The sequence below is a fragment of the Pipistrellus kuhlii genome, unplaced genomic scaffold (genome assembly GCF_014108245.1).
Source record: "Pipistrellus kuhlii isolate mPipKuh1 unplaced genomic scaffold, mPipKuh1.p scaffold_m20_p_15, whole genome shotgun sequence".
Classification (NCBI taxonomy): domain Eukaryota; kingdom Metazoa; phylum Chordata; class Mammalia; order Chiroptera; family Vespertilionidae; genus Pipistrellus; species Pipistrellus kuhlii.
Window position 1 is genome coordinate 26,390,056 of NW_023425460.1, and position 120,503 is coordinate 26,510,558.

General features: G+C 38.1%; 2 protein-coding genes and 1 pseudogene across 3 annotated transcripts; 1 reads left to right on the forward strand and 2 right to left on the reverse strand.

The window, feature by feature from the left end:
• Positions 1-14,070: 14,070 nt before the first annotated feature.
• On the reverse strand, positions 14,071-14,828 carry FGFBP3 (fibroblast growth factor binding protein 3). The gene has a single exon (XM_036437997.2). It carries the CDS (start codon positions 14,757-14,759, stop codon positions 14,085-14,087), a length of 675 nt encoding a protein of 224 aa, XP_036293890.1. The 5' UTR covers positions 14,760-14,828; the 3' UTR covers positions 14,071-14,084.
• An 8,247-nt stretch (positions 14,829-23,075) lies between these two features.
• BTAF1 (B-TFIID TATA-box binding protein associated factor 1) lies at positions 23,076-119,093 on the forward strand. Of its 2 annotated transcripts, XM_036438549.2 has the most exons (38): positions 23,076-23,394; positions 39,382-39,505; positions 43,893-44,007; positions 46,864-47,010; positions 56,119-56,282; positions 58,352-58,488; positions 59,323-59,452; positions 59,701-59,769; positions 63,328-63,417; positions 64,084-64,179; positions 64,276-64,452; positions 65,167-65,307; positions 67,354-67,478; positions 70,458-70,578; positions 75,280-75,384; positions 75,950-76,099; positions 76,393-76,535; positions 76,795-76,969; positions 78,656-78,859; positions 85,163-85,589; positions 86,933-87,123; positions 88,933-89,086; positions 89,496-89,605; positions 93,017-93,218; positions 94,202-94,350; positions 101,427-101,579; positions 101,774-101,895; positions 103,946-104,113; positions 105,891-105,968; positions 106,100-106,229; positions 108,832-108,973; positions 109,053-109,183; positions 110,875-111,000; positions 112,810-112,962; positions 113,652-113,863; positions 115,363-115,522; positions 115,873-116,043; positions 117,575-119,093. In XM_036438549.2, exons 1-38 carry the CDS (start codon positions 23,381-23,383, stop codon positions 117,716-117,718), a joined length of 5,550 nt encoding a protein of 1,849 aa, XP_036294442.1. In that variant the 5' UTR covers positions 23,076-23,380; the 3' UTR covers positions 117,719-119,093. The 2 variants fall into 2 exon arrangements, with proteins under 2 accessions (XP_036294442.1, XP_036294443.1); XM_036438550.2 differs by lacking the exons at positions 23,076-23,394; positions 39,382-39,505 and adding an exon at positions 40,632-40,866.
• LOC118718986 lies at positions 49,929-50,638 on the reverse strand (annotated as a pseudogene).
• Positions 119,094-120,503: the final 1,410 nt, after the last annotated feature.

The following is a 120,503-nucleotide window of genomic DNA, read 5'->3' on the forward strand; positions in this document are numbered from 1 at the left end:
GTATGATGTGATCCACTTATTTGCAGGGAGATGGAGAAAGAAAACATGCCAATTTCCCTAAGCTTTTATGATTAATATTCCAGACTTGCCCTTTACCTGCTGTCCCGTGCTGTTAGAGGACTGTAGTGACAGGAAGCAAGTTGTGGGACCCATTCTTCCCCTGGAGGACTCATATTTTTGTAAAGTTAGACCATCCTGTGGCCTTTTCACTGGCTCCTGAATTTCTACCACCCCACCCCTCTTCTCATGCTTACTAGCTAGGCAGACTATGACTTAAAATATTTAATTACACCCTCATAGAAGGTTCTTACTATCCACATACAAGCCACCATTATCAGAAGTGTCTTCTCTAATTCATTATCCGCCCACAGTTGCCCCCAATCACACAAATACAGGTGTCTCCAAAAAATGTACACACACTTTTTCTGATAACTCAGTTGATGTTTCTTTTTAGATTTTACCCATTGGAACTAGTAATTATTCAAAGTGTGTATACACTTTTTGGTACACCCTATCTATACAAAGCCCCCCAAATGTTCTGTCAATATACTTTTCAGCAGTGCTATACAAAAGTAGCCTGTGAGTAGGTTGGTACACAGACTTTGTTAGGTTATGGAGAGATTTAAAAAATTTTGAGGAAACTTTTGGAGCAGTTAGATATTGCTGCAATGTTTTAAATTTTCTTTACAAAATAGTTTGCAACAAATTAGAAATTAAAAGGAAGAAAAACCTCATGTCTTCCCAGCCCTTCCTGGTGGGGCTTGAAGGGGGCAAGTAAGAGGTGACACCACACACCCTTCTCTCAGCTGACAATACCAATGAGACAAATACTTTCTAATTGCTGAGAAGAAGAAAAAAGGATGTTAGCCTTGAATTCTCTAACATAGATAAATTAGTATTCAAAAAAGCATATTTTCAGATTTTGCTGGAAGAACTCAGGATTGTTCTTCAGAAAAGAAGACAAATCCAGAAGTTGGAGTGGGATACAAGAAGCCTGGTGAGCAGAGATTGGTAAACAGGCTGAAATATATCCACGTGTAAAGAGAGGATATGAAGTGTTTTATTAACCCCCAGCAATGACATTATCAGTTGTAGTTACCATGTATTTAATTCCTACACCATGAGCCACATAATTCCACTTTCAGGTGAGGGAACTATAGCCCAAAACCAAGGCAGATAAGTCTTCTTAGGATTCCCTTTCCCTATGTTCCTCACCCCTCCAAAGTCTGCTGTGCTCTTCGGAGCAGCACATCAGCCCTAAGGAGACAGGAGTCTTTCCTCCAGGTTCTGTGAGAATGCCATTTGTCGCCTGCACCATAACAGAGATCTCTGGCTTCTGGTACTAACAGTCTCCCATCAAAGGTAGTAACAACAGAGTGTCTCTCCTGGAGCCAGCACTCCTCCCCACCTCCATCAGCCTGCAGATTTGGTCAGAGGAGCTTCATGCCCCTAAAGGCAGAAAACTGCTCCAGCTATCCTTAGAAGAGGCTTGAACTTGAGAAGGAAGTTGAAAATCAAACTGCCTTATGTCAGTGCCTTCCCTCTTGAAACACACTGAAAAGAATGTTTTTACTTAGAATCTCTAAACAGCTGAATTTAAAACTGAACAATGGATGAACAGCTGGATTCTGGGTGAAGCTATCATCCAGAGATTGAAACTGATTTCTGTTGACAATTGCAACAATACATATTTGTCAAGAGGGAATAGTGGGCCAAACCAGTTTGGCTCAGTGGATAGAGCATCGGCCTGCATACTGAAAGGTCCCAGGTTCGATTCTAGTCAAGGGCATGTACCTTGGTTGTGGGCACATCCCCAGTAGGGGGTGTTCAAGAGGCAGCTGATGGATGATTCTTTCTCATAGATGTTTCTAACTTTATCCCTCTCTCTTCCTCTCTGTAAAAAAAAAATTTTCTTTTTCTATTTTTTTTTTAAGAGGGAATAGTGGGAACTCTTTCTGGGAGTGTTCTGTCCCAGAAAGAGTGAAATGTTTCTGTTCTGGCCACAGGATGAATAAAGGAAATGACCTGACTGAAGTTTAAAAGATTTTAATATAAAAAGGCTAGCAGATTCCAGTGGAAGCAAATATAGTCAATTTGTATTTATAGACAAGGATTAAATAAACTAATGTGTCAGTCTATGTGGGCAATTGTTGGGGAACAAGATAGATCCCTCTTCGTGCATAGAATTGTGAATGAATGAGAATCCATGGCTCAGTGGGCAGGCAGGACATCGGGGAGACCACCAGTCCAGATAACCAGACATTCACATTTCCCACTGTTTTGTTCTATTGTATCCAAATGTGGGAAGCTGCTTTCCAGTTCCCCACATACAAAGCTCTTTATTGGACTTTACTGATGCATGATCCCTGCTGCTTTACTCAGACTGCCAGCCTCAGTTTTGCTTGATGGTGTCTGGCAGCTCAGCTTTGCCCCCACGTAGATTTATGAGCTGTGAAAGATGGTCAAATTAACACTCTAAGCATTCCTGATAGGATTAGAAGATTGGAGACAAGCTGGCATTTGCATATCATCCTGATGTAACTCAACATCTTCATGTCTTCCCAGCCCTTCCTGGTGGGGCTTGAAGGGGGCAAGTAAGAGGTGACACCACACACCCTCCTCCCAGCTGACAATACCAAAGAGTCACCTTGATTCCAGATGATGCCATTTGGCATTTAGCATCTAATAGCATCTTTCAATCAAAAGGACTGAACTGAGGTGGTAACAGCACTTACTTTCAGGGCTGGATAGCTGTCCACGATCCCCGTCTTTTCTTTGGGATGGGATTAACTCCTCTAAGTGCCGTGGCAGGTGCTAAGGATGAACCTTAAAACACCCACTTAAGTAATAACGTGAATTACTGATTGTAAAGTACATTTTATTGTAGAAAATTTGGAAAAGGCTATAAAATAACAGCAAAGTAAAAACCACCCATTATAGAAATAACCCACCATCAACATTTTAGTGCAATTATTAACAGTCTGCTTTCTATGCATATACTGTAGACAGGTTATTTGTTGTTTCTAACAAAGCCAGGTCATATTGTTCAATCTGAATCTTTTCTTAGGTATCCATAGCATTTTCCCATTTACTAAATATTCTCTTTTTAAAAGGTTATTTTTAATGACTGCTTTGCATTCCTTCACATGAAATAAAGTATTTCAACTTCGGTTATCTGGGGGTCGAGCAAGTATCCCTCAGAACATCCCTGCAGAACTATGGGAAGGGTGTTAGGGGGGAAAGTTAGTAGGTAGACGTCTGATCTTTCCAGCAGCACTCAGATCTAACTGGTAAAACACCAATAAAATGTTAGATCGCCCGGCCACTGTGGCTCAGTGGTTGAGCATCTACCTATGAACCAGGAAGTCACCGTTCGATTCCCAGTCAGGGCACATGCTCGGGTTGTGGGTTGGATCCCCAGTGGGGGCTGGGGAAGCAGCCAATCAATGATTCCCTCTCATCATTGATGTTTCTATCTCACTCTCCCTTTCTCTCTGAAATCAATAAAAATATATTTTAAAAAGAAAATGTTAGATCCAAGAGTTCACAAGAACCATGAATCAAAATGAAACACTCCTGAGTCTTGTCTAGGTGAGTTGCATCTTAGTTACCAAACATGATACTATCAGAATTGCCTGGGCAATCTTCAGGTTAAAAATAGTCTCCCGAAGGCTGCCCCACAGGGTTACTCTGGCAAGATCAGAGTTAGGTCCAGCAATCCGCGTTTCCACCAGCACTCAGGGTGGCTCCAAAAGAGCTTATGCTCAACCCAGACCTGCAAGCATGCCAGTGAGTGGAAAGAGTGCTTTACAGTCAGATGTAGGCATAAGAGGCAGCTCTTTCCCTCGGAGCCTCAGTTTCTCACAGTATTAAATAAGGGGAAAGATTATACATGCCCTGCCAACCATGAGGCTCAGCTGAGGTAATGTCTGAAAATACTTGGCAAATTATAAGCTGCATATAAATGTGAGGAGGTGTTACCTCATTGTGCCAGAGAAGAAAGGGTATTTGGAAAAGCCTGATTTATTTTCAGGGCTCGACAGCAGCTCCCAGCTACTTTGGGGGAGTCTGCTTCAAAATTCACATTTATTTTCCTGCTAAACATTCTCCTTCCCTGTCCACGGGCTTTGCCTGAGACTGGCTTCCTTTTACTAGCTCTCAGGGCTTTGTGCTGATTGATTGGTTTCAGAGGTTCAGACTCCTTATTGCATTGGGGATGGGACTAATGAAAAGAGTGTTCTCCCTCCAGATCCCGACCTGTCTGTCCCCTCAGAGGTCCCCGAATTTGGAGCACCTTTGTGGCTTGAATCTAGGTTCTTTATTTTTATTTTTTTATTGATTTTTTACAGAGAGGAAGAGAGAGGGATAGAGAGTTAGAGACATCGATGAGAGAAACATCCATCAGCTGCCTCCTGCAAACCCCCCACTGGGGATGTGCCTGCAACCAAAGCACATGCACTTGACCAGAATTGAACCTGGGACCCTTCAGTCCGCAGGCCAATGCTCTATCCACTGAGCCAAACCGGTTTCGGCAAAGATTGTCCTTTTTTTAATCCCATGTAGTCACAGTTGCACCCAGTGCTTCCGGGGAGGACCAATGAAATGGAATAAATGCCCGGCTTCTGCCTTCCTGCTTTCCTACAGAGATGCAAAGGATTCTAGAGGTTAATAAGATAGAGCCAGTGTGGGGTTCCCTCCCTGGGGCTCTCCAATCAACTTCTTGTAGGTGCTATTTAGTTGGGGCTCTGGTAGGTCTCTTAGAATGTCAGAAAACAGCACCCTCTCCCTCTCAATGAAGGGGTTCACACTCGGTGATCTTCTGATCTAATGAAAATGCAGGCTGCTTCAGATGGATGAAGTGTGTTCCTTCTTTTTTTTACAGTGCCTGTAGGCCTGCAACTATTCTTTAGAACAAGAAATAAACTACAAGAATCTCCCAGGATTCCTGAAAAGGGGCGCTGAGCATTTTAACAACTTGGTGATGTCCACAGGTGCAAAAATTCATGCAAACACAGACCCCCTTGTAACATTGCGGAAGGGGACATATTACCAGTTGGGCGATCTTGTGGGGGAGGAAGAGGGTGAAAGGGAGCGGCTTTAGGTACCACGATCATTGTCTCCAGGTTCCGGGCTCTGCATTTCTGGTTTCTGCGACGCCTGCAGACTGATTACTGTCCTGTCCGGCTTTGTAACCATTTCTGGCCTCAAGCATGGTGGAGAAGATAACATGACTGCAGAGCGCGGGCCGGGCCAGTGGGAAGGTGGGACATGGAGGGGCGACATCACCCCACCAGCATCAGGCCACCGCCTCCATTCAGTTGGGAAATGTGGGCGGGCCCGCGGTTAACCCTGTGCTCGCCTGCCGCCGCATCACCCAGAGCATCGCAGAGGGACCGCTTTGGCAGCACCGCCCAAGTTCATCGGCTTCGTTGTCCCCGACATGTACACACACAGACAAAAGCACACATTGGTCCCTTAGGCATTGCCTCTTTTCTTTTTTTTTCTTTTTTTAACATTTAATCACCAAAATCACTTTCCCCAGAACCACATATTCTCACTACAATTCAAATAATTTAGAAAATAGTTTAAGGTAATAGTGGGGCCCCAGGAAGCCAAGGTAACTGCAGGTGGCTTCCTTGCCAGCAGTCACGTCACAGCGTCCAGAAGAGGGAAGCCTTCCCCGCACCAGGCAAGCTCTTCAAACTGCAGCCGCCGCCTCCCCACGCTGCCTGTGGGAACAGCGAGGCAGTGGCCTGTCTCTCTCCCCCACCCCCTTCTCTGTTGTTATATTCTTAAGTAGATGAATGATCAATTTCCACTTCGTTTTCCTTAAAACTTTTATTTAGAAAATACTCCAATGTGCGGAATCGTTGAAAATGGAACACAAGAATCAAACATTCCTCTACCCTTCTAGCTTTATTACTGGTTAACATTTTGTTAGATTACTTTATCAACTACCTGCCTGGAGATCTATTTTTCTCCTAAATTATCTGAAAGTATGTTGTAGATCTCATGACATGTTACTCTGATATAATTTTCCACACCAAAGAAAACGAACCCTAATTAAGTAATAATCACTTAAAATATAGGCCATATTTACATTTTCTCTGTTGTTCCAAAAATGCCTTTGAAGTAAGTTTTTTTAAATCCAGAATAAAGTTGGATTGCATTGCATTGAGTTATGTTATTTATTTTTTATGGTAATTTCCTTATAAGATTTTTATTCTTTTTAGCCTGCATAGCACATTTCTGGAATTTAAATTTGGGTACTGTGGTTATTCTAGATCTATCTTTTCCCTAAGGTTAGCACTTTTTTAAAACAAGATTTTTGACAGAAATACTTGGTTGCTAAGCTTCCAGTGCACATCTTGGTTTTCATGAGCAGACCAACCAACCAACGTGTTTTCCTCCCTTGGCGGCTGACCCGAACCTGATGCAAAAAAGCTCCTTTTCCTAGGCCCTCACCTTCAGAGCCATGTCCCAGAGGGCTCTTCTTCCCATTTCTTCTTCCTCCCCTTGGATTCATAATTTATCTACTCTTCATAGGCAACCTTTAAAAATATTTTTAAAAACTTTTCCAAAGTCCTGTCACTGCTTTTATTACATATGTAGACCTCAGAATTATCTATGATCAATGTGTATTGAGTGCATGCTATATCATACGCAGGCACACAAAACACACATTGCTCAGAAAAATTTCATAGAATTGGCACCAGTAATATTACCTCCATTTTAACTTTTTATTTATTGATTTGAGAGAGAGAGAGAGAGCGAGAGAGAGAGAGAGAGAGAGAAGCGTTGAGTTGCTGTTCCATCTACTTATGCATTCATTGGTTGATCCTTATATGTGCTCTTCCTGAAGATTGAACCCAAAACCTTGGCATAATGGGACAATGCTATAACCAATTGAGCTATCTAGGCAGGGCACTATTACCCCCATTTCGAAGGTGAGAATAGTGAGACTTAGAATTTGTCTGGTGTGTGTGATATTGTAAGACGTGGAGCTGGGATTTGATCCTTGGTTATCTGACTCCAGAGTACATGTTCTTAGCACTGTATACTACCTTTGAGATATTAATACATCTTTTTATTCAACACATAAAGAGCCTGTGTAATTGGAATGTGTTTTAGCCATCATATTATTTTTTTAAGTAAGGATTTTTAAAAAAAAAAAACAACAACAACATATATTTTATTGATTTTTTACAGAGAGGAAGGGAGAGAAATAGAGAGAAACATTGATGAGAGTCATCCATCAGCTGCCTCTTGCACACCCCCTACTGGGGATGTGCCCACAACCAAAGTACATGCCCTTGACCAGAATCGAACCTGGGACCCTTCAGTCCGCAGGCTGATGCTCTATCCCCTGAGCCAAACCGGTTTCGGCACCATTATATTACTTTACTGTCACTATATTCACAAGTTATTTGGTAGAAGTTGGTGATACTCATATGCCAGGGCTGTGTATTGAGCACAAGGCTGACATTTTAACTAAATGACATTTGGAGACCTTATATCAGCTACCATTGGCTCACTGAGGCCATGGGACATCACTGGTGACAGCCCTAGGGGTCAGAGAAGGTTAGGTCATCCCCTAAACCAGTGGTTTCCCAATGTCTGGAATTCCAAAACCATTAAAACTTCTTACACATTTGGAGGAATGACATTTACCAAGTGAAAACACTCAATTTTTAAAATCACCATCTATAATACTAGCATTATCATTTTATAAAAGGAAAGATATTTTAAACCTATCTCTCTCCACTCCTATAAAGAAAAATTAGAATGGATATAACCTCAGAATAAAGAATAATCCTTAATCTAAAAAATTCGGATCTGTCAAAATTCACTATCTTGTCCTTATTTTTCTCATAATGAATTGACTTTGAATTGGGCCATATAGGCCAATATCATCATTTTACCAATAAAGGTCATTCATCAGACACATCTTTTTTTTAATATATATTTTACTGATTTTTTACAGAGAGAAAGAGAGAGGGATAGAGAGTTAGAAACATCGATGAGAGAGAATCATAGATCAGCTGCCTCTTGCACACCCCCTACACTATCTTGTCCTTATTTTTCTCATAATGAACTGACTTTGAATCGGGCCATATAGGCCAATATCATCATTTTACCAATAAAGGTCATTCATCAGACACATCTCTTTTTTTTCATATATATTTTACTGATTTTTTACAGAGAGAAAGAGAGAGGGATAGAGAGTTAGAAACATCGATGAGAGAGAATCATAGATCAGCTGCCTCTTGCACACCCCCTACTGGGGATGTGCCTGCAACCAAGGTACATGCCCTTGACTAGAATCGAACCTGGGACCTTTCAGTCTGCAGGCTGACGCTCTATCCACTGAGCCAAACCAGTTTTGGCCATCAAACACATCTTTATGTTAGCCAGATTACTGTGATGGAGTCTGCAGGCCAGGTAGAGGATTAAGCCCGTCTAACAAAATCACTGAAAGTGGTTACCTCTGGTTACGTGCAAAAGTCTGATGCTTCCATAAATTATGGATGTAGACCTGGCAGAAAGACACTGTGACTCAGCAGAAACAAGGGTCCATAGAGGGTGAAAGCATTGGTAGAAGGTGTTCGAGGTCTATGGCCTGGTGATGGGACAGTTGTGCAATAATGAAAATAACTCAGTTCAAGTTCCAGCTCTACTCTCTCCTTGGAGAATTCACTGAATGTCCCTTAACCTGTTTCTTCACTCATAAAATGCCATCTCATGAGGTAGATAAGGGGACATATTAAGAAGATGCTTTTCAGTCTGGCTGGTGTGGCTCAGTGGTTGAATGTCAACCTATGAACCAGGAGGTTATGGTCCAATTCCAAGTCAATCAGGGCACATGCTTGGGTTACGGCTAGATCTCCAGTATGGGGTGTGCAGGAGGCAGCCAATCAATGATTTTCTCTCATCAGTGATGTTTCTATCTCTCTCCCTTACTCTATAAAAGAGAAGGCCTCTGGAAAAAACTGGTTTGGCTCAGTGGATAGAGCATTGGTCTGTGGACTGAAAGGCCCCAGGTTCGATTCCAGTCAAGGGCATGTACCTTGGTTGCGGACACATCCCCAGTAGGAGATGCTCAGGAGGCAGCTGATCGATGTTTCTATCTCTTTGATGTTTCTAGCTCTCTATCCCTCTCTTCCTCTCTGTAAAAAAAAAAAAAAAAAAAAAAAAAAAAAAAAAAAAAATCAATAAAGATATATTTTTAAAAAATAAAGGAGAAGGCCTCCTCTGCTATTTTGAACAAATCTGTGACTAAGCTGTAGTCACCTGTTAGGGCTGCTAGGAACTTGAGGCTGCAGCCAAATAACTCTGCTGGCCCCTTCGCTCTGAACACTCCACCACTGGTCCCAGGAGGCTAATTATCCCGCTTGCAAGTAAGAGCTCTCCAGCCTTCCGTCTGCCCCAGCCTTTCTCTGGCAGCTTACTTGCTTTTTGGCACACATTTTGCCATCCCACACTGAGGTCCTCCTTCGTTCTGGGTGACTCACTGAAAGTTTTTATAACACTGTAGGTGCCAGGCATTCACAGTTACACGAAGTGGTTTCACCCTCCAGATTTTCCTGAGGGTTTATGTTATGGATTTTAACAGGGCTTTGCAGGAACATCCACACCCACCTAAGAAAATGGTTGCATACCCACGTGGTGGAGAATGCTGGCATGAGCTAAGGCATTAGGATATGCTGTCCTAAAAACCTTTTTTGCTGTAGGCATGCTGCTGTTGGTACGTTTTCAAAATGCTCCAATCATGTGCGTGCGTGTGTGTGTGTGTGTGTGTGTGTGTGTGTGTGTGTTCTGTTGTATTGTGTTTTGTTTAGCTTTGCTTTGCCTTTTTAAAAAAATTTAATTGAAAGCATTCCTGAGCCTTGGGCATTAGTTGGAAGGGATAAGAAGAGAGAGTAGTAAATACTAAATGCTTTTAACTGCTGGAAAGTATTTCATTCCAGGGCACTGCCAGCGAATACTTACACATGACTAAACATAAACTGTGACATCTCGAGGACCCACACTGGCTGTCTTCCCTTCAACTCTCTCTCCACCTCTTAAAATCAGTGCCCAATGGCCCTATCCCTGTCTCGATTTGGAGAAGAATCCTTCTCGTTGTGGTCATTGTGCATGAAAACAAAAGAACATCTGGATCAAAGGTTTAGGGACTTCAGCCCCCACCACGATCACGTGACCACCCAGCTCAAAGGAGGCAACTGTTCACTGAAGTGCTGGTCTGGAGCCTCTAGCCTCTCACGGTGAGTTCCTGTGGTTACCTAGAAACAGGCCCCTCACGTCATTTGCATCGCCTTGCACTGTGCTGCCCACAGTCCCCTGGGAAATTCTGTATTTAGCCATTTCACATTGTACCCTTAATGAAAGCATCCATTTCCCCCCCTCTCTGAGACATACAATCCTGCATCCCTCCCGCCCCCAAATTAATTTTGGTTTTCCTCTAGCACTTTAGAAACAGTTTGCCTAGGTCACATAGCCACCAAAATCCTGCTGGTGGTTTTGTTGAAATCATGTTTAAATGTATAGATTATTTATAGGAAAAAAAATGTTAATGCTTCTTATGTAATAATAATAATAAATCCATCTGTAATTTCATTTTTTATGGCTTTCTTTTCTGTCCTTCGAAATATTTCTGTATTGTTCATACAGCTCTTGCCTATTTCTTATCGAGTTTATTCTTAGGCATTTTACCTTATTATTAATGGCATCTTCCAGCATCTTTTCTTCCTGCTTGTCTGTACATGACGGCCACTCAATAATTGTAACATAGCTGAAGCCAACACCATGTTTTAAAAAGGAGAGGATGGCTTTGGTCTGCTTTCATGCCTGCTTTCAACAATTGAAACGGGAAAGAGTTTGAATGTGGTGAGCCAGAGGTCACAGGAGGGACAAACGAGGGGTAAATTCATCAAAGCTCTGAAGCCCTGAGCCCGGTCAGGAAGCAAGGAGAGTTGTTCTTTGAAGTTGTAAGAAAGCCGTAGAGCTGGGAGGTCAGCTGTAAACCCCAAGCCTTCAAGACCAGAAACATTCTCTTCTCCTTTCAAGTCCTCCTCATTGAAGATCTCACATACCCCCCTTGCTTCCACATTAGGGAGGCAAACACTGCATATTGTTCTCATCTTCGGATAATTCTCTCTTCAACAACTACACACATTTTTCTGCTTATTCCTTTTGATGCTGTTCCCAGCTGAGATGCAGAGTTGCTGATTGCCATTTTGTGTAAGTGCCCTTTAAGACTGAAAGTCCCTCTGGATACCTGCATTGGTATAGTAAAAAAAATGAGAGCACTAAGGATATATTTATTGCAGGCTTGCAAGGTGCCAGGCACTGTGTTTTTCATGAGCATCTTTTAAAAATATATATATTTTATTGATTTTTTTTTTTTTTTTTTTTTTTTTTTTTTTTTTTTTTTTTTTAGAGAGAGGAAGGGAGAGGGAGAGAGAGAGATAGAAACATCAACGACGAGAGAGAATCTTTGATTGGCTGCCTCCTGCACACCTCCTACTGCAGATTGAGCCCACAACCCAGGCATGTGCCCCTGACCGGAATTGAACCTGGGACCCCTCAGTCCACAGGCTGATACTCTATTCACTGAGCCACACCAGCGAGGGCTTATGAGCATCTTATTTAATCCTCCCAACAGCCCCACGGGGGAATTACTATTATTTTTCCCCCTATTTTACATAGAGGAAGACTGAAGCTCAGAGAGATGAAGTGAATTGTCCAAGGTCATGCAGCTGGTTAGTAGTAGTACCGAGATTTGAACCCATGCATGCTGGTCTTTTTCGCCTACACTTGTAGTAGTGTTTAGCTATAGTATCAATATATTTTTGTGACGGCAGGAGAAAAAAGACCTAGCTCACGCTTCGACCAAACTGAAACATTAGCCTTTTGTTAAATGGAGTGCAGTGCTCCAACCTCCCTTTGAGCGAGGACCCGTCACGAGCTGAGTAATTAGCTGACAGTGTCCAGCAGCGGCACCTTCAGAACCCACCGTGTTCACGCCAAGAACATGCTCCTCCTGAGCCACACTGGAGCACAGATATGTTCATGAGTTGCCAAGGTTTAGACTTCCTAGTAGGAACAGAGGAGGGCATGCATGGCTCAGGAATTTCAGGTTTATATTGTTTCTTTTCTCCTCTATTTTTTTTTTAAATATATTTTATTGATTTTAGAGAGGAAGGGAGAGGGAGAGAGAGAAACATCAATGATGAGAGAGAATCACTGATTGGCTGCCTCCTGCACACCTCCCACCGGGGGATCGAGTCTGGAACCCTGGCATGTGCCCTTGGGCTTGGGGCTGTAACATGAATGAAGTCGATTGATAAGATGTGGAGGAGCAATGGAGAACTCCAGAAAACACACCTGTCTAAAGGGAAGCCAGCCGTAGGTGTCAGCCAATTGTTGCCATGCGGGAAGGAGGGTCCAACATTGCTAGGTCTGATTTTTCAAGACAATTTAGAAATCTGGATTTTTAATGAAATTACCTAATTTTTAAATGCTGGCAACAAATCCAGTGTGGGAGGGAGGAAAGAAGAGAGGAAAAATGAAAGTGAACCAACCACATGCAGGCCAAATGGAACAATGATGGGGCCCGGGGTTTGCCAGTTTGTGACTCTTGGACAAATAGACTTCTTTCTTGTCTTTCCCAACAATTCAAGATAAGCTCAGCAATTTACTTCAAGACAAACTCAGAATGAGATCAAATGCAGTCAGAATTTCCATTGCCCTGTCAGTTCTTTGAATCTATCCAGGCTGTTTTTATTGGAAACCGAACATGTGCAAAGCTTCTCATTACATCTTATTTAAGATAAAATATGTTAACAATTAATTACGGGAAACAGAAATACGGCTTCCATAATGATCCCAAGGACTCTGAGACACATACTTACATTTTAGCTGGTTTTTAAAAATATGGTCCACTATAAAAACTTATTTTTTTTAAAAAATCTACCGGAGCACTCAATTTCTATAATTCATTTCTGAATTTAGACAGTTCATGGGAAAGTTTCAGAGCATGAGGCATCCCTGTTTAAAAGTAGCACTTCTGAAATCATTCGTTAGAGTCCATTTTGGCCAGCGAATGGCTTCTCTCCCTGTAGACATCACGTATATTACTGAGCAGCGTCCAAGTTAATATTAATTCAGAAAGAAAGAAAAAAAAAGTTGGAAACCTTGTCGGCTGATTAGGTGAGAAGACATTATACAGTTCAACTTGGCTCAAGCTATCAATTATTCGTGATTACATTTTTTAAAATATATTTTAATTGATTTTTTACAGAGAGTAAAGGAGAGGGAGAGAGCTAGTAACATAAATGAGAAACATCAACCAGCTGCCTCCTGCACACCCCCCACTGGGGATTGAGCCTGGAACCCTGGCGTGTGCCCTTGGGCTTGGGCCTGTAACATGAATGAAGTCGATTGATAAGATGTGTAGGAGCAATGGAGAACTCCAGAAAACATACCTATCCTCTTACTGGGGATGTGCCCGCAACCAATGTACATGCCCTTGACCGCGGAATCTATCCTGGGACCTTTCAGTCCGCAGACCGACACTCTACCCACTGAGCCAAACCGGTTTCTGCTCGTGATTACATTTTAATATGTGCGCTACACCGTACACAGTGTATCAGCTTCCTACGTGAGATTCACATCACTTTCGTCACTTTCCCCCTTATTTTTTTTTTCATTCTCTCTGTCCCCATCTCCCCCCACCCCCCCACCCCCGCATACAGTTTTTACGCATTTAAGGTAAGCCTACTTAAGCCTACTTCTGTTTCCACTATTCCTTCTGGTCTTAATCAGGGTGGAGGAGACTCTTCAAATTGGTTACACTTCTCTGCTGTCCCAGAGACTCGCCATACCCACTTCCATGACACTCGCATCCCAAGCCCCCATCCCCACCTCCATTCTAGACCCCCGACTCCTCCTCACTCTCTATCCCGCGTCATCTCCTGCCCTAAGGTGCCCTTCGCTTCCTTCTCCATCCATCTGAACGCCTTCTCCCCCGACCCCCCGACCCCCCAAACCCTCTGTGTCTCCCCCCAGGCCGGCCGGCCCCCTTAGCCGTTCCAAACGCCGACCAAGAAGTTGCAGAGGGAGTGCCACTCCTCCGCACAGTAGGTCCCCGCGAACTTGGCGTTCGGGTCCAGCCCGTGGGCATCCGGCCCTGTCCCCAGGGGTCGCCGCTCCTCGCCTGGGTCCGGGGCCGCCTTCCTCTTGCCCCCTTTCGTCTTTCTCGTCTTCCTCTCCTCCGGGGGCTTCCCTTTGGGGCGCGCGCCCCGGGGCGGGGGCTCCGTGGCGGCGGCGGGGCCGATCGCGGGGGGCTCCCGGGGCCGCCCCCGGCTCCCGGCCCGGCGGGGCTTGGGCTCCTGGGCGGGGAGGCGGGCCGTCGTGGGGCCGGCGGGCGGGGGCGCGCGGGGCACCAGGCGCGGCTCGGCGCACAGGCGGGCCCGGGGCGGCGCGGGGGCCCGGCGGGGTGGCGGCTCCCCGCGCGGGCCCGGGCACCGCAGCCGCAGCCCCGGGGCTGACCGCACGAGCTGCCGGCTGCACGCCTGGCGCCCGGGGCTGAGGAAGCGGCCGGGGGAGCCGCCCCTGGTACCCCGGGCGGACGCCGCGGCGCTGCCCGCCGCCCCCGGGGCCCTCCGGGCGGCCGCGAGGAGGCAGCCGCCCAGCAGCAGCAGCAGAAGAAGCAGCAGCAGCAAGAGGGATGATGCTCGCAGCCTCAGGGGACTCATGGATCGGGTGGGCTCTTCCGGGGCCCCCGGGCTCGTCAGGGGTGGCAGGGCCGGGACAGCAGCATCCCTGCGACCTGGGGACAGAGGCAGAGGCTGACCCCCCGCGCGCAGTCCTCGGCCCCACCCAGCACCTGCTCCTGCCAATCCCTCCCTCTCCCCAGACCTTCTGGGCGCTTGTTTCCAGGGGGCCACTGCAGCAGCCCCACGGAAAAGTTCCTCTACATAATCATTTTTTTAAATAAAACTTTAAACCCCGTGCAAAACACAATGGCAATGCCAAGCAAAGCAATGCCTGATAATTACCACCTCCACAGCCTCCCTTCTCCACGACCAATAAGCAATCCACCCCCAAATAATTTCAGATGATCCCTCAGGCGCTTACCGAGTTCTAGCAGAGGTAGCGGAGCCTTATTAGGGTAAGGGGATGACTGCAGTAGAGATGCCTGTGCTAGCCATCTCCCAGGGAATGGACTGAACGTGTTATTGATGGGACAGAAGGGGTCTCTCCCACGATGCCCCTCCCAGACTTCTTTCACACTGGGAGGCTTCCCATCACCAACCCAGCACACACACACACACACACACACACACACACACACACACACGTATGATAGAAGAGGCTCTGTAACACGAATATAAATCGTATATTTAGCTTCCAGTGTTTAAAATAATTATGTGAATTTTAACAAGTAATTCTTTTCTTTCCTTTAACATATTTAATCATCTGAACAAAGTTAAATAGAAAGACCTAAGTTTTAAAAGTTAAACAATAAAATTAAAGCAATATTCTAAATCGAGCACTACTTACACTCTTTTTTTTTATATCATTCTGACTTCTATGTTTTCACTCATCATTTCCAATAGTCTTTCTTATCACAATAATTTAATCCTAGTAATTGTTACTACTAATAAAATATATTCTAGTTTATTAATATATCACAGAGTCCAGGGGTGAACATTTAAGCTTTAGATTATTTTTAGGTACTATAAGTCAGCTATAAACTTCTTACCAAAATAGAAAAATTTAAAAAATAAGTTATTTGGATTATAGCTACAAGGTAATATTATCAGTTTAAATGCTATAATCTTTAAGAATTGAAATATTTTTGAATCTTGAAACTTTTATATTTAAACAAAGCTAAAATATACATCAGGATATTTCATCATTTAAAAAGTGATCTCAGTAATAAATGTGATTTTTTAAATTTCAAGAGTTTATATTTTTTTACTACAATTGTTTTACACATGTGTGTATTTTTCTAAAATACTTCCCCAAGATGTCAAGGAATCCATCTTGCAGACAGTATTTTCTATTACTGAACTCCTATTGGTGGTGTATTTAAACAGTTATAACTTGAGTACTACTATATAAAGCAAAATCTTTTAAATTAGAAGAATGTACTTAAATATGTATTAGCATATATTAAATATACAATAGTGTATATTGACCTAAGAAAGGAAGTTGTTGTGGGTTAGGTTCTTTGTGTGTGTGTGTGTGTGTGTGTGTGTTGTTGTTGTTGTTGTTGTTGTTGTTTTTACCAGTCTGGTGATACCAGAGAGATGAAATGAGTTTCCCAGAAAATCATGTGTGTATGAGTGAAGTACTGAGGAGTGGTTACTGGCTTTTGTTAGTTGCTCTGGCATTCCTGCCAACAGCGACTGAATCAGTTGGAATAGTTTCTCAGCTAAAGAGTGACATCTTGTGACATTCTGCTCTCATTACAATGAAAAAGTTTATTATCTAGAGGCATCATTACACACTCCAGAGACCATGCTCTCTGTCAGAGACCTTGTTCCCGATGTAAGGAGGCAGCGATGTGCTGTGCCATGCCAGAAGGAAGGAGCTTCTTACCAGAAGTTTTTATAAATTCTGTAAAATATACATAACACAAAATTAACCATTTTAACTATCTTCTAGGTGTCCTGTGCAGTGGCGTGAAGTACAAGCACACTGTTGTGCAGCCATCACCGCCATCCATCTCCAGAATGGTTTTCATCTTCCCAAACGGAAATTATATTAAACAGTAATGCATTCCTCCCTCCCTCCACCTCCTGGCAATCACCATTCTAAGCCTGTCTCTGTGAATTTGACTACCCTGGGTATCTCACGTAAGTGGAATCAGACAGAATTTGTCCCTTTGTGACTGGATTATTTCACTTACCATAATGCCTTTCAGGCCGATCCATGGTGGAGCATGTGTTGGAACTTCCTTCCTTTTAGGAACCATAACATTCCATTGTATGTATGTACACGTTTTATTTATCCTTTCATTTGTCAATGGGCTCTTGGGTTGCTTCCCCATTTTGACTATTGTGAGTAATGCTGCTATGAACATGGGTATACAGATATCTTTGAGTTATTGCTTTAAATTATTTTGGGTTATATACTGGTACGCAGAAGTGGAATTATTGGATCATGTGGTACTTTAAAAAAATATATATTTTATTGATTTTTTACAGAGAGGAAGGGAGGGGGATAGAGAGTTAGAAACATCGATGAGAGAGAAACATTGATCAGCTGCCTCCTGCACACTCCCTATTGGGGATGTGCCTGCAACCAAGGTACATGCCCTTGACTGGAATCAAACTTGGGACCCTTCAGTCTGCAGGCAGACGCTCTAGCCACTGAGCCAAACTGGGTAAGGCTCATGTAGTACTTTTGTTTCTGACTTTTTGAGGAACCTACATACTAGCTTTCCCAGAGTGGCTGCACCTTTTTATCTTCCCACAAACCGTGCACAAGGATTCCAATTTCTCCACATCCTTATCAATACTTGCTATTTACTGTTTGTTTGATTGCTTATTTTTGTTTTTATAATAACCATCCTAATGGGTGTCAACTGTCGTCACTGTAGTTTTGATTTGCAATGCTGTAATTAATGTTGTTGGGCATCTTTACATGTTTTATTGGCCATCTGTATATCTTCCTTGTAGAAATGTCTATTCAAGTCATTTGCCCATTTTATTTTTTTAAAATATATTTTATTGATTTTTTACAGAGAGGAAGAGAGAGAGATAGAGAGCTAGAAAGGTCGGTGAGAGAGAAACATCGGCCAACTGCCTCTTGCACACCCCCTACTGGGGATGCGCCCGCAACCAAGGTACATGCCCTTGACCTGAATCGAACCCGGGACCTTTCAGTCCGCAGGCCGACGCTCTACCACTGAGCCAAACCGGTTTCAGCCATTTGCCCATTTTAAAATTAGGTTGTTTTGTTGTTGTTGTTGAGTTGTAGGAGTTCTTTATATATTCTGGATACAGATACACATATATGTAGCAAAATGGAACATGGACGGGTAATTTACACACAAACTTCTTTTTTTAAAAAACGTTTGTATTGATTTCAGAGAGGAAGAGAGAGGGAGAGAGAGACAGAAACATCAATGTTGAGAGAGAATTATCGATTGGCTGCCTTCTGCATGGCTCTTACTGGGGATCAAAACCACAACCCGGGCATTACCCTTGACCGGAATTGAACCTGTGATCCTTTAGTCCACATGCTGACACTCCATCCACTGAGCCAAACCGGCCAGGGTACAAACTTCGTAGTAAATTATTTCTGGAAAGGTAAGGAGGAGAAAGGGATTAGAGAGACATATAAGACCCAATTACACATTCAACTGCTTAAGAATGTATCTGAAGCAAATACGGTAAAATGCTAGCATTAGTTAAATTTGGTGGGTAAGTACATGCATAGATTTTATTCTCTATATTTTTCTGTATATTGAATATAATTCATAATTTAAAAATACAAATAATATTGCTTTGTAAATATAGTTTTTTTGAACTTATAGAAATTATCTGATATTGTACATATTGTTCTGTATCTTGCTTATTTTACTCAACTTACGGTGTTTTTTTAATATATATTTTATTGATTTTTTTACAGAGAGGGAGAGGGATAGAGAGTTAGAAACATCGATGAGAAACATCGGTCAGCTGCCTCCTGCACACTCCCCACTGGGGATGTGCCCACAACTCAGGTACATGCTCTTAATTGGAATCAAACCCAGGACCTTTCAGTCCTAAGGCCATAGCTCTATCCAGTTTGGCTCAACTTATGGTTTTGAGGTTCATCCACATTGGCATATATAGATCTAGTTAATTTAGTTTACTGCTGTTGGTATCCCATCATATGCTATATTACATTTAATTTGTCCATCATTCTCGAGATGGAGATTTAGGCCATTCCTAAGTTTGCTAGCTGATAAACAGTATTGCAGTGAACACTCTTGTAGAAATCTTGTGTACAGAGTTTTCCCGAGAGCAGTGGTCTTTAAACTGGATTATACGTACCTCTGAGGATACCCAAAAACTTTTCAAGTGTATAGGCCTAAGTAGACTTTTCACAACTCAATTCTCAATTTCAAGATCCTCAACCTGAATGTGCAAATGTTTATTTCAACCATACGCCGGGTATGGGCCTGAAGTTAGGATATTAGGCTGGTTCTCCTTTTCTCCTCCTTTCACAGTCACCCTGCTCTCATTTGACTACAGAAAGGCAGGGTTTGTATCCATATAAAATCTCATTTGGGATTTTACATATAACATGTAATATACATACTTTTAATACTATTTTTATTTTTAAAATTTCAGTTAATCCATCTAAAATTTATTTTGTGGTTACCATGAGACAACAATGTATTGGTAGATGTAAGAACTTTGATGTAAATCTCTAAATAATTTAACTGGATAATTTATACTTTTATATTCATATCAAAGGTCTTTTGAGCATATGAGAAAAGGCTAAAGTTAGTGCATGTGTCATTTCACGATCTGCCCAGAATTCCCTGCAGCTATAGTGGCCACATGACACTGTTCTGGCCAATGAGATATTAGGTCTGGGAAGATTTTTGCTTTCTTGAGGCAAGCACTGCCTCTTACTCCTTCCTTTTCCTTCTTTTCCCTGGATGCATGATGCCTAGAGGTGAAGCAACCTTCTTTCCAGTTCTCACAGTAGAGCTTATCTCAGGGGAAGCTGAAACTGTCTCTTGGGTGGTCTAAGGATTATTCCATCCCCATTGCCAGTGGTTGGTTTAGTTATCTGTGTGTGACCCCACTCTACACACTGTTTCTAAGTGGTTAGTATCAGCCTGCACACCAAAGGGCCTTGAGTTCAATTCCTCATTAAGGCATGCAGCTGGGTAGAAGGTTCAATCCTGGCCTTGGTTGGGGGACATGGGGTAGGCAACCAATCAAGGTGTCTCTCTCACACTGATGTGTCTCTCCCTCTATTCCTCCCTTCTACTCTTTCTAAACATCAGTGGAAAATATCCTTGGATGAAGATTAGTAATAATAAAATTAATAATAGCTGCTATTTGACATTTAGTATTTTTAAGTGTATCATGTTTACACTCATTTAATCCTTATAACTTTACATGTACCTTAAAAGTACGGTACATGGTTCATTATTTACAATTCTGAAATTGAAAAAGGTCTGAAAAATCATACTTTAAAAAAATTCATTTGGAAGCAAAACCTCATCTGAGCTAGCATGTAGCTATTTACAGTCTTTTAATTATTCCTCTTAGTATGCCTATTAATACATTTTGCTGCAGAACTAGAAATGTATTTGGTAATAAGGTGAGGCCCTAGAAGCTGTTGGGGTGTGATATAAAAAAAGGCATGTATATTGGATAACTTCTCAAAACGGAAAGAATTCTAAATTTAGAAAACCATCTGGCTGGGGTTTCAGGTAAGGGTTGTGGACCAATGCTATTATTATCCCCATTTCACAGCTGAGAAAGCTGAAACATAGTACAGCCACTTGTCCAAGGTCGCATAGTTAACAAAAAGAATAACTAATGTAATGAATTAGTTTTTTATTACAATAAACATTATATTCATTATCTCCGTTAATCTTGATCACAACTTTCTGTGGTACCATTATTTTTATTTCTCAGATGAAGAAACTGAAGTTTAGAAAGGTTATATAATTCTCCTGGGCATAGAGCTGATAAGTGTGGTGAAGAATGACTTAAAAACAACTTAGTCTGCCGAAACCAGTTTGGCTCGTAGGGGTGTCGAACTCAATCAGAGAAGGGGCCAAAATCTAAAATCCAGCCTAAATCGAGGGCCGAATGGTTTACTGAACAGTCATAAACTGTCATTGTGATGGAAACGCAGCGGAGTGCAGTGATGACAGCGCGGTGCGGGCCACATTGCAAGGCCTGGCAGGACGGATTTGGCCCGAGGGCCTTGTGTTTGACACATGTGGCAGCCTGCGGACTGAACAGTCCCAGGTTCGATTCTGGTCGAGGGCATGTACCTTGGTTGCAGGCACATCCCCAGTAAGGGGTGTGCAAGAGGCAGCTGATCAATGATTCTCTCTCATTGATGTTTCTAACTATCCCTCTCTCTTCCTCTGTAAAAAATCAATAAAATATATTTAAAAGAACAATTTAGTCTGACATCAATATATTTGGTTATCACACTCTCCCTTAAAAACCTATCATATTAGCCCTTTCCTCTCTTCTAAATGTCCTTTATAACTACATATCTAATTACCTCTTGGATATTAGAGTAAGATTTTTAAAGTGTATACCGGATCCCTTTACTCAAGTTTAAAACCCTCTATAACTTTTTTCTGCATTTAGAGTAGAATCCCAATTCCTTACAGTGGCCCTCTTCTACCTCTCCCAGCTCATCTCCCAACACCGCAGACTTCTCTTAGGCTTTTCACTTGGGGTACCCTCCACCTGGAAGGCACCCCAGGTCTTCACACAGCTGGCTCACTGCTGTCCTTTGGGCCTCACCTTCAGTGACTCCTCAATTTTTCCTCATTACCCAGTTTAGAGTCTCTAATCAGCCTATCTCATCGTTCTGTTTTACATAACATGCAAACATGGCATTTTCTTATCTTTTTCCTAGAATATAACTTCAACCAGAGTGGGCTCCTTGTCTGTTCTGGTTTCTTTTGCAGTCACAATTTCTAGTACAGAGTTTAGCAGGGTGGTACATACTTAATTTTGGTTGAATCAATGAATGTAAATAGTACAGTCAGTAAATAGTACCTGCTGGTTAGCTTCAGTGGCAGGAGATAAATTTGCGAATGCAGGTGGGAGGAGACTGTGAAACGTGAAGATATTTGAACACCAGCTAAATCAGATGTAATAGCACAAAAGTGCTTAGCAGAGTGTCTGACACAGAATAGGTGCCAAATAAATACTTGATGAATGAATAAATACTTGATGAACGAACAGTAAATATTATTACTAGCTTGGATCTTGAGTAAATTACTTAAACATTCTGAGCTTAGTTTCCTCTCCTATAAAGTGAAGATTAAAACTTACTTTACAGGGCAATCCTACAAATTATATGAGATAATGCATACCACGTGCCTACCATATAGCAGGTACTTAAGCTAGTTTCTTTTTCCTTACATTTATATACTACTTTATTGTTTACAAAGCTCTTGTAAGCGCTTCTGGATACATGACCTCATTTTACTTCCATACCTTCTATAGTACTACTCATTAGCCTCATTTTATAGTTGAAAAACAGACTCAGGGCTTGAGACACAGCCTCTTCAGGAAATGAGAGGCCATTGTACAAGTTTTACAAGCAGGGGAATGACCCAATAAAAACAGTGTTTCTTGAAGATTAATCTGAGTGGCCTATACGATGAGCTCGGCTGAAGAAGACGGAGAAATATTACTTTGACTATTTTCATCAAAATCAAGTTGATGGTGATAAAATTTAAAAACCTAATGAATTAAGCGACTGAATAACCAGGTAAACCTGACCCCCCCCCCCCCCCCCCCAAAAAAAAAGGAAGTTTTCACATCTGGTTGAGAAAAGGATGGCACCATCACCATTGAACAATTGGGAAGTCCAACTTGGTAAAATAGATGCAGAACCTCTGGCCAATATGGCAAACTCGTGAACCGTGTCTTAAGTGCCATCGCAGATCTGCCTTAATTTCCCCCCTCCTCCTGGCTTCCCCACGTGGACCAGAGCGCCCTAAGGTCCTTCGTCATCGCTTTTTCTCTAGAAGCAGTTCGGTGGCATGAGGATGGGACGGAAAGGAAATAGAAACTAAGTTTCTGAACTTCCGGAACTATGGTTACATCGCCTTTTTTTCCTTCTCTAAAAAAAATAAATAAATAAATGAGGCCCCCCCACCCCCCAGTCCTTCGCCCCGCCTCGTTTTAAAATTAAACGACCCTCTGCAGGTGAGCACACAGAGATTTCCTGTTCCCCCTTTTCTAAACGCTCGCGGCCGGGCCCACGCCGCCGATCCTCCTCGCCCGCCTCCCCGAGCGGAGCCCCGAGCGGGGGACTGACGTCACTTCCGGCGCGCTGACGCCGAGTCCGGCGTGCGGACGCCTGCGTCAGCAGCGAGCGGGGCTGGGGGCACCGGGTTTGAAGTCGTGCGGGTCGGAGGACTGCCGCCTCCGCTGTGTCAGACCCTTCCTTCCGCGCCCGGGCCGCTGCGGGGGACGAGCGTCGGTAGGCGGGGGGCAGATGCCCGAGAGCCCGCGCCCGGCCGCCCCGCGCCGCGCCCGCCGCTCCCCTCCGCGCCGCGGTCTGGGCCTGCGCCGCGCTGCCCTCGGCCAACTAGCGCCTCGGCGGCGCGGCGCCCAGCTCGCGGGGAACCTCGAACCGCCGGCGCCCGGCCATGGCCGTCTCCAGGTGGGTGTCGCTGCTGACCGGCCGGCGGGGAGGCGGCCCCGGCGAGCCTCCGTCTCCAGCCCGCGACCCCCCTCCTGGCGGGGAGCGGCTCCCCGTGGCACTGGGCTCGGGCGCCTCCTGCCACCGACTCCGGCGTTCGCCCCTCGGGCTGCGGGGCTTTGGGCTCGGGTTCCTCCGAGCGAATGGCTCATGAATGGTTCATAACGTGTGTGTGTGTGTGTGTGTGTGTGTGTGTGTAATTGACATATTTTTATTTTGTGTGTGTATGTAATTGACATATATTTTTATTTTGTGTGCGTGTGTGTATGTGTGTGTGTAATTGACATATTTTTATTTTGTGTGTGTAATTGACATTTTGTGTGTGTGTGTAACTGACTTACTGCCACGGTACAGCCCGTCTTTCTCTTTCCTCACCGTGTTTCTTCTCCTGTCTGGTTTCTCTTCCCTCTTTCAGTGCGAGGAGAGCCTTTTTCTCTCTGTTTTCTAAGGGCTGTTCCCTAACCTCCATGTCACGGGAAAACTTGGTAGGAAGCTCCAGGATGGGGCAACTAAGGGTACAATGATCTCCGTGAGCTTCTAATTACGTTCACATTTTATAGTTCAGGCTTGAGAGATAGGTTCTCTCCCCTCCTCCCCCCACTTCCCCCCCCCCCTTTTTTTTTTTAACATTAGAGTTTACCTTTTGTGTAGCAGTACACACACGTGCAGTCGTCAGCGTTGTAATCTTGGGGCAAATGATCGTCTTAGTACCCGTTTTTCCTCAACGAAAGCGTGAAAGGCATAGCACCCATCTTTTAAATGATTGAAACGTGTGGGCTGCCTGTCAGCCGGAACGTCTTAGGCTAGGGCAGTGTTTCTCAAACTTCTCTCATGATGAGAATCACCTGGTGGAGTTGTTCAACTACAGATTCCTGAATCCCAACTAAGAAGTGCTAAACTAGAATTTTTGGGAACATATAGGTAAAATTGTATATTTAACTAGTGCTCAAAGCTTGGGATTCAGGAATCTGTATGTTCACAACTCCACCAGGTGATTCTAATCATGAGAGAAGTTTGGGAAACACGGGGCTAGGGGCATTGTAGGAAAACCCAACGTGTTTGCCTACCTTCCCTGCAGTATGATAGAATGGTGGGAAAACCTTTGGTCAGATGCCTGATGTTGGTGGGTCTGTGTACATGTAAAGAGGGGACAGTCCCTGTGACTGCAGCTAGAAGGATTTAGCAAGTTTCTTAGCGTTCATGAAGTCCGTTTTCGTGAGAATTGGGTCATTTTACCACATAGACTGAAGGAAAAAAATGATAGTTCAGAAAACCAATAGTTTTCATTATTATTTTTTCATAACTAATTGAACATGGTCCTTGAACACACTATGTGGTCAGGCTTTATCTGTTTTCCAAGAGAAAGGATCACCCATCTCTCACAGACTCCCTAGATAACTGATGAATTAGCGTGTGGGAGAAGCCCAATGGGAGTTGGGTGAAGGGGGTTGCTAGGTACCTGGAGTATGGGGCATCTACTTTTTATTTCATCGGCTAGTTGAACCCATTCAATGGCAGGAAATTCTTATTGTGATATATATAAAACTGCCTTGAGAGAATACAAGTGGTATTTTCAATTTTTGCAAATACAAGAAGTGACAAGACTGTGCAAGTTCTCACCTTTTCATTGTGTTACCTCCCATACAAACACATAAATATGTGCATTATAAATACATTGGTACATAAGCTTTACTATTATATTTGTCTACCAGGTAATACAGTGGGTAAGGGAATGAGTTGTACTTGAAATTCCTTTCTTAGAGCTAAGTGTATTTTCACAGTATTGGCTATAGTATTACAGAGTCAAAATGCAAGTGTTTGAAAAGAGACTACTAATCTGCTTGACCAGAAGGTTAGGGCACCTACATTTCTGAAGGGATGAGTGGGTTTCAAGAGATCCTGCCTTTTGTTCTTGAGGTTGGATTTCAGTGGGCAGTGCCTCACTCCCCCACCCCCAGTAGATTCTTTCTTATTCATCTTGCCAAAATTCTATTAAATTATACTTTTTAAAAAGCCTGTCATGGTTTTATGGAAGAGCTACTCCTGTGCTTATTTTTGTAATATAATAGACTCAAAACACTCTTGAGACTCTTGTGTTTTGGGGATACTGTCAGTTCTTGCCTTTTTTTCATTTGCGGATTCACTCTAAATTGCAAGCTTTAATTTCAAGCTGGCCTCCATGCGCTAAGCCAAGTTTCTTTGCCAACTAAATACCTTTTTTTTTTTTTTCTTCTCCTGTTACTGTATGCTTGTGAAATATAGACTCATTTTTTTAAATATATTTTTATTGATTTTTTACAGAGAGGAAGAGAGAGGAAGAGAGAGTTAGAAACATCGATGAGAGAGAATCATCGATCAGCTGCCTCTTGCACACCCCACACTGGGGATGTGCCCACAACCAAGGTACATGTCCTTGATGGGAATCAAACCTGGGACCTTTCAGTCTGCAGGCAGGTGCGCTATCCACTGAACCAAACTGGTTTCGGCCAGGCTCATTTTAACATTTCATGCAGAGTAGGTGGAAGATAGTTCAAGAGATAAAAAGCATATTTGCCAGAATTAAATCAAATATTTTTTGCTCCGTTTATATCAATGCACATAACTGAAGAGAAACTGTAATAATTTTTTAGGACCTGTAAATATTTCCAACAGAGGTAACAGTAAGTTGGTACCATCATCATTCCCTCAATTGCCAGATTCAGAAATTTGGAATAATATTTGACTTTTTCCTCTCTTCCCCCCCTATCTAGCAGGTCACCAAATCCAATTTCTTCAGTTCTACCTTTCTTTTCATTCAAGTTACCACAATCCTGCTTCATACTACCATTATCTTTAATCCTAGACACTTGCAACAGCAACTACTTGATTTTCTTGCCTTCCATGGCAGCTCTTTCTAATTTATTCTTTACTTCAGCCATATTATTTGCTAATATACACATTTTTCTGTTAAATCCCAATAATTTTCTAATGACGTAGGATAAAGTCCAAATTTCTCAAACATATCTTTCCAGGTCTTTTGTGATCTGATTCCTGCTTTACATTTTTAGCTTCATCTTGTGTCAAGTTCTGTGTCTCTCTCTTTCAACCCTTTTCCAAATTTGTGTTCTCACTTCCTAATCTTTATTTCTGGAACATTTCTTTCTTGTGTCCCACCCATAAGTCTGGCTAATTCTAACCTTATATTCTGGGTCTAAGGCAATATGTCTGTCTGTTCAGGAAGCCTTCTCTGCCTTTACTTTATGTGAGCTTTTTGTACCAATGTTTTCTGTCAATCATAAAATTTATCACTAGTGACCCAGTGCACCGATTCGTGCACTTTGAAAGGAAATTAGAAGGTGGCTGACAGGGCAGGGCCAGGCCTGCCCTGGAGCCAACCTTCTGTGGTCTACCCCCTTTATCTGCGGAGTGAGGGGGTTCCTCCACAGCTAGGGTCCCTCGGCTTGGCCTGCGGGGATCAGGCCTAAACTGGCTCTCCAACATCCCCCAAGAGGTCCCAGAGTGCAAGAGGGCACTCTGCAAAGTTGCTGTTTTACAGTCTGTTCAGTAAATTAGATTCGGGCCGACAGTGCCCCAGCAACAACATAACCCATGGCACAAGGTGGAATTGCATGGCCCTGCGAGGAATCGGGCTCCTTCCTCTCCGGTTTCAGTGCGCGTCACCTAAGAACTACCACTGCCAAGTCACTGCAGCTTGGCAGCTCCTGTGTTGAGTGTCTGTACTCTGGTGGTCAGTGGACATCATAGTGACCAGTCGTTCCGCAGTTCAGTCAATTTGCATATTAGCCTTTTATGTAGGAATAGAGGCCCAGTGCACAAAATTCATGCACGGGGGTGTGTGTCCCTCAGCCCAGCCTGCACCCTCTCCAATCTGGGACCCCTCAAGGGATGTCCGACTGACTGTTTAGGCCCATCTCGGTAGGATTGGGCCTAAACGGGCAGTCTGACATTCCTCTCACAGTCCAGGACTGCTGGCTTCCATCTGCTCACCTGCCTGCCTTCCTGATTGCCCCTAACAGGTTCTGCCTGCCAGCCAGCCTGATCACCCCCCTAACCACTCTCCAGCCAGCCTGATTGATGCTTAACTGCTCCCCTGCCAACCTGATTGCCCCTAGCTGGCCATCTTGTGATGACCATCTTGTGTCCACATGGGGGCAGCCATCTTATGTGTTGGAGTGATGGTCAATTTGCATATTACTCTTTTACTAGAGGCCTGGTGCATGAAATTTGTGCATGAGGGGGTGTCCCCTCAGCCCAACCTGCACTCTCTCTAATCTGGGATCCCTTTCACAATCCGGGACCACTGGCTCCTAATTGTTCACCTGCCTGCCTGTCTGATCACCCCTAATTACCCTCCCCTGCTGTTCTGGTCACCCCCAATTGCCCCCCACCAACCTGATCGCCCTTTACTAACCCCCCTGCTGGCACAGTCGCTCCACACAACCTGCTCAGTTGTTTGGTTGTGGGGGGGCCCCCCCTTCACATCCCCCACCCCCACCCAGGCCTGGTCACCCCTTGCAACCTGCTACTTGGTTGTTTGGTTGCTCATCCCCCCCACCCCCCCTGCTGGCCTGGTCACCCCACACATCCTGCTGTTTGATCGCCCCTCACTAACACCCCTGTTGGCCTGGTCACTCCATGCAGCCTGCTGCTCAGTCATTTGGTTGCCCTTCACTGCCACCCCCCCACCCCCCACCCCTGGCCTGGTTGCCTCCAACTGTCCCCCCTGCAGGCCTGGTTGCCCCATGCAGCCTGCTGAGCGATCGTTTGGTTGTCCCTCACTAACCCCCCTGCCGGCCTGGTCACCCCACACAGCCTTTTTGGTCATCTGTTTAGTTGCAGTGGTTGCTTAGGCTTTTATTATTATAGATTAGATAGGATAGAGGCCTGATGCACGGGTGGGGGCCAGCTGGTTTTTCCTGAAGGGTGTCCAGGATCAGGGTGGGGGTACCTTTGGGCTGAGGGGTGGTTTTCAGAGTGCCCCCCCACCCCTGTGATCCAAGCGGAGGCCCTGGTATGGATTTATTTATCTTCTATAATTGAAACTTGGTAGCCTTGAGCAGAGGTCAGTGTAGGACAGGGCAGGCAGAAAGATTAGCTTCCTCCATTGCCTGGGAAACCCAAGCTTCCTGCTCACTCTGTGACTGCAGCCATCTTAGTTGGGTTAATTTGCATACTCTCTCCTGATTGGCTAGTGGATGTGGCTTGTGGGTGTATCGGAGGCACAGTCAATTTGCATATCACTCTTTTATTAGATAGAATACTTTGAAATTATTTCATTGTTCTCTTTCCTGCTTGAATTAACATAAACCGTGAGAGAAGGGAATATTTTTGATCTTTCTATCTCTTGCAGAAGGTCCTGGTTCCTACTAGGTGCTCAGTACATCATTTTTTTAAATGATTGATTTTGTTTCTTGTTTTAATACTTGTCATGATTTACTATAATTTATGTATAGTAGAATATTTCCTGTGTTTTCCAGTGAGTGCTTCTGAGTTTAGCTACAGTATTTTTTTCTGGAATATTGGCTAGGCTTATTGCTTAAAGAAATGTAATAAATACTATTAGAATTTTAAAATTGAATTTTGAAGAGAGGAAGGGAGAGGGATAGAGAGATAGAAACATCGATGAGAGAGAATCATGGATCAGCTAGCTGCCTCTTGCACACCCCCTACTGGGGATGTGCCCGCAACCAAGGTACATGCCCTTGACTGGAATAGAACCTGGGACCCTTCAGTCCGCAGGCAGATGCTCTATCCACTGAGCCAAACCGGTTTTGGCAGTACATCATTTTTTTAAATGAGTGATTTTGTTTCTTGTTTTAATACTTGTCATGACTTACTATAATTTATGTATAGTAGAATATTTCCAGTGAGTGCTTCTGAGTTGAGCTACAGTATTTTTTTTTAAATATTGGCTAGGCTTATAGCTTAAAAAAATGTAATAAATACTATTAGAATTTTTAAAATATATTTTAAATTTTAATTTTAGAGGAAGGGAGAGGGATAGAGAGAGAAATATTGATGAGAGAGGACCCTCCCCCCTTACCTACCCCGGATTGAGTTGTAACCTGGGCATATGCCCTGACTGGAAATCAAACTGGCAACCTTTTGGTTCCTGGTTCGATGCTCAACTGCTGAGCCACACTAGCTGGGCTAGTTATTTTTAAAAGTTTATAATTAGTACAATTCTGTGATAATGTGGCATTTTAGAATGCAAATTGGCTATTAGCTGCATTTTGAATGATCAAATTTTTTAGACCCTGCTTATAGTTTTATAAAGACCTATAGATTTATTGTACTTTGAATTGTAAGAATGTGGTGAAATGCACATGGGTGAGTTAAATTTTGCAAAAACAACACCCACCACAAACTTTGTGACCCTCTAAAAACTGCAAGTACAATTATAGCATTTTGTTCTCGCTTCAGCAGCACATACACAATGATAGCATTTGAAGTTCTCCATAAAATGCAGTGAAATATTACTGAAAAATTGTAATTCCTTTTGACCCTTAATAAACGATTGTTAAGGAGCATATAAATGTAGGAGTAGAGAACAGTGTTACCCTTTAAATGTGAATGCTGGAAAATAAGCTAAGCTCACTCACTAGCTACTTGACTTGCTCCTATAAAACCAGCCTTAGCAAAAAGAAAAATTAGTATATGTTACTGCTTTTCATGTTGCTTGCAGACAATTTATATTACAGTTGTTAAATCTTTGAATTCTGCTGTTTTGTGCTCCTTTCTCTAGTATCACTTGTCACTATCTAGTTGGAGTAGTTTTAGAAGAATTGTTAAGTGTTAATGCTCATTACAGAAGTTGGTGAATCTATAACATTGTTGGGCTCGATGGCTTAATACAGATTTTTTTAAAGATTGTTTTTGATGCCTTTGCCTGTTTATGCCACCACTGAATCAGTTGACTATTGTTTTACATTGATTAGTTAATATGAACAGTTTTTCCTTGATCATATAGAGGAAAATTTTAAATATAGAGAATTTTTCCTCAGTGTTATAAGCTAAACAAAATGAGGTTCATGTCTAAAATGTCTAGAAAGTAATTATGATTTGACTACATTAGAAGCTACATCTTATATTTGTGACATACCTTTGCATTTGAAAATGATGCAGTGTTCAGAAAGGATTCAGGAAAAAAACCAGAACATATCCTTTTATGGAAGAAACAAATTGCTACATATGAACAGAACTTTGCTTAGTTTTGTTAATTCTCTGCACTGCTGATACTTAGGAGAAACATTGTTTCAGCATGTCTGTTCTGCTAAGTAAAAGGAAGTTCCTTGATGTGGGGGAAGTTCTAGTGGATCCTTCCGAGTTACAGGGGAAATGCTAAAATTATCTATAGGACAGCATATGTTTCTTGTGTTTGCTAAGCCTATTCCTCTTTTACTTCTAATTTCAATTCATTATAGGACAGAAGGGACTATTATGAATTACAGCGAGTGCTCCATATCTTCAGGTTCTATATCTGTGGATTCAAGCAATCATGGATCTGGATTTAAAATATTTGGGGGAAAGATGTATACTATGTAGTTAGACTTACAATGGTTGCATCTGTACTGAACATGTACAGACTCTTATCCCCTAAACCAGAGGTGAAGAACCTTTTTTCTGCCATGGGCCATTTGGATATTTATAATATCATTTGCTTAATATAATTTACTGAGCATGAACTCATGTTGCTATGAAAAAGCTCCTGGGCTTATTGAATTTTCTAGTCTCGCCTGTGGTTGCCTTGGCAGGGGCAGGCCAAATGATTTTCTGGGCTCTATATGGCCACACCTCTGCCCTAAACAATACAGTGTAACAACTGTTTACATAGCATTTGCAATATATTTGGTATTATAAGTAATCTAGAGATGAGATGACTTAAACTACAGTAAGTCCTCACTTAACATTGATGATGGATCCTAAGACTTGAAGGGAAACAACTTATAATGAAACCATCTTACCAAATGCTAACTGATATAAACAAGAGTTAATTTCCTGTGGCATCTCATCACCTCATCAACATTATAATAAAACAACATTAAGCAAAATGTTATTCAAGAACCTGCTATATATGGGAGGATGTATGTAGGTTATGTGCAAATACTATGCCATCTTCTGTCTATCTATGTATATAAAAGGCTAATATTCAAAGTGTCCCCTTGGGAGTTCAACCAGGAGATCCAGAGTTCAATCGCTCGCTATGATGTGCGCTGACCACCAGGTGGTGTGGAACGAAGGAAGGCAGCCAGGGAAGGAAGGCCCCCGGCTAGTAGCCTGAAGGCCCCGATTTGCCCTGTTCAGCGGCCAGGTCTAGGGACCCTGCCCGCGCACGAATTTCATGCAGTGGGCCTCTAGTTTTATGTAAGGGACTTGGTCATCTGCAAATTTTGATATCCCAGGGGAAAGTGTAATAATTTTGTATTAAGTTTTAAAACCACAGATAGTTCTGCTAAAGAAACTATATTTTATCTTTAAGATAAAATCATTCAGCCCTAGCCCTAATCGGTTTGGTGCAGTGGATAGAGCGTCAGCCTGTGGACTGAAGGATCCTAGGTTCGATTCCAGTCAAGGGCATGTACCTTGGATGCAGGTACATCCCCAGTGGAGAGTGTGTAGGATGCATCTGATGTTTCTCTCAGCGATATTTCTAACTCTCTATCCCTCTCCTTTCATCTCTGTAAAAAATCAATAAAATATATTTTTAAAATCATACAGCCCTAGCCAGTTTGACTCAGTTGATAGAGTGTTGTCCTGCAGACTAAAGGGTCCCGGGTTTGATTCTGGTCAAGGGCACATGCCCGGGTTGCAGGCTCAGTCTTCAGTAGGGGGCATGCAGTAAGCGGCAATCAGTGATGTTCCTTCATTATTGATGTTTCTATCACTCTCCCTTTACCTTCCTCTCTGAAATCAATAGAAATATTTTTTTAAAAGTTTATAAAACAAACAAAAAAGATAAAATCTACAAAAGACAATTAGGTAGGGGTAGAGATTAGGAAAAAATGTCCTGAAGGAGATAACATAACTTGGTTGTAGTTAAAAATAAATATATCACTATTACTTTTTAGAGAGAGAAGGGAGAGAAGAGAAACATAGATAGGAGGGTGAAAAACCAATAGACTATCTACTGCACACCCCCCTACCCTGGATTGAGCCTGAAACTTATGCACATGCCCTGACCTGGAATCCAACCGGAGGCCTCTTGGTGCCCAGGATGACACCAACTGAGCCACACCAGTGTATACACATACTTAAGCATTCATTTTTTTATTTTATTTTATTTTATTTTATTTTTGTAGAACACTTTCTGTGTTCTAGGTACTGGAGATACAACAGAGAACAAAAATGGAGTCCCCATCCCCAGGGAATTTATGTTCTAGTGCAGTGGTCGGCAAACTCATTAGTCAGCAGAGCCAGATATCAATAGTACAGCGATTGAAATTTCTTTTGAGAGCCAAATTTTTTAAACTTCTTCTAATGCCACTTCTTCAAAATAGACTCGCCCAGGCTGTGGTATTTTGTGGAAGAGCCACACTCACGGGGCCAAAGAGCCGCAGTTTCTGACCATGGTTCTATTGTGGTTGTGGAGGAAATACAATTTATCTAGCGTGCACCTGACTGTGCCCCTGACTTTGGTGTGGTTTCACATTTTCATATTCACCCTTGTGTTCTACATGGTATCTTAAGTTAATGTACATTTTTATTTAAAGAGCATAACATGGTTTCAAATTACCCATAGTTTGAATTAGAAGATTTGCACTTTAAAACACTAGTCTAGAAAATTTCTTGGAAATGTTTTTCTTTTGAAGTAACTTTCTTAATGCTAACATGTGGGACTTAGGACAGTGTTCATGTTAGATATTTATTTTCTTACCTATTCCCTATATAACAAAGAAAGGTGAAAATTTAAATAATTTCTTTTTAAAATTTTAATGTAATTTATTGCTAAATGTAAAAAATACCCAACAAAATGGACAGAATTGACTGATCATTCTCTCTTTGTTAAGGTTACAAAGCCATTCTTGTGAGGTATTCTGTTGGTTGACCTTCCACAATTTTTTAGAGATTATGTTTATTCTGAGAATATTGAGATTGGAAGTAGATTAAGAAGTTATATTTTATACCTTTTTCTTTTCATCTTCAACTGGCTTAGGAGTGGAAATGCAACATATACTTGCTTATTAATGGTGGAGTAGTAATCTAGGGCATAGTAATAATATATAGGAGTGGACAAAGTGGTTTACAGTTGTGAGTATGCAAAACACAGTTTATTCTTGTATTATTATTTATTAATTATTGTATTTTATTGCATCTGTAAACCTATTTTAGCCCACCCTGTATGACTTCTTTCAGTTTCTTTTTATGTCTTTACGAAGTATAATGCAAAGAGCTGAAAAGAAGGATTAGATTGCAGCTGCCAGTATAACCTCTACAAAATTCTTATATTTTTCTCCTACCTACGGTAGTCTTTAGAACAATTGCCTGAAATCACACATTGCTAACCAAACCATGAATCATGTCTTCTGAGGTTATCTCTCTGAATTAAAATACAAATTGAAAATGGGCCAGATTTCTTATCAATAGATTCCTAAGAAGTGGACATTGTCAAATATAATTACCTTAGGTTTTATTTAAATCATTCTTCTATTATATCTTCTTTGGTACCTTTTATTCAGTTGACATCTGTTGCCTCTTTCTTCTCCTTCTGTCTGTCTTCAGAGAATGAGTAATGGCATTTTTTTCTACTAGCTGTTCTGCAAGGGAAGGTTTAGCTGAAAGAAGTGTTGTGGTTAGTACTGTGTTTCCTCAATCAGCCCTTTTTTTAACTTCCTTTTTCTTCTGACCACCTAGCTTCATTCAGGACCTCTCCCTCTCCAGGGACCCTGTCTGCCTTCCGACATACTATTGACCCTGTCTCGAGCCCTTGCCCCTCTCCCATCAGTTCACTAGACCAGTCTTTTCCTTGTGGCCTGGCCCTGATGCTTACCCTGCTTGCCTTACAGCTGTCTACCAACTACAAGGGTAACAGATCAGACTGCCCTCTTGTCACCTCCTGGTCTGCATCTCTTTGTTCTGCATCTTATGAGGTGTCTAATCTGCCCTGGAGAGAGGAATGGAGAACTCCAAAAGAGACTGTGAGGCAAGAGGACCAAGGGAGCATCTGTGTCTCCATTCCTCTGTTCAGGGAGACATTTATTTACCACCAGGTAGAATATGTGAGAATAAACAGTCCTGGAACTGGATGAGAGAGTGAGCTGATCTGCTACTCTCAGGGCAGTTGGCTAGTGGAGGAGCACAGGTGACATGACATGGCAGTGGGATAAAAGGCTTTGCAGAAAAGAGAGGCAGGAGAAACTGTGGCTGAGACAGATCAGCATTAAGTTAAAGAGTTGGTCTTTGGGCCGCTTGTGGTTCTGATGAAGCTAGATAGCAGGGGGCTAAAGGAAAGTTTAGGAAGGATGGAAATTATTGAAGGAATACAGTGCCTACTGCATGGTCTTTTTCAACTTGCTGTTTGGACCAGACATACTGCCTTGATGTTCAGAATGCTGAAGTACTGTTATGCTAATCTCTACTTTAACTGAAATATTATCTTACCATCAGTTCCATTATTTTTATTTTTTTTAAATATATTTTAATGATTTTGTACAGAGAGGAAGAGAGAGAGACAGAGAGTTAGAAACATCGATGAGAGAGAGTCATCGATCAGCTGCCTCTTGCATACCCCCTACTGGGGATATGCCCGCAACCAAGGTACATGCCCTTGACCGGAATCGAACCCGGGACCCTTCAGTCCCCAAGCCGACGCTCTGTCCATTGAGCCAAACCGGTTTCGGCAGTTCCATTATTTTTATAACTTATTTTTATATAATACATCTGTTGTAAGTTAAGGTTATTCCTCAAAGGAAGCAAAAATAAAATTAATATAGCATACTCTTTTTTTGCTTAAAAATGATGCCTAAATTTGTTCCCAAGAAATTTGAACTTTTCTTTATAATTTTAATTACGATAAACATCAACTACTCAGCTATATTTAAATACTGTGCAAGACACTGTGCAAAGTATTATGGGGGAGGAGGGTAAAATGAATCATCAAAGGAGGTGAAGCCCAATGAGCATAAGATATCATGTGACACCTCAATGTAAGAGATGCCACAAAGCAAAGCATAATAAGTACCAAAATGGCCATTTAAGATGATAATTCATGCGGATTTCAGAAGAGGAAGTAATCTTATGGTTTAGTAATTTGAAATGGTTTCAAAAGGGTAAACGTAACTGAGAGAGATACAGAGGAATAAATGACCAATAGTTTCTGAACTGCTTCCATACATACAAATATTTTATTAGGAGGGACATTTAAAAAAAAAAATATATATATATATATATTTGTTAGTGATGTCAGAGAGGAAGGGAGAGGGAGAGAGAATGAGAAACATCAATGATGATCTGCTGCCTCCTGCACGCCTCCTACTGGGGATTAAGTCCACAACCTGGGCATATGCCCTTGACTGGAATTGAACCTGGGACCCTTCAGTCTGCAGGCCAATGCTTATTAACTAAGTCAAACCAGGCAGGGCACAACTTTAAATCTTGATGGATGGGAGTTAGTTGAAGAATTGAAACAAAAAAAAAGGCATTCTAAGTGGAAAAAACAGTATAGACAAAGTTATGAACACCAAAAAGTTATATTTGGGAGAGACTTTTGTTTTTGATTGCTATCTAATAGGCAAGGGTGAGCCATTAAAACGTTTAGAATAGGGTAAGGTAGTGATTTGACCAAAGGTTTCTTTAGGAAGTAAATCTGGCAAATAATGTCACGTCAGTATGGAATTATGCTTACCAGGCAGTTGAAAGTGGCACTAGAGCTTGCAGATGGGCCAGAGTTAGGGAATATTTGTATTGTGTTATAATCTTAACAAATAATATAGTTTCCTAAGGGAGAAACTGGTGAAAGATGAGCAGCCATGGATGGAATCTGGGAGAATGTTCATCTTAAATGTGTTAAGAATAGGGAAACTGAGGAAGGAATTGAGTTCAAAGAACAGGGTAGTAAAATATGAATATTTAGAAAAGAAAGTAAGGAGTATTTGCTAATGTCAGATGTCATAGAAGAGTCAAGAAAATTGGATTTATAAAAAAATTGGATTTGAATATTACAAGTTCATTGATGACTTTCAGGTGTGCTATTTCAGTAGTAGAGAAGGAGTAGAAATGTGACTGATAAAAATTAAATTGTATGAGGAGGAAATAAAAGAGGTCATTTTTAAGCGTTGGTTCAAGATACTAATAGGATAAGTGTGTGTGTGTGTGTGGGGGGGTGCAAAACTGTATGGATTGGGTCAAAACTGGCAGTCCAACATTCCCCGCGGGTTCCCGGATTGTGAGAGGGCACAGGCCAGGCCAAGGGACCCCACTGGTCATGTATCTGTGCACTGGGCCCTCTAGTACAATTGTAAGTCCATTGTAGCAAAATTTGATCTAAGACTATATATTTTTTATAATAAATCATTTAATTTTTGATAATTTTGCTTGCCATAGAATATAGCAGGCAAATGAATATTAAATGAATATTTGTCTGGCCCAGCCGGTTTGGCTTAGTGGAATAGAGCATTGGGCTGCAGACTGGAGGGTCCCAGGTTTGATTCCTGTCAAGGGCACATGCCTGGGTTGCAGGCTCGATCCCTAATAGGGAGCATGCAGGAAGCAGCCAATTAATGATTCTCATCATTGATGTTTCTATCTCTCCCTCTCCCTTCCTCTCTAAAATAAAAAATATATTTAAAAATAAATAATAAATGAATATTTGTCTTGATACTTACAGGAAGTTGTAATCTTTTCCCACATTTCTTTCCAATGAGCATAGACATTTAAAAATCATATTATGGCAGTGTGCAGATTATTTGTTGGTTCAGAGAGGGTTCTTATAAACTTTATCATTGTAACCATTTTTAAAAATGAAAGAAAATAAAGGGGATTCTGAAAGTTATTGGATGTATGTGAGAAATCACTTTCTGGGGATGGGGTTTGGAGTCCAACATAGTCTTAGAATTTTTTAAGAACACCAACTATCAGAAACTATATTCTTTTGTTCCACTATCTCCCCGAGTCACTCTTCACCAAATCCTGTAGTAAAAACTGATAAATGGGTAAAGATAAATATAAATAGCATTGAATGAATAAGATGGGACATTCTGTATAAAGTTAATTTTTGCATGTCCTATAAAAATTTCTTTATAATCATTCAGTGTGCCATTCACTATATAGGGAACAAAAACTGTGCCATATTACTCTTTTTTTCTTTATGTTATGGCTTAAATTATCTCAAATATTTTTCTTGATATCTGTCCTTCTTACATATCCTTAACTATAAAATTTGAACCTTGCCTCTTAGTGTGTTGTTCTGAAGCAGTTGAAAAGTTTTCATAGTACCCCTAGACTTCTTGACAGGAAAAGACCTATTTTAGTTATATATTTCTTAGCAGTTATAATGATTTTGTACTTGTTAGTGACTGGCTAGTTTGAAATACTAACAGAAAAAAGAAAAGCCCTGCCCATTTCATTTGCCCTCCCTCCCCTGAGGTTTATTTTAAGAAAGATTTTCAGAACTTTGTAACTTTTTAGCTCTCTATAAAAGAAAAATAATCCCAGAAGTAAAATATGAGCCTCTCTATACTTTATTTTTTTAAATTATTTTATATCTAATATATTTAACTTTCTAAAAGGCCTTTTTTAAATCTTTATTGTTGAAAGTATTACATATGTCCCCTTTCCCCCCCATGAACACCCTCCCCCCCTTACCACCCCACTGTCTGTGTCCATGTGTTTTTGCGTATATGCATACAAGGTCTTTGGTTGATTACCTCCCCTCACCTCCTCTCCCCCTCCTTCCTTCCAAGATTCCACACTCTGTTCCATGCTTCCATGTCTCTGGATCCAGTCTAAGGATATGTTTGTTTGATTTTTAAAGAGAGAGGAAAGTGGAAAGTGGTGGGGGCAGGGGAGAGACATCAATAGGTTGCCTCCTATGCACCCATAACCTAGGTATATGCACCCATCACCTATTTTTGGGGGGTGTACAGGATAATGATCCAGCAATTGAGCCTGCCTGCCAAGGTAAACTTGTCATCTTGTAACATTTCCTTACTAGTTCATCCCATTTCTTGTAACAACATCTTCATTTTCTAAGATTTAGAGTCTCAGAATCTTTTTATTTCCTTAACATTTATTTCACTTAATTACTATACCATGTGTGATTTACTTAAGCATTTCTCTCAACCTCTTTTTAGTCTTGTCATGATTATAGTTCAGGTCTGCACTTTTAGCCGTAAATTATCTAAAAGGTTCCTTCCATTTTATTTCATGCTTCAAACTGCTGCCAGAGTCATCATTCTAAAACACAGCTCCAGTCTCATCGCTTTCTTAATTAAAGACCTTCCTGGTTGAACTACACATTCAAAGATCTCTACATTAGAGCTCTTAGCTACTTATGTCTCCCACTGTTACTTTACCGTCAGGCTGTTAGTCACTTCTCTAAAGATAGTCTTCCTTTCCTTATTGCCTTGGTGATAGTACTTCTTCCAGGTGTCTCTCCCCCTTCCCTTTTACCGCCTCATCGCCACCAGTATTGAAATCTTATTTTCTACCATTATAATCCTTCTCATATACCATTTCTTTTACGAAGTCTTTTCAGTATTACACAGTTGGGGATATAGTATTTGTTTTCTCTGACCCCACTCTTTAATATGCTTTGTATGTTTTTTCTGACATGTATCTTACTGTATTCTATATTCTACTTATTTGTATATTTGTCTTGCCATAGCAGGTTGCTTCAGAGTAGAGATTCTCCTGCAGCCTTAGCATAGGACTTTGTTCACAGATGCTCAGTACATTTATTAACTCATATAGAAAACACATTTCAGAATAACCATTGTATTTTTGGCATTTTAGGCTTGACCGTCTTTTTATCTTACTGGATACTGGCACTACTCCAGTTACAAGAAAAGCTGCTGCACAGCAACTTGGAGAAGTGGTGAAGCTTCATCCCCATGAACTACATAATCTCTTATCTAAAGTAAGAACGCTTTAAAAAAAAAATTATAATACAATTTTGTGAAAATTTGTCCGGATAACAAAAGTAAAGACGGAAAGCGTCTTATTTTATTTTAGTGACAGCTTATAGTGTTCAAATTCCATTAAATATCTTAACCTTTTTTCCAAATATTTTTATATTTTCATTATTTATAATGTATTTATTTTGTTTGTTGCAAGATTTAAAATATTTTTGTTTGTTTTGCATCAAGTTTAATTAAGGGATGTGACAACATAAAATCTTTTACCTGTGGCACAAATTTGAATCTGACCCAATTTGGTAATGAACTAAGTTGTTAATCTAGTTTGTTGATGGTCTAACTTGTTTTTAATGGTTAATAATTATATCACAGTTGGCAGACTTATTATAAAATGTACTTATGGACATGATTAAAATATATGAGAACCTAGTTGTCATTATATTCTTAGTAAATTGAGGCTTTCTGCTTTGTTGGATCAGTGTTTTCATAATGCTAGCCTAAGTTCTTTCCTCAAGCAATGACTTTACTGAACTCTGGGCTTGTGGAAGTATGTCTGTATGATAATAAGCAGCAAATTCTATATGTTTAATTCTCTGGCATGCAGAGTAAAAACAAGAGTGCTTTGGGGGAGGGGAGAATAGGGAAAAGTTTTTTTTGGGAGGCAGTATGATAGCCCAGACATTGGTAGCCCCATGATACCTCTCTTCCCACTGATCTTACCCCTTTTTTTCCATTTTCATTTGCTCCTCTCTGATTCTCATGAGTAGGAGTTGTAAGCCCCTTGTTGAAATATATAAATCTGTTCTATGTGGTTCCTACCATAGGGTCAACAGTGACTCTCCAATGTATTCCCTGCTTAGATACTACCATTTCTTTTCCTTTTTTTTTTTTTTCTTCTTTAAAAAAAAATATATTTTATTGATTTTTTACAGAGTGGAAGAGAGAGGGACAGAGAGTTAGAAACATCGATGAGAGAGAGTCATCAATCAGCTGCCTCTTGCACGCCCCGTACTGAGGATGTGCCCGCAACCAAGGTACATGCCCCTGACCGGAATCGAACCTGGGACCCCTCAGTCCGCAGGCCGACGCTCTATCCACTGAGCCAAACCGGTTTCGGCGATACTACCATTTCTAACCAAGATGTAGATGGAGAGACAGTGATTTGACATCTACAGGTTCCATGTTCTCAGAATGGAGAAGGGTGTATATTAGGCAATATTATACTCATGTGTAAGGTGGAGGGATAGGGAAGCATACCCCCTTCTTCTCATCTCAAGGGAAGAGAGGACTGAATGAACTGAAACTGGAAACAATGGACAAGACTAATCTATGCTGAACTGGGAAAAAGTTTACAGCCTTCCAAGTGAGTTCTAGTCTTCGTAACTGAGACTCCAGCATACTGGCTGCCATCAAATAATTCCAAAAGTGGCTAAGTTTATCTTTAGCACCTTCTTACCTTCTACTCTCTCTTTTCTCTCCCTTCAGTGTTTTCTTGTTGCCTTTCAATTTTATTTTTAAAACAGCTTTATTGAAATAGAATTTACATATAATACAATTCACACATGTAAAGTATGCAGTTCAATGATTTTTAAAATTATATTCACATATATGTGCAACCATCACCAAAATCTAATTTTAAAACATTTTTATCTCCTCCAAAAGAAGCCTCATTCCCATTAGCAGTCATTCTTTTTTTTAATATATACATATATATATATATATATATATATATATGTATGTATATATGTATTTTATTTATTTTTTTACAATGAGGAAGAGAGAGGGATAGAGAGTTGGAAATATCGATGAGAGAGAATCATCAATCAGCTGCCTCTTGCACACCCCGTACTGGGGATGTGCCCGCAACCAAGGTACATGCCCTTGACCGGAATCGAACCTGGGACCTTGCAGTTTGCAGGCCGATGCTCTATCCACTGAACCAAACCGGTTTCGGCAGCAGTCATTCTTCATCACTCCCTCTCTCATACTCAGTCTTAGGCAACACTAATTTAATTTCTGTCTATAGATTTGCCTATTTTGAACATTTTATATAGTTGTGTGACATTTTGTGAGTGGTTTCTCACAAATATAAAAAATATATTTTATATAAAAAAATATTTTATATTTTCATGGTTCTTTCATATTGTACCATGTCTCATTACTTCATTCCTTTTTATTGCTGAATAATATTCCATTGTATAGATATGGATATACCATATAGGTATATCTTATTTATTCATCAATTGATGGACATTTGGGTTGTTTCTACTTTTTCGGCCTATGATGAAAATGCTACTATGAAAACCCATGTGCAGGTTTTTGTGTGGTTGCATGTTTTTATTTCCCTTGGATATATGCCTAGAGTAAAATTGCTGGGTCCTGAGGACTGTTTCCATACTGGCTCCACCGTTTTAGATTTCCATCAACAGTGTATGATAGATCTAATTTCTCCACATCCTTGCCAGAACTTATTAACTGACTTTGATTATATACATACTAGTGAGTGTAAAGTAATATCTCATTGTACTTTTGATGCGTTTTTCTGGTGACTAATCTTGGACATCTTTTCATGTGTTTATTGGCTATTTATCTTTTATGGGGAACAGTCAGATTCTTTGCCTGTTTTTAAAGTAGATATTGGTTATTTTATTATTGAGTTGTAAGACTTCTTGATATACTTTGTATACAAGCCCCTTATCAGGTATTTGATTTGCAAATACCTTCTTCCAGTCTGTTAGTTGTTTTTTTCATTTACTTGATGGTGTCCTGAAGCACAAAAGTTATTACTTTTGTTGAAGTCCAATTTTTTTTAAACATCACTTGTGCATAAATAAAAAAATCACTTGTGCTTTTGGGGTTGTATCTAAATAACCCTTGCCTGACCCAGTGTCACAAAGATTTTTCCCTATGTTTTTTTTTTTTTTTAATATATTTTATTGATTTTTTACAGAGAGGAAGAGAGAGGGATACAGAGTTAGAAACATTGATGAGAGAATCATCGATCAGCTGCCTCCTGCACACCCCCTACCGGGGATGTGCCCACAACCCAACTATGTTTTAAGAATTTAATAGTTTTAGCTCTTACTTATAGACTTATGGTCCATTTCAGTTAATTTTTTGTGTATGGTGTGAGGTAGGGGTTCAAAATCATTATTTTGTTGCCCTAGCACCATTTGTTGATAAAAACTCTTTACCCATTTAATTGTCTTGGCACTCTTATTGAAAATAAGTTGATCATAGACATATAATATTTTTTTCTGGATTATTATTATTATTATTATTATTATTATTATTATTAATTGATTTTAGAGAGAGAAAGGGAGAGAAAGAGAAACATCAATTTGTTGTTCCACTTATTTATGCATTCGTTGGTTGCTTCTTGTATGTGCCCTAACCAGAGATCAAACCTGCAACCTTAGCATATCGGGAGAATACTCTAACCCAGCGGTCACAAACCAGTGGTCCATGGACCGAAAGGTTGGCGAATGCTGCTCTAACCAACTGAGCTACTGGTCCAGGGCCTGGATTCTCAATTCTATTCCATTAATCTAAATAACTGTTCTTTCACCAGTATAACACTGTCTTGATAATTGTTGCGTTATAGGAAGTTTTGAAATCAGGAAGTGTGAATCTACCAATTTTATTCTTTTCAAGATAGTTGTTATTCTAAGTTCCTTGCATTTCCATATAAATTTTAAGGCCAACTTGTTCATTTCTGTAAAAAGTCTACTGAGATTTTGATCTACAGTTGAATCTGTAGATCAATTTAGGGAGTATTAAAACTATCTTAACAGTATTGATTCTTTCAATCCATGGTCATGAGGTATCTTTTGTTTATTTAGATCTTATTTAATTTCTATCAACAATATTTTGAGTTTTTGTAATTTTCAATATTCAAGTATTGTAGTACTTTTGTTAAGTTTATCAAGTATTTTATAATTTCTAGTGCTATTTAAATGGGATTATTTTCTTAATTTTATTTTCAAGTTGTTTATTGAAAGTTTATAGGAACACTTTCCATTGATTTTTACATATTGATTTTATCTCAATCTTACTGACCTCACTTATTCTTTCTGCTAGATTTTTATAACTTTTTGCATTAAATAAGACTTATAATATATACTTTGCTTTTTAGCATGTTAAAAGCTATGTTATTTTTCAAATGTTCTAAGTCTTCATTTATTAAAAATCCTTTTTAAGGTGTAGTGATTAATGTGAATGATATAGTTTTATAAATGATGTTAATAATTTCAGGACGTTTTATATAAATTTGACCACTGCTAAATTATAATACATTAATAACATGTAAATTTGTATTTATCTGATCTGGCTATCTTGAACTAACAACATTTTCTGGTATATAATTGTTTTGTTTTATTATTTTTTAAGGTGTTGATATACTTAAGGAGTACAAATTGGGATACTCGGATAGCAGCAGGACAAGCTGTTGAAGCTATAGTGAAAAATGTACCTGAGTGGAATCCAGTGCCAAGAACCAAACAAGGTACTTTTAAGTGGAAAACCTATTTGCAGTAAAACACCTAACTGTAGAATTAACTAAACTATACATTTTATATTTTAATAATTTAATTATAAGTCTTAATTTTTATGCTTTTGATGTAGCCTTATCAAAAAATGACACTGAATAAGGTGATTTTCATCTGCTTAAAAAAAAGACTACTAAACAAAATGTTTTTGTATTTATTTATTTTATTTATTTATTTTAAAAAATATATTTTATTGATATTTTACAGAGAGGAAGAGAGAGGGATAGAGAGTTAGAAACATCGATGAGAGAGAATCATCGATCAGCTGCCTCTTACACACCCCACTGGGGATGTGCCTGCAACCAAGGTACATGCCCTTGACTGGAATCGAACCCAGGCTGACGCTCTATCCACTGAGCCAAATCGGTTTCGGCTGTATTTATTTTTTAAATTATTAATTCTAGTGTGCAGGTGTGGCTCAGTGGTTGAGTGTCAACCTTTGAACCAGGAGGTCATGATTCGATTCGTGGTCAGGGCACATACCAAGGTTGCAGGCCTGATCCCCAGCGTGGGCATGCAGGAGGCAGCTGATCAATGATTCTCTCCCATCATTGATGTTTCTATCTTTCTCCCTCTCCCTTCTTCTCTGAAATAAGTAAAAACATTCTTTAAAAAAATTATTAATTCCACAGTATGCTTGATTTACAGAGGTTATTACTTCCCTAAAGGAATTTATATCCTAAAAAATAAAATCAATACAAAGTAAATCTTTGAAGCAGTCTATTTATTTTGTTGGTGAAAGAATATTGTAATTATTTTCTAAATTTAATCACAATTATGTATGAGTATTTGGATGATTATGCCTAGTTTTTTGTTGTTTTGATTTTTATTTATTGATTTTAGAGAGAGAGAGGAAAGGGAAGAGAAAAAGAGAAAGAAAGAAACTTCGATTTGATGTTCCATTTATTTATGCATTTATTGGTTGATTTTTGTATGTGCCCTGACCGGGATGCTTAGTTTTTTTTATGTGTCCTTTAGATGCCTTATAGTGGAAATTATTTTCTGACTTTCTGAAATGATGTTTAAAAATGATTGTATGCTTTTAAAAATGTGTAAAGATGCAAATTTTAAGTGAGTGAAAATTTAATATGATGCAACTGGGTTTCATTTTCAAGTCATTTTGATACTATCACTTTTTATTTTTATTTTAAAAAAAAATATTTTTATTGATTTTCCACAGAGAGGAAGGGAGAGGGATAGAAAGCTAGAAACGTCGATGAGAGAGAAACATCGACCAGCTGCCTCCTGCATACCCCCTACCGGGGATGTGCCCATAACCAATGTATATACCCTTCACCAGAATCCAACCTGGGGCCTTTCAGTCCGCAAACCGACGCTCTATCCACTGAGCCAAACCGGTTTCGGCTGATAGTATCACTTTTATTATAAGTCTCAGTTATCTAAAATTTTGGCTTTAATTTGCTGGCACATATTATTTTCAGTGATTATGTTAATTTGTCTTTTCTATAATCAAATGAAATATTTAGAAAAAGTTATAACTCTTAGAAACAGCTTTTTCTTTTTCAGATTATTACACCTGCTTATTTTGGTATATAGAGATGGTAGAACTCAGATTCTTTTTTACAAAACTTATTAGTTACACTGGCATTAAAAATTTATAGTAAGATTGCTTATCACTAGAAAACAAAATATTTGTAGCAGTTCTCTTTAAGTGAAGCAATTATGCTTTGTTTATGGATGAATTATATACAAATACCAGCTCAACAAACCAATGGACAATTAACAATATATTTTAAAATTTATAATGGCATACCTTTTTGGAGAGCATACAGAACATTTTATAGTTATTTTTAGGCCTCAGATATAATTTAACAGGTGATTATAATTAGCTTCATTTTTTTAAATTTAAATTCTTTATGTTGAAAGTATTATATATGTCTCCTTTTTCTCCTGACCTCTCGTGCCCCATAGTACATGCCCTCACCCCCCTACTGTCTGTGTCCATTGGTTATGCTTATATGTATGCATATAAGTGCTTTGGTTGATCTTTCTTTGCCCCCAATCTTCCCTGCCTTCTCTCTGAGGTTTGACAGTCTGTTTGCTGCTTTTATGTCTCTGGTATCTTCATATTTTGAGAAGTGAGTGCTATTGAATAAGTAGTTGCTTTATGTTCCAGATATTCCTCAGTTATAGGGAGAAATGATGCTTATTAGTTTTAGTTATATGAATATGTTTATCTTTCCGTTTAGCATTATAATAAATTCAAATTGTTACCTTGGTGTTTTCATTTTAGTTTATTGTTATTTTTTAATACTTTTATTGATTCAGAAAGGAATGGAGAGGGAAAGAGAGAGACAGACATCAATGATGAGAGAGAATCATTGATTGGCTGCCTCCTGCATGCCCCATATTGGGAATTGAGCCCACAACCTGGACATATGCCCGGACTGGGAATCAAACCGTGAACTTCTGGTTCATAGGTTGACCCTCAACCACTGAGCTACACTGGCTGGGCCACCTTGGTATTTTTAAAACAGTTGAATAGTAAGTGGAAACAGCATATTTATTATACGTATTTCAACATGAAGGGGGATGCATTTTTTCATATAACATTGTGCTTTAAAAAAAACAGCTATTCATACATCCACTAACATTCTGATAGTTTGTAGGAGGCTAGTCACTGACTAAATAGCTTATTTATAAATAAGAGCTGATCATAAGTAAATCCACAGTAGCTTTTCTACTTCCCCTTTTTTCTTAAAATATTACGCATCCACCACAAGTAATGCTGTTTTCTTTCATTTTACATTTTGGCTATGTGATCAAATTAAATATTTTTAAACTTTATCTAGAACCTACTTCAGAAAGTGCTATGGAAGATTCATCTACTACAGATCGATTGAATTTTGACAGATTTGATATATGTAGATTGTTACAACATGGGGCATCACTATTGGGATCTGCTGGTGCAGAATTTGAAGTACAAGATGAAAAATCAGGTATGTAGTAGTCCTATAAAAAGTCTGAAACACGTGTTCAACTAATTTATCACTTGATATGCTATGTATTATTCATGCAAAATATAACATGTCATGAAATATAAATTAACTGAAGTTTGCAGGTAAGATTTAGAGGTGCTGTGAGTGGGATGATAATCAGAAGTACTAGGTCTAAAACTACCATATGAATATTTTTCTTCCCTTAACTGATATGTACTATTGATATATGTACAGAGTGAGGCAAAAGTAGGTTTACAATTGATTATATGGAAAAATAATAAATAAAGCCTATCTAATAAAAGGTAATATGCAAATTAACCATCACTCCACAAAGCTGCACCCACCAGCCAATCAGGAGTGAGTATGCAAATTAACACAACCAAGGTGGCTGCTGCCACGGAGTGAGCTGGAGGCTTTGATATCCCCGGTAATGGAGAAAGCCAAGCTTTCCTCACACCCTGACCTGCCCAGGCCTCCACTCAAGGCTACAAAGTTTCAATTATAAAAGATAAATAAATCCCAACAAAAATGGTTGGGACCACGAGCAAGTAGGAGGTTTGGCTCCACTCAAAGCTACAAAGTTTCAATTATAGAAGATAAATCCAGATACCAGGGCCCTGCAAACCACCACATGCCCCAAGGGAACCCCCACCCTGATCCAGGATATCCTTCAGGCAAACCAGTTGACCCCCACCCGTGCACCCGGCCTCTAATAAAAGAGTAATATGCAAATTGACTCTCCATTACACAAGATGGCTGCCCCCATGTGGTAAAAGATGGCTGCCCCACATGGACACAAGATGGCCAGCAGGGGAGGGCAGTTGTGGACAATCAGGTCAGCAGGGGAGGGCAGTTGGGAGGGACCAGCCCTATAAGGGAGGGCAGTTGGGGGCAAACAGGCTGGCAGGGGAATGGTTAGGGAGTGATTAGCTGGCAGGCAGAAGCAGTAAGGGGCAATCAGGAAGGCAGGCAGGTGATCAGTTGGGAGCCAGCTGTCCTGGACTGTGAGAGGGATGCCTGACTGCCTGTTTAGGCTCCATCCCTACTCCCAGATTGGAGAGGGTTCAGGCTGGGTTGAAGGACACCCCCTACCCTCCCACCATGTGTAAAAATTTTGTGTACTGAGCCTCTAGTATTACAAATAGAAACTCTGTTTTGTGTACTCACAACTGTAGACCTACTTTTGCCCCACCTTCTATGCATTATTAATGGTACATATTAATATTCAGTAGCCATTTTATGTAATATAGAAATTTTAAATTGTTACCAAAGAGCCTCAATTGAAACGAATTTAAAAGCCAGATTGTGGTAATATTCTCACAATTCTGGAAATCTGAGAGGCTATATGGTAGTTTTTATTATGTCTTAAGAATTAAAAATTGGAACTATTCTTGCTGGTGACCAAGCAAAAACTAAAAATGAAAAATAAATCTTGGATAGGTAATTATCCCATTATCTTCAAACTTACAGAATGTATCTGGATATAAAATAATTGTTTTGCTCATTAAAGATTGATGCCTTGAGTGGAAAAAAATGGTGTTTTTAATGGATTTGTAAGTAAATAAATTGTTCTTTTGACTAAAACCAAAACAGAACTGTGTTTTGTTGCTAATTTAATTGTTAGTCAAAGTATTATATCCAGCTAAGTTAACAAAATGCTCTTCAATTTGTACATCTTAAAGAAACTTTACGTACCCATTCCCTCTTCCTTATATGATTTCTTTTGAAAATATAGTTTAATTATTTTTAGAGAAAATTAGCTGAAAAGCATTAGTTTTTCTAATAAGGGGGGGGAGAGGGTAGAAACTTTCAACTTGAAAAAATTCTCTTAACAGAAAGTGTACTAATCTTACTAAGGTTCCCATGGACGTTATCAGAGATCTTTGTCCCTAAATCCAGGAATAAAAGGACACTAAAAAAAAATATGTTTGAGTCCTACCCCAAAGATGATTCCTATTTAATAGATCTCTGGAGAACTCTAGGAAATTGTATTTAAAAGAAAAAAACTGCACTTGTGACTCTGATATGTTACCAGGATTGGAAACCCCGGAACTCAGTTTTAAATGCTGGTATGTCACAGCATGCTTATTTAAAACCCTAAAATTGGTTTTCTTTAAATGTCTGCTCATCTTTGTTTGTCTCATGTATGTGATGAATACATCCACGATTAGTTTAGGTGCTGGTCTTATTTTCCTTTGCAGTTATGTAGGTTTTTTTCCCCCCCAGTAACTTTTGTTGGAACAAGAGGACTAATTTGGGGCCTAATATTTTTCTTTCTGGGTAGAGCAGCCTTAAAAATTTTTAAAAAGTAGCTTTATTGAGACATAATTCACATTATTTTATACAATTTACTCATTTTAAAACTATATAAGTCAGTGGTTTTTGGTATATTCACACAAAGGTATAGTCAATTTTAGAATATTTTCATTATCTCAAAAAGAAACTCCATCTGAAACCGGTTTGGCTCAATGGATAGAGCGTCGGCTTGGGAACTGAAGGGTCCGGGGTTCGATTCCGATCAAGGGCATGTGCCTTGGTTGCGGGCACATCCCCAGTGGGGGGTGTGCAAGAGGCAGCTGATCGATGACTCTCTCTCATCGATGTTTCTAACTCTCTATCTCTCTCCCTTCCTCTCTGTACAAAATCAATAAAATATATTTTAAAAAAAAAAAAGAAAGAAACTCCGTATCCTTTACCTATCATCCTTTTTCCCCCTACTTTTGTTTCCTCACCTTTCCAGCCCTGAGTGACTTCTTGTCTCTATAGATTTGTCTATTCTGGACATTTATTGTAAATTGAATCATAAATAATGTGGTCTTTGTGACTAGCTTTGTTTACTTAGCAGCATGTTTCCAAGGTTTATCCATATTGTAGCATATATCAGTACTTTTTCCCCCCCACAAGAAGCCATAACTTTATTAATGACACAGTACAAATTTCAAACCAAACTGCAGTAACTCTTTTAAAACACACACAAAAAGTGTCCTCCTTTTTAGATGGTTACATTGTTCCATATTAGCATTTACAAAATCATTACTGTTATTCTTCAGGGCTCAGACTGCCTTTGCTCTTGACACATGTGCTTGTGACATGACCAATTCTATGTCCTTAACTTTCACACCTGCTTCATCAACCTCTTCCTCTTCACTCTCCTCTTGTACATTTGGAGTCTGTGTGTTTTCTTGAATGTATAAGGCAGTTTCACCTTGAACTTTGAAATTCTCAGCAGCTGCTAGCTGTGCTTGTTGAGATATATCCTCAATCTTGGCTTCCCCCAAAACTATGTAGGTATCTGAAGCAGGGCTCTTGTAGACGTCTGGTTTTATGATGACAAAGAGGATATTCTTAGGTTTCCGTATAGTGACGCTAGTAACTTCTGTAACCTGTTAAAGACCCGGTTTGGACACAGCCTTCTTTTCACTCAGGCTCTGTTTTGCTTTCCTGAGTGGTTCTTCATCAGTTTCAGCCGCTGCCGCCAGCTGGGCTTGTTGTGTGGTTACCTGTGTGGAATCTTGTTCTTCGAGCTCTGGTACTGATTCATCACTCTCGAATTCCGTCCAGACCCTGTCTCAGCCTGGGGCTCTGGCAACTCTTGCTCTGTAGCAGGGACGGTTTCTGCGGCTTCACCGGGTCATTTTGTGAGGGGGTTGGGGGGTGGGGTGGAAGGTGGGGGGGGACGGGGGACGGGGGATGGGACGCGGGACCAAGATGGCGGCAGAACGAGCAATACTTATTTTTTGTTAATCCTTACCCAAGTACACTAGAATTTTTTCATTGAATTTTTCTTTTAGAGTGGGTGAGAAGGAGGAATAGGGAGGGACAGAAGTAAGGGGAGAAAGATAGACAGGGAGCGAGAAACATTGATGTGAAAGAGCCACATCTGTTGAGTGCCTCCTACATGCACTCTGCTGGGAATCGAACCTGCAACCCAGTTATGTGCTTTTGACTGGGAATAGAACCAAAAACCCTTTGGTGCAGGGGAGGACACTAACCACTTAACAACATTGTCCAGGGCTGCTGCTTTAAAAAAATATTATATATATATATATATATATATATATACACACACACACACACACACACACACACACACATACACACACACACACATACATACATACATACATACATAATTGATTTCAGAGAGTAAGGGAAAGGGAAAAGAAACAGAAGTGATGAGAGAGACTTGTTGATCGGCTGCCTCCTGCAGTCCATACTGGGAATCTGGCCCACAACCTGGTCATTTGTTCTGATCTTGGTTCATAGGTTGAGCCATGCTTGCTGGGCTGGGACTTTATTTGTTTTAAAAGAGTTTTTATTACTGTTATAGGATGTATTCATTTTTTAATTGTGGTAAATAACATAAAATTTATCATCTTACCCATTTTTAACTGTACATACTGTTCAGTAATATTAAGTCCATTAAGTCCATACTGTCATGCAGCCAGTGTCCAGAATTCTTTAATCTTAGAACACTGAAACTTTATACCCGTTAAACAATTTCCATTTCTTTCCCTCCCCTAGCCCCTGGCAACCACTATTCTATTTTTTTGTCTTTATGAATTTGAATAATCTAAGTATTTCATGTAAGTGGAATCATACAGTATTTGTCCTTTCTAATAATTCTGTTTTATATTTTTCTCTATATTTAGATATTTTTATTGATTTCAGAGGAAGAGAGGGAGAGAGAGAAACATGATGAGAGAGAATCATTGATTGGCTGCCTCCTGTCCATGCCCACTGGGATCAAGTCCACGACTTGGGCATGAGCCCTTGACTGGAATCAAACCTAATATTCTTCAGTTTACAGGCCGATGCTCTCTCCACTGAGCCAAACTGGCTAGGGCATTTCTCTACATTCTTTTAATTTTTTTTATTGCTTAAAGTATTACAAATAATAGTACATATGTCTCCCTTTTTTCTCCCCATTGGCCTTCCCCTGGCACATGCCCTCACCACCACCCTTCTCTTTTCTTTATTATTACTTTTTTCACTGTATATGTTTTAATCAGATTAATTTCAGAACAAATAAAATAACAAAATAGTTGTATTTATAGTCTACAATTTGCTCAAATACTGGTTTTCTTATAAACATTCTACAGGATGTTTTTTAAACAAATTTTTCACATTGTATCTCAGTGACTGTGACTTACAAAATTTTAAGAAAATAGTTCTGAGTGTTTTTATTGCTTAATTTGTACTAAAGAGATGGCAGGTGGTCACATGCAGTCCATGTGGGATTCTAACATGACAGTGAGTTTTCTGACATGGATTGACATCCCTATGATGCTGAAGGTGTAATACATCCTTTGAAAGAAGTGATTATAGATTTGGATTACTGTTTTCTGCATCTTTCAGTTTTTCTGTGTTATCTTCTGAATTAATATGGAATCTTGTGATTCTGGGATTCAATGCCAAAATGTTCCTTTAAAGCTTAGAAAAGACTAGTTTTACTGGTGGATTTTCCCTTAATTCTGTCTTGATAGTCATTATTTACATAATAGCCAAATCTAATAAATGCTTGATCTCAGTCGGTGCATATAATTAGCACACTGTTACACACCTATCACTTCTGCATCCGGAATTAGTCCTGGATTAGATGTATCAGCCTGAAATGCAAACATATGCCTTCTCCTAAGAACAGGGTCCACTAAAACAGAGTCTACAACTTGATCGTATTTTTCACTTTCTGCAGAACCCATATAGATAATTTTCCATTTCAAGTCTTCAGACAGGTCCTCAATGCACTTGAAAGTGATCTTTTTTTATAGTTTCTATTTCTCTGTTGGGTATCCTATATTTTCATTATTTTGATAATATCTTCCTTTACATTGAGCATTGTTAAACTAGCAACTTAAAAATATTGTCATTGCCCTGGTCGATGTGGCTCAGTTAGTGAGAGTGTTGTCCCATACTCTGCAAGGTGGAGGGTTCGATTTGAGTTCAGGCAGGGCACATACTCAGGCTGCAGATTCCATCCCTGGTTGGGACACGTACAGGAGGCAACTGGTCAAAGTTTCTTTCTCATATCGATGTTTCCCCTCCTCTTTCCCTCCCTCCCTCCCTCCCTCCCTCCCTCCCTCCTCTTCCTCCTCCTCCTCCTCCTTCTTCTCCTTCTTCTCCTTCTTCCTCTCTCTCTCTCTCTCTCTCTCTCTCTCCCTCTCTCTCTCTCTCTCTCTCTCTCTCTCTCCATTCCTCTCTCTAAAATCAATAAAAAGTGTTCTTGGGTGAGGAGGAAAAATCTTGCCCTCTAATTTCAACATCTGGGTTATCTCAGAGTTTGTCTTTTCTTTGGAGAATGGGTTACATTTTCTTGATTCTTTGTATGTCAGTTAATTTTGGATTATATCCCTCACACATGCTGGAATCTGTTATATTCTTCCAAAGTGTTTTGGTTGATTTGATTTTTGTTTGCTTGTTAGTTTTAGCATGCATTTAATTTGGTGAAACTCAAATTACAGATTCCAACAGCTGAAATATCAGATCAAATTTTAGCTTTAGCTGGACTGTGTGGAGTCTGCCCTGTGTGTGCAAAGTTCAGAATTCAGCCAGAGATTTGGCTGAGTTTATACAGAATTTGCTCTTTCTCTCTGGCTCTCTACTTTCTGGGTTTTCTCTATCATCCAGTAGCTGTAGTGACCCCTGACTCTCTTCTAGTTCTTCAAGCCAGAGAAACTGGGTGTTTTTTGTTTGTTTGTTTGTTTTTATCTAGCTTTTAGCTGCCCCATACACCGTGGATTGGGTTTACCCTCAGGTTAAAAACTGCAAAATTGGGAGACTCACCCAGTGCATGCCTTCTTCCAAGTATTGAGAATTCTCTAAAGTATATGCCTACTTTTGTACTCTTTCCATCAGTGTCTTCAGGTATTCGTTTTTTCATATTTTGTCTAGAGTTTATAATCTGTGGAAGGTTTGTCCAATAAGAACTTATTAGAAGCATATCATTATAGTTTTTAAAATGTTAACAATTTTTTCTAATTGTGTAGAGCCATATCTTGCAACTTAGCTGTTTTTAAGCACAAAATTATATACTATATAATAAAAGGGTAATATGCAAATCCACCGAACTATGGAATGACTGATTGCTATGATGTGTATTGACCACCAGGGGCAGACACTCAACGCAGGAGCTTCCCCATGGTGGTCAGTGTGCTCCCACAGGTATGGTGGGAATGGTGGCGGGAGCCTCTCCCACCTCGGCAGCAGCGCTAAGGATGCCCCACTGTCGGCACATGGGGAGCAGCCCTGAGCAGTCTGTTGGACAGAACCTAAGGGCTTCCGGACTGTGAGAGGGTGCAGGCGGGCTGAGAGATGGGCGCCCGGCCTCTAGTTTTTAAAGTAATAAATTTTTATGTTTCCAGGGAAGTAGTATAGGTTTTATTTGGGACATTTAAAATCTGTCTGCTTTTATGCCTTATTTTTATTTTATTTATTTATTTAAAATATTTTTTATTGATTTTGTACAGAGAGGAAGGGAGAGAGATAGTTAGAAACATCGATGAGAGAGAGTCATCGATCAGCTGCCTCTTGCACATCCCCTACCGGGGATATGCCCGCAACCAAGGTACATACATGCCCTTGACCGGAATGGAACCTGGGACCCTTCAGCCCCCAAGCCAACGCTCTATCCATTGAGCCAAACTGGTCTCGGCTATGCCTTATTTTTGTTATTAGGGGTATATCATCTCAGAATACATAAAAGCCTCACTTGGAATAAGCATGTATTTGTTGAGATCTTTTCTGTCAAATAAAACTAAATTTTTGTTTTGTTTCTTAGTTTGGTTAGATCTTTCAGAGAATGTACAAGGTGGAGTCTGCCCTGTGTGTGCAAAATAATCTTATATTAAAATAAAGATATATTTTTCCATAGGAATAGATCTCATTTATATATACTTGATAATTGACAGTAGGGCAATGGGGAAGTCTCAATGAAAAATATTCTCTAATGGTTAGGTAATAGAACTTATGACATTAAATTATCCACTATTAAAGACTAAGTATGGTTTGCTTAGGGGTGTTTTATTTTAATTTTTAAAAATATATTTTTATTGATTTCAGAAAGGAAGGAAGAAGGATGTTGAAACACAATGTTGAGAATCATTGATCGATGCCTCCTGCTCACCCCCTACTGGGGACCACGCATGTGCCCTTGGTAGGAATCGAACCCTGGACCCTTCAGGATCCAGGCTGGCACTATCCATTGAGCCAAACTAGCCAGGGCAGGAGGGGTGTTGTAATAGTTAAAACTTTTTTTGTATTTTATTTTTTTAAAGTCAAGTTTTATTTGAGCTTCTCTTTTCTTTTATTTAAAAAATTTTAAAAAATATATATATATTCTTGCCGAAACTGGTTTGGCTCAGTGGTAGAGCGTCGGTCTGCGGACTGAAAGGTCCCAGGTTCGATTCTGGTCAAGGGCACGTACCTTGGTTGTGGGCACATCCCCAGTGGGGGGTGTGTAGGAGGCAGCTGGTCGATGTTTCTCTCTCATCGACATTTCTAGCTCTCTATCTCTCTCCCTTCCTCTCTGTAAAAAATCAATAAAATATATTAAAATATATATATATATTCTTATTAATTTCAGAGAGGAAGGGAGAGATAGAAACATCAAAGATGAGAGAGAGCCCTATCCGGTTTGGCTCAGTGGATAGAGCGTTGACCTGCGGACAGAAGGGTCCCAGGTTCGATTCTAGTCAGGGCCATGTATCTTAATTGTGAGCACATCCCCAGTGGGAGGTGTGCAGGAGGCAGCTGATCGGTGTTTCTCTCCCATCTATGTTTCTAACTCTCTATCCTTCTCCCTTCCTCTCCGTAAAAAATCAGTAAAATATATATTAAAAAAAAAAAAAAAAAAAGATGGGAATCATTGATTGGCTGCCTCCAGCATGTCCCCTACTGGGAACCAAGCCTGCAACTCGTTCATGTGTCCTTGTCTGGAATCGAACCCGGGACCCTTCAGTCCGCAGGCTGATGATCTACCCACTGAGCAAAACCAGCTGGGCTTTTTTTTTTTTTTTTTTTTTTTTTTTGTATTTTAATAGAGTCTGATCCTCATGTATTAGAATACTTCTTAACTAATTTGGAGGAAATTTATTTCTTTTCTGCTTAAAGGTGAAGTGGATCGTAAAGAGAGGATAGCACGCCAACGAAAACTATTACAGAAGAAACTTGGCCTTAATATGGGAGAAGCCATTGGAATGAGTACTGAAGAACTCTTTAATGATGAAGATTTAGATTATACCCCAACTTCAGCAGCCTTTGTAAACAAACAACCTGTAGGTAAAACCTTTATTTGTTTGATTTTAAACAATAATACAAAGGGATGATTTCATTTTGTTATGCAATTGCAATTAAAAAAAAAATGCCGTCCTTAATTCTGTTCATCGCTAATGTCTTTGTAAATTGGATTTCTGATGACAGATTTTAAAGATACAGAAGTTGAACTTACCTTGTAGAGACTGCACTATTAGATAAGAGCTGTGGTGGACCTTTTGGAGCCTCTTATGTCGAGAAACCCTAGTTGCATCAGTCGCTCTTCCCTTTGTTCTTTAGCAAAGGGAAACAAATATATTTTTGACAGAGTGGGATAGTAAGGGCTTTCATACTCAGATATGAATCTAAAATCTTTATAGAGCTGTGATTCATTTTTTAATTTGAGAAAGTAGCAAATATGATAAAAAGGACTTAAACATTTGAAAAGGATATACAGTATGAAGTAAAAGAAGTTTCTTTCCAGTAATTGATAGATACCCATGACTCCATACCCCATAGGCAATCCTTTTTTAGTTATTTACGCATCCTTCCTGAAATGTTCTGTGTGTAGACAAGTATGTATGCCCTTTTAAGCCATGTTTACCTTTACTAACTTCATGTAACTTAAATATCAATATATATAGATTGATCACATCCTTTTGTACTAGCCTCAGGCTATTTTGTTAGTGGTTCTACCATACTTTTGTTCTGTATTGCCCCTTTTCTCTCTGTCCTTCCAATATTCAATAGATGCCAGTGCACTTCTTTTTTTTTTTAATTTTAACCAGACTCATTATAGGCTGTGGCTTTCTCCTCAGAAAAATTAACATACAAGTGAAATACTACCTTTCAGTGGTTCCTCTTGCCCTTGCAATATTCTTTTAGGGTTCTGTGAGCCCTGTTAGTATTTTCTGCTTTGCAATCATTAAACCACCTTCTGATTCCCTTGGCCTTGCCCTTTACTTAAGTTGAGAATGGTCTATTTGCCTTTATAATATTTGTTCTCTCTTAACTATTAGAATTTGTCAACGTTATATTTTTAGGGTTGGGGGTGTGTGATGATGAATTACCTTTGCAGACAATATTGCACATACTGGAAGGGAAAAGGAAAAAAGTATAAAGAGGCAGAAAATATAATGACAACCAATAAAGAGTAGAAAGAAATGAGGTACAAAATGGGATAAATAAAAAAGAAAATAGAATTAAAAGAGGAAAAAAGTGTAGTACTGTTATCACAGTGTGGTAATTGGGCATGGTGTAAGAAATGGGCAGGTATATTAGAGAAAATAGTAAATATACAGAATAGTTGGACATGGGATGGGTAACTGCCAGTTTATGGTTTGAAGGATCCAAGTTTGGTCGTAGTGGACCTTTAGGAAGAGTGACTGCTGCATTAACTCATTACTGCTGCTTTGCCTTATATGTGCACCAATGGTCCCTGGGACAAGACTGTAGCATGGCATCCATACAGTGGCCTTAATTGGTTGTAGAATGGTAAATTTCATTTGAATCATAATCAGTTTATGGCAGAAAGGATCTTGAGGCTTGGGCTCAAAGCAGTTCTAACTTCATAGCCTCTACAATGTCTAACATGAATGGAGAAGAGATTAAAAAACAACAACACAGTAGGCAGTGAGTGCTTTAGAAGAAGGGTACTTATTGGGATAAGTTGACTATAGGATGCTGGACCAATCATTTCTGGTTACAATTTTTAAATTTTCTTTTCAGCAGATGATAATTATCAGTTTCTTTCACTGACATTCTTTATTATTACAATTTTTTTATTGGTATGGTTATTTTGAAATCTCATGTCTTTTTTTGTGGGTTAGGATCATGTCTTTTTTTGTGTCACATCCATGACATAAAAATTAAGAAACATGAGCATCTGTTGGGATTTGGAAGAACAGGGAAAAAGGAAAATGAGAGTGAAATTATGGTATATCCATACAGTGGAATAGCATAAAACTCTCAAAAAAGAATGTGATCAATTTGTATATAGTGAAATTTATAGGCGTACTCCTCTTTTGAGGCAGAGACTATGGATATTTATTTTGACTTCTTAAGTTCAAACTTTGTTCTTTTATTATTTTAGACTCTCCAGGCAGCTGAACTTATTGACTCAGAATTTCGAGCAGGAATGAGCAATAGACAAAAGAATAAAGCTAAAAGAATGGCCAAGTTATTTGCAAAACAGAGATCCAGGGATGCAGCGGAAACCAATGAGAAGAGGTAGAAATCTTTCTTCTGCTATTCATTTAAAACAGTACTGCTATATACCTTAAATCTGTGTCTGCTTGATCTCTAAAACATTTTGCTGATATTGTCTCTAGCTGTGGAGTACCATTTGGATAGTCTTGCTCATCTGTCAGAGAGTATTTACTATTATAGGAACTAGGACAACTTCCCAGAAAAATCTGCATGCAGATGTTTTCCTTACTAATTATGAACTCTGAATGAGGGCTGAAGGTCTTCCAAGGGGAGCACATTTCAGGCAGAGGCAACAGTGTAAATGCCTTAATCATGGAGTATCCAAGAAATAGAAAGAAGGGCCATATAGCCAGGATGAGTGGACGGAAATGAGAGTAGTAAAGCATGAAGTTAGAAAGATGATGGTGTAAGGGCCACAAGTTAAGAAATAGTTCATTAGTAAAATGAAAACTATTATTGTATTACATTACCTGTTTCTTAGGCTGATGACTAAACCAAATAACAGTTAATAATTAAGGCTTGTTTACCTAACTTGTTATAGGAAAGAACTCTATGGTTAAACTCATGGGCCTCACATTCTTTTTTTTCTCTCTCTCATGTTATTAATGAGTCAGTAAAATCGAACTGTGACCTTCTAGTTGATAGGTCGATGCTCAACCACTGAGCCATACTGACTCAGTGGTTAAGTGGTTAATTATAGTTATTTGATATATAAAATTATAAATAATTCATAAGAATATGCCAAAACATTTGTTCAAATGATGGGTTTTCTTATTGTGATTCACATTATCATTCACGTTTCAAACAGTGGCTTTGTGGCTTTATTTATTTGTTTGTTTATTTATTTATTTTTAGCAATGATAGCACTGATGGAGAGCCAGAAGAAAAGAGACGAAAAATATCAAATGTTGTTATTAATCAGTCTGCAAATGATTCCAAAGTCTTGATTGATAATGTTCCAGATAGTTCTTCCTTAATTGAAGAGGTACTATTGAAATGGCCTAAAGTGTCCTTTGAAATTGTTTATAATTTTTTCATACTAATGTAGATAGTATTTAATAATCTGTCAATTGAAATAAATTGTATTAAAAATCTTAATAAAAATTTTAATTAGTTAAGCATGTTAAGACCTGTTATTGTAGCTCTACATAAATACACTTTATTAAATTACTTAAATTTTTAGCATAAAATAACCTTTTGATTTAGTAGTAATATTGTTCGTTTTTTATTTAGACAAATGAATGGCCTTTGGAAAGCTTTTGTGAAGAACTTTGCAATGACCTTTTTAATCCCTCCTGGGAGGTATGATTTCTTTCTTTTCTTTTTAAACCTATTTTATTTTTTTGGTATTAATTTTTAAATTGAATTTATTGGGGTGACATTGGTTAATAAAATTATATAGGTTTCAGGTATACAGTTCTATAATACATCATTTATATATTGTATTGTGTATTTATCACCCCACGTCAAGTGTTTATTTAGGTTCTTTGCCCATTTTATATTGGATTAGTTTTGGGTTTTTCTTTGTGTTGAGTTTTTTTAAGTTCTTTATAAATTTTGTCCTCTTACCATACTGTTGTCTGTGTCTCAGAGTTGTTTGCTTAATCTCTTCAACTTGTTCTGGCCAGTTTTGCTCAGTGGGTAGAGTATCGGCCTGTGAATGAAGGGTCTTGTGTTCGATTCCAGTCAAGTGCATCGTATGAGTATGATGTTGCTGTGAATTTGTTAGATATGGCTTTTATTATGTTGAGGTATGCTTCCTCTGTTCCCACTTTGCTGAGAATTTTTATCATAAATGGGTGCTGGCTTTTATCAAATTCTTTCTCTGCATCTATTGTTATGATCATATGATTTTTGTCCTTCAATTTGTTTATGTGGTATATCACATTTATTGATTTGTGATATTGTACCAACTTTGCATTCCCAGAATAAATCTCATTTGATCATGGTGCGTGAACTTTTTAATGCATTGCTGGACCTGGTCTGCTAATATTTTGTTGAAGATTTTAGTATCTGTGTTCATTAAGGATATTGACTTATAATTTTCTTTCTTTGTAGTGTCTATACCAAGTTTTTGAAAATACTGGCTTTGTAAAATGAGCTTGGAAGTCTTCTCTCCTCTTGAACTTTTTGGAATCATTTGAGGATAGGTGTTAGTTCTTTAAGTATTTGGTAAAATTCACCTGTGAAGCCATCCAGTTTAGGACTTTTGATTGTTGAGAATTTTTTTTACTGCTGCTATTTCGTTACTTGTAATTTAATTATTTAGATTTCCTGATTCTTCCTGATTCACTTTTGGAAGATTGTATGTTTCTAAAAATTTATCTATTTTTTCCAGATTGTCCAATTGTATTTCTTTGGTGTTAGTTATTACTTCTCCTTCCTTTCTATTTTATTTATCTGTGTCCTCCTTATTCTTGATTTATTCTGGTTAAAGGTTTGTCAGTCTTGTTTGTCTTTAAAACACACACACACACACACACACACACACACACACACACACACAACATAACACATCCAGCCCTTGGTTTCATTGCTCTTTTGTATTTTTTAGACTATTTTAGTTACTTCTGCTCTGATCTTCATTCCTTCCTTCTATGCACTTTGGGCTTTGTTTTTATTTTTCTAGTTTAAGTTTAAAGTTAGGCTGAAACCGGTTTGGCTCAGTGGATAGAGCGTCGGTCTGCGGACTGAAAAGTCCCAGGTTCGATTCCGGTCAAGGGCATGTACATTGGTTGCGGGCACATCCCCAGTAGGGGATGTAAAGGAGGTAGCTGATCGATGTCTCTCTCTCATCGATGTTTCTAGCTCTCTATTCCTCTCCCTACCTCTCAGTAAAAAATCAATAAAATATATATTAAAAAAAAGTTTAAAGTTAGATTATTTAAGTTTTTTTTTTTAATTTTTTTATTTCCTGAGGTAGGCATGTAATGCTACGAATTTCTGTCTTAGGACTGCTATGTCCCATAGATTTTTGGGTCGTTGTATTCTCATTTTCATTTATTTCAAGGTATCTTTTGATTTCTTCCTTGTTCTCATTGTTTATAACCTGTTATTTAGCCTCCATGTCTTTGTCTGTTTTACAGGGTTTTTTTCTTGTGATTGATTTCTAGTTTTATACCATTATGGTCAGAGAAGATGCTTGACATGATTTCACTCTTCTTAAATTTACTGAGAGTTGTTTTGTGTTCTAACCTGTGTTCTGTCCTAAAAAATGATTCATGTGCATTTAAAATATATATATATTCTGCTGTTTTGGGGTGAAATGCTTTGAAGATATCAATCAAATCCATCTGATTTAGTGTGTCATTTAAGGCTGCTGTTTATTTTTATGGTTTCTGTGTCCTTTTCGTGCTGTTTTAATTCTCAGTAAGTTCCTTGAGCATCCTTATAACCCCTCCCCCCTCTTTTTTTTTTTTTTTTTTTCTATATCTGATAAATTGCTTGCATCCATTTCATTTTTTTTTTCTTGAGATATCACCTGTTTTTTTCCTTTGGGATCTGTTTTTTTGTCTCCCCATTTTAGCTGCGTTTTTGTGTTTGTTTCTGTGTATTAGGTAGATCTGCTATGACTCCCAGTCTTGGTAGTATAGCCTTATGTAGTAGGTGTCCTGTGGGACCCAGTCATGCAGTTTCATTGACCACCTGAGCTGAGTGCTCTAGGAATGATGTCAGGAGGAACCCCGGTAGCTGAGATTTCTCTCCTGAATCTCAGCTGCCACTTATGGGAGCATGGCCAGCCCTCACTTCTCCACATTTCCTACTAGTCTCGCTGTCTACGGTTTCTTTGGTATAATTTTTCTAGCTTTATTTTCTTTGCCAATGAAGGGAACCATGTCGAGCACAATCTGTTTTGTCATGCTTATTCTTCACTTGTGTCCTTTTCAGGACCCCTGCTCAAGGCCTTTTATATTACCAAGTAGAAAACTTTGGACTGATTTTTGCCTTTCATATCATTTTTGTTGTATTTCTTTAGTGATTTGTTCATTTCTTTGTATTATAGTTCAGTCTCTATAATACAAAGGCTTGTATATCTCTCCAAGACAGTAAAAATTTCCTTTGGACAATTTTGATTAAAAGAAGAAATTTCTACAACAGCTTTTAAACCTCAAATATATTTCTTCAAAGAAAATCTTTAACAGGTCCTAGTATGTAAGAGAGATGAAAGTAAAGTTCTTCTGATTAAAGTTGAGGTTTGGTGGTCTCAAACCATTCTCTTCCTCTTTTATTGGCCTCTGGGTAATTTCAAAGACACTGGTTTGGAGTACCTTTTAGCAGTCTTTCTGCTCCTTGATAATATTTCTGTTAAAAACTATTCATGCTTTAACTCACAAGAGATCTTGGAATAAGTGGGTGCAGTGTCAGTGGCCTGTTTTCTACCTTCCAAATGTCACTTCAGAAGGGTACAGGGCTATAGTGAAGCATTAGTCATGAGATATTTTATTTGAATTGTCTTCTTTTGCCACTTAACACTGGTAGCGTTAGAACTTAGTTTTGATGCATATATTCTAAAATATTGATATTGGGACTATGGAGAACAATATGATACTTTCTTTAATGTGGATAATGCTGAATGCAAATATAGCGTACAAGAGGGACAGCCAAGTAGATTACATATATCTCGGGAGGGTATTAGAATAGCTATTATCTTAGCTTGATTTAAAAAACGTTTTACATAACCAAAATTATAACATTTATAAATGTATTTCTCCTTAGATAGTAGAAGAAAAAAACATTTTGTGAAATGTCAGTTTATTTTAATTTCTTTAAAATTTAATATTCCCTTTTCAAATTAAAGAAAAGTTAAATTTGGTGTCTTAAGCATTTAACCTCTGACATTTGTTTTCTGGTTATTTTTAGGTTCGACATGGTGCAGGCACTGGACTTAGGGAAATACTTAAAGCTCATGGGAAAAGTGGTGGTAAAATGGGAGACAGTACTTTAGAAGAGGTAAGTCTAGTAAAGAAACAATTATTATCAAGTTTTAGTAGTTGACTCTTTCCAAGTTAGAGAAGTAGCAGAGCATGTACCATAAGGTAGAAATGAAAGGAAAATAAGAATTATGGAAAGGTGATTTTGAGGGGAAGAGTATAAGTAAAGAGGTTAGGAAAAAGGTTATTTATAGACAGGAAGAACAAGTTCACAGGAAAGATGTTCAGAAACATTGAGTGGAAAAATACATAGAAGTAAGAATATTTGAGCAGCACATAATGGATTAGAAAGTAGAGTAAAATGAATAAGAGGATACTTTAGAGGTCAGTGAGCAATATGATTGATGTAGCATGGAGACACTGGTAACAGGATAGATAGTAAGTAAATGATAGATACATTTGATATTAAAGTAGTCTTAAGTAGTTTCTTCATTTCTCTTGGAGTGCAAGTAGTATAATATAATTTATGAATTTTAAAGATATTGGTATAGTGTATCTGAATCTAATAAGAGGATGTGGTTAATATTAAAGATAGCATTTGGAACTCTAATACATTTTGATCATTGTTCCTACAGCTAAAAGAATCCATTCCAATATTTTAGTTTTTTGTTTTAGACCTAATGTGTTTCTCCAAGCCCCAATACAAAAGTGTGATCTTTATTACTAAAAAATGATTGTTTAACAGATGATTCAGCAGCATCAAGAATGGTTGGAAGACTTGGTTATTAGACTCCTTTGTGTTTTTGCATTAGACAGATTTGGAGACTTTGTTTCTGATGAAGTAAGTATCACCTAAGAGAGGCTTTGCCCAATTAAATTTCAAATTCAGCAAGATAAGCCTTTTGAAATATGAGTTTTCTTTCTTTCTCATTTGCAGGTTGTGGCACCAGTTCGTGAAACTTGTGCTCAAACCTTAGGTGTGGTGTTAAAACACATGAATGAAACAGGAGTTCATAAGACGGTGGATGTGCTGCTTAAGTTACTTACACAAGAACAATGGGAAGTTAGACATGGTGGTCTGCTAGGAATAAAATACGCTTTGGCAGTTCGTCAGGTAAACATTTAGTTTTTGAAGCATATATGGGAGAGTTTCACACTCCCCTCCCCCCCAGTTCTTTTCATTAATTATACGAAATGGCCCTAGATTCTTACTGTTACAGGTAAGTCAGTCCTTCAAGATTTGCTTTTTTAGATAGTGTCATAGAGACAGGTACAAATATCAATTTAAGTACAACCCAAAAGATGATGAATTAGGTTTGGAAATCTGTTATTGTTTCATAGCAAGATCAATTCTAGGTGAGATTCCATTGTTTGTGATCCCAGGAATGGCCTCTGAAGGCTGGCTCTCTTGAGGAACTTGAAAAAAGAGTAGATTAGAATACAGACAAGCAGGAAGGGATTGCTTTTCTTTCCCTCTTCTCATACCCTTTTTGGCTATCAGTGGGGTTGAATGAGAAATAGGCATTAAGGTTCTAATACCAGGGTTTTCTATGTATGTGTGGTCACACAGGAAATTCATAGTCTTACCTTGAGAACATGTTCTGATTTTTTAAATCACACTGAATAATAAAGTACTTGATATTGTAGTCTTTTTGCAAATAAGATTAGCTATATAGGCTCCTGTTGATGTTATTTTTCTTTCTGTTTATGTGATTCCTTTTTAATAAAAATTTGGATTTATATTTTTATATGGCAAGTTTAATAAAAAATGTTGAAGCACAATGTTTGTATTAAGAAAATTAGTTTATTTTTATGTACTTTTTTACAGGATGTAATCAATACTTTATTGCCTAAAGTTTTAACTAAAATAATTGAAGGACTCCAGGACCTTGATGATGATGTCAGAGCTGTTGCTGCAGCATCATTAGTACCTGTGGTAGAAAGCCTTGTGTATCTTCAGACACAAAAGGTAAATTTTTTTTTTTTTAATATTCTTCCTATATAGCTTGTTTACATTTGAGGTATAAAGTATTAGAAAAAAAACATTGACAACTTTATTTCCCTTACCCTCCATTTTTCTTATGACAGCCCTCTGGTATATATAATTCAATTATATCGGGTCTAGTAATAATTAATGTCGTTTTTAAACATTCATTTAAAATCTTGCTTGGCGTTGACTTGTATTGACATAACCTTCAAACACATGGTATCTACAGAACGTGTGAAGTGCAATTAACAAGTTTTGCTTGAAAAAGTTTGTGTTTGGTTTGGTTTTTGTTGCAAAACTAGGGCTAAGAAGATGGCGGATGAAGAGCATATTCGGCACTGCATGCTTTACGAGTTCCAATTAGGAAGAAAAGCAAGTGAGGTTGCAAAAAACATCTGTAGTGCTCTTGGTCAAGATGCAGTTAGCGCCAGAAAATGCCAGCGTTGGTTTGAGAAATTTCGCGAGGGAAATTTTTCGTTAGATGGCAAGAGTGGTCGAGGCCGTGTGTCCAATTTTGATCAAGAAGCTCTTCAAACTCTTTTGGTGCAAAATCCTCAAATTACCCAACAAGAGCTTGCGACAACTTTAAATTGTTCACAAAAAACAATTTCCAATCAATTGCGTGCACTTGGCAAAATCCAAAAGTTTGGAAAATGGGTTCCTCATGAGTTGACCGACAACAACCGTAATCAAAGAGTCACAATTTGCAGTTCGCTCCTCTCTCGTCAAAACCATTTGCCGCTTTTAGAGCAAATTGTTACCGGAGATGAAGAATGGGTGCTGTATGTTAATTTGAAAAGGCGGCCTCAATGGTTGGACAAAAATGAGGCTCCGCAGCCCACGCCAAAACCTGACTTGCATGCGAAAAAAGTGATGTTGTGTGTTTGGTGGAATTTTAAAGGAATTCTTCATTATGAACTTTTACCATCTAACCAAACCATTACAAGTGCAGTGTATAGTGCCCAATTGGAAAGGTTAGCCCAAGCTTTAAGAGAAAAAGAACCCGCGCTGATTAATCGGAAGGGCGTAATTCTTCACCATGATAATGCACGACCGCATACTGCAAGAATCACTGCTGAAAAACTGCGCCAGTTGGAATAGGAAGTTCTCCCTCAACCTGCATATTCTCCTGATATTGCCCCTTCCGATTACCATTTGTTTCGTTCTTTGCAAAACTTTCTTCTTGGAAAAAAATTTAATAATGAAGAATGCCTCAAAAATGCATTGACCAAATTTTTTGCATCAAAATCACAAGAATTTTACAACAGAGGGATTAAAATGCTTCCTGAGCGTTGGGCACAAGTAGTAGAAAACAATGGCAACTATATTGTTGATTAAATTTTGTTGTATTGTTTAAATAAATTCGATTTAAGAAAGTATTAGAAAACGACATTATTATTAGACCTAATACATTATCCTTAGGAAGAGTGAATTTTGTCTATTAATGTTCTTCCCATTCACATACACACACTATTTCCTTGAGAAAAAGGCAAACATTTCTTCTTTAGTTTACTCTTGGTTTGTTTTGATTTTTTGTTTTTAGTTTTTTGTTTTTTAATCTGGTCTCATTTTTTGAAGTGACTCTTCTCAAGGTCTATCTGTTTCTCTTGTATTATCAAACCAGAACACGTATATTTGGAAGTGCAGCAAACAGTATTTTACAAATGAAATTTGTCTTTAGTACTGTTTTAAATAAAATTACAGAGAGGGTCATGTCTATATGTCAACGCTGTATTGTTTTCAAAGTTTAGTTTTTACATAAAGTATTGGATCTTTTATTTCCTGAATTCTCCCTCCCAATTATGAAGAGAAGTTTCAAAATAATTGTGAGTGGCATTAAAAATGGGTAGGAAATTGTTAAAGGCAAATAATATCCCCTTCTTAACTTTGCTCAAAACTGACTCTATTCAAGATAGAATGCATATGTTGTTGAATTAGTAATGACTCCTGGGATACAAACAATCTGGCATGGCTTGTGAATATATTGTGTAAAATTAGTAACTGTTTCTTTGATAACTGATCTTATAGGTACCCTTCATTATAAATACATTATGGGATGCTCTTCTGGAACTAGATGATCTAACAGCTTCAACTAATAGTATTATGACTCTTCTTTCATCCCTGTTAACTTACCCTCAAGTCCAACAATGCAGGTAATTATTTCTATTTAGTGGAATAAAGTTAAGAAGTACTTCCTACATAAATTTTCAGATATTTAAAGCCTAAAAATACAATAGTCTAGCTTTTATTTTTAATTTAAAAAATATTTTTATTGATTTCAGAGAGTAAGGGAGAGAGAAGAGAGAGAGAGATAGAAACATCAGTGATGAGAGAGAATCATTGATTGGCTGCTTCCTACATGCCCTCTACTGGGGATTGAGCCTGCAACACTAGTATGTGCCCTTGTCTGGAATTGAACCTGGGACCCTTCAGTCACAGGCTGATGCTCTATCCACTGAGCAAAACCAGCTAGGGCAATAGTCTAGCTTTTAGGAACAGTACTAAAGTTGGTGATGCCAAAGACTACAATTTTCAGGAAGTCCCCTCCCTCCCTCCCAAACTATCTAGCCACTAGCACATTTGGGACAGGAATTTAAAAAGTTCATATTCTTTTATGTGTGGGTTACTTTGGTTATAGAAGTCTTCATCTTATTCATCTTATAATAGTTGACTTCAGAAATATAATTATTGCATTTTATTTTCACCTCTTGCTCCACAATATAGGATTTTTGCCTAATTTAGTGATATTTAGTTACTAGAATTATCATTGAACATCAGCATTGCATTTTCTAAAATTTGCTCCTCTAGGCACTTTTCCCTTGTAATGTTTACTTCAACTCTTGTTCTTGATATCAAGAATTATTCATCAGGAAGAGGATACATAATAATCTTCTATATATATAAAACCCTAAGCGACCGGTCAACTGTTTCACCAGTCAACTGTTTCACCAGTCGCTAAGACACGCACTAACCACTGGGGGCAGACCCTCAGCTCAGGAGCTGCCGCCCTTTGGTCAGTGCACTCCCACAGCAGGAGCAACACTCAGCAAGCTTACTGAGCTGCGGCAAGCGGTGCGGCCGTGATGAGCAGGAGTGACGCGGCACCTGGCCTGGACTCGGGTATCTCCCTGGCCGTCTGCTGCTTTGCCAGCAGTTTGACATTCCCTGGAGGTCCTGGATTGTGAGAGAGCATAGGCCAGGCTGAGGGACCCTACCGGTGCACGAATATAATGTGCAAAGGCAGAGAGATTGAGTGAATCCAAAAAACATAAATAAAAAAATTTACTTTTTTATCCTAATATTTGAAACGAAGATCAGCTAATTAATGTATTCCCTGCTTTTTAGATTGTACAAGTAAATGAATAGAAAAATTGAGGTGATAGTTCATATAGGGAGTAAATGAGTTAATCTTGTGAAACCTCTTCACAAGGTACAAAATGCATGAGCTTTTAATTATCCTTAGTTAGGGATTGGCAACCTTTTTGTGAAGTCAAATAATTATCTTTATGGCTTTGCAGGCCATGTGATCTCTCAAAATTACTCAACTCTGCAGATAATATTTTTGGCTTTGTGGGCCATGTGATCTCTTGTCAGAATTACTCAATTCTGCTAATGTAACACAAAAGCAGCCATAAACAATACATAAGAGTAAATATATCTGTTTTCAATAAAACTTAAAAAAAATATATACATATTAATTTTTTTACAGAGAGGAAGGGAGAGGGATAGAGAGCTAGAAACACTGATGAGAGAGAAACATCGATCAGCTGCCTCTTGCACCCCCCCCACTGGGGATGTGCCTGCAACCAAGGTACATGTGCTTGACCAGAATCCACCCCGGGGACCTTTCAGTCTGTAGGCCGGCGCTCTATCCACTGAGCCAAACAGGTTTCGGCCCAATAAAACTTCTATTTAAAAACCAGGTAGAGTGGATTTAGGCTGTGGGCCTTAGATTTATTGACACCTGGTCTAAATAAAGAAGTAAGGAATTTTAAAAAATCATCAATTAGATAGAGTTAGGAAAGCTACAAAATGAAAATGAAAGAAAATGAAAATGAAAGAATGTAGTGAGAGGTTTGTTGCCACAATGTGAAATAAAGTATTTTTTAATCCCCTCCCCCCTCAAATTGCTTTATTGGAACATTTGTTTCATATATTGTGCTATTTGGCAGATAATTTTTAGTTTATGTCAGAAGAAATGCAGCATGTAATTTGGAGCATGAGGAGTTACACTATTAACAAGACGTTGTTACTGTGCTTTTACATATTTTGAGTATGTTGCATGTGTACTAAATGTGTAAATTAATGTAAGAAGTCATGTTTTTTATACAAACCTTCAAATATTAAAGTATTAAAAGATAGGCCTTCTGAGAGGAACTACATAACAACAGATATTGATAGTTACATTGACGTATTTTTTATTCATGCCTTTTTCTACAGAGGTATGTATTCCAAATGCTACTTACAAATCATTTCCTTATTCCAGGTAACTTTTATAAATCACTCATGGATATGACAGGAGTCTTATGGCTCAAGTTGTTAGCCTAGATGTGGCTTTGTTTGCTTCCCTATTTAAAATCTAACCTGTAAGAAGGAAGATATTTTTGAGTTTTCTTAACTTAGTAATGCTAAATCAGGATACATTTCAAAGTTACTACCATACCACCTTTTGCTCATTTGACATGTGGCAGAGATGGCCGCAGAGTGGATGTAAGTGATGTGTATGTTATGGTTGCCCACGGGATAGGAGTAAGGATTAGCAGTCCTGATTTTGTGTAGGTTTACTACCAGCTAAGATACATGTCCCATTTTTTTTTTTAAAGTAAGAACAGATTGAGAATAAAAACATTATATTGTAAAGTTCTAACTTGATAAAGGTAATTTATGACATTAGCACCATAGAAAAATCTAATATTAATATTTCAGTTCTTTATGACTATTTGCTCTGGCTATACTGGTGCTGTAATAACAGTTTTAAATGAGGGTATTAAATGAAGGTTCATATGAAAATTATATTTTTAGACCTTACTCCTCTAAAAAGATAATAGGTCCACCAGGAAATGATATTTATATAATGTATCAATGGAGTTTCAACTGAGAATAATTAGATTAACTTGTTTCTTCTTTATTAGTATTCAACAGTCACTCACAGTTTTAGTTCCACGTGTCTGGCCATTTTTGCATCACACTATATCATCAGTTCGAAGAGCAGCATTGGAAACTCTGTTTACGTTATTATCAACACAGGACCAGGTAAGAAGGAATAACTATATATAGCAATCTTGAAATTTATGTAAATTAATTTTTAAAAGTAAATTGGATCATCAGGTTACTGTTACTGTATATCCAAAGATCAAGAGAATGCTGGGCCTAGTAGAAATAAGATGGTGACCATGTAGACACAAAAGGATATAATCATGATGAAGGCAGGTATATTTTAATAGTAATATTTTCATGTAGATTACATTACTAGCACTTGAAATAGTGTTTAACACTTAGAAGGCCCTCAGTAAATATTATGAAAAATTGAATAATCCCTTCCTCTCAAAGACCTGTTATTCTGTCTTGGCTGATGAATTTGATGATTGGCAGAACCAAGCTCAGATTAGAAGGCTACATTTAAAGCTCTGTAGTACTTCTAAAGACTAACAATGAAATTGCTAGGCACTTGCTTCTTCTTAAGGATAACTCAATTTTTTAAGAGCATGATATTTCCAATGATAGAATATTTTAGAAGTCACACACTGAAATGTCTATAGCAATCATTCAGGTAATATTCACATTCCTATTTTTTAAATAAACCTATGGGTCAATTTAGAATTTAGAGAAATATTGTAAGGAATTCATTCATTTTTCTTTTCTTTCTTTTTTTTTTTTAAAGTAATTTGTTTGTTTGTTTTTTTATTGATTTTTACAGAGAGGAAGGGAGAGAGATAGAGAGTTAGAAACATCGATGAGAGAGAGTCATCGATCAGCTGCCTCTTACACACACCCTACTGGGGATATGCCCTCAACCAAGGTAGTACATGCCCTTGACTGGAATCGAACCCGGGACCCTTCTGTCCCCAAGCCAACGCTCTATCCATTGAGCCAAACCGGTCTCGGCAGAATTCATTCATTTTTTTTTTTTTTTTAATATATATTTTATTGATTTTGTACAGAGAGGAAGGGAGAGAGATAGAGAGCTAGAAACATCAATGAGAGAGAAACATCGATCAGCTGCCTCCTGCACACCCCCCACTGGGGATATGCCCGCAACCAACGTACATGCCCTTGACCGGAATCGAACCCGGGATCCCTCAGTCCCCAAGCCAACGCTCTATCCACTGAGCCAAACCAGTCCTGGCAGAATTCATTCATTTTTATGCTCTTATTTATAGTATTACAGTTTGAGCCAGTGATCTTTAAAAAGCATTTGTTAATTATTTTAGACAATAGATTATAGTACAGATAAATGTCTCCTTTGTGTTCACTAACCATGCATTTCTATGTGAATTAGGGATATTTCATATAGACTTGCTTTAATCTGCAGCATGCTACTGTGTTGCACTTCTATGAATCAGCATCTTTAAACTTTGTTTTGCATTTTTTATTTTGTCTACTTAAACTCTTCTGAGGAAAAACTATCAGGTTTGTTTTGTAATCCTCAATTGATCTGGCATGGGTTATTCTGAGTTTTTACTTTATTATTTTAGTTTTGTGGTTTTTATCTAAATGTTTTTTATATAAGAACTGTATTCTTAAATTCACTTGGATAGGCCTTTTAAAGTTACAAAATTTCTTCCCTTCATGATTTTAAAGTTATAAAATTTCTTCCCTTTGTGGTTTTTTATTTTTTTAATAAGTCCATAGGCTTATTAACACACACACATACATACATACATACATACATACATACATACATACTGGGGGCCCAATGCATGAATTCGTGCACTTTGAAAAGAACTGTGGGACATGAGGCTGCAGTAGGCACAAGGGCCGGTCTCAGCCCATCCTCCTAGCCCTGGCCCGGTCCCTCCCACTGCAGGGCCCCCCCCCCCCCCCCCACACACACACACACTTCTGCAAGCTGCTGATAGCACGGAGCGATTGGGGCTGGCACCAGCAGCTGATTCAAGTGGGATCTACAAGGATCTGCTGTCCCTATCGCCCCTTAGGAACAGGGGGAGGCAGAGAAGCCCTTGGAGGCAATCAGGGTGATCTATGAATGTATTATATCTATCAGTAAACTCCTTTATTGGAATATCTAGATTAACTAGTGTTGATAACCACTAACTGTTGTAGCCAGAACTTTGACTCCAAGATCTAGAAAGGTATGTTTCTGGACATGATCTCTTGTTTTGCTATGTTCTGCTGAACTGGGTGAACTTTTTCATTCCATTTGCATACAGTCACTTTGTGAATCATGTTTGAAAAGCAGGTTTTGGCATGAAGCTTATATTTAGCAGAAAGATATACCTAAGATTGAGTTGGAATCTGAAGTATACTTAGTCCAGGTTTTAAGAAAATTTAACATGTGCATATGTAGAGAAGGAAAGAAAGGCAAAAAAATAGACTTTGGCTTTAGAGAACATTAGCATACTTTGGTTTGGACATATTTTATAAAGATATGGAAAGGGGAGCTGAAGTATAAATAGTTAGCTACTTTCCATAAATATTGGTTGAGTACATGAATAGAATAAGGCATTATAAATTATCTAAATACAGAATTGGGTTTGTTGGGGGGGGGGGTGGGGGAGGTTTACAGTGGACCAGAGTAGGATTTCATACCAAATTAGTGAAAGAATTCACTGTGATTCATCACTTTATTTATTTATTTATTTATTTATTTATTAAAATATATTTTATTGATTTTAACACAGAGGAAATGAGAGGGACAGAGAGTTAGAAACGTCGATGAGAGAGAAACACTGACCAGCTGCCTCTTGCACACCCCCTACTGGGGATGTGCCCGCAACCAAGGTACATGTCCTTGACCGTTGGATTCCTGAATACAGTGGGTGGGTTAATACTTTCCAGGCAAGATTTTTTTAATGTGTCTTTAACTGCTTTTGATGGTGCAATATCATGAAGCAAAATTACTTTGCTGTGTCTTCTGGCACATTCCGGTCATTTCATCATCAAAGCATGGTTCAAATTGACTTGCTCCTTCAGATGACCACTTCTTCCGATGGATGGCATGCGCAGTTTCTGAGCAGCACTTCAAAATGTTTGAAGAATTAGAAAATTGAGTCTCTGAATGGTTTGCCTAAAAACAAGAAAAGTTCTATTGGAACAGTATACACAAATTACCTGAAAGATGGGGGAATGTGTAGCTAGCGATGGACATTACTTTGAATGAAGCACTTTTGATGTTTATCTTAAAATTATCTTGTTTTCTTTGATTACAAAATCAGCCATTATTAACCGGTACACCTAGTAACTCTGGTCCTATCTTTGTTAGTCATTAGTTTTTCATTCACTAGAAAATTATACATAGCTTTCTACGTTATGCATTATCCCTAGAACTTGTAGCTTCCTGAAATTTCAGTTTAAATTTTCAAATTTCTCTTCCCAAACAACGTATGTTTGCTTTAAAAAACTATGGTGGGTTGTGGTGATAGATACTGTGAATTAGTTACTAGAATTTTTCAGTTGGTCAGTCTTATTCAGTAAGCTTGTATTTATTTCAACAATAATAGACATGTGAGATTCCTTTCTGAGAATCCTGGGCACACAGTAGATGTTTGGTTGAGCACTATTTGATTACTTACTTTAGGTGAGCTTCTGAATTGTTGAAAAATTTCTTAGGTTGAAGTGCTAAATTTGAGCATAAGGGAATCCCTGAATCCTCTGAAATTGGGAGCAAAATGTTACACCTAAATATGTATGTAACTGTGATTTTTCAAAGAGAAGAGTGTGCATAGTTTTCATCAGATTTTCAAAGGGCCCCTGAACCAAAATATTATAGATTAAGAACCTCTGCCTTGCCGAAACCGGTTTGGCTCAATGGATAGAGCGTCGGCTTGGGGACTGAAAGGTCCCGGGTTTGATTCCGGTCAAGGGCATGTACCTTGGTTGCGGGCATATCCCCAGTAGGGGGTGTGCAAGAGGCAGCTGATCGATGACTCACTCTCTCATCTATGTTTCTAAGTCTCTATCTCTCTCCCTTCCTCTCTGTACAAAAATCAAAAAAATATATTAAAAAAAAAAAAAAAAAGAACCTCTGCCTTAAATTTTTTTAAACATATTTTATTGATTTTTTTACAGAGAGGAAGGGAGAGAGATAGAGAGCCAGAAACATCGATGAGAGAGAAACATCGACCAGCCGCCTCCTGCACACCCCCCACTGGGGATGTGCCCACAACCAACATACATGCCCCTGACCGGAATCGAACCTGGGACCTTTCAGTCCGCAGACCGACGCTCTACCACTGAGCCAAACAGGCTTCAGCAACCTCTGCCTTAATTTTATAGCGAACTCAAAGTAGAGTTTTCTAATTTGAGTATCATCTTATAATTCTTTACTTGGATTATTGGTGAACACAGCAGCAGAATTTAAATTCTGATCAGCCAGCACAGCAGCAGCAATCTGATCATCTTTCAAGTTTCCCTGACAAAGCAGTGATATATAATGTAACCAAGGAGATATTGCTGGTTAGAGCTTCCTTCCATGTGGAGAATGATTTTAACATTTTTGAAGCAAAATTTAGTGTTGTTAAACATAATCAGACTTTCTCCAATTTCCTATCAATTATATGCCATTCAATTTCTACAAACTACTGGAATAGTAAATATGGTGGTGGTGGTCTAAAATCTTATTAGAATTTATCACTAGTTGAACCTTTTTGATAAAGCTAACTAGTCTTTTTATGGTAATACTTGAGATTATCTGACTTATTTATAACTCTTCAAATAAGCTAATTAATACCTATGAGTTACGTGCTATAGCTTTGATTCTGTTTTTGTTTTCAGAACTCTTCATCTTGGCTTATACCTATTCTGCCTGATATGCTTCGACACATTTTTCAATTTTGTGTTTTAGAAAGCAGCCAGGAAATTCTGGACCTCATTCACAAGGTAACCAATGAATATATCTGTACTCCTTTTCCTAGTAACTTGGTAGTTTTTAAATTTTTTCATAATTGCTATACTGTTTGTTGGTCAGGGATTTTTAAGAAATTAGAAATCATGTAAGAGATTTGGAAAGTCTGAAGATCTGCAAGGTGAGACAAGAAAATAGGCTTCTTATGCAGTATAACAGTATCTTGAAGTGACTTGAATGTGGAATTATATTAGTATTGAACTTTATAATATATGCAAAGAATTTCATTGACTTATTGAGATTTTGACAATTATTTTATGGGTATTTTTTATTTTAAATGACTTTCATAAAATATTGAAAAATTTTAAAACTTTCTTTTTATTACATTTAAAATGTACAAATCTACCAAAAAACAAAAACAAACAAACAAACAAACACCCCAATATTTTTAAAATAGGCCTTTATATTGAATTTTAAAATTAATCTATATTGTTTCTTGAAAATTATTTTTTTCAATTCACTGTCCCTAAAAATAAGTATTAGGCTTTAGTAGCCCTTACTAGAAAAATTTCACTTTCATATTCCCCCTTCACTCTGTAGGTTTGGATGGAATTGTTGAGCAAAGCTTCAGTTCAGTATGTGGTAGCAGCTGCTTGTCCATGGATGGGTGCTTGGCTTTGCTTAATGATGCAGCCTTCACATTTACCTATTGATTTAAATATGTTGCTGGAAGTAAAAGCTAGAGCCAAGGTAAGTGAAAGGGCCATACTATATTTGTATGTTTAGCTCACAATAATTAATCTGGTAATCACACAGGAAATCTGTATTGTTTTATTTTAAGTGATTTTATTAATTTAGCTTAATGGGGAATTATTTTATTAGGATCTTAACAAAATGCATAGTAATTTTTATTCATTGAAATTTTGTGAGAAGAACTGTATTTTACTGAGATTATAGCAAATTAAAATATTTTTGATGTTGCTATTAAACTTTAATGATTACTCTTTCATTATTGTTTTATGGTATTTTTTCATTCCCTCTAGGAAAAAACAAGTAGTAAGATACGCCAAGGCCAAAGCCAGAGTAAAGAAGTACTTCAGGAGTACATTGCAGGTGCAGACACCGTTATGGAAGACCCTGCCACCAGGGATTTTGTGGTTATGCGGGCCAGAATGATGGCAGCTAAGTGAGTATACATAAGTTCAAAAGTCATTTAACACAAAGATTCCTCTAATGTGTCTGTTAATCCTTCCTCCATCACACTACTTACAAAGGAAGAAAAAATTAACATGTAAGAAAACTTAATTTTTTTAAGTTTTAAATAGGATTTACATATTTTTGTGAAGTTAAGATTGGAGTTATGTCTTCTTGGGAAAAGTTAACTTCAATAGGGGAAACTTGACCTCAAGTAACTTGTATAGTAACTTCTTTTTTCTCCCTTTTAGGTTGTTAGGAGCACTTTGTTGCTGTATTTGTGATCCAGGCGTAAATGTAGTAACCCAAGAAATTAAACCGGCTGAATCCCTTAGCCAGTTATTACTCTTCCATTTGAACTCCAAATCTGCCTTACAGAGAATTAGTGTTGCTTTGGTAATCTGTGAATGGGCTTCTTTACAAAAGGTAAGTTTTTGCCCAAAAAGAAATGAAGTTACATTAAGTAAATTTTCAATAGCTGTTAGGATTATTTTCATTATATTTCATAAACAAAAAAGTGAAAATTTTCTCTGTATAAAAATCCAACAATTACAGAAAAGTATTCCAAATTATATTGAAATTGTTTCTCTCATTTGCCTTTAACCCTGGACTTTTTTCTTAGAATTCCTAGTCTTTTACCTGAGACTACTAGTTATGCTTGTACTTAACATTTACTCTTGATTAACTATCTGTTAAGAAATATCCCTCCTCTCAAGCTGGCATGGCTCAGTGGTAGATGTCGACCTATGAACCAGGGTGGTCTTGGTTCGATTCCAGGTCAAGACACATGCCTGGGTTGCGGGCTTGATCCCTGTGGTGTGGGGCGTGCAGGAGGCAACCAATCAATGATTCTCATCGTTGATGTTTCTATCTCTCTCTCCCTCCCCTTCCACTCTAAAATCATTAAAAATATATATTTTTTAAAAAGTCCCTCCTAATAAAATATGTGTATGTATGGAAGCAGTTCAGAAACTATTGGTCATTTATTCCTCTGTATCTCAGATATCACTGAAAACTATCAAAGATAAGAGGCTTTGAGTACTAGAAATCCATTTGTATATGTAGTGTAGCAAGGGCATAATTTTTGGTCGCACAAAGAATAATCTCCACATTAAAGCCAAAAATATTTGTTTCCAAATAATCCATACCCTACAGCCCCTTAACTTCTAGTAAGATGTATGAATTTGTGTACAAATTGCTTCTGTAAATTAAAGAAACTTCCTGCTGGCTTTGTTTATTCCATTGACTGGAATTCTGGAAATTTAACTGTCTGCACTTGCTGTGAGAGTTGCTTATTACTGCCTCTTAGCATTTTGTCAGAGCTGTGTCCAAAAGTAATTGAGCCATGCTTTATTGCAACTGAGACCCCAGTTTTGCTTCTGGAAGGCTCATCTGTTTTTAGGCAGGACTCAATGTGCTGGAGAGGCAGTGATGCTGTGTTTTTGTGCCTCTCAGACTCAGCAGCAAGTGTTGACAGTTCGGTTTCTGGACCCTCACAGAGCTTCTCTGGATTTACTCTGTGAAGCCCAGGCTGATCACCCAGATCCCACAGAACCCCTCATGTCTCACCACTGAGGCCATTCCCCTTCTGGTTGGGGCAGGCAACAACAAGACAGAGTGGGAAGGGTTAGTTAAATTTGGGGGCAGGTAAGTAGCTTTTAAATTATATACCCATTTCTACAGTATGGCATGTGAAGCTATGGGTTCGACTGTTAAGAAATCTAATAATGAGTTTTTAAATAACATTTTTTTGTGCATGCTAAGTGTTCTTATCTGACTGATTTCTTTTTACAGTTATGTATTTTTAAATCTGTGCTATATAGATGTAAACTTGGAATAAATTCAGAGTAAAGTAACAGTAATTAGTTGGCAAATGTAACGGAACTTTAATAGTTCCATGTGCATGTTCTGTAGTCATTCATATTAAAATTTTAGAGTAGTTTGGGTGTGATACCTTTTCTCTGTGCAACTAACTATGTTGTTTTAGGAGATAACAGAACATAAATTGAAAATCAGTGGGAATTTAGAACTTGGTAGTTTGCAAGTGAAGATTTATGCATCTTTAGAATTACGTTTATTTGCTCTGAATATTTGTTGTCTGTTACATTTTAGGAGTGTAAAGCTGTTACGCTAACTGTGCAGCCACGTTTACTTGATATCCTTTCAGAACACTTGTATTATGATGAAATTGCCGTCCCATTCACACGAATGCAGAATGAGTGTAAACAGCTTATTTCAACTTTAGCTGATGCACATATTGAAGTTGGTAATAGAGTAAACAACAATGTTTTTACAATAGATCAAGCTAATGACCTGGTGAGTAAAGAAGTAACTTTCTTAATTTTAGATTGAACATAAAATAATACACTGATTTGTTGAATCTATCTGTGGCTTGATATCTTGTCATTTCTATCCTTTCGACAGGTTATTTCATTGTATTGACTTTTCTTAAAATTAGGGGATAGGGAAGGAATTTTTTTTTTTTTTTTAAAGTTCAAATTCTGGCAAACGAATGTACCATTATGAGAAAAACTGTTACTTTCTTTGTTGTTTCTGCATCTTGCTGAACACTGGCAGAGTATAGGAAAAAAACTTCTATAAGTTCCTGAATATTTTTCCTTCTCCTTCCCAACTTATAATGAAAATATTCAAACATAAAAATTGAGAAAATTACACAGTGAACATTTCATATACACACCAACTAGGTTCTAAAGTTAACAGTTTACTAATTTTGCTTTATCACATGCGTATGCAACTAACTATCCCTTTAGTTTTCAGTCCATCTTATTTTTTTTAATGCATTTTTAAGTTGCAGATATCAATACACTTCAGTATGTATGTCATTAACTAAAATTCATTATTTGATTGTTTGCTTTTTTGAGTTAAAATTTATATACTGTGAAATACACAAATCTTAAATGGACCATTTGATGAATTTTAACAGATGCCTTATACCTAGGAAACCCAGTTCCCTATTACCAGTTCTGAGTCAATCCTTCCTTTTTCTTGCCTTCACATAACCATTGTTCTGATTTTTTTGCCATCATAGATTACTTTCGCCCATTCTAGAATTTCATATAATTAGAATCATAGACTCTGTACTGATTGATATAAAGATTTTTTTTCAGCATGATGTTTTAAACATTCACCCATGTTATATGTATCAATATTTCATTTTTTATTACCAAGTTTTATCATAAATAGTAGATGCCCAGTGCATGAAATTGCATGGCCCCCTCACCCACCCGCTGCCCAGCTACTCTCACAGCCCCGCCCACCCACACTGGTCTTTTGTCTTTACAGCATTAGGGCCACAGGCCTTTAATAATATAGACTAGAGGCCCGGTGCATGAAATTTGTGCACGAGGGAGGGGGGTTGTCCCTCGGCCCAGCCTACACCCTCTCCAATCTGGGATCCCTCTCACAATCTAGGACTGCTGGCTCCAACTGCTCACCTGCCTGCCTTCCTGATTACCCCTAACTACTTCTGTCCGTTAGCCTGATCATCCCCTAGCCCCTCCCCTGCCAGCCTGATTGATGCCTAACTGCTCCTCTGCCAGCCTGTTTGCTCCTAACTGCCCTCCCCTGCAGTCCTGGTCACCCCTAACTGCCCTCTCCTTCAGACCTGATCCCCCCAACTGCTCTCCCCTACAGGCCTGGGTTCCCCCCAACTGCCCTTCCCTGCAGGCCCGGTCACCCCCAACTTCTCCCCTCTGCTGGCCTGGTCACTCCTAACTGCCCTCCTCTGCAGGCTTGATTGCCCCCAACTGCCCTCCCTTGCAGCCCTGGTCCTTCCCAAATGCCCTCCCCTGCTGGCCACCTTGTGGTGCCATCTTGTGTCCACCTGGGGGCAGTCATCTTTGACCACATTGGGGTAGCCATCTTGAGTGTTGGAGTGATGGTTAGTTTGCTTATTATTATTTTATTAGATAGGATTAGATAGGATAGAGGTCTGGTGCGTGGTTTGACTCCATTGTATGCTTTTGCTGGTTTGACTCCATTGTATGCTTTTGCTTCCTTTGTCAAATATTAATTGAGCATAATTGTTTGGGTCAATTTCTGGATTCTCTGTTCTATTCTATTGGTTTATATGACTGTTCTTGTGCTAGTACCAGGCAGTTTGAGAACAGTGGCTTTGTAATACAGTTTGAAATCAGGTATTGAGATCCCTCCTACTTTGTTCTTCTTTCTCAGGATTGCTGCAGCTATTCAGGGTCTTTTTTATTTCAGATGAATATTTGGAGAGTTCTTTCTAGATCTGTGAAATATGCCATTGGTATTTTAATGGGGAGTGCATTTAATCTATAGATTGCTTTGGGCAGTATTGACATTTTAATGATGTTGATTCTACCAATCCATGAACACAGTATGTGCTTCCAACAGTTTATGTCTTCCTCTATCTCTTTTTTCAGTGACCTTTAGTTTTCTGAGTACAGGTCTTTTACTTCCTTAGTTAAGCTTATTCCTAGGTATCTTAACCCTTTGCACTCCGAACCATTCTAGACATTGGCTACCAGCTACTCGACGCTACTTTGTGGCGGACACGTGCGTTTAATTAACTCAATTCCCCGTAATCACTAATAAACTGCAATGTCCCCCCTGAGAGGGGACATCCGAGTGATATGCTAGAATTCCGATGTCCCCTGAGAGGGGACAGCGGAGTGCAAAGGGTTAATTTTTTTGTTTCAAAGGTAAATGGGATTGTTTTTTGTTTTTTTTTATCTCTTTCTGTAAGTTCAATATTGGTATATAAAAATGCCATAGATTTCTTGGCATTAATTTTGTATCCTGCTACATTGCTGAATTCATTTATTAAGTCTAATAATTTTTTATGGTGTCTTCAGGGTTCTCTATGTACACAGTATCATGTCACCTGTGAATAATGACAGTTTTACATCTTCTGTTCCAATTTGGATACCTTTTATTTCTTCTTCTTGTCTAATTGCTATGGCTAGCACTTCCAGAACTATGTTGAACAAGTGGTGAAAGTGGGCATCCCTGTCCCATTCCTGTTCTTAGGTGAAATGTTTTTAGTTTTTGCCCATTGAGTATGATGTTGGCTGTGTAGGTTTGTTGTATAAGGTTTTTATTATGTTGAGGTATGATCCCTCTATTCCCATTTTGTTGAGGATTTTTATCAAGAAAGGGTTTTGGATTTTGTCAAATGCTTTTTCTGCATCAATTGATACGACTAAGTGATTTTTCTCTCTCAATTTGTTTATGTGATGTATTACATTTATTGATTTGTTGATAATTGTACCTTCCTTCTTGCATCCTTGAGATAAATCTTACTTGGTTATGGTATATGATCTTTATAATGTAATGCTGGATCTGATTTGCTAGTATTTTGTTGAGGATTTTGGCGTCTATGTTCATGAGGGACATTGGCCTATAATTCTCTTTCATTGTGTTGTCTTTATCTGGTTTTGGTATTAGGGTAATGTTGGCTTCATAGAATGAGCTTGGAAGCTTTGCTTTCTCTTGAATTTTTTGAAATAGTCTGAGGAGGATAGGTTTTAGTTTTTTGAATGTTTGGCAGAACTCTCCTGTGAAGCCATCTGGTCCTGGGTTTTTGTTTGCTGGAAGCTTTTTGATGACTGCTTCAATTTCCTCCATAGTTATTGGCCTATTGAAAATTTTAGGTTCTTCCTGATTGAGTTTTGGAAGTTATTTTTCTAGGAATATGTCCATTTCCTCTAGGTTGTTTATTTTGTTGGAATAGAGTTCTTCATAGTATATTTTTTAAACAATCCTTTGTATTTCTGTGGAGTCTGTTGTTATTTCTCCTCTTTCATTTCTGATTTTGTTTATTTGGGTCCTCTTTGCTTCTTGGTGAGACTGGCTAACACAATTTAGTGATTATCTATGTGCTATGCTATCTTCTTTTTCTTTTATATATTTCCCTATTAGGCATTCTTACTTGGATGTCTCACTGTCACTTCAAATTAACACAACTAAAGCTGTCATTTTTTAAAACAAAAAGTGCCATTTTTATTCACACTCACAAATTTTGTTAACAATTCCTTTCAAAAAATTTCATATGCTTCTCCTTTGTTTCCATTGCTCCAACTTATTCAAAGACCTTAGTACTTTATTATTAGATCCTGAGTCACCAATTCGCCTCTTGTTTCATTTCATTCTCTATACTGTGTCTGACTAGTAAAATCCTCTAGTGCCACTCTGAATACATCCCTTCCCTGCTTAAAAACATTATTTTCTCCTTCCTCAATTTGAGTTCTTCTTTTCTTACTTTCAGTACTTTCTTTAAATTCCTCTCATTTTTCTTCCTTTTTATTTCTCAGACTTCCTCTACTTAAACAATTTTTTTTAATTTATTGATAAGAGAAAGAAACATTGTTTTGTTCACTTACTTGTGCATTCATTGGTTGATTCTTGTATGTTCCCTGAGGGTTGAACCCCAAACCTTGGCATATCAGGACTACACTCTAACCAACTGAGCTACCTGACCAGAGGAGCCCTCCCCTTCTACTCAGTTTCCCTCTTGCAGAAAAATGTACTACACTCACTTTCTGTGTGTCACTATTTCTCACTTTGCCTGAGCTCCTGTTTCCTTTGCCAGGAACTACCTATTCTCAATCATCTATGCTTATCCCAAGTTTATCTCTTGATATTCCTCCATCTGTAACCTGTACTCAGGCCATAATAAACTGTTTTCAGTTCCTTGGACAACATCCAGCTTTTCACTCCCTAGCACACTATTTTCAAAGATGTCCCTACACCTCCTGACATACCCATTCTTAAGAAATTCAGCATAAGTATTAACCTCTGGCAAGCCTCCACTATTCTGTCACCTAAGAAGAATTAAGCACACCTATGTGCTCCCACAGCAACTTGAACTTACCTTGGTTATTTGTTACATTGCCTTAGTTGCCTACTTACATATCTATCTCCCACATTAGTGTCTGCATTTTTTTGCATGCATGAAAACGTCTTTTAGTATTACTCAGTAAATATTTGTTGAATGAACGAATGAATGAATAAATGAGTGAATTTGGGGTAATTGGAAAGCTTTTCCTTAGTTGTTTAGACAGAAACCTAGTCTTTAAAGACAATGTTTTAAAACTTTTAGCAGTGAAATCCTGTTTCAAATAAACTTTATGCACAACTCGAATAAATAAAACAGACAGTGGTATGTAATTATGTTCCTTTGCAGTGAGTAGATTGATATGGTCAAGTGGCTATAGCTCAATTTTTGATATTTTATAATGATAAAAGATTTATTTGTGTGCCTACTTTGTTTTTCATAATAAAAAGCCAGCATTATCAGTTTTGATCATTTCTTAGAATTGATCATTTCCAAGTCTAAAAAAATTATGTTCTCCATTAAAAATAAGTTAGGTTCTTCAGTGTTACAGGCTTTTCTAATCATTATTAATCAGCTGGATCTATTTATGGAACCTCTTTATGATTGCAATTACCTATCAGACAAGAATACTATTTTTTTAATATAAGCCATCACTCAGTCTTTAGAGGGTAATTAAAAATATGCTTACACAAAAACGTGTATATAAATGTTCATGGCAATATTGTTCATAGCAATATAATAACAGGTGGAAAAAACCCAAATGTTTATAAATTAATGAATGGATGAATACAAGGTGGTATGTCCATTTGGTGGGATGTTTGGCACAAAAAGGGAATGCAGTACTCATACATGCTACTACATTGATGAATTGTGAAAGCATTATGCTAAATGAAAGAAACCAGTCACTTATAGATTACATATTGTATTAGTCCATTCATATGAAATGTCCAGAATGGATAAATCTGTAAAGATAGAAAATGGATAAGTGGTTGCATAGGGCTGGGAGGAAAAGAGGAATAATGGTTAACAGGTATGAGTTTTATTTTGAGGTTGATGAAAATGTTCTAAAATTGTGGCAATGATTACACAACTCTATGACTATAATCAAAACATTGGATTGTATACTTTAAATGGTGTATTGTTTGTGAGTGTATATATATATATATATATATATATTTTTTTTTAATTGATTTCAGAGAGAGAGGGAGAGGGAGATAAAAACATCAATGTGAGAGAATCACTGATTGACTGCCTCCTGCAGGCCCCACACGGGGGACCGAGCCTGCAGCCAGGGCGTGTGCTCTGACCGGAAATCAGACTGTGACCTCCTGGTTCATAGGTCGACGCTCGACCACTGAGCCACGCCAGCTGGACATGTGAATTATATTTCAGTGATGTTGTTAAAAAAGACGTACTGAGCAGTCTCTCCATGGGGTCTGATGCCACAGCCATATAGCTTTAGGCATTTCTTAGTAATTAAAGAATTAATATTTGTCCACACACCCCCCCCATTATTTGGTAATTTTCACCAGAAGGGAAACCATCAACCTGTGAACCAGCTTGTCACTGTTCTATTCTTTTCAAATTCTGTGTCTGTCTTAAATAATATAAAGCTAATGTTAAAATGTAGTTGGGACTTTTTAGACATTTATTTAATCTATTGAATACTAAAATAATACTGGATATTGTGAAACTTCAAATTGAAACAGAAAGCTTGCTGTCAGCCCTTTAGGACATTTTGGACTGTTTTGGGGTTGATATCATTAATTATTTTAATTTCTCTTTTTCAATAGGTCACTACTGTTTTTAATGAAGTCACATCATCTTTCGAATTAAATCTTCAAGTGTCACAGCAATTAGATAGTAAACGACAGCAGGTCCAAATGACAATTACAGAGACCAACCAAGAGTGGCAAGTGTTGCAGTTGAGAGTGCATACTTTTGCTGCATGTGCAGTTGTGAGCTTGCAGCAGCTTCCGGAGAAATTAAATCCAATCATAAAACCTTTAATGGAGACAATTAAAAAGGAAGAGAATACACTAGTGCAAAACTATGCGGCTCAGTCTATAGCCAAACTACTGCAGCAGTGCACAACAAGGACACCCAGTCCGAATTCAAAAATTATAAAAAACCTTTGCAGTTCCCTTTGTGTGGACCCCTATCTAACTCCTTGTGTCACATGTCCCGTGCCAACACACAGTGGCCAGGAAAATTCTAAAGGTATATATCTAAACTGTCATTTGAGAGAGAGAAATAACCATTAACCATTTACATGTGTTTTCATTTTCTTATAAGTATAATTTAAACACAAATTCCATTTTATGTTAGTGCCTTTTTCCATTTTGAGAGAATTTGCACATACTGCTAACAAAATCACAGCCCTTTAAACTCAAATCAGCTATTCATAAAAGGTCTGATACTTAATATAAGATGACTGGAATCTGAGATAGGTGTTAACCCTTTCTTATCTTTCAACAGCATCATTATAGAATTTATTGTGAACTGGGAGTAGAAAACTTTATGGTATCAAATGTTAACTGAAAGTTCTTCCTATTAAAATCCAATTTCTCTAATTTGGTATGTCTTAAGAAATGTGAATTTTATTACCTTTAGCAAATAATTATCAGCCAACGTTTCTGTTTTCATTTGGAGAATCCATATGGAAAACAAGAACTGTTCTCTCTAGGCTAGTCTCACAACCAGCTTTTTTTCACATGCCTCAGTTTTGTGTGATTTATTTATCCTTCTTGGTAAGATTTTGGGAAAGCAAAAGTAATAAATTTATAACTTTGGCACAATATAGGTCTTGAAAAAAAATCTGAACTGGAAGAGGAATGTGGTGGACATTTTGAATATCAACATTATAAAAATGTGATAGGATAATTCCAATTGCCATACCAAGCCAGTGTTATGTTGAGGCAGTAGTATTTTGCAGGGTCAATGTTTCTGACCTAACTCTGGATATTTCTTATAAAGAGAGCTTACTTGCAATATGTGTGTTTTTTTAAATATATTGATTTTGTACAGAGAGGAAGGGAGAGAGATAGAGAGTTAGAAACATCGATGAGAGAGTCATCGATCAGCTGCCTCTTGCACACCCACTACTGGGGATATGCCTGCAACCAAAGTACATGCACTTGACTGGAATCGAACCTGGGAACTTTCAGTCCCCAAGCCGACGCTCTATCCATTGAGCCAAACCTGTTTCGGCTGCAATATATTTTTAATGTTTGTTTTTATGCCTAGAAAGAATCATTTTTAAAAATTAATATTCTTTACCTTGAAGGCACAGTTATTCTTGCATAGGATAATTATTAACATGATCCTACTTTGATTTTATTAAGTATGGACCTATGCAGATATCAAAACATTTAAATTAATGCTCTAAATTACTGAGAATTTTGTTATCACTTCATTATCTTAAGAAAATGTACTTGGCTTATAGAGATTGAAGGATTCAAAAACATAAGTTTTAAAATATGTTTTGTTTTGTTTTAGAACAATGCATTTTGTCACCTATAGTATTATGCTTAAAAGGTCATGTAACTTTTTTTTCTTATTAGTATCCAACTCCGAAAAAGATGGAATGCATCATACTGTCACCAAGCACAGAGGTATAATTACACTCTATAGGCATCAGAAAGCTGCTTTTGCAATCACAAGTAGACGAGGTCCTACGCCCAAAGCAGTAAAAGCTCAAATAGCAGATCTTCCTACAGGAAATAGTGGAAATATCCTTATAGAACTTGATGAGGTAAATTCTTTTTTCTTTCAATACTCTGGTTTCTAAACAAATATCTTTCAGATTGATAGCAAAATTGTCAATTGTCATATCACCTTTTAGGATTGTATTTTTATATTTTTAAGCTAAAGAACTGCGATTAATAACTCTTAAGAGTACGCCAGCAACATGATTCAGAAAAACTGCAAATTTCTTCAAATTCTCATGCATCACATTTTTACCTGCCTAACTTTATCTCCCTAAGCAAGACACTTTCTTGGTACATACGTCATTCACAAATGTAAACTAATTCAGCTCCTATAGCAATGACTGTAGAGATGTTAAATAACAGTGAAAGCTAACTTTTCTCAGCCCTATCAGTGACAGGAATTGTTGATACTCAGGATAAATTGGTAAGTGTCAAATAATTGTCACCTATCTAACTTTCAGTCACCCTGGAATTTATTATATGTGTGAAGTGAGGGAGAGATCTAAATTTATTCTCATGTATAAATAGCCAGTTATTCCACTCTTGAATCCTTTCCTCCCTGATTCAAAATGGTACCTTCCGTTATATATCATGATTCATGTACACTATATGAAGATTTATTTGGGGTTTTTTTCTTCATTGGTCTACTTTTTCTGCAGTATAATATTCTTTAAAGATGGTAAAAGTGGTTATTGAAAATCTTACAGTAACATTATTAATGAAATGAATGCTCTAGAGCTCTTTTGGTTTCAAGACAGGAACTTACCCAAATTCAGCAATAACCTATCAATACTAAAAGAAATGTATTTAATGTATTTCTATAAAATATAGGCATATTAAGTTTTAAAATAAAAATCTTAGCTTATTGTCTGTTTCTTTTGAAATATTCTGTCTTGACGAGTGTGTAGTCCCGTGCACTGAAGGGTCTTGGGTTCAATCCCCAGTTCAGGACACATACCCAAGTTGAGGGTTCAATCCTTGGTCATAGTGTGTATGGGAGGCAACCAATCAATGTTCCTCTGTCATGTTGATGTTTCTCTCTCTCTCATTAATGAAAAACATATCCTCAGGATTAAAATAAAATATTCTATGAACGAAGCTGATTATATTCTTCCAATAATAATTTTAGTAAAAAATTGACTATGATTTTTATGCTTATACCTCTATGGTGTGTATAATTCTTCCACTTAAAAATAATTTGTGCCCAGCTTGCATGGCTCAGTGGTTGAGTATCGACTTATGAACCAGGAGTTCAGGGTTTGATTTTGGTCAGGGTATATATGCCTGAGTTGCTAGCTCAATCTCTAGTAGGGGATGTGCAGGAGGCAGCTGAGTGATTCTCATCATTGATGTTTCTATCTCTCCCTTTCCCTTCCTCTCTGAAATCAATTTTAAAAAGTAACTTGTAAAACATATATATCTTTCTGGAACAAGTTTTTTGTATTTAATTATAATAAAATTATTGCTAGGTGAGAAGTTACCTTATTCTATTCCTTAAACAAATATTAATAAGGACAGACCATTTTGTCTTCTAATCTTCTCTTTAGCAGGTAAGTTTCTTTTAGGTAGGGAGAAGAAAGTAGATCTCTTCGGACTATCTCTGAAAACAGCACACATTCTCCTATTCCTTAGCCCCAACCCAAAAACGTATTTTGCTTTGGATATAAGACATCTAGTTTGGATTTTATGCCATTGTAAATTTAATTGTTAAAAAATATTTGTAGTTATGATAAATGTATTCGATAATTGGTTAATGATAACACTGAATTTTTAGGTGGTTACTTTTACATTCTCTTAATGAAATTTAAAATGCATTTTTGTGAAATTCTGTTTAAACTAACATTTAATTTTAGGCCCAGAAACCTTACCTGGTACAACGGAGAGGAGCTGAATTTGCCTTGACAACTATAGTGAAGCATTTTGGTGGTGAAATGGCAGTGAAATTGCCACATCTCTGGGATGCTATGGTTGGTCCATTGAGGAATACTATCGACATAAATAATTTCGGTGTGTACATACTTATCTGAGTTGGAATTTTGACAAATGTCAGTATATATTACATATATTCTTATAAAATAAAAATGCCTATATCTGTTTATCTCAGACTTGCTGTTAAGTTTTTAAATGGAAGGTTGGTAGGAGCATTTATTTTAATTTTAATTTTGTATATTTTTTGCTTTTTATTTTTTCTATTATGTGGTTAGAAAGATATTTGAAATGGGTCAGTTATTATGTTAAACTTTTTTTAGTTGCTTTAAGTGTATCTTAGCACTTAAAGCATGGCATTTAATTTCACACTAAAAAGGCAAAATCATTTTCCCATAGTAGCTGGGGAGGTATTAAAATTTTACATGGGCCTAGATTTTGAAAAATTATTTACAAGGTGATATGCACTGAAATCAATATATTTTAATAGATGGAAAGTCTCTCCTGGAAAACGGAGATGGCCCTGCTCAAGAATTGGTAAATTCTCTGCAAGTTTTTGAAACGGCATCAGCATCAATGGATCCTGAACTTCATCCTTTGGTAATTAACTAATGCAAGTGTAGTTTTCTTCCATTAAAACAAGTGGCTTTATATAAAAGTCTATGGCTGGGAAAAATGCAATTTGATGTCATCCCTAGTAATTGCATTTTCTTTTATATGGTGTATCTAGATTCCTTCCTTACTGACAGCACAACTCTTATGGGATTTGAAGCAGAGTTGGATACATGAATGATAAGAAACCTACTCTAGGACCTTTGAATACAGGGTAGTAGGGATAGGTCTCTGATGACACAGAAGCTGGGTAATAACAGGAAAGAAAGCTACAGCCTATTCATTCTTACTATCTTAATAATACAATTTTATTTATTTGTTTATTTATTTTTTACAGAGAGGAAGGAAGATAGAGAGCTAGAAATGTCAATGAGAGAGAAACATCGACCAGCTGCCTCCTGCACACCCCCCGCCAGGGATGTGCCGGCAACCAATGTACATGCCCTAGACTGGAATCGAACCTGGGACCTTTCAGTTCTCAGACCACCGACGCTCTACCACTGAGCCAAACTGGTTTCGGCTTAATAATACAGTTTTAAGAAAGGAAGAGCATCGGTAATAAAACTTTTTCCCAAGATAAGTGTAAAGGTAGAAGGAAGTTACCTGGACAAGATGAAATTAGTGGCAGTTTCTTATAAAATATTGGGACAGAGGGAGGAGGAAAATAGTTAATTATCTAACTTTTCCATAGAAGAAAGTATTACTTTTTTCCACTTAGCTGCAATAGGAAGCTCTGCAACTTGCAGGGTACTAACTCCAATTCCCTACTTACAGCTAATGGAAAGGGGAGAATCTAGTAGAGAAGGGGACAAGAATGAACTTTTTCCTTTTATACAGTAATAAAGTATGTTCTTTTACTTGTTAAATTTCTCTGATTTATCATCAGTGAAGAATCCATCCATATGCTCTTACCTCCATGTTCAACAACATGCATTCACCTGAAATTAAAGCTAGTCTGTTGAGCAGGCATCTGGCTTTCATCAGCATCAATCCTGGCATTCAGTACAGCATGCATTTAATAATGGCATATGTCTTACTGTTGTCATAACACTATGGTATGCCAGAAAGTTAAAGTGGAAAATGCACTTATCAAAGTATGGTGTTTAGAACAAAATCAGGATCACTCAACCCAGTGAATAAAAAGTATGAGCTTAAACCTAAGCCAGTACTACAAGATTTGGAGGGGGCTGGTGATGTGTGGTATCATTTTCCCAGCCTCAGTAGGAGAATCTTGCAAATACCTTTTGATGTGTTCCCCTATTAAATTAATACACACACACTCACACACACACACACACACATATATATACATATATATCGGGTCTAGTAATAATTAATGTCGTTTTTAAACATTCGTTTAAAATCTTGCTTGGCGTTGACTTGTATTGACATAACCTTCAAACACGTGGTATCTACAGAACGTGTGAAGTGCAATTAACAAGTTTTGCTTGAAAAAGTTTGGTTTGGTTTTTGTTGCAAAACTAGGGCTAAGAAGATGGCGGATGAAGAGCATATTCGGCACTGCATGCTTTACGAGTTCCAATTAGGAAGAAAAGCAAGTGAGGCTGCAAAAAACATCTGTAGTGCTCTTGGTCAAGATGCAGTTAGCGCCAGAAAATGCCAGCGTTGGTTTGAGAAATTTCGCGAGGGAAATTTTTCGTTAGATGGCAAGAGTGGTCGAGGCCGTGTGTCCAATTTTGATCAAGAAGCTCTTCAAACTCTTTTGGTGCAAAATCCTCAAATTACCCAACAAGAGCTTGCAACAACTTTAAATTGTTCGCAAAAAAACAATTTCCAATCAATTGCGTGCACTTGGCAAAGTCCAAAAGTTTGGAAAATGGGTTCCTCATGAGTTGACCGACAACAACCGTAATCAAAGAGTCACAATTTGCAGTTCGCTCCTCTCTCGTCAAAACCGTTTGCCGTTTTTAGAGCAAATTGTTACTGGAGATGAAGAATGGGTGCTGTATGTTAATTTGAAAAGGCGGCCTCAATGGTTGGACAAAAATGAGGCTCTGCAGCCCACGCCAAAACCTGACTTGCATGTGAAAAAAGTGATGTTGTGTGTTTGGTGGAATTTTAAAGGAATTCTTTATTATGAACTTTTACCATCTAACCAAACCATTACAAGTGCAGTGTATAGTGCCCAATTGGAAAGGTTAGCCCAAGCTTTAAGAGAAAAAGAACCCGCGCTGATTAATCGGAAGGGCGTAATTCTTCACCACGATAACGCACGACCGCATACTGCAAGAATCACTGCTGAAAAACTGCGCCAGTTGGAATAGGAAGTTCTCCCTCAACCTGCATATTCTCCTGATATTGCCCCTTCCGATTACCATTTGTTTCGTTCTTTGCAAAACTTTCTTCTTGGAAAAAAATTTAATAATGAAGAATGCCTCAAAAATGCATTGACCGAATTTTTTGCATCAAAATCACAAGAATTTTACAACAGAGGGATTAAAATGCTTCCTGAGGGTTGGGCACTAGTAGAAAACAACGGCAACTATATTGTTGATTAAATTTTGTTGTATTGTTTAAATAAATTCGATTTAAAAAAAGTATTAGAAAACGACATTAATTATTACTAGACCTAATATATATATATATATATATATATTTTTTTTTTTCCCTTTATATTTTGAGAGAGAGGAAGGGAGAGGGAGAAAGAGAAACATTGATGTGATAATAGGCCATCAATCGGCTGCCTCCTTCGCAACCACTCCCACTGAGAATTGAGCCCGCAACTTGGGCATGTGCCCTGACCTGGAATCAAACCAGAAAATCTTTTTGGTACACGGGATGAAACCCAGCCAACTGAGCCAAGGCTCCCTGTTAAATTTTGAAAGAATTGTATTTTTCCTGATACCTAAAAGAAGATATTGAGCAGGGAAATTCTGCACCTTTTCTTTCTAAAAGAGTTATACCTTAGTTTGGATTTAGATTAGTTTTTTATTGAGGATATTTTGACAGTAATGTTTTGAGATATTCTTGGATTTAGAGTCACTTATGCATTTGATAACCTTTGAATATGGACTATTATAGTGTGTGTGTGTGTGTGTGTGTGTGTGTGTGTGTGTATATATATATATATATATATATATATATATATTTTTTTTTTTTTTATTAAATATATTTTATTGATTTTTTACAGAGAGGAGGAGAGAGGAATAGAGAGCTAGAAACGTCAATGAGAAACATCGACCAGCTGCCTCTTGCACACCCCCTACCGGGGATGTGCCTGCAACCAATGTACATGCCCTTGACCAGAATCGAACCTGGGACCTTTCAGTCTGCAGACCGATGCTCTGCCACTGAGCCAAACCAGTTTCGGCTATTATAGTATATTTTAAACAGTACATTCCCTAATGAGTATTCTGATTGTCTTAATTTTTTTTTTAGTTGGTACAGCATTTGCCTCATCTTTATATGTGCCTTCAGTATCCCAGCACTGCAGTGAGACATATGGCTGCTCGTTGTGTAGGAATCATGAGTAAAATCGCTACCATGGAAACAATGAATATTTTTTTGGAGAAAGTTCTTCCATGGCTGGGAGCAATTGATGACAATATCAAGCAAGAGGGTGCAATTGAAGCACTTGCCTGTATCCTTTTTTATTTGTACAAGATGTTCAGAAATTACATTCATTTTATTTAAGGATGACTAAAATAAAATTGATTTATTCAAGTAAATTTGTTCCAAAAAGAAAACTGCCTTTTTACATTTTATTTTGAAGAATTTTTATTATAGTATAAATACATTAAAAATATATTTACATTTTGTTGTGAAAATTGTTACACAGAAAGTTTGAAGAATTGCTATTTTAGGAGATCTTTTCAATAGGCAAAAATAATTTTATGTACTTTATGAATTATATATTTATTTTGTTTATAATGAATAATTCATTAATATTAATCAGATATTAATAAGGTACTTCTTATATTATAATACATTTTGTTGCCAGAGTTAGTTCATTATTTGGATGGAATATGACTACATGTCCTAAATTACTGGGAATATACAGGCAAAGCTCTTTTCTAAAAGGGTATGGCATCTACTGATTATTATTTAACTTGAAGTAACTGATATTTCTAAGAACAAGAAAGATGAATGGAGGTCAAATCAGTAGAAAGTTAGATTCAGAAATGCTGAATATTGAAAGGGAACTAAACTTATTGGGCCTGTTAAGTCCAGTTTATGATTGTCAAGATCTTGATGGGAAGTTATAATTAATCATTGAGTATTGTGCTCCTTGCTTGTAATGTAACTCACTTTATTTTGTTATTGGAAATCTAGAAACTTAATAGTATATGAATGAAAAAATCTTATTAGTAAAACTTCCTCCAGTCAACCTTAGATGGAAACATGATTTTATATACTTAATCATGAGAAAATTACATAATGTTTACAAAGAGCAACAGTGTGCATATGCTGTTATAAGAATCATAGACTTCGAGGAATACTCTAGTACCTTAAAACACAGATGAGAAAATGAGGAACTTTCTTAGAAGTTACAATCTTGGTGTATCCGTTTGTTTGCAAAAACATCTAAGAACCATTTGAAAATTTCCTTAATAACTTAATCAGGTGTAATGGAACAATTGGATGTCGGTATTGTTCCATATATTGTCCTTTTAGTTGTGCCTGTGTTGGGAAGAATGAGCGATCAGACAGACAGTGTAAGATTCATGGCTACGCAGTGCTTTGCAACACTAATTAGACTCATGCCACTTGAGGTAAGTAGAAAACACTTGGTTTATGGACTTAAATAATTTGTCAAGTTTTAAAAAATAATGTTGAATATATTTGTTGTAAGCATTAAGAAATTTATACTTTAATGGGTAACTTTTTAAAACAAGGGTTTTAAGTAAAACTATGGTTCCTAAAAGACTTATTCATTAATGCTGTTCTAGAAATAGAATTATTTCTAAGTATCCCTGTAACATCTATGTCAAGATTCTATACTGAAGTTTACATGAAAAGTAAATTTGAGAAATGATAATTGAAAATGTAAAGCAATTGAAGTCTGTGGGAGTATGGGGAAACTGAAATTAGAGAAATTTGGAGTATATTCATGGGACAGAAATAATATATGTGGTCAATCAGGAAATAATGGCTTGAAACAAGGGAAGAACCAGAGCCCTGCCACCAAGCCTCTTCATATATTTTGGAAGGATTTTTGTAACTCAGGAAATAAATAGATACTCAGTTCATCCATGTTATAATATGTATCAATACTTCAGTCTGTGAAAACAGCTACCTCAGAACCATTTGGAAATTTCCTTAATAACTTAAGTGTAATGGAACAACTGGATGTCAGCATTGTTCCATATATTGTCTATGTATAAATGGTTCTTTTTTATGATTGAATAGTACTCCATTGTATGGACATATCACCTTTTCTTTATCCATTCCGAAGTTGATAGACAGCTGGATTATCTTGCTATGAACTTGCACTTATAAGTCTTTTTGTGGATGTGTGCTTTCATTTTGAGCAGATTTGTATCTAGGAATGGAATTACTGGGCCATTTCTTTTTTTAAGAAACTGCCAAACCGTTTTCCAAAGTAACTGTACCATTTTACATGTCTACCAGCAAAATATGAGCATAAGTTTGATACCCTCTTTATTTGAAAAAAAGTTTTGATAGATCTGGTAAAATTGAAGATTCCCATCCCAGTGACCCAACAAAACCATCCTAGATATACACCCTAGAAAAATGCATAGACATATACCAAGGCACATCTTCAAGAACATTTACTATCAATAGTATCATAGCATTATTTATAGCAGTCTTTAACCACTCAGATGTTCATCAGTAGACTAATGTTAACTAGATTATTATACTACAATAAGAATGAACAGTACAGATGCATACTACAGTATTAATGAATCCCTTTATATAAGATTCCATTTTTTAATGAAGTTCAAAAATAGGCAAAAGTATGTAGGTTGCAGATGATAAAGTAAGAAAATTGCTATGGAAATTAATAAAGTGACTACCTCTTAGGGAAAGGAAAGTGAAGGAACATATGGGATCTTCTAGGATATTGGCTGGGCTCTTTTTTTTTTTTAATTGGGTAATGGTTATAAAAGTGTGTGTTTTATAACTTATTCAACTGTACATTTGTTTATATTTTTTTATCCAGAATTATTTTCATCACCCACTTCCTAGGTCTTATTCATATCCTTAGATTCTTGGGCATTGCATCATTTAATCTGTAAATTAAATTGCTTATATTTAGTCCTGTTGGCCCTTTTGAGCTTAGGGATCAGTGAGTGATGGGAAAACATTGTGTCTTTTTTGAGCAAAGGAGTAGATGATAAAAGCAGTGTCTTAGGAAAATTAGTCTAACAGCGGAAAGCAGTGTCTTGGGAAAATCAGTTTAATAGCTGTTTAAATGTGAATTAGAATGGAAGTGCCCCCAAATCAGAGCCCAGGTCCACTATGAGGTTATAAGGGATATAAACACTTTTTAAAAATAATACTTGATAACATTGGCAAAGAAAAGAGATTTTGACTTTAGAAATGAGAGAAGGTTCCCTTTGATGTGAAAATTATAAAAATGTGATGCATATTTTGCTTCCAGCCGTAATAGAAAAACAGGGAGCAGATTTATCCTCCTACTTGAACCAGAAAACCACACAAAATGAAACAGTGGTTTTCAGATGTTGAACAACAGGCAGTTCAGAATAGTGATTTATGAAAGGGAAACATGAAGAGCCTAGTGCTTTTGCCAAGTTGAAGAGTCAGAGTTCAGAGCGAAGGGAGGACAAGATGGTGAGACTTTATAAGGCAGAGTACCCAACAGGAAATAGCTGCATAGATAGAAAGCTTCAGAAGTCCCCACAAGGACTGAGCATTCATCTGGGCATGTGCATTCTAGCATACTGCATTCAAATACAGATTCAAACATATATGAGAATATAGGTATGTTTGAGACTGGGGCGGGGAAATACCATAGAAAGGAGTATGTGGAATAATTTCCAGAGCTTACACAGGGCCAGGAATAGTTTGTGTGCCCAAGAAGCTGAGTCAGAAGTCTTCTGCCATACTGAGCTTCAAGTATGATCCTTAGAAGTATATTGCCTGAGTAGTGGGACCAAATTAGCCCTTGACAAAAGGCTAACTTGGACCCACCTTAACAAAGTTTAAAAGCATGCCTTAAAAGGATCAGACTGATTTCAAGCAACTTACCTACATTCCAGGGTGGGGGGGGGGGGGTGGGGATTAAAGGGAAAAAAATCTAGCACCTGACAACATATGATGTTTAACATCCATGAAAAAATTACCATATAATATTTCCAATAACCTGGAGAGAAGTCAGTCAATAGAAATAGGTTCTGAAATGGCCCATATAATATAATAAGTAGACAAGAACATTAAAATACACTCCATTTGTTCAAGAAGGCAGTATAATGAGCAAAATGGAAGATAAGAGAACCTAAGTTGAACCTTGTGAGATGAAAAATATAATTACAAATAGTTCCATCAGTTCAGTGTCAGAAAGAGCCCATTATGCCAAATAGGGTCCATGGACTCAAAAACAAATTTTCAAAGTCAAAATATTGACTCCTCAGTTCTACACCCACTCCATGTTGATTACTCTTTTAAAATGAGTACCACCAACTTCCTTAATCTGCTCCAACATGCAACAGGCAAAACCACATTGTCATTACAATTCCCTGGACTCCTTTACCTCTCCATTTTACTTTCTTACTTCTACTGATCCTTTTACTCCCTCCTGACAGTCACAATTATAGTGATCTAAGCTTTACCCAGCCAGTTTCTCCTTCATGTTTCCAGTCAACCCAGCTCACATCTCTATTCATGGAGCAGCATCAACAGCTTTAATGTTTTATTTCTGATCCTGTCAGAAGGAAGCAGGCGGAGGAGGACTTGTGGGACAGTCCTCATAAAGTCTACAGCAGTGTATAGTAATTCCCTAAGCCTTCACATGCACTCACCACTCATTCACTGACTCACTCAGAGCAACTTCCAATTCATCGTAGTTGTCCAATACAGGTGTACCATTTTTTTAAATCTTTTACACTGAATTTTTACTGTACCCTTTATATGTTTGGATACACAAATACCATAGTGATACAACTGCCTATAATAAAATGATGTGCAAATTTGTAGTCTAGAGCAATGGGCTCTACCGTGTAGCCTATGTGTGTAATAGGCTATAGTAGCTAGGTTTGTGTAAGGGCCCTTGATGTTTGCACAGCACCAAAATTGCCTAACAATGCATTTCTCAGAATGTATATTTGTTAACAGCGATGCACGACTATAAAAACACATTGGAGGTGATTAATAGATTGGATACTGCATAAGAAAATATTTGTGAGCTTGAAAGCATAGCAATAGAAAACAAGAATGTCATGTAGATTAATTGCTGTTCCACTTGATCTTGATTTCTTCTATTTAAATCATCATAGGAAGAATCATGTACTTTTCTAAAACTTGTACTATCAAAGATTCAGGGAATATCAGCTACCAATTCTAATTCCCCACACTATTAGTAACTGGCCATCTTGTGTGTTGGAGTGACAGTTGATTTGCATATTACTCTTTTAATAGATAGGATAGAGGCCTGGTGCACAGGTGGGGTCCGGCTGGTTTGCCCTGAAGGGTATTTTGGATCAGGGTGGGGGTTCTCTGGAGTGTGGGGTGGCCTGGGAGAAGGGCCTGTGGTGGTTTGCAGTCCAGCCACTCCCAAATGGAGGCCCTGGTATCTGGGATTTATTTATCTTCTATAATTCAAACTTTGTAGCCTTGAGCAGAGGCCAGGGCCGGCCAGAGCAGGCGAGAAGGTTGGCTTCCTCTATTGCTAGGGAAATCCAAGCCGCCTTCTCGCTCTGTGGCCGCAGCCATCTTGGTTGGGTTAGTTCCTGATTGGCTGGTGGGCATATCAGAGGTACGGTCAATCTGCGTATTTCTCTTTTATTAGTGTAGATTCCATGAGGATAAATGAAGATTTTGTTTAATCTTTGTAAAGTACTGTGCAGGAAAGCCTCATTTTTATTAATATCGTTATGGTATTAGATGTGCTAAAATGTTAGTTTCTATCTTATTAAAGTTAATTCTGAATCCTTTTGTAAATGTACCATGCAGTCATTTTTAATACTCAGTGTACATATATATTTTAATTGAATTATAATTCTGTTTCCAAAGTTTTAAATTTTTTAAACTTTAGAGACAGCATAGGGCAATAGTTCTCAAATTTTTTTGATCCGGGGAATCTCTTTACACTCTAAAAAATTGAAGACCTCCAAAGGGCTTTTGTTTATCATGTTTTCTGGAATATGAAAGGATTTATTAATTAATTTAAATAATGAATCCATTAGATGTTCCCATATGTAACATTTTTAATGAAAAATAACTATTTTCCAAACAAAAAGTTAGAAAAAGTACATTATTTGACATTTTAACAAATCTCTTTTATACCTGAATTAGTAATGTACCGTAGTAGCTGGATTCTTCTATTTCCTTGGGCATTCAGTCTCTTGCAACATGTTCCTTGGGTTGAGGTATATGAAGAAAGTTTAGCCTCACAGAGATAGGTAATTGGAAAAGTTGGTAGTATTTTGACAGCCTTTTCAAATAATTATGGGTGTTTATCTGATAGCGTATCAAAATTTAAAAAGAGAAAGCTTTTTAAATTTGTCTTCAATGTAGAATCTAACGTTCTACCAATGAATGTGTAAATTACCTTTAAAAGTAATTGGTTAGCCCTAGCAGATTTGGCTCAGTGGATAGAGCATTGGCCTGCAGACTAAAGGGTCCCAGATTCATTTCTGGCCACAGGCACATGCCTGGGTTATGGGCTAGATCCTCCCCAGTAGAGGGTGTGTGGAGGCAGCCAATCTATGATTCTATCTCATCATTGATGTTTCTATCTCTTATCTCTCCCTTTCTCTCTGAAATCAATAAAAAGTAATTGGTTAATCTTACACTTTTGACTAGATCTTTTCACCATATGTGTTTTGTAACATTATGCATAGATCATTGGGGAAATATTGGTTCACTGAGTTGCATTAAAAAAAACTTTTGAAAATTGATTTGAGAGAGAAAGTTGTGAAAGAGAGACATCGATTTGTTATTCCACTTATTTATGCATTCATTTCTTGTATGTGCCCTGACTAGCCATCAAACCTGCAACCTTGGTGTGATGGGACAATGCTCCAACCAATTGAACTACCTGGCTAGTAAAATTTTTAATGGTTGATATATTTCACCATACTGTAGCAAAAAAATAAAATTAATATAACCAACAGAAAATTCCTTTTTATTATTGGAAAGTTGCCAAATTCACTGCTAAGTTTTTATGAAAGCTTATTTTTTATTGGCAACAAGTTATGTCAGTTGTTTTCTTGGAAGTGAAATTTTATTTTTGAGAAAATGTCAGCCAAATCTCCAAGTTAGAATAACTAGTTTATCCGTCCAGTCAAGTAAATGTTCTATGAAAAATCACTAGGTCAGATAATTTAAACAGTCTCACAAGTGCTTTTCCTCAACACATAGTGCAAAGTGTTTTATGTATACTTTACATCTCATTGCATAAAATGTTTAAAAAAAAAAAAGATGTGCATTCATGGTTGAGTTTAATAAAACTATGTTTACTACTTAAAAGACATTCTGAAATGAAACAAGCTTTTTAAAAAAAATGCTGGTTCATGGCTGTGAGGAATACAGTGACTACCGATATATTTGGTGCAATTACCATGATTTTTTCCGGTGGACAAGAAGTTTTACCCATATTACTTTTGCATCATCAGTGTAAATGTCAACACAGTGGTAAAAGCAAACAATAATCTTCTATTATGAAACTAGGGGCCCAGTGCATGAATTTGTACACCTTGAAAGGAACTGGGCCATGTGGCTGTGGTAGGCACAGGGACTGGTCTTGGCAGATCCTCTGCACCCCCACTCTGCCACTGCCACTGCCATTGCAGCCCCAGTCCCGTCTGCTAGCAGCCCTACCCCCGCCGCCACCACTCCCACACACTGACTGACGGCACTAGCCCTGCTCTCACTCATTGAAGGTGCAGAGCAATTGGGGCCGGTGCTGTCAGTGGGTGTGAGTGGCAGCTGCTGTCCCGATCGCCCCTTAGGAGCAGGGGGAGCTGGAGAGGCCCTTGGGGTGATCAGGGCCAACAGCCACCGCCTGCTGGCGGCGCTGAGTGACTGGGACTGGTGGTAGACGCCGGCAGTGGGTGCAAGCAGATACTCTGGCACCAGCAGCAGGTGCAAATGGGGCCAGCACCGGCAGCAGGTGTAAGCACTTGGCAGGACCGTGGCACACAGGAGCAAAAATTTTTAGTAACCACCAGAGGTTGCCCTGATGACAGTGACGAGCATCCTGCCTTGGTCTGGCACCCCTGCTCACCTGCTCCATCATCCTGCTGCAGCTGACGCCATGTTCCACGCACGCCCTATGGTGGTCAGCGCACATCATAGCAAGTGGTTATTTGGTTGTTCCGCTGTTTGGTCTATTTGCATATTAGCCTTTTATTACATAGGATAGTTTTGACCTCAGTGACCCTTTGAAAAAGCCTTGAGCATCCTGAGGAATCAGCAGCCCACATTTTGAGAACCAAAAATATCCTGCAACATCATAACACTGAAATTGAGAAACTCTAGTAATAGCATTTCATTTAAAATAAGCTATACAACTTTATATTCCCTTTTAAGTAATGCATGGTGTGGGGAAAATTGTTATATTTTAATAAAACTTAAAATTAGTATTTTATAATTTAAAGATTAATTATGAGTAAATAGTTTTAATACACTTAAAAAACTCTTTTAGGCAGGCATTCCTGACCCTCCAAATATGTCAGAAGAATTAATCCAATTGAAAGCCAAGGAACGACACTTTTTGGAGCAATTGTTAGATGGGAAGAAATTGGAAAATTACAAAATTCCAGTACCAATCAATGCTGAACTCAGAAAATATCAGCAGGTAAAGTTTTATAGTTATCTTATAAATATAAATAGTGACTATTCCTTTCAAATGTACCTCAAAGAGTTTTTAAAATTTACTTGGTAAAATATTGTGGTTGGTGTCTTATATCCATTTATTTCTTTTATGCCTGAAAAAAAAAATGCTATTTATGATTTGTTTACAGTTATAATTTTTCTCTTTCAATGTTTCAGGATGGTGTGAACTGGTTAGCATTTCTTAATAAGTATAAACTTCATGGAATTCTATGTGATGACATGGGGTTAGGAAAAACTTTACAGTCCATCTGCATTCTAGCAGGAGATCATTGTCACAGGTAATTTAAAATATTATTATTATTTTTTTTTTAATAAGTTTTTATTGTTCATATTATTACAAATGTTCCTTTCCCCCCACCCACCATTGCTCTCCTCCACCAGGTTCCCATCCCACCCTCTGCCCTTTCCCCTCTCCCCATTGTCCTCATCCATAGGTGCACAGTTTATGTTCAGTCTCTTCCCACGCCCCCCTCTCCCCTTTTCCCCAAGAATCGTCAGTTCACTCCCCTTCCATACCTCTGATTCTATTATATTCAACAGTTAATATTGTTCATCAGATTTTTTTAATTTCCTTGGTTTTTAGATTCACTTGTTGATAGTTATGTATTTGTTGTTCATAATTTTTATCTTTGTTTACTTTCTCTTCTGAAAGAACCCCCTTCAGCAATTCATATAATTCTGGTTTGGTGGTGATGAACTCCTTTAGCTTTTTTTTATTAGTGAAGCTCTTTATCTGGCCTTCGATTCTGAGTGATAGCTTTGCTGGGTAGATTATTTTTGGCTGTAGGTTCTTGCTATTCATCACCTTGAATATTTCTTGCCATTCCCTTCTGGCCTGCATGGTTTCTGTTGAGAAGTCAGCTGACAATCGTATAGGTGCTCCTTTGTAGGTTACTACCTTCTTTGCTCTTGCTTCTTTTAATATTCTCTCTTTGTCTTTTGCTCTTGGAATTTTAATAATGATGTGTCTCGGTGTGGTCCTCTTTGGATTCCTTTTGTTTGGAGTTCTGTGCGCTTCCTGGACTTGTAAGTCTAATTCTTTCACCAGGTAGGGGAAGTTTTCTGTCACTATTTCTTTCAGTATGTTTTCCATATCTTGCTCTCTCTCATCTTCTGGGACCCCCATAATTCTGATGTTGGTTCGCTTGAAGTTGTCCCAGAGGTTTCTTACATTATCTTCAATTTTCTGGATTCTCTTGCCTTCTAGCTTCTGTGGAGGAGTGTCTTCTGGCTCTTTATGTTCCAAATCTTTGACTTGATTCTTGCGATCTTCCCTTCTGTTTTTAGGACTCAGTAAAATATTTTTTATTTCAGACAATGTATTCTTTATTTCTTGTTGATCCCTTATCATTTCTTGTTGACTCCTTATTAATTCTAGTTGATCTCTTTTCATATCCTCGTAGCCCTTATCCATCTTTTCTAAGAAATTCTTGAAAAAACTTATAAGCGTAGATTTGAACTCTATATCCAGACGCTTTTTGTCCTCCATTTCTTTCGTTTGTGATCTATTTTGTTGTCGCATTTCGCAGTTACAGATGGGACGGGGTTTCAGGGTGGAGCCTGCAGCTTTGGCTTCTGTCAGCCCCGCCCTATGCGGGTCCTTCAGTGCTCGCTGCTGCCAGCGCCTCTGAGAGAAAGGTGCCCTCGATTTTCGCCTGCTGCCAAACAGTCTATGCTCTCCCACAATGAGCCCGGTATTGGGGTTCAGTTCAGTTGGAAATGGAGTTGGAGGTGGCGTTCAGAGCAGTCTGGAGCCCCAGTCTCCTTCCCGTCAGGGCGATCCCGCGGCACAGCCGACCGTCCCTTCTCTGCGTGCAATGTGCGCGCCTCCGGGACCTCCTTTCGCCTCTCCCCGGGGTTCCGCCTTACAGCCCGGCTCCCTATGGCTGAGCTTGAGTCCCCGGGGTCTGGCCCAGAACCGGGGATCAGAGCAGTCGGGGGCCCAGCACAGTCGGAGCTTTTCTCTCCTTTCCGCTCAGGAACGCCCGCCAGGCACTCGGCCTCCCTCCTCTCCGGCTCCGTCCTCTCCGCGCCGCGTCTCCGTACCTTGGGCTTTTCCAGCTCCTCCGCGCCTCCTTCTGGTTTTCTCCTTGCTTCTCGCTGTAGAATTTCCAGTCAGTCAACCTTCCTGTAGTTCTGGGCAATGTCCGTTTTATATTTTAGTTGTATTTTATTGAAATTGTTGTGTGCGGCTGCGGCTAGGTGTTCACCTGGGCGCAGCCATCTTGGATCCCTCACCGAGGATCTAAAATATTATTTTGAAAGAAGACTTCCAGATGCTGAGAAATATAAAAAAGGTGATTTATTTATTGTTTTTTTGTTGTAAAGGGCCCAGGAATATGCAAGATCAAAATTGGCAGAATGTATGCCACTTCCTTCCTTGGTGGTTTGTCCACCAACATTAACAGGTCATTGGGTGGATGAAGTAGGTAAATTTTGCTCCAGAGAATATCTCAATCCATTGCACTATACTGGACCTCCTACTGAAAGAATAAGGTAAGAATTGTTAAATCTTTTACTCTAAGTAGTTTGGAAGAATGAAATTTATTGTGGATGAATTTAGCTTTTTTTTGTTATCAGAGATATAAATTTATTTAAGAAAGGTAAGTGTACATATATTTTAAAGCTAATATCTCTCATCAAAATTCAAGGACTTTGCCAAAAACACTAATTCAAAAGGATATATGCCACCCCTATGTTCAATGTTATTTATAATAGCCAAGTGCAAGGGCATGATGGTCAATTTGCATATTACCTCTTTAATATATAGGATAGATATAGATATACACACACATTGATTTCAGATAGGAAGGAAGGAGAGAAGGAGAGAGAGAAATGTCAGTGATACGAGAGAATAATTGATGGGCTGCCTCCTGCATGTCCCCTACTGGGAGTTGAGCCTGCAACCAGGGCATATGCCCTGTCCCGGATTTGAACATGATCTCTGGTCAATGCTCAACCACTGAGCCACATTGGCTGGACAAAATTTAAATTCTTGGGGGGGCGGAATCAAGGACTCAGGGTGTTCTTAACAATCAATTGGACTTTCTAAGTATTGGAGCTAGAAAACTATCAGGAACCAAAGCCATTCTCTGTGAGCTTGGAAGCTGTGGTCACAGCATTTAAGTGTCATAATCTACCCACTTTTCCCTAAGAGTTCCCTCTCCCCCAAAACGCTCTTGGTCCACAGTGACTGCTTTAGCTATCCTGATAACATAGCAACACTAAAGTTCTATTAGCTTTACCTACTCTGTGTTCACTAGTTTATCCCTTAATGTCTATAAATACAAATTTTTAAAGAGGGGAATCTCATTGATTTCAGTTCATTTTTCAAAAAGCTTGGATCATCATAGGTTGCTGATTAGTCCATAGATACCCTGCTCCTTCTATATTAATAATAAGTAACATATATTGAGCACTTCCTGGCCAGGCACTGTTCTAAACAGTGTCACATTTATGTAAAATTGTATATTCTCACAATCATCTTATGAGGTGTAGGTTCTCTTGTTTCTAATTTGCAGATGAGGAGTCTAAGGCGTGGGGCCTAGGTCCAAGGTCACTCAGTTAGTTAAATAAGAGATTTGAACACAGGCATCTCAACAGCTTGTACTCTAAAAAAGTTTATTGTAGTTTGTTATTTAGAATTAATTTATTTACAAGTGATAGAAACTCAGACTAGCTTAAGCAAACAGGAAATTTATTCACTAAATTGATAATTTTGGGTGGAATTCTTGTTTCAGGCATATCTAGATTGCTCCTGTTTGCTCTTTCTCCTAATACATAACTTATATTTGGTCTGTGCTGGACTTCACTCTACAGTTGGTGGGTATGATGATCATGGGCAGTCTTAGGCCCATTGGTCATGCCCCAAAACCAGCCCTTTGGGGTCAGCGAATATTGTGAGTGGCTCAGCCTGACTCAAGTGCTTCATCTCTTTGGTGATATGAGGATTGATCGCTCCTCCTCAAACACCAACCCCATGCAGTAGTGAAGGAATAGTGCCTCCAAGGAAGAGGTATTGGCAAGTGAAGTTAAAATGTCCACATTTGAGTCAGGTATCCATCTCTTTTCTAATCAGACTAAATTAGAGCAATAAGGCCCATTTATAAGAATGGCCTTCTGGTAGCAGGATCATAAATGCAAACAGAAGGGAATGTTAGTCTTATTAGACAGATTGAAAGCACCTTATATGATGATATAGTTTCTTTTCCCTTTGAAATTGTGTTACGAATTTTGCAGATTCCTCATGTCCTACTCTTATTTTTAAACACAGGTTACAGCATCAAGTAAAAAGGCATAATCTGATAGTGGCTTCATATGATGTTGTGAGGAATGACATAGATTTCTTTAGGTAAGAATTATTTATTTATTTATTTATTTATTTATTTATTTAGAAAAATTTAGCATCAAATTTGGAGAAACTTAGTATTTTCCTGCCCCCCCCAAAAAAATGCTAAAATGTTTTTGTGTATTCTCCCTTAGAAATATTAAATTTAATTACTGTATTCTTGATGAAGGCCATGTCATCAAAAATGGAAAAACAAAATTATCAAAAGCAGTAAAACAACTGACTGCTAATTATAGGATTATTCTTTCTGGAACACCAATACAGGTAATTATTTACTTTAACAAAAAAAAATATTTGTCATGTGAAAAGAAGGATTGGCATTGGCATTGAATTAAATAAGAGGGTTTTTGTTTTGTTTTGTTTATAGGAATGATAATTTCTAGTAATGCTTTTAATAACAGTTCATTTGGTATGTAGCAGTATCTGAGAAAACTAGGTTTGTAAAGTCATATTTAAAATATAACTTTAGGCTATGTAAATAGAAGTCTTATGTCCAAAGTCTGGGAGATATTAGTCAGACTCTATTCCAAAATGCCCATTCTCCTTTTGTAGTATTACCTGTTACAGAAAACTAAAGAAGAACAAAGCAATACTTAGAGAGATGGAGTTACATTTATAACACGCAGGTCCAGAGGAAAATGTCTCTCAAATTCTGGGCCCCAACATGCAGGAATTCTCCCTATTTATATGATTTTTACTTTCTTTGTCTCCCAAATATGGAGTGTTTCCATATGTACTGGGGCCTTGAAACCTCAACCAGAGGCCTGGCACCAGCACTGATAACTTTGTCGGGAACTTGAATGGCCTCTGAAGTGGGAATAGTCTTAGCAAGCAAGAATTTACAGAAGCCAAATAGCAGGGTTAAAATTTCAAACAGCAGTTTTCATACAAGATGGATGCTTCAACACCACAATTGGATTTAACACTGAAACCATGAATACCTGAGATTAGGAAACAGTTGAAAGGAGATTGTAGAAGTTTATCTTAGAAAAGGAAGAAGATAGTTGAATATGTAGATGTGTTCTGATAAGAGATTGTGTAACAGTACTTCCAGAGGTTGCAAATGTTCACACCTAGTTTGGATAGCCCACTAGGATGGGAAGATACTCTTCATCACTCTCCATTAGTGGGAGGAAAAACACCAGGTGACTTTGAAATAATTGATTTTTTTTAAATGTACTTGTTACTTATTTTTGGTGATGGACTGAGTATTATAAGTGTTAGGGTTTTGTCCATTACGTGAACACTATGGATTTTAAAAGTTCCTTTAAAAGGGGAAAAAGACTCTTTAGGCTTTCATTATCAAGATTTATTTTGCTCCATTTTAAACTTGCATGGAAACATCACAGTATTTTTAAATAGGTTATTGCTCTCACAATAAAAGAGTTGTTTAAAAGCAATCTTTTTTTCCCTCATAACCACCTGAACAGTTTAGCTCTGAAGCTGTAAGGTGGGTTTCTACACTGAAGAGCCATGGTAGCCCAGTTGATAGTGGTCCCTATGGAAGGTCAAGCTTAAGTGGGATTTGAAGGCTGTCCATCCATCATATGGGAGGGTAGCCAGCATGGTGAGCCAGAGCTGGTGCAGGATGAGGAAGGACAGACATCTGGTAGAGTTAAGGGGTAAAATGGTACCTTAGGACACATACACTTTGGGAAAGAATCCACAATGAAAATGTGTTTTGTTTTGTTTTTCCCATGAAACTTCAGAATTGGAAAGAACTTGTTCCAGTTCTTAGTGACCCTTAAATACTGGGTAGACTTGACCTATAACCAAACTCTTTAGGTTTTTTCCTTTGTTGAAAAAATGGTGATAGTAGGCCAAATTCCTTAAATATTGTTATCAATATGAGTGTCAACTTTAAAAGAATCAGAAATGCATTCCTCCTTTTGCTCTTTTATTTACTACTTTATGCCACCAGTAGGACTTAATTCTATAGACCAGTGGTCGGCAAACTCATTAGTCAACAGAGCCAAATATCAACAGTACAATGATTGAAATTTCCTTTGAGAGCCAAATTTTTTAAACTTCTTCTAATGCCACTTCTTCAAAATTGACTCGCCCAGGCTGTGGTATTTTGTGGAAGAGCCACACTCAAGGGACCATAGAGCCGTATGTGATTTGAGAGCCACAGATTGCCGACCATAGCTATAGACCAAGACTTACCTGGTGGAGACTTGAAAATCTCCCCTCTTCCCCCCAAATAAGACAGAGTATTTTCTCCAAGGATGCTGACTTGAATATTATACATTTAAATACCATGTTTCCCCGAAAATAAGACATCCTCCGAAAATAAGACCTACTTACATGTTTCCTTCTGAGTGAAATATAAGGCATTCCCCGAAAATAAGGCCCCCCCTAGGCTAAACATGAGAGATTTGGTCCACTGATTCTGAAAGAAATGGAGTCACAAGAAATTCACCAGGAAATTCAGGAATTAGATTGTTATGATGATGTTCCAGAAGATGATGACATGATTGTCATTGAATAAATGAGTAAATTCTTGATACTGTAGGATTCACAGTTTGTCTGGTTTGTGTTGACAACTACCGTACTACCGTACCGTATACAGGTAATAAATTTCCTTTATTTTCATTTAACAATAAATGTGTACCGTATTCTTCTTCATGGAAAAATAAGACATCCCCTGAAAATAAGACCTAGTGCGTCTTTGGGAGCAAAAATTAATATAAGACACTGTCTTATTTTCGGGGAAGCAGGCTATAGACTTATACAATATACCTAAAAATGTGATCATCTCTCATCTATAGCATCATAATGGGCTTTTTTAAATTAATGTTTTATTTTTTAAGTGTAAATAAATCATCGCACTACAAACTGAAATATATTCTTTTCTTATATTTAGAACAACGTTTTGGAGCTGTGGTCATTATTTGATTTCCTCATGCCAGGATTTTTGGGGACTGAACGCCAGTTTGCTGCTCGATATGGTAAACCTATATTAGCAAGTAGGGATGCTCGAAGCTCTAGTCGAGAACAAGAAGCAGGTATGAAAAAGAGAATTATATTTTCTGTGCAAGTGAATATAATTTATTCTTTTTTTGAGCCATTTTCTCTTATTAACAGGTGTCCTTGCGATGGATGCACTACACCGCCAAGTCCTGCCATTTCTTTTGAGAAGAATGAAAGAAGATGTTTTGCAAGACCTTCCACCCAAAATTATTCAAGACTATTACTGTACTCTCAGTCCTCTCCAGGTTAGGAATCTGGTGATTGTGGTTGTTGGTATGTTTATTAGTGGAATGCTTTGAGTAAGCCACAAAAGGGGAATAGCCTTTGGCTTTATCTCTCTAATCTAGCTTCTACTTTCCTAAACTTGAAGAATATTGTTTTATTTTTATTTTTAAAAATATTTTATTGATTTTTTTATAGAGAGGAAGGGAGAAGGATAGGAATTTAGAAACATTAATCAGCTGCCTCCTGCACACCTCCTACTGGGGATGTGCCTGCAGCCACGGTACATGCCCTTGACTGGAATTGCAGTCCACAGGCCAACGCTCTATCCACTGAGCCAAACCGGTTTCAGCAGAATATTCTGTTTTAAATACAGGTAGATAAGACACTGAGTGAATCTGTTTATATATGTGGATATATTTGCATAAGTGCATTTTGCATTAACATGCAAAATTCAGTATCATAGTTGCTTTCTCATATGTCTAGTTAATTGAAAAGGTTGCAAGGTTAAACTGATGAAGAAATGTGTACCAAAAATTTGCCTATAGTGCCTTATTCTCACTTATATAACACTATAGGTATCATACGTCAGTTCCCACTTTTACAAATAAGGAAAACCGAAACTCAGAAAGTTAAGCTACTTGCTCAAGATTGTATAGCTAACATATATCAGGTTTGAGTTTCAAACTTTGGGAAGTAGGGCTCACATCCCTTTTAAAGTATTATTGCATTACCAGTAAATTTCTGAAATAAATTTTGACTTCTGTGCAAGTCTGATTTTGTACACAGAAACGATTATCAAAGGAATGTACTGGATGCCTTTCCTTGTGTAATGTTTTATAAGGGTAAATTGCCCCTTACAGGCCATGTCTTACGAAGATACTTAGTAAGACATGACCTATAATCAGGATTTTTTGTTTGAATATGTTCTTTATGATCTAGGTTACTATTCATTAATCTATTTCAGTAGTATGAGTTGATCAAATGAATAAGATATATAGAAACATCCTACAAACTTTCCCCAGTATGTATGACAGCCTGTTAGCATCCAAACTCTAGTTGCATAGATATATACTAAGAATTCTGTGATCATTTATATTATCTACCCTATCTCTCTGGGCTTCCATTCCTTGTAGGGTTAATGTTTCTTAAATATTGTATGGGATGAAGATTTTTAAAAATGCAATAAAGAAAAAGTGCCATGTGAAAAAAGACTGTAATGACATACTGGTGATAGTATTAAAATACCACCATAAAATTAAGTAGACTGGAGGCAGGGAGCTGGGGAAGGAAGTGATATTGCCTTTTAGGCAGCAATGTTCTTTTAAAAGTTGGACTCTTGGAATGTACTTTTAGTCTTGATCACATAACTTCACTTAAGGGAGATTTTCTCATTACTTGTAAGAGTTCAGATTCTCTTTTAGTGGTATATTTATCTTCCGAACAGAGTGGAAAAATTAAGTGTAGGACTATTTGACTACTGTTTTAATATTTTAGCAGCCAAACGTAATGTGTTATACTTGTTTTCTAAGTGTAATTTTAAAGGAATTTACCAAGATGAATTATCTAATCAGTAGCAAAGTACAGGTGTCATAATTTATTTTTCTTTAATGAGAGTTGATTTGAATTACTGCTCTGATTGGCCTTTGCTATCTTAGTTATTTTTTCAACAATTGAAAATAAGTATACTTCATTTGTGGGGGAAATTTTACAGGTCCAGCTCTATGAGGACTTTGCCAAGTCTCGTGCCAAGAGTGATGTTGATGAGACAGTTTCTTCAGCTGCACTTTCTGAAGAAACTGAAAAACCAAAGCTTAAAGCTACAGGCCATGTATTCCAGGTATAGATTACAGTCTACTTTTTCTTTTTAAATGTTGCCTAAATGTGTTCTTCAGTGCAGCAAATTTTACATGGAACAATGAAATGTGGGTTTTAAATACTGTGTATACATTCTTGAAAATAGGGGAAAGTGCCAATCTATTTTCGTATTAATAAGTAGTTTAATATTAATGTTTTAAACTTAAAATACAATCCACACTGTTTATTACATATTTAAAGGGTTTTAGAAGAGAGAATCTTTTGCTTTCCATTTAAAAAACACTGGAACGCCTACCATGAGGCAATAATTTTTCTAGGCACCGATTAATTAAAGCAGCAAGTAAAATAGACGGCCTCTTGTAAATATGAAAAATGAATACATAAAATTCATGTAAGAGAACAAGAGTGTGGGATTATACAGTATAGGAGTCAGGATAGGTTGTGATTTTTTACAGAGAGGAAGGGAGAGAGAGAGTTAGAAACTTCGATGAGAGAGAGACATCGATCAGCTGCCTCCTGCACACCCCCCACTGGGATGTGCCCACAACCAAGGCACATGCCCTTGATCGGGATCGAACCCGGGACCCTTCAGTCCACATGCTGACACTCTATCCACTGAGCCAAACCGGTTTCAGCTAGGTTGTGATTTTTAATTGAGGGATCAGGGATGGCCTGAGAAAGTGACATGTTAGCAGAGATCTGAAGGAGGATTGAGTCATGGCAGTTATGTAAGGGGAAGTGATTCTGGGCAGAGGATACAAAAACTACAGAAGTCCTAAGATATCATGCCTATTGTACTCACGGGGGTAGCAAATGAAAAAGACATGGAAAGTGTCAACACACTTATTCTCCCTATAGAAAACCTCCCAAATCCCCTTGCCACCAATAAATTAAATGCTGCAGGCATTTGTAAAGATAGAAGAGGGAAAGGTGGTTGTAAAGGCTAATAACTCTTCCACAGTTTCTATCATGGTGCCCAGTCATCTCTTGAGCCTTGGCAGTGAAGCTTGCTAATATAAATTTCCAGGGCAAAGGGTGAGACACAAATTATAGCCCAAGTAAAAGAGAAAGGTTGTGGCTGAATTAGAGAAAAGAAAGAGGAGATCCTATAGGGTTCTGATTCTTAAACACAACCACTAGAAATAACCACCTAGCTCCCCAACCCCCACCACAGACCTACTGAACCAGAATACTATGTAGAGGGGAAAGATTTGCAGATTTATCAGGTCCTCGAGACATGTTATACACACTGATGTTTGAGTAACCCTTTGGGAAATGATGCTGGTGCCAGAGGCATCTGTAAGCATTATGAGGCATTTGAGTGGGAAAGGGTTAGGTATAGGAGCTAATGAATAAGCCTCTTTCTGCCGTGAGAAGCTCATTGTCTGATGGAGGATACAAACAAACAGTATGATTGATACAAGCTATTAAGGCTCTAAAAAATAAATACAAACTGCCTACAGATGGAGGCATCACAGATGAGATTTGAACTGGTTCCTGAAGGAGTAAGGTAGTCAAGAGAGAGAGAAAAGGACATTCTAGACAGAAAAGATACTGAAGTACAAACATTTGTGACATGTGAAGTGGTCTTATATGTATACTAGAGGCCCAGTGCATGAAATTTACGCACTCAGGGAAGTCCCTCAGCCCAGCCTGCACCCTCTCGCAGTCTGGGAGCCTCAGGGGCTGACTGGCGGTGCCTTGGCTGGCCTGGTGCCGTGGTGCCGCCTGCTCAGTGAACCCGGCTCCCCACCAACCAGTCATTCCACTGTTTGGTCAATTTGCATATTACACTTTTATTATATAGGATGTACTTTTTCCTCTTTTAAAGGCGTTACAGTACTTACGTAAACTGTGCAACCATCCAGCATTAGTCTTAACACCTCAACACCCAGAGTACAAGAGTACTACTGAAAAACTGGCCACTCAGAATTCTTCACTTCATGATATTCAACATGCCCCTAAACTCTCAGCTCTGAAACAAGTAAGTAGGTCTTTTAAGGGTTAGACGTGTGAACATTCCTGATCTATAACACTAGGTAAATTTGCATTTCCAATACATTACTGATATATTTACCATTTTTATTTTTAATTTAAATTTTGGTATAGCTTTTTAAATAAAAGGTTCTATATCAAAGGGAACTAGCTCGCTTTTTTTTAAAAAATGTCTGTTCTCTGAAGTAGAGAAATTTTATTTGTGTTTCAAAAATCTGCCAATAGAAATATGTTTATCAGCAGATAATAGTGCCAGAGACAGAATTTTAAAATTTCAGTAGAATGGAATGAACTGAAACTCCAGATGACATTTAAAGGTGATAAGCAGAATCAGTTTTTAAAAGAAAACACTTAGTTAAATATAGATCCTGTCAGACTTGGCAAACATTTTATATAGGGCAAAGTTGAATTTGATTTGATGGTAAGTTCACTACAAAGCTACTATGTGAATTAGTTGCCGGTAAATAAAGTTAATATGATCTTGGTGGTTAAAGCAGTATAATGGCCAAAATGAGGACATCCTAGTTTCACTGTATAATTATTATTTATAATTTGGGGCCATTATTTATTATAACTATAATAAATAATCTAGGAACCATTTTATATGAAGTATAACTTGAAAAACTATTGGTTGCCTACTTTTATTGAATGCCTGTGTAACAACTGATGTTTTTCTAGTTGCTGTTGGATTGTGGTTTGGGAAATGGCAGCACTTCAGAGAGTGGCACAGAGTCTGTTGTGGCCCAGCACAGGATCCTGATCTTCTGTCAGCTAAAAAGCATGCTTGATATAGTAGAGCATGATCTTCTCAAGCCTCACTTACCCTCTGTCACTTACCTGAGATTAGATGGAAGCATACCTCCTGGTCAGAGGCATGCCATTGTTTCACGGTAAGTGGCTTCTAAAACTCCTATAAATCATGGCTATAGTCAGTGTCTTACTCCTCCTGTTACATAGGAGTTTGCCTCGTGAAGTATTTTCTTTAAAAATATAGAACTAAAAAACAAATTAGAGGGGGAAAAAAGATTTTTTTTAAAAAACCAAAAAAATATAGAAATACAGTTGAATAAGTAGTCTGTTTAGCTAAAAAAGTATGGCTATATTAGGATAGAACTTTGAAAGGTATGAAAGAAATTTAAGGCATCAACAAAATATAGAGATAACATTTTACCTCACCTTTTTGGGGTCAGAAGCAGCAAAAAATGTGGCTTAACTGAGATCTGTATCTTGATCTCTGTGCCTCTGCCCAGAACAAGTTGGACGCTGGCCCAGCTGGGAAGCAAAATCAATGAATGCAGCGTTTCCCAAGTGTGGCCTTCACCCTCTGTTTAGAAAACAATAGATTCCCAGGTTCTATCCCAGACTTGTAACTTCAAGAGTAAGCATTTTAAACAAGCACCCTTAAGAGATTGTTAAGCATGATACAGTTAAAGACCCATGATCAAGCTTTGCAGACAGACCCAGGTTTGACTCCTGACTGCTATTTAGGCAGTGTTCTCTTGGGCATGATTATCATCCACAGAGCTGGAGTTTCTCTAGAATAAGGACAATGATAATATCTTCATAGAGCTGTTGTAATATTGAAGTAACATAGTGCGTATAAAGCACAAATCCCCATTGCTTAAATCATAATGAAATCTAATAAATGTGAGCTTGGTAATGTTAGTTCTTTTTCCTAGAAGTTACTAGATGTCCTTTATCAATACACTAGAGGCCCGGTGCAGGAAATTACTGCATGAGTAGGGTCCCTAGGCCTTGTAGGCTATCAAAGCCTGCTGGGTCCTTCCTTCATTCTGCACCGCCCCCTGGTGGTCAGTGCACATCATAGCAAGTGATCGAACTCCCAGACAAACTCCCAAGGGGACACTTTGTATATTAGCCTTTTGTGTGTATCAGCAACCTTCCCTGACTGATCTAGCCTTTCCCCCCATTATCTTCTGTTTCTATACATTAAAGTTTCATAGTTGAGTTTTGTCTTAATTAGAATTAGTGTTAAGTTACATTTTTTCAATTTAATCTTTAATTCTCTAAAATATAATCTAGTTGGATTTATTTCTGTTTGTAAATTTTCCGACTTGTTTCATTCTTTCTGCTACTAAAGAGGTTATTGTGTACAGGGTGGGGCAAACGTAGGTTAATAGTCATGAGTATGTGAAACAATTTATTCTTGTATTATTTTCATACAAAAACCTGTAAACCTACTTTTGCCCTACCCTAAATACTAAAAATAGTTTGATCTCAAGTGGTCACAGAAGTGTCTATATTATGGATTTGTAAAGAAGTGTTCTCATTTGTGTTACGTAATTTTCATTAAATAGTCTAATTTCTGTTATATGGGTACCTTAGAAAGAAATGTACTAATTTTATTTTAAAATATCTATACTTTTAGGTTTAACAATGATCCGTCCATAGATGTTCTCTTACTTACAACTCACGTTGGTGGCCTGGGGCTTAACTTAACAGGCGCTGACACAGTGGTATTTGTGGAGCACGACTGGAATCCCATGCGCGATCTACAAGCCATGGACCGGGCCCACCGCATTGGGCAGGTAGAGTCACCATTCACAGGCATTTACTTGTGAACTGGGAAAAATGCTTCTCAGAAAAGACAGGAATTGGTTTAAGTTTCTACCCCTGATATTAACAAATGTTTGACCTTAGGCAAGTCACTTAATTCTGTGGCACCACTTCCTTATGCATTAAATAAGGTGGCTTAGGCTAAGAAAACTGGGCCATTATCCATCACTAATATTCTGTGATTCTATGCAAACATTTTAAACTCTTGGGACCAGATAAAGAAAACCCCACTACAATTAGATTAGTTAAATATCTAAGTCCTTGACTTGGTTAACCTCAAACCAATCATTTTATTTGTGTTTAACTTCTTTTTCTTATTCAGAAACGTGTGGTAAACGTGTACCGATTGATAACCAGAGGAACCTTGGAGGAGAAAATAATGGGTTTGCAGAAATTCAAGATGAACATAGCGAATACAGTTATTAGCCAAGAGAATTCTAGTTTGCAGAGTATGGGAACAGATCAACTTCTCGATCTATTCACACTTGATAAGGTAAAGAACTTAACACAATTTGATTTTTTGTTATTAATAGGATATTTTTAACACTGATTTTTTTTTTTTTTTTTTTTTTTTAGAGTGAGAGGAAAGGAGGGGGGGAAACATCGATATGAGAGAGACACATTGATTGATTGGTTGGTTGCCTTCTGCACACACCCTGACACTGGGGGCCAGGAATCAAGTCTGCACCCGAGATACATACCCTTTACTGGAAGCAAACCTGTGACCCTTCCGTCCACGGGCCAGTACTCTGACCACTGACCAACTGGTTCGGGCCAATTTTCCCTGTCTTTAATGCATGCACACACTTCCTAGGGAAGCTTGGTAAAAGTACTGAAGGAACTAGCAAAAGGCATTCACTTTAGGAATAGTAGCAACTAGACAATTTTTTTGAGGAAATTTTTTGACATCCAGATAAAACTAGCCAGAATTCTTGGGGATGTTTGAAGTTTTGATTAAAGTCTCCAGTGTCTTGCCCCAAGTTTTCTTTCATTGGTCCTTTCCTGCTAACGGACGTCTGTCACTGAAGTCAGCTAAACCTGGGTCTGTGTTTCTTGCCCTGCCAATTAACTTCTTTGAGGTTCTACACCCCTTGGATAATAACAGTGCCTATATTACTACATGGTTATGAATATATGTAAGCACTTAGAAAGGGTATCTAGTACAGATTCTCAGTACATAATAGCCATTATTGTTATTGTGGATGATGGAACTAATATCCATAATCAAAGTATACACCATCTGGAAATACTGTTCAATCTAAATGTAAAACTAATATGGTTGGATTTAAAGTCCTGCCTAGGTTTAGAAAATCAGCTGTACACCCAGTATAAATTATAGTAAGAAGTAGCCCTAGATAATGTAATTAAACTAGCTATAATAACAGAATTGTAATATCCAAATCTGAGAGAAAGTAGTTCCACTGTACTGTGTGTATTCAGCCACATTTAAATATTATGTCTGTTTCTGGGTGCTGCATTTTAAACAGTAAGTCCCCAAAAGATGATCAGAATGGAGGAAGGTTCTTTAATCATATCATAAAAGGTTAAAAACAAGACATGTGTAAGCTAGGAAAAAAGCTGAAAGAAATATGAATTGCTGCCTTCAAATAACTATTATAGTTATTTGAAGGCAGAACTGGACTTGGGGATGTTCCAGGGAAGCAAGAACTATTGCTATAAAGGATCCTATTGGGACAGTTGGAAGATTTGAATATGGACTGTATTAAATTTTCTTAATTTGATCTTTGTGCTTCAGTTATGTTAAGAGGATGGCCTTGTTCTTAGGAATTCGTGCTTATTCCTCTCTAGGGATAAAGGGCCTTAATATCTACCACTTCCTCTTGAATGGTTTGGGTAAAAAACTGATTATATGTCTGGGGGAGAGATGACAAATTAGGCCTCTGGGAAAATATGAGATGAACTTACCATCACTTGAGTAAGACCAGTGTTAGAAACAAGTATGGTATTTTAAAGGGAAAATATAATTTTTGAAGTTAATGATCTTTCTGCCCATTTTTCTTAAGGATGGCAAAGCAGAAAAAGCTGACACCTCTACTTCTGGAAAAGCAAATATGAAATCAATTCTTGAAAACCTGAGTGATCTTTGGGATCAAGAGCAATATGACTCAGAGTACAGCTTGGAAAATTTTATGCATTCTCTCAAGTAACTATCAAATATTGTTAATGCAATTGCTGCTAGTTCGGTTACATTTCTGCTGATATTCAGCAAATTTCAAAGTTTATGGTGAACTTTTAGCTCAGTGTGTAGATAGATCTGAAGAATATTCAGCATAATGCTGTCTCTTGTTTCACTGGGGGGAACAAGTTATTCTCAAATATTTGCACTGTATTAAATTTAAATGTTAATGTGAAATGGTATAAATTTTACATGCTGAATAGCTGCAGAGCAGAGGAACCAAACCAGGTTTACATGTGCTACCATGAGGTGTTCTTACTGGGAACGAGCCTCCTATTTTAATAGACACTTTGTACAGAATAAATATCCAAAAGTACTTTAGTGTTCATGTACATTTTTTCGTTTAAATAGAACTTGTTTTTAAAAATAGGGCTTTTTTTCATAAAAGCCTTAATGAGCCATAATTTTAGAAATAATGACTATAATGGTCACTTTTAGAATATGGAAATCTTAGACAATGAATTGAACCATGCCCTTGGTGAAACCGTTGTATATTTAATGCCGATGCATAGTGTTTTTCAAATCTTTAACATCAGTTTGTCACCTTTTAAAATATCAACTATTTGAAATACAGATAATGGGCTATTTAAAGCTATCATAATAACATCCTATTAAGAGGGTGTTTGTTTTTAATTTATCTAATGGCTAGGATATAGCCAATTCAGAGAACATATATATACACAATAGGTTTCAATCATATATATATATAATATATTTTTTGTAACTATGAACATATACAGTTTTCCAGAAGTAAATTTTACACTCTTTAGAATTCTAAAACCTATGGTGATAAGACTGTTTATTGAAGTAATGCATGACTGAAGCATAAAAAGAAATGACTTTTCTCTACACAAACATACATACCTATATGCACAGACATACACCTGTCTTGCATCTGAAAAGGTGCTTGATACTAAATCATGTAGTTATACTGGGCAGCAATAATAACTGTCCTGAAGCTGATTAACTAGTGTTAGGAAAGTGATCTCACTGGTGAGGGTGGATACATGTATATAGATGTGCATTAATGTGTATGTATATAATTTTATAAATTTCACACATAAATTAATACATGCCTATGTGCATATATATATGTAAGGGATATATTTGTATATACATGTACAGGTAATAAACACCCCCAGGGTTTGTGCTGGTTATACACATAGGCATCGGTTTAAAAACCATCAGACCTCAGCTGTAAAATAACCGTTCTGTTAAAAATCATTACTAATACTGTGCAGCTTTTAGACATGGACATTTGTCACATTTCAGTAGCTTTGACAACCATACTGTAACATTAAACCTAGCATTCCACAAAAGAATAATAAATAAGATTGAAACTGTAATATATATGCAACTATGTGTATTATTTGTACAAAATGATTATTTAAAAAGCAAAATAATAAAATGATTAGTTCATACATACAAATAATTAAATGATTATTTAATTATTGTTTATAGTTTATATTCAAATTGCAAAAAAGCAAAAGGAAACTCTTGGACTTCATATAGTACATCCATTGTACATAGCACTGGGTAGCTAAGCTAGTATACTTGAATTGTTTTTAAATTAAGTCTTTATATGCTATTTTCATAAGCCAGCTATTGAGCATAGCTCAGAGTAATATTTTTCTAAGATTATGGAGGGAGCAATATATCATTAAAGAAATGGAAGAGAGAATTCACAACATACATGTTGAAGTTGTTTCCAAATTGGAAGGGCAAAGCTGGAATTCAGATGTGTAGGCAGTTTGAAATCAATAGAAAATTATTTTTTAAAAATTTAAAGAGGAAGGGAGAGAGAAAAACATCAGTAATGACAGAATCATCGATCTGTCGCCTTCCCCACACCGGTGATCCAGCAACCTGGGCATGTGCCCCAACTGGGAACCAAACGCCGATCTCAACCACTGTAGAGCGTCGGCCTGCGGACTCAAAGGTCCCGGGTTCGATTCCAGTCAAGGGCATGTACCTTGGTTGTGGGCACATCCCCAGTAGGGAGTGTGATGGAGGCAGCTGATCGATGATTCTCTCTCATCGATGTTTCTAACTTTCTATCCCTCTCTCTTCCTCTGTAAAAACTCAAAATATATATTTTTAAAAAAAAGAATATTTCTAGTAGTACAGACACTATAATGATAATAGTGATTGCCTCTAAGTGTCAAAAGTAAGAGGAAGAATATTTCTAGTAGTACAGACACTATAATGATAATAGTGATTGCCTCGATAAGTGTCAAAAGTAAGAGGAAGACAGTATGACTATAACATTAAAGTCACCCTAGTTAGGGGTGTCGAACTCAATCAGAGAAGGGGCCAAAATCTAAAATCCAGCCTAAATCGCGGGCCGAATGGTTTACTGAACAGTCATAAACTGTCATTGTGATGGAAACGCAGCGGAGTGCAGTGATGACAGCGCGGTGCGGGCCACATTGCAAGGCCTGGCGGGACGGATTTGGCCCGCGGGCCTTGTGTTTGACACGTGCTAGATGGTTTGGCTAGAGCATGGGTTTGCAGACTGAAGAGTCCTGGGTTTAATTCTGGTCAAAGGCACATGACCAGGTTGCCAGCTCGATTCTCTAATAAGGGGCATGCAGAAAGCAGTGATTTGTGTAAATAGTAAAATACATTTTCTATTAATTGGCGTAACTCAAGTTTTTGTTGTTGTTTTATTGTACATTGAGTGCTCTAGCATTTGATAATAGATTTTTTAGCAATCAATTTCATTTTACAGCTTATTGATGCCAGCATAGACTCTG

Bases quoted from the DNA above. Each gene is read 5' to 3' on its own strand.
- FGFBP3 (XM_036437997.2), bottom strand. From the start codon at position 14,759: ATGAGTCCCCTGAGGCTGCGAGCATCATCCCTCTTGCTGCTGCTGCTT.
- BTAF1 (XM_036438549.2), top strand. The intron at 58,489-59,322 runs GTAGAAATCTTT...ATTTATTTTTAG, and splicing joins GCGGAAACCAATGAGAAGAG to CAATGATAGCACTGATGGAG. The intron at 109,184-110,874 runs GTTAGGAATCTG...GAAATTTTACAG, and splicing joins GTACTCTCAGTCCTCTCCAG to GTCCAGCTCTATGAGGACTT.